Raw genomic sequence first — 144,179 nt, forward strand, 5'->3', positions numbered from 1 at the left:
CATTCTAGACAGAAAATTGACAAGATGGGCTCTCTATTCTTATGTAACTGGTGTGTCTACGGCTTACACCGGTTCTGTTTGCCAAACCCCTGGCCCAATAAGAGGAAAGAAGTAGGGTGAAAGAAGAGAATTGTTTATTTGGCTGCAGCACCAATTTTCATTGAGGCAGAAGCAAAATATGCAACCGAACTTCAAGCTTTATACAGTTTACACAGGCATCTTGACAACATCATCAGCGAGGTCAGAGAAGACCCTCCTCATACACATTTATATATGTGAAGCCCCCTTCATATAATCCGTGACCCCAAAGACACACCTAGGTACCTCCCCTGGGAGGAGATTTTACTTTAAAATGAGGTCCAGGTCAGGATGAAATGACAACTGAAAATGCACTGTGTTATTCTTTTAGGAATGTGAATCTCAGCTTTCCTATGAGTAAAATAGGCTCTGCAGCAAAAGAAACAATTCTCTCATTTCACCCTACCTCTCGCTTCTTAAGTCTGTTATAGGACCAGGGCTCTGGAGAACATCTGGTGTAAGCCGTAGACACATCATAACTAGCTGGATGGAGAAAGATGCTGTTTGCGCCTCTCCGCATGCAGCAGGAGATGAAGAAGGGTGCTTGTGTAACCTCAGCTTGTGGGTTCTGTGGGGCAGAACTTGGAATGAGTTTGCAACAACAAATTTTAAAAACAAAATGGTTTACTTTATCATATAACATCAAACATCAACATTTAACCTCACACTTCAAGGTCCTGTTCAGGTTTCATTTCAAGTCCTTCTAATTACAGTCTTCTGATATTGCTAAGTCCAATTCTTCTTTGCAAGTGGGTTGGCTCCTGAAGACTCCAAGGGCTTGATGAACAGGATTCAACATGATGAAGGTTTCCAGGAGAACTCTCACCCATTACAAACATAAAAACCTCTGAAACAACAAACTCCAACATTTACAACATAGCAAAAATAAACAACTACCTTCCCAGTAGTTCCCAACAATATTGCAGTTACCTTAACAAGGTGTTAAGGGCTTATACAACCAAGGTCCGAGTCTGGTAGCCTTGTCTCCTCCAACTACATGAGGTCTGCTGCAGCCTCTTGCTGCTTTGAGTCTCCACCCCTTACTGGGTCAACCCATTCTGTGCATGGGGGTTACACTTGCAAGAATGTTGGTATTTGGAGAAGAAGCAGGAAGTAAGGAAGTCTCCTCCAAGTAGCAATCTACATGTCGAAGGGATAGTTTCAGTGCAAAAGAGGAAAGGTGCCCAGTATCTTGACCTATCTGTTCCTCAGAATCACTAGTGCGGAGTCCTTCTAAAAAATACATAATAACAATGAAAGAACGGTTTTCAAAATGATTACTACAACCAAGTCCTTAAATATAACACCCGCCTGAATTCCTCATCCTTTGCATATTAGGGGCAGGTTTCCATTTTACATGGCCACGTCAGGACCTGCCCTGGGCCATTAGAGAGGGTCCAACTTTCCTCGTTATTAAAAAAAGAAGATAAAAAATGGAAAGATAAGAAAAGGAGAGAAAGATTAATGAGAAAGAACATAAAGAAACGAGGGCAGGCTGTTTCTGAGAGCTCAACAGCTCACTCACGCTGCTGATTTGAGGTTTTTTTTTCAGAATTAGTGGGCTTGAATCCAGACCTTTGCAGCTCACCTGTCAAATTTTAAGGCCACCGGTATATAGACAGGTGAGAGCTAAGAACTAGCCCCTATCAGCAATGTGTAGTCTAGGAGCACTCGTAGGCTCAACCAGAGCCATTCCATCGGAAGGCGGACAAACCTTCCTCCGATGAGAATAATCATTTGCAGACCTCATGTCCTGACGCACAACAGCAGGCTCTATCAAGGGACCCAGTGGAGGTAGAGAGTCATGAGCCCACCTTGACTAGATCTGTTTGCTGCTATAACACCCCATAATTCCCCCCTCTGCCACCCATACTCTATGAGCAAATTCCCTGGCAGGCAACTGGAACTATTCCGGCTACTGGAAGAGAGTAAAATAAATATAATAAATAAATAACTCTACAAGAAAACTCAACAGGAAACAACAGTCTGAGGAACCGAAAGCTAGGGACAAAACGATAAAACACATTGGTTAGGATAACTTTAATTAGGTATTGGCAATTAGTGAAGGCATCCCCCCCCCCCCTCGCCCGAAAGGCATTTGGTGCAGTTTGACTATCGCTATATCTAAATCTCAACATGGTCAAATCTGTCGATGCTTAAATCTAGAGACTGAGGCCAGACTTAAACCGAACTACTTCACAAGGTTGTTGTAAAGATGAAATGAATAAGAGAAGAACACACTGCTGCAACATTGTGCTTCTTGGAGGAAGGATAGAGTAAAATGTGACAGTAGACAGACAGTAAAATGAAAGCAAGAGAGCAATTAATAGCAGAAGGAAATACCTGTCATTGTTTTTATTTTTTTAATGCACAATTACTGGAAAGATGTTAAAACATGTAAAATATTTTATGGTTTTTAAGACTCTAACCCGGCTGAATTTGAAGTGGAATTATCTATGAAGTGCAATCATGTCATCACCAAAATGTGTAAGCTCTTCTTGAGATTTGAATCAGAAGAAGAGCAAAAGATTGTATGACAAAATGGGCCATTAACTTGGGCAGAACATACAAATGGAACAATGTGAGAATATGTGATTAAAGATCCTTAAATTATATTCCGGTCTCAAGGAGAATTTTTCTGAACTGACGTATCATTGATATTTGTCACCAGAGAAATTGGCAAAGATGTATAAAAATGTTTTGAATATGCACTGGAAATGTGAACATCATGAAGGGTCTATCATTTATGACAGGCTTATAGTAAAGTTAAAAAAAGATATACCGTATATATACTGGAGTGCTGTGTGGTTTCTGGGCTGTGTGGCCGTGTTCTAGCAGCATTCTCTCCTGACGTTTCGCCTGCATCTGTGGCTGGCATCTTCAGAGGATCTGATAGTAGGAAAGGAAAGCAAGTGGAGTATATATACCTGTGAGTAAAGGTCAAAAGGTGAGGGCATCTGAATAGAAGTGGCCTGGCAAATGAGTAGCAATGAAATGTTGCATGTGAGTAACAATTGAGATAGCAAGGTCAATAGGTGAGGCATCTGAGTAGAAGTAGTCTGGCCTTTGTTCTCTTTGATTGTTTATTGTCTATAGTCCTCCTGTGTTTGTGTGGAGCTGATTAGTCAAATTACTCACATACTACACTTCATTGTTACTCACTTGCCAGGCCACTCCTATTCAGATGCCCTCAATATTTGACCTTTACTCACAGGTATATATATTCCACTTGCTTTCCTTTCCTACTATCAGATCCTCTGAAGATGCCAGCCACAGATGCAGGTGAAACGTCAGGAGAGATTGCTGCAAGAACACGGCCATACAGCCTGGAAACCACACAGCACCCCAGTGATTCCAGCTGTGAAAGCCTTCGACAAGATATAAATACATTTAACAGTTCAGAAGAACTTCAAGATGAATATACAAATGAAACCAGGAGTTTTTCTTTAGGGTCTTATGGACAGAAAGTTTGAAAAAAATGTGGAATGTTGTTTTTATATATATGATATCAGCAGTGAGATTACTGTATGTGCACAAATGGGAAACTGCATCTATACCTACAGTAAACAGAAGAATGGTTTGTGAAGTTAGTGGAATTGGTGAAGATAACCAAACTTACCTCTTTGATTAGAGAAAAGAGCTTATTTAAATTCATGGACAATTGGAAATCCCTGATAGGTTTTTGCAGAAGACAGACTCCCCCACCCCCAAACGGATAATTTCTGATTTGGTTTGATTTTTGGATTTATATCTTGCCCTACTCTGACCAAAGGCTTACATATAGTCAACATATAACACATACAATCAATATATCAAACTCAAATCTGGAAATAATACATCGTACAATAAGAAACGTAAATAATTTAAATTAGAACACTAAATACTTAAAATTTACAAAATATGCCAACTTAAGCACCTATAGGGAAACAGAAGAACGAGAAGATAGATATAATAGAGAAAGGTGAGTTTTTTTAGTGACATAAATTAAGAAGTAATTCTTTAATTGGAACTAAAAAGCAAGCAGTAAGTTCTTTAAGCATGATTATATTTGGTGCAGGAAAACCAGGATTATGTCTCTTTCCCATTTCCAAGCATTTTCTTTCTGTTTTTGGTTGTTGCCTTATTGTTTCCACCAAAAAAAAGCTTAGTACAATTTTGAATAAAAACAAATCTTTAAAAAATAGAACTGAAGCAACGATACATTAAAATGATGCTTTCTGCCCATAAGACCCATTAAACTGATACATTAAAAGATACAAAGGTTGCACAGTATGATCCTAGCTTGAATAAAATAATCCTAGTAGTATTGATTACATTTCCGAATGAGCAATCCAACAGTGGAATGCTAAGAAGAGTTACTCCTGTGTAAACCCCTTGCAATGAGTGGGTTTAGGGTGGAATAACTTTCCTGAGATTGCACTGCAAGTAACTTGGGGAATAATTCAGGTACTGCCTTTCTATTGCCCCTTTACTTGGAATAAACACGTTTAAACATAATGCACAAAACGCAAGGCGTCAAATTCCGTCCCGACATTCAAGAGTTAATCCATCCAGGCGCGTAGCTTTAAGACTCTCCCCCATAAGCCCCGCCCCCTCCCGGCCAATCCTTTCCTTCCTTTCCTTTATTAAATGGCGGATTCCTATTTCTCTACTGGCAGCTGTCATCTTGGTCACGCCGTACGCTGCGCCCGCCATCTTTGTATAGGGAAAAGCGCCCACAAAAGCATTCCTCCCTTACGACAAGGTGGTGTCTCTTGCTCTCTGCCGCCCTTAAAAAAGATGGCGAAGCGAGGCGCAAGCGGGCGGCGTCTGTACAGACGCTGATTGGAGGAGAGGCGCCCAGAAAGACATCAGAGGCCGGAGAGGAGGGAGGGACTCCGGAACAGCCGCCATGGGCGAACCTGAGAAGTTCTGCTATGTTTACAGCTGCGATCTGGACATTAATGTGCAACTCAAGATGTGAGTCCTCAGTGTGTGTATGTGTATGTTTAAGTGTGTAAGTGTGTATGCATGCACGTAGGTTTATGTATATATATGTATGCATAGGTACATGTGTGTATGTGTGTGTATGTGGATCTACCTATTTATCTATATGTATGTATATTTTGTATGTTTGTAAGATATGTATGTGTGTATATATAAATCCATATAGATAAATAGAAAGATCCACAAATGAGTATATACATATGTGTATATATGCATGTGTGTATGAATATGTATCTATATGTGTGTGTATACAAAAACACGATGCAATGCACAATTGTAGACAAGAGACCCTTTAAGAAATCTCAGATATCTAACTGTCTGGTTGTTTATCTGTCTGTCTATCTATGTCTCTCTGTATATCATGTACTTTATTAACTTCTATATATGTATTTATAAACTATCATGTATCTCCATCCATCCATCCGTTGTATCTTTTGTATGTGTTAGTGGTTGGGCAAGTCCACTGATGAGTTCTCAGTCTCAATCCCTTTGCAAGGCATTTCACTTTGGGGGTGGGGGTAGAGAGAAGAGAAGGTGCCACCCACTTCCATATAGAGCTATGCTTTATTTTATTTAGTGCATTATATCAATATCTTAATGAGGATGTTCCATTGTTTAGATGCTGTGTGAGTATCAGCATTACCCTGCCTTTTTCCTAACCAACTTCAGGCTCAAGGTGGGAAGCATCCAATAAACTATGTATAATTTAAATAAGTACATTATACAATGTAAAATCGATACCTTATTAAGGTTATAAACATAGTACGGCTGTAAGGTCTAGAAGTTTTCTCCACGCTCCCTCCCCTTCGCCCCTACCAGTACACCTATTTAAAATACTTTTAGAAGTTATTTCCTTTGGAAACAAGATCTGGAGTGTGTTGAGCCAGAATTGAGGAACAACAGCTCTTGATGCTGAGTCCTTGTGTACACATGCAAGAGATTGAGTGGGTGAATATTGTCCCTTTATTTCTTTAATTGATTTGATTTTCAATGGAAACCCAAGGCGCTTGCAACATTCTCCTCTTCTCTGTTCTGACCCTGCAACAACAATCCTGTAAGTTGGCAAGGCAGAGAGTATGTGACTGGCCCAAGGTCATCCAGAAAGCTTCTATAGCAGTGATGGCGAACCTATGGCACGGGTGGCAGAGGTGGCACTCGGAGCCCTCTCTGTGGGCACGCGCACACAGAGTCCATCATGTGGGGGGCGGAAAATCACACCCCCCCACACACACATCTAGACTGACCTGAGCCACTGAGCACAATGTGCACGCACCGTGGTGAGCAGGGAGGACTCAGCTGGCGGGCCTGATGCCTGTGCTCTGGGTGGCTGCTGCCTGAGGTGCAGAGGAGGCAGAGATGCTAGAAAGGCACAGAGCGGTGCGCGTGGGACTTGCTGGAGGCTAGAGCAGGCTGGCCCCTGCTTGAGCGGGTGGGGCAGAGGAAGAGGGAGCCAACCAGTTTTTTCTAAACTAAAACCTCAGCATTCAGGTTAAATTACCATGTTGGCACTTTTCGATAAATAAGTGAGGTTTGGGTTGCAATTTGGGCACTTGGTCTCAAAAAGGTTTGCCATCACTATTCTATAGTACAAGTGGGGATTTGAACCTGGTTCTCTCAGATATCAGTCTGACACATTAGACATCAGTCTGAAACTTAGATTGTTTCTGGGTTACAAACTGCTAGTGGGGACAGTCATGGTGGGAGGCTGTTTCCATTAAAAATAAATCTCTGTATGGAAAGCTAGCATGTCAGCATTTTACTTCAGCATTCTCCCTGAAGTCTTAGCTTTCTACCTGTGGGAATTTTGTTTTAACATAAAGTACACAGAAAACTAAGATTTCAGAGGGATGCTGAAGCCGAATCCTGACATGCTAGCTTTTAATAATTAAGGGGTCCATTTTCATACATGGGGGATTGTCCGTCTGCAGTTGTGCACTCTGCATGAAAATGGACTGCTAGTCAGAATAGTAATAACAATAGTAAGAGTTTGGATTTATATATAACAATAGTAAGAGTTTGGATTATACCCGTTCTCTCCTGTGAGGAGACTCAAAGGGGCTTACAATCTCCTCCCCCACCCCCCACACACAACAAACACTCTGTGAGGTGGGTGGGACTGAGAGAGCTTTGACTACCCCAAGGTCACTCAGCTGGCATGCGTTGGAGTGCACATGCTAATCTGGTTCCCCAGATAAGCCTCCACAGCTCAAATGGTAGAGCAGGGAATCAAACCCGGTTCTCCAGATTAAAGTGCATCTTCTCTTAACCACTACTCTACACTGGCTGTATGTTAAGATTTACAGCACACTCAGCTGTTGATAGGTGGAGTTGCTTTGGCTTTGTGTTTGTCTCATCCTGCTTTACGATCTTACTTTGCGCTTTTTTAGAGGAAGTTTGGAGGGCAAAAGAGAGCAGAAGAGCTACAAGGCAGTTTTGGAAAATCCGATGCTGCGGTTCTCGGGACTGTACCAGGAGACTTGTTCTGACCTGTATGTGACCTGCCAAGTGTTTGCAGAAGGGAAGCCCGTTGCTCTTCCTGTTCGGACATCCTACAAAGCTTTTAGCACCCGGTGGAAGTAAGTCCCTTTCCTCTCTGTTTTGGACACTTGGGGGCCATGCCGTTTTTGTTCTGCTTCGTCGAGAATTTTTTTTCTGTGCTGTTCTTTAGAGTAGCTCGAAGCAGCATGTGTATTCTGCTTCGCCTTCCATTTGGGCCCCGACCAGCCCGAAATCACTCAGTAAGCTTCATAGGAAATAGCAGATTCGAACCCAGGTCTCCCCAGTTTTGTGCTCTAGCCTAGGGGACCCCACCCCTTTTTGATCATGCGGGCATGTTTGGAATTCTGATTCTGACGGGACGTACCATCCTCCCTGGCAATGGTGGGCTAAAATCGAAGCCAAACTCAATGAGCTGGGTATTTCCTTAGAGGACCTGCTGATGCTAACAGAGCAGGAGGTCTATGGGGCTATCAAGAAGAGACTTTTTTGATAGAGTTCAAGCAGATGCTAGAGGAAGCCAATAAAACCTGTTCCCGATCTCTCTGGGAATACGGTGGATAAGGTTAATTGCAGCCATTTCTACCTCCTGGATTTGAGGCCAAATTGGTATGAAACAATCACCTTAGCTAGGTGCAGAAATGTGCGCCTGCTTCCTTTAGCCAGGGGCGTCATCTTGGTATTCCACACAAAGAAAATGCCCTGTGGCATGGAGTTCTGTGAAACAGTATCTCATATGCTGTTGAATTATTCCCTTTATGAAGAAAGATGGGAAGGCTTATAATCCCTCCTGTCTCGGAAGTGAAGGTATAACAGATGATCAGAAGGTTTTGTTTCTTTTAAATAGCCACAACCTTGATCTGTTGGAAGCGGTGGCTAAATTTTTAAACGGTGTTATTTCAATGCGCTTGAAATTGTAAAACTTGTTTTAAATTTGTGATGTATATGCGGTTTATATGCCATTAAAGGTATTCGAAATCGATTCTGACGGTGGGTGCATCTGCAAAATGGCTACCGTGGGAGGCGGAGCCCAGCCCAAAATGACTGCCACTGGAGGCGGAGCCACCCACTCACAGAAGAAGCCCATGGCTAAGGTGTAAAAGGAGTAATTTTAGAGGGTCACTGTAGAGAAGGAGTGAGAGAATAAAACCGAAGTTGTAATGGCAGCATCCTCTGAAACAATATTAGTTTAATCTGCACAGTCAATCAAATCTTTAGTGACCAATTGGAAGCCCGGCTGGGCAAGAGCCTCACCTGGCCTCAACCCCTTTCTAAAATCACTTGGTGGGTGCCGGGAAAAGTATTAGTGTGTGCTATGGGGCACTCACAAGGACCCCGCTGGGGCCTCCTGCTCTAATCACTTCACAACAAAATCTCCCCCCCCCCCCCATCTATCCTTGCACCATGTGCCTACCCTGTCTCTGGTCTTGAGTTCAGGAATTGAACTTTGCCTCTAAAATGGACACGGGCTTTACTGCTTATTCACAAAGATGTTCTCTCTCCTCAGCTGGAACGAATGGTTGAAACTGCCCGTCAAGTATCCAGATTTGCCCCGTAACGCCCAGGTAGCCTTGACAATATGGGATGTCTACGGTCCTGGCAAAGCGGTCCCTGTTGGGGGAACGACAGTCTCGCTCTTTGGGAAATATGGGTATGTATGAATTGGGCCGTTTGCCAATGGGGCATTTTTGGTGGTGGCCCCTTGCCTTTGGAACGCCCTCCTCTTTGAGTCTTTCCTGGCATCTACTTGGCTTGCTTGCTTATTTATTTATTTTACACACCAGGCTAGAATACATCTTTCGGCCCTGGCTTTTAATAAGGGGTTTCATCTGGCTGAAAACACATCCACCCACAAACATGGAACAGATAGCTCCCTTAGGAAAAGGTGCTGTGCTCTCACCCATGGCTTTTAGGTGAGATTTTGATGCAGATTATAGGACCAGTATTAGAACTCACACGTCATTCACCTTTTCTTCCCTTCTCCCCAGCATGCACTTTGTGAGGCTGGTGGGGCTGAGAGAGTTCAGAGAGAACTGTGACTGGCCCAAGGTCACCCAGCAGGCTTCATGTGGAGGAGAGAGGAAACGAATCCAGTTCTCTGGATCAGAAACCACTTCTCTTAAGCACTGCTCCATACTGACTGTGTACTATGATAAAATCGAGCGCGTAACCCGCTGAGTAATGCACCGAATGAAAGGAAGAGGTAGATTGGAATATGGATGAACTCTCAGTCCACCAATATCTCTGAAATGCTGTAGCTGCACTGCATTCGGAAACTGCAGACAGTGGTCAGATGTCTAGTTGTAGACAGTTATTGGAAGCTTGTGACTTCAATGCCTGAGCAGTTACACTGGCTCCCGGTCTGCTCCTGTGCCCAATTCAAGATGTTGGTTTTGTCCTTTAAAGCCTTGTATGGCTTGGTACGGGGACTTTGGGTTTCTTCCTGACAATTGAGATCACAGAGGTCACTGCTTGACTCCCCCACTGACCAAAGAAGCTTGTCTGGTGGTTATACAAGAAAGAGCCTTTTTGGTGGTGGCTCCACAATTATGGAGCAACTTCCCCAAGGAGGTGCACTTACTTACTTACTTACTTACTTACTTACTTACTTACTTACTTACTTACTTACTTACTTACTTACTTACTTACTTACTTACTTACTTACTTACTTACTTATACATTACATTTTTAAACCTCCCGCCCCCGAAGGGCACTGGGCGGTGTACACCAGGCCAAACAATATTACACACAGTGGCCGAAAACAACACTACACATCATAAAATAACTTAAATTAAGCTAAAAACAGTTTACAGAACTCATAAAACCTAGCAGCATCAGAACAGTAAAACGGTACAACAAATTATAAGAGTATGACGTCCGGTCCCAAGGCCAAGCGGGGGCAGCAGTGTAGGTTAGGTGTTATATTGGGCGTGCCAATGATGGAGTGGCACGCAACACAGGGGCATCCCGGGGGGGGCGGGGTCCGTGGCTGGCCTCACCAAAAGCCCCGTGGAACAAAACCGTTTTACAGGCCCTGCGGAATTTGCTAAGATCCCGCAGGGCCTGCACATCTGATGGAAGGGTGTTCCACCAGGCAGAGGCCAGTGCTTTTACGGCTAGCTGGGTAGAGGCTAGCCGCATCATGGAGGGGCCAGGGACCACCAGTAGCCCCTTTGTTTTCTACCTTTAGGAGGCAGCTGGTCAATTTTGGAAACATAGAGCTGGAAAGGTCTACTCCAACCCCTTGAACAATGTAGGACACTTACAACTACCTCCTCCCCCACAACCCTAACCCAACACTCCCCCAGCGATCTCTGCTTTATGCCCAGAGGTTTTATTCAATTAGATTTTTTGCCTGTCGTCAATTTTAAACTGTAAACTTCATTCACATCCTTTTAAAAATGTGTTTTATGTCCTTGTGTTTTCCTATTTATATTGTAGGCCCCTTGAGTTCTGAAAAGCAGAACGGTGGCTAATAAATGTTTTAAATAACTAAAATGGAAATTATGGTCCGGCTGAAAGCAGGAAGAAGAAGAAGAAGAGTTTGAATTTATATCCCCCCCTTTCTCTCCTGCAGGAGACTCAAAGGGGCTTACAATCTCCTTGCCCTTCCCCCCTCACAACAAACACCCTGTGAGGTAGGTGGGGCTGAGAGAGCTCTGAGAAGCTGTGACTAGCCCAAGGTCACCCAGCTGGCATATGTGGGAGTGTACAGGCTAATCTGAATTCCCCAGATAAGCTCCACAGCTCAGGCGGCAGAGCTGGGAATCAAACCCGGTTCCTCCAGATTAGATACACGAGCTCTTAACCTCCTACGCCACTGCTTCTCCCTTGAGTCCTGTGATAAGACCTTTATGAGCAAGCACTATGTCCCTGTAAGGTGAACTATTCCCCAGTGTTTGTTAACACACAGCGTGCTTTCTTGTAGGATGTTCCGGCAAGGGATGCACGATTTGAAAGTCTGGCCCAACGTGGAAGCGGACGGCTCGGAGCCCACCAAGACCCCCGGGAGGACCAGCAGTACCCTTTCAGAAGACCAGATGAGCCGCTTAGCCAAGGTGAGGGCACATTTCCATTTGGGCTGGCCATGGTCTTCATCCGCAGTGTTCCATGCGCTGGTGCAACTAGGACAAGGTGTAAATTTAACCCTGCACATCTGTTTTGCAGCATCTTCCAGACTTTGGGGAGAGGTTGGAGGCACAGGGCATTGAGCATTGCCATCTTTGAAAAGATGCATGGAAAACATTTGCAAATTTTAGCTCACAGGCGTTTCCGCTGGCCAAATACTAGCGCCTTAGGGGCGGCAAAATGCCGTCCTTGAAGCCAAGCCATTAAGCACAGGCAAGCGCTGCTGAAGCATGCTAGCAAAGGCGCCGACCTGGCTCCCCTCCACCTCCCCCAGAGCGGCGTCAGGCCGCCCCAAAACCTCCCTCCTGTTTTTAAAAACAGCGTGTTCCCCGTCCACCCCCCCCTCACCTCGTCATCCTGCGTCGCTCTACCGGACTGCTGAGACCCTCCCTCGCTGTCCTCCGACCCGTGAAGGTCGGAGGGTAGTGTGGGCGGGTCTCCCACGCCAGCCTCTTCGGGGGCCACTCGTACGCAGTGCCGGTGCAGGGGCGGAAAGGGCCTCTGAGTTAGTGGTAGTTTTCCTCTCTTAGTCCTGACCTCAATGGCCTAGGTTAGGAGATCTCAACAGGTCTCAAAAGCTGAGCAGGGTCGACGCTGTTTAGTAGATGGTTAGTACGGCCTACCTTTGTCTGTAGCTGTCCTGGATCAGGCTGTGGGTGAAGTTCCTGCTCAAAATCCTGGTTTCCTGTCTCCAGTTGAGAACTTCAGAGAACATCCTTGGTGACACTGGTTCCAGGTATAGCTCTAGGACTAGTTGCCTCTGTCAACCTAACCAGTCTTGCTGGGGTGTCACAGAGGAAGGGCAGACTAGAGATGTGATGGAGCCCCCAGATCAGGGGTCTGCAACCTGCGGCTCTCCAGATGTTCGTGGACTACAAATCCCATCAGCCCCTGCTGTCGGCCATACTGGCAGGAGAGCCACAGGTTGCAGACCCCTGCCCCAGATAAACCCTTCTGAACTCGTCTTGGCCGGTTCACTGTAAGGCTTTTGCATTGAAGTTGGCAGTCTCTTGAATAAATGTTTGGGGACAGACTCATCGCTGGTCACAGGACGCACGTTTGATGGGCAGGAGAATTGGGGTTTTGGCCTCGGGCATCTCCCGAAAAGAATTTCAGGTGAGGTGAATATTGCAGTGATTCAGCCAATCCAGTTTTGCGGAGAAAACACCAATTCAGGAGTGGCCACCTGCTGGAAAATTCATACCTTCGTACCTTCGGGAACGTCTTACCCCATATGTCCCCGTGCGGCCTCTGCGTTCGGCAGAGGCCAACTTGCTGGTTGTCCCTAGCCCCTCAATGATGCGGCTGGCCTCTACCCGGGCCAGGGCCTTTACAGCCCTGGCCCCTGCCTGGTGGACCACTTTACCACCAGCTATCCGGGCCCTGCGGGATCTTGGAGAGTTCCGCAGGGCCTGTAAGACCGAATTGTTCCACCGGGCGTTTGGAGAAGCCGGCTGCTGATGTACACCCTCCTCTTCCCCCCTTTACACTCTGGATCCTTAACTTTTACAGGGCCCAACTCTCTGGGTTTGTTCTTTCCAGGGTGGGCCTATGAAGTTTTATGAAGTTTTATGCTGGATGCCGATAAATTTGCTTAATCCGCTGTTTTCATTGGGGTTTTAGTGTGAATTGTTGAATTGCTGTTATTGTGTTGTTCACCGCCTAGAGCCCTTTGGGAGAGGGGCGGTATATAAAAATGATTATAAATCAATAAATAAAATAAATAAAATTGACCACCCGTATGCAAGTGCCTCTATATCAAGGTTGTAAGGAATATTTGGGGTTAAGGACACCACAAAGAAGGAGATATCCAATTCTCAATATGCAGAATCTTGTGGCTTGTGTAAACTGTGATAGGGTAGCAAAGCTTCTGTGGTGGCTTAGACGGGGCCCCCCCGGCATCGCGCCGAGGGTCACCATGGTTCTCGCCCACACCTTTTCTGACTCCCACCCAGTGTTTTTTAGGAAGTGGGTGGGGCCACATGGACCTGTACCCCAGCGAGGCTTCTGATTGGCTGTTGGAGATGTGGCTGGCTGTGCAGATTTACTTTAAAAATGTTGATTTGCAACAGCTGCCGCCACCACGCAAGAATCTTTGCTGTGTGCAGTCGTTTTATTGCTGTCTCTGCCTACTTGGATGGCTGTTTTGTGGCTCTCTGCACCATGCTGTAAAACCTGAAACATGGGCTCAAAAGGGTTGGGGATCCCTTAGCTTTAGGCACTTTTGGTTCATTTTGCAACTAGACTGTACTGTCTGAAATGGCAAAATCCACTTGCAAATGATCTTTAAAAATCATTTCCTGGGATTGAAAGTATATCATTTAGCATTATTCAGCATGTGTGACAGTTCCTTTTCTCTCTTTTGTTTTCCACTTTGGTAAACACATTGCTAGCGTGGTGTAGTGGTTCAGAGCAGATGGATTCTAATCTGGAGAACTGAGTTTGATTCCTCACTCCTCCACCTGAGTGGTGGAGGCTCATCAGGTGAGCCAGATGTGCTTCTGTACTCCTACATTCCTGTTGGATGACTTTGGGTATAGTCACAGTTCTTTGGAACTCCCTCAGCCCCACCTGCCTCACAAGGTGTCTGTTGTAGGGAGAGGAAGGGAGAGGAGCTTGTAAGCCAACTTGAATCTCCTTACAGAAGAGAAAGGTGGGGTATAAATCACAATACAGTTCTTTCATTGGGAGATGTAGGGATCGAATCTCAGCCTTTCTTCATGCAAAGAGGTTGATCACAGAGGTCCAGTGTGGAGTAGTGGTTAAGAGCAGGTGGATTCTAACCTGGAGAACTAGGTTTGATTCGCCACTCCTCCACATGAGAGGCAGAGGCTTACCTGGTGAACCAGATGTGTTTCTGCACTCCTACATTCCTGCTAGGTGACCTTGGGCTAGTCAAAGTTCTCTCAGGACTCTCTCAGCCCCACCTACCTCACAAGGTGTCTGTTGTGGGGAGAGGAAGGGAAAGGAACTTGTAATCCACCTTGAGTCTCCTTACAAAAGAGAAAAGTTGGGTATAAATCCAAACTTCTCCTCCTTTCTCCTCCTTTCTTTTTTTCTTTCTTTTTTTCTTTTTTTCTTTCTTTCTTTCTTTCTTTCTTTCTTTCTTTCTTTCTTTCTTTCTTTCTTTCTTTCTTTCTTTCTTTCTTTCTTTCTTTCTTTCTTTCTTTCTTTCTTTCTTTCTTTCCTTCCTTCCTTCCTTCCTTCCTTCCTTCCTTCCTTCCTTCCTTCCTTCCTTCCTTCCTTCCTTCCTTCCTTCCTTCCTTCCTTCCTTCCTTCCTTCCTTCCTTATGACTAATTAGGACTAATAAAAGGAAACCCTTCTTCACGCAACGTGTGATTGGTGTTTGGAATATGCTGCCACAGGAGGTGGTGAGGGCCACTAACCTGCATAGCTTTAAAAAGGGCTTGGACAGATTTATGGAGGGGAAGTCGATCTATGGCTACCGATCTTGATCCTCCATGATCTCAGATTGCAAATGCCTTAGCAGACCAGGTGCTCAGGAGCAGCAGCAGCAGCAGAAGGCCATTGCTTTCACCTCCTGCATGTGAGCTCCCAAAGGCACCTGGTGGGCTACTGCGAGTAGCAGAGAGCTGGACTAGATGGACTCTGGTCTGATCCAGCAGGATAGTTCTTATGTTCCTTCCTTCCTTCCTTCCTTCCTTCCTTCCTTCCTTCCTTCCTTCCTTCCTTCCTTCCTTCCTTCCTTCCTTCCTTCCTTCCTTCCTTCCTTCCTTCCTTCCTTCCTTCCTTCCTTCCTTCCTTCCTTCCTTCCTTCCTTCCTTCCTTCCTCCTTCCTTCCTTCCTTCCTTCCTTCCTTCCTTCCTTCCTTCCTTCCTTCCTTCCTTCCTTCCTTCCTTCCTTCCTTCCTTCCTTCCTTCCTTCCTTCCTTTCATGAGTAGATCACCCAGCAGGCTTGATGTGGAGGTTGGGGACACAAACCCTACTCTTTACCACTACACCACACTGATGAAGTGGTGAAACCAGAGGCCTAACTCCAAGAGGCATAGCTCCACGGGGGTGGGGGGTGCACAACACACTGGGTACGTACTCCTGTGGGGTGTGGCGAGGGCATGGCGGAGGCGTTCCAGGGGCGGTCCTTTCTTTCTTTCTCCTCCTTTCTCCTCCTTCCTTCTTCTTCAACATTGAGTAGAAGTGTCCAGTACTAATGCATTAGTGGTGGCAATGTTTTTGTGGTCCTTTGTTACCATTCAGTTTTGGCAAGAGGCAGCCAGCCAGAGGTGGGGGGGGGGGACATAGAGCAGTGGCCAGGACGATGCTGTGGCATTGCGCCAAAGAGGTAATCGGTGGCATGGACACCAGTGGAGAAGGAGAAGAAGAAACTTCTTTCTCTCCCAGGAAAGCCCGTAGAAGCATATGACTTACGCCACACTTTTTGTGGAGTTATTCTGTGCCACTAAAAGGTGCGTTCCTGGGCCAAAACTCCTCTGAGAGCTGACTAAAGTTGGCACCACTCCCAAGAACAACCCTCTTCACACTGGTCTGGTCTCTTGCAGTGTAGAAGCAATGGCATTGGGGTGAGCTTCTGAATTCCGGATTCTGGAGCCACAGAACCACACTCCGGACTGAACGTCCCTACACAGGTGTCTCTTGTTAGCACAGATCGCGGCTTAGGGCCCGCTCTCATCTAATGCAACTGGCCCCGGTTGGATTGCAGCCTTAATGTCTGCTCTTTCAAAAAAAATGGGATGTTAAATGTCGCAACGTTCAAGGCGGTCGTCCTTGATTTTGTGCAAATTGGACTGAACAGCTGGAACAGGGTTATAAATGTGTCTGTTTCGTCCTTTTGAGATTTATCGTGGCCATAAACTAAGGAAAGTTGAAGCTGCAGCTGCATCTCTACTAAGGCTAGTTTACCTTGGGATTCTAATAAAAAAAATGCATGATAATCCCCACATTTATGGTCAGCCGGCTGCGGTGACATTCCCAAGGTTGAACGTTAAGCAATCGCTACTTTGCCCGAGTGTTGGGTCGGCTGTCCAATGCCGTACGTACTTCAAAGGTGTTGAATATCGCGAGCTGAATTTACTTATTTACGTCATTTATGTCCCATCGGTCTCTCTGCTGGGGTCCTAAATTGACTTACTTTGTTCACCTCTTCACCATTTAGCTCTGCAAGTGAGATTCTGTAGTGTAAACACTGGGTTGCTATTGTCTGCAGAAATCTAATTCGAATCATTTCAGGCTCAAAACCCCCTATCCAAAGAAAAGGTTTCTAGCCCTTATTGTTCTAGAGCAGTGATGGCGAACCTTTTTGAGACCAGTGCTTAAGTGCAACCCAACCCAAATTGCGGCCATTTGCAACCCCCCCAGAAGCCCGGTTGGCTCCCTCTTAAGTCCCAGCCCCCCACCGGCTCGAGCAGGGGCCAGCCTGCTCTAATCCTCAGCAAGTCCTCGTGCGCTCTGTGCCTCTCTAGCATCTTTGCCTCTCTGCTTCCAGCCCCTCGGGCAGCAGTCTGCAAGGCACAGGCACCAGTGGCATGGCCAGGTCCTCCCTGCTTGCAGCGGTTATCTTGAAGTGGTGCTCAGTGGCCCAGGCCAGTCTGGAAGTGTGTGTGTGTGTGTGGGGAAATTGATTTTCGCCCCATGATGAACTCTGTGTGTGTATTATTATTGCTTGTAGAGGCTCCGAGTGCCACCTCTGGCACCCGTGCCATAGGTTCGCCATCACTGTTCTAGAGAACAACTTCATCCTTTTACCTGTGCTTTGATTTAGTTCCTTTAGAAAAGGGTTTCCCACACTGGGACAAATATTTCATGAAAAAGGTGCACGGTTCAACCTAGAATAATGCCACAATATTAACTCTATAATTATATACCCATGTAAGTGTGGTAGTTTCAGGTGAAGTCAGAGTCTATTGTCAGCTGATAGGTACTCCAAAAGCCCAATGAAGGTATTTTTTGTGGCCCTTTAGGGTCTGCCTGGATAACTGAACACAGTTTTCCCCTGTTTCGAGTGAAATTCTAATGGGGTTTTGATTTATAGCTGTATCTGATGCAGCTTTCCTCTTGAAGCAGTTATAAAAATTAAAAAGGGATTGGGTTAAAAAACGCCCCTTTAATCTTTTGAAGGTTGACACAAATGGCATTATTAAATGGAGATGTCTCTGGCCTTCGTCTCTGCTTGCTTTTGGTGTATGCAATAAAATACAATCAGAAATGTGGTGTTTTCAAAACACACACAGATGCCCCTTGTAGATAAACTTTCTTTTGAGTTCACCCCAAATAATCTTGGGATTCTCACAAAGGGATCAGCACAGTCTTCCAAAGGAGAAGTTTGTAAAAAATGCTGACGTGTGTTTCAGCAATGAAGACAAATCTCTGAAGCTGAATTGATCACGTTAAAAAAAATAACAATTTGAGGATTGTTAATTTGATAATGATTAAGATATAAGAGACTGACTAGTTAGTAGGAGGTTAGGCTGGGTGTATCTGTCTGGGTTTGATTCCTGCTCTCTGCCGCCTGAGCTGTGGAGAGCTTATCTGGAGGAATTCAGATTAGCCTGTGCACTCCACACGCGCCAGCTGGGTGACGGGCTAAGTGCAGCACCGAGACTCTCATCCCACCTACCTCACAGGGTGTCTGTTGTGAGGGGGAAAGGGCAAGGAGATTGTAAGCCCCTTTGAGTCTCCTACAGGAGAGAAAGGGGGGATATAAATCCAAACTCTTCTTCTTCTTCTAGTAAAGGTGGTTTAGAGGTGGTGGACAGAAGACGGTGGCTTTTTAAATTTCATGATGATTTCTCTGATAATATTAGAGAATGTCACATTGGGATCCATCATGTTATGATTTTCTCAATGCAGTCTCTCTTTTTTTGCTTGAATTGCATAAATGTATTCCAAATGCAGAACCCAGATGTGCATTAACAGCACAGAATTGTGAAAACAGATGGGGGTGGGGCGGGGAAGGTGGAGAAAACCAAGCAGTTTCAATAAGTAAACTTCTAAATCCTTGAAGATGCCTCAGAAGAGCTGGAAGAATGGAGGGGCCACCTTCTTTACAGAAGAAAGTTCCCAGAGAATATGACCAGGACTTCACGCCTGTTTGTTTCTCCCAGGCTTTCTGGCCTGGAAACATACCATGCCCCCAAACAGTCCCATGTGTTTCTCTCTTGTAAACAGGGCAGGATCCACCCTCAATGCAGTCTTCGGTAGATGTACTGTTTATTTTTTTGCTGTTTCTATAAGTTTTGAATTCTTTTTGGTTGTTTTTTTCCCTTATGTTTGTCAAAAAATATTGTTAAATATAGCAGTGAAGACAAATCTGAAGCTGTCTTCTGGTGATGAGTTTAATGGGGTTTGCTTCCAGGGCTGACAAACCTCCGATGGTTGTTGGGGATCCCTGCACCCGGGTGCTATGACCTGCCAGTACTCTTGGTGGCTGCAGAAGAAAATTTGTATACTTGTGTACTTACTGGAGGTTCTAACAGGAAGTGGCAAATGGTAGCTCTAGGAATGGCTGAATACTTTGCAGTTCAACAACAACCACAACCTTTATTTGGCATTTAAAAATAGGTTCTAGAGCATTGCCAGACATTTTTGAAATACAAATCAAGAGTACATTCAAAGCAGACGGAAGACTATCTAGTAGTACCATTACTTAGAAAGTTCTGTCACTTGTAAAGGAAATTTTTGCTACTTTGCAAGAGCATGACATCTGTGTTGTTTAACAGAAGCTCCACAACAGAACAGTCAGAGTCACTTTCAGATTTGTCCAGGGCCAGCCACGGAGAGAGAAATTCTAATGCCCACATATCTCAGACAGTCAAGAATAATGTGAGCAAAGTCTCCCTTACGATTTTTTTACAGTGTGGACAAACCGATCCTGGAGAGGTATGGATAAATGTGACCCTTTGAAATGGCCGATGGGAAGGTGTGGATCTGGCTCTTGTGTAATCCATCTCTGTTGCGGTTCAGTTAATAATTCAAGATATTTGGCTATGTACCCCTGTTCTGGTATTATTCCGACAGAGAGGGGTGAGCATGATTTATCTGCTTGCCCCAACGAGATATGATATTCCTGTTCTAGAAGTCTACTTTTCAAGGTTTGGAAAATCTCTCTGGGTGTCAGCATACAGATATCTTCCAGTAATAAACCTATTGAGGAAATTTTTGATTTGAGAAGTTGATACTTTGCAGTTCTAACATAGAGTTTCCAGGAATTCCAAGAGTTAACTTCCGGGGTAGTGCTAGGGACTTCAGGAAACGATAGCTTCTATCAATTTGTCATTCCCTGTGACTGACCAGGTCGACGTAAAATTTCTCAGCATTGAGAGAATAAAATTTGGGTTGGTGGTCTGGTAGCCGTTGCTCTTGAAGGCGTGTGACTAATGAACGGGTCTCTTCAATGTAGGCCTCCGACAAGGAGCACTTGGAGGAAGTAAGTAGCGAGGAGGTGTGACCTGCCAGCATCTGCCTTTATCAGAGTGCATGTTTGTGCCCTCTGTGAGACTAATCTCTAATAATCTGAAAGCTTTTCCTGTATTGAATCTGTGGGCAACTATATACAGTTCTCAAGCATCCAGCTTCTTTTTGTGCCCCTTAACTGTCTTGCGCTTGCCGAACAATTAACTAACCAGGTTCTGAGGTAACGTGAGACCCCAGTTCAGTCACTCATTTCAATGGGGGGGTTCGAATGTAGCCAGTTTTAAAAAAAATGGGGTTGAAACCCCACAAAATGGCCAGTTAGACTCTTGCACAAAGTTATACACACACACACACACAGGAAACTGGCTTGCCCTCAATCCAATCCTTGGTCCCTCAAGGTCAGTATTGTCAACTCAGGCTGGCAGCCGCACTCCCGGGTCTCAGTTGGAGGTCTTTTGCATCACCTACTGTCTGGTGCTTTTAATGAGGGATGCCGGGATTAGAACCTGGGACTTCCTAGTATGATGCTCTGCAGTGGGCCAATGACCAGTCCCCAAACATAAAGCTGCCTTCTGCTGAATCAGACCTTTGGTCCATCAAGGTCACTATTGTCTACTCAGACTGGCAGTAGCTCTCCTTGGTCCTGAATCAGACGGCTGGTCCATCAAGGTCAGTATTGTCTACTCCAGGGGTCTGCAACCTGCAGCTCTCCAGATGTTCACGGACTACCATCAGGGGCTGGTGGTTGAGATCTATAAAATCTGGAAGGCATGATTACAGACCCAATCAAACTTGTAAGTAGCTGTCCTTGGTGCTGAAGCAGACCCTTGGTCCATGAAGGTCACTACTGTCTACTCAGACTGGCAATAGCTGTCCTTGGTGCTGAATCAGACCCTTGGTCCATCAAGGTCATTATTGTCTAATCAGACTGGCAATAGCTGTCCTTGGTGCTTAATCAGACCCCTGGCCCATGAAGGTCACTATTGTCTACTCAGACTGGCAATAGCTGTCCTTGGTGCTGAATCAGACCCCTGGTCCATGAAGGTCACTATTGTCTACTCAGACTGGCAATAGCTGTCCTTGGTGCTGAATCAGACCCCAAACATTCCATAACAAAAGTAAATCACAATATAGGCAAGAACTTCCACACTGAAGGCTACCACAAAGCAATATAAGGTGGAAACATGCAGTTTTAATTAAATAACAGTGCAGTGCTGTTCAACTAACTATAACTGCATATGGGAAACCCATAAGCAGTAAACCTATATTTAGTCTGCAGTTAAGATAACCATCCCACGGATTGCTGGGCAAGATTCCAGGTATACACCTCAAGTGTATATACCTGGGTGTAAAAGAGACAAAACAAAGAGTGGGTGTAAATGGGAAGTTCTCACAGTGGAGAGATGTCGGGAGTGGTGTCCCCCAGGATCAGTTTGGGACCAGTGCTCTTTAACCTATTCATAAATGACCTGCCTGGAAGTAGGGTGGGTGGCCAAGTTTGCAGATGATACCAAATTATGTAAAGAGAGATTGGTGAGAACCACAAAGGACTATGAGAAAATTCCAGCGGACCTTGATAAATTAGATGAGTGGGCTCAGAAATGGCAAATGCAGTTCAATGTAGCAAAATGTAAGTGATGCACATAGGGGCAAAAATCCAAACCACATACACACACTACAGGGGTCAGTGCTATCAGTCACAGACCAGGAAAGGGATTTAGGTATCTTAGTTATTAGTTCCATGGGAATGTCAACTCAATGCATAACGGCTGTGAAAAAGACAAACTCTATGCTGGGGATGTTAGAAAAGGAATTGATAATAAAACTGCAAAGATTGTCATGCCCTTATATAAAGCAGTGAGATGCGACCCGCGCCGGAGTACTGTGTCCAGTTCATGGTAGCCGCATCTCAAAAAAAAAAAGGATATTGAGGAGATAGAAAAAAGTGCAGAGAAGGGCAGCAAAAGGATGATTGAAGGATTGGAGCACCTTCCTTATGAGGAGAGGCTGCAGCGTTTGGGACTCTTTAGTTTGGAGAGGAGGCGGCTGAGGGGGGATATGATTGAAGTCTATCAAATTATGCATGGGGTAGAAAATGTTGACAGAGAGAAATTTTTCTCTCTTTCTCACAATACTGGAACCAGGGTGGGGCATTCATTGAAAATGCTGGGGGGAAGAATTAGGACTAATAAAAGGAAACACTTCTTCACGCAACGTGTGATTGGTGTTTGGAATATGCTGCCACAGGAGGTGGTGATGGCCAATAACCTGGATAGCTTTAAAAGGGGCTTGGACAGATTTATGGAGGAGAAGTCGATTTATGGCTACCAATCTTGATCCTCTTTGATCTGAGATTGCAAATGCCTTAACAGACCAGGTGATCGGGAGCAACAGCCGCAGAAGGCCATTGCGTTCACATCCTACATGTGAGCTCCCAAAGGCACCTGGTGGGCCACTGCGAGTAGCAGAGAGCTGGACTAGATGGACCTTGGTCTGATCCAGCTGGCCTGTTCTTATGTTCTTATGTTCTTAAGTCCAAATAGTGGATTTTTGGATTTGTGATTTATTGTACTGTTTGGCCTTGAGACACGTACACTTTACAGCTCTGGCCCCTGCCTGGTGGAACACTCTTCCTCCAGCTGTCCGGGCCCTGCAGGATCTTAATGAGTTCCGCAGGGTCTATAAGACTGAGCTGTTCCGCCGGACCTTTGGGGAGACTAGCTGCTGATGGGCCCTCCCTCCTTATAATATCAAGTGGATCCTGCCGCCCCTTCCCTCTGGTTTTTAAGGGAATTGATAGTAGCTGCCATCTTTTATGTTGATCTTAATAATGCTGCATTTTAATGGGGTGGGGTTTATTTTGTTAGAGCCTATATTAATTGATATTTAACGGATTTTAGTTTGACATATGTGCTCTATTCTATATGTTGTTCACTGCCCTGAGCCCTCCAGGGGAGGGCGGTATATAAACCTAACCAATAAATAAATAGATAAATAAATAAATAAATAAATCTTGCCCAACTATCTGTGAGGTTGTCACCTTAATTGTGAGCTGAATATAGGTTTTCTGCTTATAATTGAACTATATCGCTTTAGCTGGATGGCACTGCACTGCTATTTAATTGAAATTGCACACGTTTGCACCTTATATTGGTTTGTGGTCGCCTTCAGTGTGGACATGCGTGCAGCTACCCTGATTTACCTTGGCCTTTCCCACCGGGATGGTTGTGTTATTAATCTTTTGTACGCAATGACCGTTCAGCATGTCTGAATTCTGTGAAATGTACTTCGTGTCGAATTGTGCATATTCTTCTCCTTGCACCCCCATGATCGACGTGATGAGTCGTAAGGATAATTTCTCCCCTCCCTACCTGCAACGATTTAAATAATGCATCTCTATATTTCTTCTGTTGGCAGCTCACCAAGTCTCACCGGCAAGGTCACATGGTGAAAGTAGACTGGCTGGACAGGCTAACCTTTCGAGAAATCGAAATGATCAATGAGGTAGGTCGTGGCGTGCGTCAGGTTCTTAATGAGCTTCAAGATCTGACTAGAGTTTTTTTTAATTTAATTTTATTGTATTTTCTCTCTGTGCCTTGAGCAAAGCTCAGTTCTCTGGCTGGTGGCCTTTCAAATGGTGCTCTGGGACTTTGCAGCTGTTTGGGAACGTGGTGGATCAATAAGAACATCTGCTGATCTTCTCTGGAGTACATCTCGCCCACCTAATTACTGATCTTCTTCTGCAGGGTTCATGGGGGAGCTTGGCTGAGTTTTGCAGCGTGCTGCAGGAAATCATCAATATGCAAAAGGGCTTTTTGGCCCTGGCGCCAACCTGGTGGAATGCTTGGAGAAGTGAGACCCGGGCCCTGTGATATTTGATGCTGTTTCGCAGGGCCTGTAAGACAGAGGCCCCTTCCGCACATGCAGAATAATGCCCTTTCAATCCACTTTCACAATTGTTTGCAAGGGGATTTTGCTATTTCACACAGTAAAATCCAGCTGCAAAGTGCATTGAAAGTGGATTGAAAGGGCATTATTCTGCATGTGCGGAAGGGGCCAAAACGGTTCCACCCCGCATATGGTTATTGCCATCCGGTCTCCCAACTTTTTTCCGCCTATGTTTATCTCCTCCAAAATGTGGACTGTGTGAAATTGTTATATTGTTGTTACTTCTATTTGGCTTCGGTTAAGAGCAGGTGGATTCTATTCTGGCGAACCGGATTTGATTCCCCATTCCTGCATGTGAGTGGCGGACTCTTATCTGGTGAACTGGATTTGTTTCCCCGCTCCTACATATAAAGCCTGATGAGTGACCTTGGGCTAATCACAGTTCTCTCAGATCTTTTCCAGCCCCATTTTAAGGTGTCTGCTGTGCGGAAAAAAGGGAAAAGGAATTTGTAAGCCGCCTTGAGACACCGTATGTATGTATGTATGTATGTATGTATGTATGTATGTATGTATGTATGTATGTATGTATGTATGTATGTATATATAAATTATTTATATTGTATTATTATTATAATACTGGACAGGTTACAACATAAAAAGTGCAATAATCAATTAAACGTTAAAATACAACATTCCTATCAAAACAGTTAAAATCAATTAAACACTTAAAGGCAGGGTATAAATCCAACTCCTCTTCTTCTCTTCTCAATTATGGGAATAGTTTTAATCGATTATTTACTGTAATTAATTTATATCTGTTGTAAATTGCCATGAGCCTGTGAAGGGAAGGACGGGATGCAAAATCTATAAATAAATAAATCCCCTATGTGTGAGGTTCCTTGTAGGTAGAAAACTAGTTGCAAGGGGTAATTATCCCAGCCTGTCTTGAGAACATGAGGTGAATCCCTTTAGGAGTAGACGGTAGCCTTGTGTGTGGGTTGGTGGGAGAGAGAAAGCATTCGTGCACTGCCCTCCCAGCTATTGTTGCCAACCTCCAGCCTGGGCCTGCCATTACCCAGAATTGGAGCTGAGCTCCAGACTAAAGAGATTAGTTTCCCCAGAACAAATTTTGAAGAGAGGATTCTGTGACTGATCTTTTGGGGGCATGAGGTTAATTTTGGCGTCAATACCTATGGGAGAACTTGGCCCCTGATGTCACTTCACCAGCAGTTAACTGGATCCACAAGTGATACATCTTTCCTTTGGTCCACGAAGGAAGATCCTGAACACTATTTTTTGCCCTTTCTTCTTACACTGTAAATGTTTTAATGCCTGATGTTTGCTGCCATGGCGACCCAATTTGGGTGGGAAGGCAACATAGAAATGTTTTACATTTTAAAAAAAGTAATGCAGCAGTGGCGTAGGAGGTTAAGAGCTCGTAAGCCCATCTGGAGGAAACGTGCTTTACTGCTCCCCTGCAGCTCTGCCGCTTGAGCTGTGGAGGCCTGTCTCAGGAATCTAGATTAGCCTGTGGCACTCTCCACCCATGCTGCCGGGTGACCTTAAAGCTGCTCAAACACAGCTTCTCGGAGCTCTCTCAGCCCCACCTACCTCACAGGGTGTTTGATGTGAGAGGGGAAGGGCAAGGAGATTGTAAGCCCCTTTGAGTTTCCTGCAGGAGAGAAAGGGGGGATATAAATCCAAACTCCTCCTCCTCCTCCTCCTCCTCCTCCTCCTCCTCCCTCCCTCCTCCTCCTCCTCCTCTTCTCTTCTTCTTCTTCTTCTTCTTCTTCTTCTTCTTCTTCTTCTTCTTCTTCTTCTTCTTCTTCTAATAAAATTACCGTCAGTTCTTACCTGTGATTTTTTTCCCTTCCCCTTTTCTTTTAATGCAGAGTGAGAAGCGAAGCTCTAATTTTATGTATCTGATGATTGAGTTCCGCTGCGCAAAATACGACGACAAGGAATATGCGATAGTGTATTACGAGAAGGTAGGCGACTTTGGTTGTGTGTCTGCTTTCTCGGAAGCGTGCGCTCCTCAAATCGGTTGTGTGTACATCTTTTTAAACGTGTCTTCCTACTGGGGTGGGTTTTCTTCCAAGGTAACGGGAGACAGCTGCCAGCTGGCAGATGCTTTTGACTGCATGCAAATTGCATGCTCGAGTTTCGGAGTGATTACAGGTTCCAATCATTCTGTAACACTCTTCAAGATGGCAGAGTTTTAATAAATGTGATTTAAGAAGTCGGGAGATTTATCGTCTTGGCTGCTCCCCGTTGTCTTCCTTCCCTGCCCTCCACGAAAGGAAAAACAGAGCACCTTAAAGCTATTATCTTGCTGGAATCCTATGATGTAGAACACAAAATGGCTGTGGCCAGAGGTGGAGCGTACCACACGATGGCTGCCTCAGTTTACCTTCTGTCCCACTGTAAAAATCCTTGTAGTGTGTTGGCAGATGCTGCTAAAGTAGAAGCCTGCAACCTGCGGCTCTCCAGATGTTCATGGACTACAATTCTCATCAGCCCCTGCCACCATGGTCAATTGGAGGGGAGGGGTGGCATGCAAAGGAGGGAAGGGAGGGGAGGGGTGGCATGCAAAGGAGGGGAGGGAGGGGGCTTGGCATCTGGACCTGGCCCACCCATCCTAGTGGAAGGGGAGGGAGGGGTGGCATGCAAGGGAGGGGAGGGAGGGGTTTTTAAAGCAATGGTTTTAACATGCTGCACAGCCAATCAGAAGCCTTGCTGAGCAAGAGCCCCACCCACTTGTTGGGTCCAAGGAAAGAGGTTGGTTGGCACCATGATGCCCTGAAGCGCTGCACTGGGGACTCTGATAGACAGTTCTCCCTTATGCTTAGTAGATAAAGAGATAAGTCTGTTCTACAGTGCAGCTTTTTAGACCATTCTTGGTGCTCCTACAGACCAACCTGGTGGACTTTTGTCCCACGAAAACCTCCTCCTAGGAGCTGCAGGTGACATTTATGGATCCTCCATTCCCAATTCTATCATGACAACAACCCTGTGAGGTAGTTTACACTGAGAGAAAGTAGCAGGCCTGATGTTGTCCAGCCAGCTTCAAGGTAACGTTCCTAACGTTTCGCCTGCATCTGTGACGGGCATCTTCAGAGGTGTATCACAGTGTGTAACAGACCTCTCTCTGTGATACACCTCTGAAGATACCGGCCACAGATGCAGGCGAAACGTTAGGAACAAGATCCACCAGACCACGGCCACACAGCCCGGAAAACCCACCAGAGCCAGTTGAATCCGGCCATGAAAGCCTTCGACAATACACTTTCACAATAAACTTTCACAGCCCAGAAAACCCACAACAACCAGTTACCTAAAACAGTTTAACATCACAGGTAGGTGCCGAACATGTAAGTTACAATGAGTACATTTATTGTAAGGACTCCCAAATTAGTCTGCGTCGAGTATTAATTCTGAGAAGTAGACCTCTAGGTACAGTTGTGTCTTTATAGGTATCACACTTTTATCTACTAAATCTTGTTATTAAAAGAGTCCGTTAACCTCCAAAGCCACTAGTTGTCAGCTCCTTTTTACTTTGTCGTCTAGGATGGTGATGAGTCCTCTCCAATTTTAACAAGCTCAGAGATTGTGAAGGTTCCCGATCCGCAGATGTCTATGGTAAGTCATTGTCTGCAAAACATTGCTGGTAGGGGGTAGGATGCTAGAGTGGTAAGAAGAAGAAGAGTTTGGATTTATATCCCCCCTTTCTCTCCTGTAGGAGACTCAAAGGGGCTTACAATCTCCTTGCCCTTCCCCGCTCACAACAAACACCCTGTGAGGTGGGTGGGGCTGAGAGAGCTCCGAGAAGCTGTGACTAGCCCAAGGTCACGCAGCTGGCATGTGTGGGAGTGTACAGGCTAATCTGAATTCCCCAGATAAGCTTCCACAGCTCAGGTGGCAGAGCTGGGAATCAAACCCGGTTCCTCCAGATTAGATACATGAGCTCTTAACCTCCTACGCCACTGCTGCGTAGGAGAGACAGGTGTTTGATTTTTGTACAAATAAGAACCCAGCGTGGTGTAGTGGTTAAGAGCAGAGCAGGTGGAGTCTAATCTGGAGAACCGGGTTTGATTCCCCACTCCCCCACCTGAGTGGCTGAGGCTTATCTGGTGAACCAGATATGTTTCCACACTCCTACATTCCTGCTGAGTGACCTTGGGCTAGTCATGGTTCTTCAGAACTCTCTCAGCCCCACCTACCTCACAAGGTGTCTGTTGTAGGGAGAGGAAGGGAAAGGAGCTTGTAAGCCACTTTGTCTCCTTACAGGAGAGAAAGGTGGGATATAAATTTAAACTCTTCTTCTTCTTCTTCTTCTTCTTCTCCATCATCATATAGAAAAATTTCCGTGCAGGAACACATGTTTGGAAATGATGGTTATCTTGAGCTTTGTTTTTGCACTTTGGTTTTGCATGTTTTCTTGTTCTTTTTAAATAAAATTTCAGGATTAACTGCTGACGCCTGTTTCTCCTCCCCCGTGCAAAACAGGAGAACCTAGTAGAAAGCAAACACCACAAACTGGCTCGAAGCTTACGAAGCGGACCTTCTGATCACGACCTCAAGCCAAACGCTGCCACGCGAGATCAGCTAAATGTGAGCCATCTAGTAACGTTTCCACTGAATTCTTTCATATCCTCTATTGCAGTGATGGCGAACCTATGGCACTGGTGCCAGAGGTGGCACTCGGAGCCCTCTCTGTGGGCACGCGCACAGAGTTTGTCATGTGGGATGCGGAAAATCACACACACACCCCCCCCCACACACACATCTAGGCTGGCCTGGGCCACTGAGCACAATGTGCACGAACCACAGTGAGCAGGGAGGACTCAGCTGGTGGGCCTGGTGCCTGTGCTCCAGCTGACTGCTGCTCGAGGGGGAGGGCGCAGAGGAGGCAGAGATGCTAGAGAGGAACAGAGCGGTGCGCGTGGGACTTGCTGGAGGCTACAGCAGGCTGGCCCCTGCTCGACCGGGTGGGGCGAAGGAAGAGGGAGCCAACCGTTTTTTTCTAAACTAAAACCTCAGCATTCAGGCTAAATTGCCGGGTTGGCACTTTGCGATAAATAAGTGGAGTTTGGGTTGAAATTTGGGCACTATGGCCCCTTCCGCACGGAGGCGGGTCGGAGGACAGCGAGGGAGGTGGGTCGGAGGACAGCGAGGCGGGGCCTTCGGAGGCCAGCAGGGCGACGATGGCGACGAGGTGAGTGGGAGAGGGACGGGGACAACAGCGCATTCCCGGCGGTGCCGTTCGCACCGCGCCGCCGGGAATACGCTGTTGTGCAAAAACCTCCCTCCAGGAGGGAGGTTTTTGGAGGCGGCCTGAGGCCGCCCTGGGGAAGGGAGAAGGGAGCCAGGTCGGTGCTGCTGCGTTTTGGCAGCGCCGCCTGTGCGAACGGCTCCCTGGGGACGGTGTTTTTGCCGTCCCCAGGGCGTCGTTGTTGGCCCGTGCGGAAAGGGCCTCAGTCTCAAAAAGGTTCGCCATCACTGCTCTATTGCCTTGTCCTTCTAACTGGAGAGGTTGGGGTTTGAACCTGGGACCCTCTGCATACTATGGAGATTCTCTACCGATGAGCCACAGACCCTCCTGCAATCTGTGGTGCTTTCTCATTTTCAACAAATCCCTTTCTACTCCCCAGACATTCTTCAGCAGGGATGTGGAGCCTTTTTTTTCTTTTTTGGAGGGAGAAGAGACAGATTGGCTCCTTCCAGCAAAAGCAAACCTTTGAAAAGTGCGGGTCTTTGGACTGCGTTATATTTTGTTCATTTTTCGTTTGTGATCAGTTGGTAGCCAAAATAATGAATGAAAATACGTGCGCCCTTTAAAGATAAGATAAGGCTCCTTTAATTGCTGCACGGGAATGTCTCCGGAGGGAGAATACAGATTTGCTTGAGATGTGGATATGATGAGCATATACATGTCCCGAGAGCAGCAAATTGACCATGGACTCAAAGAATAAGAATTGCACATGGGATATAAGATATACAGCGAATGAAAATAACAATAAGACTGTATCCTTTAATACTATGAACGGGACAGCCTTGCACTGATCATTACAATTGTTTGACTTCTCCCAAAGAGACTTACCTGTCATTTAAGTGTATTAGCACTCAGTATTGCATATTGTATGTGTATGCTTATATGTGTCAAAATTGTATAGAATATAGCCACAGAGCAGCACACGTGTTTCTATCAGTTGGTAGCCCCCTTATGGCTAGAGGGGATGCTAAAAATGGAAACAGGGCAATGCGTGTCCTTTTTCTTTAGATCATAGTGAGCTATCCTCCAACGAAACAGCTGACATATGAAGAACAGGATCTTGTCTGGAAATTCCGATATTATCTCACTAATCAAGAAAAGGTACAGATCATACATCTTTTTTCTCAAAAAGCGTATTCCCCCCTCTTTCGTGCTATGTCACCGTGTTACTGTAGATTTCAACATCTTTGAAAACCTACCAACACTTTCCTCATCTGACCATGAAGACGTTAATGGAGGGAGGGGAAATTTTATTTACTGCTTCCAATTTTATTTACGGCTTCCAAGAAATCCAGAAATCCAGTGTGGTGTAGTGGTTAAGAGCAGGTGCACTCTAATCTGAGGAACTGGGTTTGATTCCCCCTCTGCCACTTGAGCTGTGGAGATAAGCCTCCACAGATTAGCTTGGAGTAGCAGTGGCAAAGTGGCTAAGAGCAGGTGCACTCTGGTCTGGAGGAACCGGGTTTGATTCCCAGCTCTGCCGCCTGAGCTGTGGAGGCTTATCTGGGGAACCAGATTAGTTTGTGCACTCCAACACATGCCAGCTGGGTGACCTTGGGCTAGTCACAGCTTTTCGGAGCTCTCTCAGCCCCACCCACCTCACAGGGTGTTTGTTGTGAGGGGGAAGGGAAAGGAGATTGTAGGCCCCTTTGAGTCTTCTTACAGGAGAGAAAGGGGGGATATAAATCCAAACTCTTCTTCTTCTTCTTCTTCTTCTCCTTGTGCACTCCAACGCAGCTGGGTGTCCTTGGGCGAGTCACAGTTCTTCGGAGCTCTCAGCCCCACCTATTCACAGGGTGCTTGTTGTGAGGGGGGAAGAGAAAGGAGATTGTAAGCCCCTTTGAGTCTCCTTACAGGAGAGAAAAAGAGGATATAAATCCAAACTCTTCTCTAAATGCGTAAAACAACAACCACACAAAATTACTACACATGATTAATTAAGTAATTAATACACATAATTAGTTAATACACATAATTAATACCACACATAATTAATTAAAAACCCTATTAAAAACCTGATGGCAGCAATGTAACTGCAATAAATAACCCAAAAGCTGGAGGGGGAAAGGGGTGAAGAGAGAGAGAGGTCAGGCATATGGAAAAACCACAGCTGGGAAAACCTGGTGGAATAGCTGTCTTACAGGCCCTGTTGGAACTGCATCAGGTCCTGGGTCTTGCTAGACATGCTGGAATAGTTCTGAGGCTGAAGGATTCAGAGGAAGCTATGATGTGGAAAAACAGGGGGCTGTAGGGGCTGAGAAATAAAGACAATTGTGTGGAATGGTAGAGTAGCAAATTTAACAGAGGGCCAGTCTGCTGTAGTGGTGAGGATTGCTGGTGAAGACCCAAGCTCCGATCCCCACTTGGCCATAACATTATCTGGGCGCCTTTGGACTGGTTGTAATCTCTGCCCAATCTACCTCAGAGCAGCAGTGGCGTAGGAGGTTAAGAGCTCATGTATCTAATCTGGAGGAACCGGGTTTGATTCCCCGCTCTGCCGCCTGAGCTGTGGAGGCTTATCTGGGGAATTCAGATTAGCCTGTGCATTCCCACACACGCCAGCTGGATGACCTTGGGCTAGTCACAGCTTCTTGGAGCTCTCTCAGCCCCACGTACCTTACAGGGTGTTTGTTGTGAGGGGGGAAGGGCAAGGAGATTGTAAGCCCCTTTAAGTCTCCTGCAGGAGAGAAAGGGGGGATATAAATCCAAACTCTTCTTCTTCTTCTCACTGCAAGACAGGATGAAAGCAGGAAGGGAAACCCGTGTGATGCCACTGTGAAATTCTCTGGGAAAGGGTGGAATAAAGTTAGGCAGAGTTTTTGTGCACTCCTGAGTCCGAGGAAATAAAGCAGGATAGAAGCATTCATGAAATAAATGAAGGGGGCTGCGCGAGATCGGATTTGGAACCTTCTGGAAAGCTTTAGAAAGGGTTTAGCCTTTGACCAATCATTGTGATGCCTCTAAGCCAATATCTTCAGCCCTGTGGAGAAAAGAGTTCAGTGTTTGTGAGGAATCTCCTTCCAAGGAGGGAGTCTCTTAAGGGACTCTTCAATGACTTCTGAAAAGTCGTCAACCCCTTCAGGTTTGCTGAAGCCACTAAAAACCAGAATTAACCTGTCTCTAAGAATTGCTGAAAACTCTGTGGTTTTACTTGGGGCGTTTTCCCACTTACCTTCTGCCCCTTGCTACTGTAGGCAAGTAGCGCGGGGTCCCCCGGCACTCCCCACTTCATCAGGCAGGCGTGCACAACCTTAACCACCGGATTATTGACGCTGTCGCACCCCCTCAGCGTGTGTCATTCCTGGCACTCTTCCAAATGGCGCCTTTTGATGACCCCGCGCAGAGCGCGAGGTCGTGGGGAAGCTCCGGGCTACTAGAAGTGATATCGCAGCATGAGAGCAGCAGCTTGCTGGCATAGAGGAGGCGTGGCAAGTGGGGAAACGCCCTCGGTAAATTTGGAGCACAAGTAAAGAAGTATCTAATATAGTTTCTCCAATCTTCTGTTTTATGTGAAACTCCCCCCCCCCCCAAAAAAAAAACCCCAAAAGACAGTGGCTATGAATTTGAATTTATTGTGACAATAAATCTGTTTCTTTTCATTCTTGCTGTGGAATTTCCTATGGTCCTTTGGTTGGAAGGTACCGTTTTGGGACACTGAATTATGAAAAGCAAAATGGTGGGTGATTATATTTTTGTTCTAGGCCTTGACAAAATTCTTGAAATGCGTCAACTGGCACCTCCCGCAAGAAGCCAAGCAAGCGTTGGAACTTCTGGGCAAGTGGAAACCGATGGATGTAGAAGATGCTCTGGAGCTTCTCTCCTCTCAGTTCACCAACCCGACGGTGCGTCGTTACGCAGTCGCCAGGTTGCAGCAGGCCGACGACGAGGTATGGAAATGGTTTGGTTTTCTTTCAGAGCTTACCTGGAGTCTAAAATCTTGCACCCCGCACTGGGTTTCGAGTTGGCTTATCAATAAATTGTTGGGAGAAGGGGTGGCAGAAAAATCCAGGTAGAGATCTACTAGCCAAGATGACTGAAGCATGGTGTAGTGGGTAGGAGTGATGGACTCTGATCTGGAGAACTGGGTTTGATCCCCCACTCCTCCACATGAGCGGCAGACTCTTATCTGGTGAACTGGATTTGTTTCCTATTCCTCCACATGAAGCTGGCCGGGTGACCTGGGGCTAGTCACAGTTCTTAGGAACTCTCTCAGCCTCACCTACCTCACAAGGGGTCTGTTGTGGGACAGGAAGGGAAGAGGTGTTCGTAAACCACCTTAAGTCTTCTTATGAGAGAGAAAGATGGGGTGTAAATCCAAACTCTTCTTCTGAAGGGGGCTTTCAAGTTCAGAGGCAGTAAAACTCACAATACCAGTGTCAGAATCAATAAAACATCAGGAGAAGACCCAGACCTCTAGGCCCTGTTGTTGGCCCTTAAGAGGAACTGGTTGGACTCTGTGGAAGACTAGATGGACCACTGGTCTGATCCAGCAGGGATCTTCTTATGTTCTTATGAAGACCTTGACTTCTGCCTGTTATTGGATCTCAAGGGGAACTGGTTGACCACTGTGTGGTAGAAGAAGAAGAGGATAAGCTTGTTTAATCGGCTACTTGATAAGCTAGTTCAATCGGCTACTTTTCCTAGCACTGCGGAAAAGTTTTCTCACTAATCTTCTTGCTTTGGCTTCTTCCAAGGATCTGCTGATGTACCTTCTACAGCTCGTCCAGGCACTGAAATACGAGAACTTCGATGACATCAAGAATGGGCTGGAGCCCACCAAGAAGGACAGCCAGGGTACCCTATCAGATAGCGTGGTGACGTCAGGAACGACGGCGGTGGAAATAGACAGGTAGATGAGTTCTCAGAGCCTTGAGCTGTTGTCCTCTTATGCTCCTGTTATGGAGAGCTCAGCAAGGGGTTTTCCAGGTAAGTGAGAGGCTGAGGTACTTTGCCATTGCCTGCCTCTGCGTAGTAACCCTGAATTTCTGTGGTCATCTCTCATCCACTTACTGATTCTTCTTATCTTTGGAGATTTGGAAGGATTGGGTTACGTCTGAACCATATGCCCAGTGGAACAGCTCTGCCTTGCAGGCCCTGAAGAACTGTGTTAAATCCTTCAGGGTTCTGGTTTCATAGAATAGAATCATAGAGTTGGAAGATACCCCAAGGGCCATCAGGTCCAACCCCCTGCAATGCAGGAACACACAATTAAAGCACTCCTGTCAGATGGTCATCCAGCCTCTCTTTAAAAACCCCCAAGGGAGAAGACTCCACCACACTCCAAGGTAGCACATGCCACTGTTGAACAGCCCTGACTGTCAGGAAGTTTTTTCTAATGTTTAGGTGGAATCTCTTTTCCTGCACCATGAATCCGTTACTCCATGTCCTAGAAAACAAGCTTGCTGCATCACCAATGTGACATCCCTTCAAGTATTTAAACATGACTATCATTCCCCCCTTAAACTTCGCTTCTCTAGACTAAACATTGCCAGGTCCTTAAGTCTCTCTTCATAGAGCATGGATTCCAGACCTTTTACCATTTTGGTTGTCCTCTTCTGGACCTGTTCCAGCTTGTCAATATCCTTCTTAAATTGCGGTGCCCAGAACTGAACACAGTACTCTAGGTAAGGTCTGACCATTGCAGAGTAGAGTGGCACAATTACTTCCCTCGATCTAGATACTATACTTTTATTGATGCATCCCAGAATTGCATTGGCTTGCTTGGCTGCCATGTTTCTCATCTGTTTTGGGACCTGTGTGTTCATTTTCTGTTTCAGGAAATTTCAGGGACAGATGCAGTTAACAAGCCAGCTGATTTTCTTCACCCAGCGGCCATTATAAGCATTTAGTGAAGCAGCATGTATTTGTGACTAGTGTTAGACCACCAATATGTATTCCGTGCTTCTCATGTCATTTGCTTATGGTGTAAGGTGGGGGTCTGCTTAACACAAGCCAAGATTCTCTTTTTTGGAAGATCAGACACACAGACAGATATTGAAGCAGGCACTCTAGATCAGGGGTCTGCAATCTGCGACTCTCCAGATGTTCATGGACTACAGCTCCCATCAGCCTCTGCCACCATGGCCAATTGCAGAGTGGAGTGGTACAATTACTTCCCTCGATCTAGATACAATTGGCCATGGTAGCAGGGGCTGATGGGAACTGTAGTCCATGAACATCTGGAGAGCTGCAGGTTGCAGACCCCTGATCTAGATGTTTTAATTAGAGCCATTTGGAGGAATTCACCCAAAGAATAGTGAAATGGAGAAGTGATCATCCTGCACTGATACCATATTATTTTTCCCAGTTCCCAGATTATCACCAGCCCTCTTCCCCTCGTATCTTCCCCACCTTCAACGACAAAAGCCAAGGAGCCTGCAGAAGGGGAAAATCTGGAGGTAAGTAAGGCTGGGTAGTGGTCACAGTTGGGTGAACCAGATGGCAAATCTCTGGTTTGAATTTTGCCCCAAGCGTATACCGTGTTTCCCCGAAAATAAGACCTACCCCCCAAATAAACCCTAGCATGATTTTTCGGGATTTTTGGAGGATGCTTGAAATATAAGCCCTGCTCCAAAAATAAGTCCTAGTTACAGATTCCCCGGAGCCGCTGATCTGGTCATGTGGGAGGGGTAAAAAAATAAGAGATCCCCTGAAAATAAGTCCTAATGCATCTTTTGGAGCAAAAATTAATATAAGACCCTGTCTTTTTTTCGGGGAAACATGGTAGTGACCGTTGGTAAGCCCCAATCTTGGCCTTATGCTATCTTTTTGATTGTAAGCTCATCTGGGCAGGGAGCCTTTGATCTCTAAAAACATCACATAGAGTAGTCCTTAAACAAGGAGCAGCTTGGGAGAGCCTTGGGGGCAGGGGCATACCTGCCAGAGGAACATAAGGTAAACCAAGTGCCACCTATCTGGTCATGTGGGGGGCGCAAAATGCCCCTCCCCCGCAGACCAAAGCCTTTCGCGGGCCCACCTGGTGCCCCTTGGCCTGGCCCCGCAAGAGGTTGAAGATGAGGCAGCAGAGCTGACGCTGATAGATGTTGAACTGGGGGTGGGGGTGGCAACAGCTGGAAGGTCACGGCAAGCTGCAGGCCTACCGGCTGCTGTCATCCCGCACCCCCCCTGGCTCAAGTGGGCTGTGGGGGGGGGGGCACCTGGAGCAGGTGTTGCCCCGGGTGCTATTTCCCTCTGATATGCCTCTGCTTGGGGATGCATTATAAGGCCAAGCAGAACTGGGTGTGAAGGGCTGCCCTGGTGGGCTGGAAAACTTTGGAAGAGACGCTTCCAAGAAGAAGTTTGTCTTTCAGCAGGAGGGAAGAATACTGTCCGTTTCCTAATATGTTCTGTTTCATGATCATTTTGCTGTCAAGTTGCAGCTGACTTTTGATGTCTTTGTACAGTCCTTTGTATCCCCCCACACCATAACCCTCTGTCCGCAATCCCACACATTTGGATGGGGTTTGCTATCAAGTGACATCTGACTTATGGCAACCCTGTAGGGTTTTTAAGGCAAGTGACGTTTAGCGGTGGTTTGCCATTGCTGGCCTCCAAGTTACACCCTTGGTATATCTCGGAGGTCTCTTATCCAAATGCAACACATGTAACCTTCAGAGCCAGCGTGCTGTAGTGGTTAAGAGCAGGTAAATTCTAATCTGGAGAGCCGGGTTTGATTCCCCTCTCCTCCACTTGAGTGGCGGAGGCTTATCTGGTGAGCCAGATGTGTTTCTGCACTTCTATATTCCCACTGGGTGACCTTGGGCTAGTGGCGTAGGCGGTTAAGAGCTCATGTATCTAATCTGGAGGCACCAGGTTTGATTCCCAGCTCTGCCGCCTGAGCTGCGGAGACTTATCTGGGGAATTCAGATTAGCCTGTACACTCCCACACATGCCAGCTAGGTGACCTTGGGCTAGTCACAGCTTCTCGGAGCTCTCTCAGCCCCACCTACCTCACAGGGTGTTTGTTGTGAGGGGGGAAGGGCAAGGAGATTGAAAGCCCCTTTGAGTCTCCTGCAGGAGAGAAAGGGGGATATAAATCCAAACTCCTCCTCCTCCTCCTCCTCCTCCTCTTCCTCTTCTTCTTCTTTTTCTTCTTCTTCTTTTTCTTCTTCTTCTTTTTCTTCTTCTTTTTCTTTTTCTTTTTCTTTTTCTTCTTTTTTCTTTTTTCTTTTTTCTTTTTCTTCTTCTTTTTCTTCACAGTTCCCTCAGAACTCTCTCAACACCACCAACCTCTGTTGTGGGGAGAGGAAGGGAAAGGAACTTGTCAGCCACCTTGAGTCTCCTTACAGGAGAGAAAGGTGGGGTATAAATCCAAACTCCTCTTCTTCATTCTTCTTCCTTCTTCTTCCCAAGATCTAGGCAGAGTGTGTGTGACTGGCCAGAGATCACCCATGGGTTTCCCAGATCTTAGTCCAACGCTTCGACCACTCCACCACGCTGTTTCTCTTTTCTCGAAATAAAAAAACCCCAACATTCTTTTAACTTTTTTGCATACAAGAAAATGATTCGAGTCTTTTAGTATATTTTATTTATTTATTTATTTATTATCCTATTTATATACCGCCCCATCCCCTGAGGGCTCTGGGCAGTGAACAACAAAATAGTATTACATAAACAGTAATGACAATAACAATAAAATTAATATAGTTAACATCATTAAAACATAAAATTACAGCGTTCCACAAAAATCACTTGGCGTCCAGCATTAAAACTATCAATAAAAACTATCAATAAAAACCCTCCCAGAGAGGGGGACGGTAAATCCAAATGTCACAAGCTCCCCGAATGTTAAAAGGGAGGGACAGAAAGGGCGCACACCATCAGCGGCTGGCTTCCCCAAAGGCCCGGTGGAACAACTCGGTCTTACAGGCCCTGCGGAACTCTCCAAGATCCCGCAGGGCCTGGACAGTTGGAGGAAGAGTGTTCCACCAGGCGGGGGCCAGGGCCATAAAAGCCCTGGCCCGGGTGGAGGCCAGCCGTATCATTGAGGGACCGGGAACCACCAGTAAATTGGCCTCTGCTGAACGCAGAGGCCGAGTGGGGACATATGGGGTAAGGCGGTCCCGAATATTGATTGTAGTATGTTATATTTGGCTTTTCTGGGCACGGACACAAATACCTGGAGTGGCCCAGTGTCTAACTTAGGGTCATATCCTCCAGGGTGGTGGGGATGGAAACTGAAAACCTTGTGAGATCATCACAAGAAGACAAGGAGAGCTGCGGTTTGGATTGCTCCGAATGGCCCTGATTTACTGTGGGAGAAGGATCTTGCCTCAACGTACTTGGTTCATTTGCCGTGATAGATAAACATGGCTCTCCTACTGTAATAAATAACTCTTTGTTTGTTTATTTGTTCATTCAAATTCACTGGTAGCAAGACCTTTGCACGTTTTTGATCTCCCGAGCGTGCAAGAATTCCATGCTGGCGAACTACTTATATTGGTAAGTCTGATGAAGGGGTTCATCGTTCTTCTTTTGCACGGACAGCTGAAATCAGACTGTGCAGTGTAGCAGGGATGGGTCATGGGGAGGGGAAATGCACAGTTGGTTTTGCCTTCTGCCACATTGAGAGATGTGAAGACTCAAGTCCTCAGTACAGGGTGGAAGACGGTAACTATAAGAAGGAGGGAGTAGGCGGAGCCAGAAGTAAAGTACACAAAACAACAATAAATATTTTAAAACCACAACTTTAAAATATCCTTTCAATCTAACATATATCAGAAAGAACTAGTTCTCATGCTAATTAATACCTGGGTCCCATATTATTTAATTTTAATACGAGCTGGACCTCAGCAAAGGGAAGGGAGACGACAGAGGTGGTTAGCAGTGTCAAATTATCAGTAGTGTAAAATTCTCAGCTTTTTGTGAAAGGGGAACAAACACCGATATTGGTTTTTTGTTCTGTTTTGTTGTTCCCTAAAGTTAAGTTAGGTTCTTTACACCAGATGCCAATTCTTTTGCCCTCCTTAAAAAGGTTGCTAAACAAGACCCGACGTTCCTTTCCTGTTGTCTTCAAACAATTTACTTCGTCATTACTGGACACAAAATTGCCCAATGTATGATTACTAAATCGAAGGTTACAATCCTCCTCGTGGACAGAGTTTTTAAATGAACTTTAGATGCTGCAAAGCTTTTATCTGAACCCACAAGAATCAGATCGGCTAAGATAATGAAGTTATAATTCTGTATCATATGTTAGTAGTACTGTTTTATCGTTGTTTTAATTCCATGTAGTTGTAATATTGCTGTTTATCTATTATTCATCTATGCCAATTGTATGGAGTCTGTGGACTATGAATACATTATGATGATGTTTATTAAATGTGCACACGCATACACACATCTCTCTCTCATCACCTACCTACCTACCTACCTACCTACCTACCTTCCTTCCTTCCTTCCTTCCTTCCTTCCTTCCTTCCTTCCTTCCTTCCTTCCTTCCTTCCTTCCTTCCTTCCTTCCTTCCTTCCTTCCTTCCTTCCTTCCTTCCTTCCTTCCTTCCTTCCTTCCTTCCTTCCTCATGCCTTCTTCCTTCCTTCCTTCTTCCTTCGTCCTTCCGATCTCATGCCTTCTTCCTTCCTTCCTTCTTCCTTCGTCCTTCCGATCTCATGCCTTCTTCCTTCCTTCCTTCTTCCTTCGTCCTTCCGATCTCATGCCTTCTTCCTTCCTTCCTTCCTTCCTTCCTTCCTTCCTTCCTTCCTTCCTTCCTTCCTTCCTTCCTTCCTACCAACCACCCTTTCCCATTCCTTACAGCCAAAAATCTAAATGTCATGACTGCAGTTTAAACAGATGTAGCTATAAATCCTCATGTCTGACAATTTGCGGCAGGTTTTGTTTGACCTGCTTCAGCCAGGCCCTGCCTTCAAAATCTGCTCCAATTTCCCAGATTTGAAAATCCTATTTTATGGTATGGTTTTATTACGTATGTTTTTAATTTGTTAACAACTTTGGTAGCCCTTGTTAAGGTAGAAAGGTGGGATCTGCATTTTCTAAATAAATCAATAAATGAGAAATAATATTTTGAGGCTTCTTGGCGGTCTGTAGCTGCCGTCCAATCCAGATGTACCAACTGTTTTTCCTTGCAGGTACGTCATTGTAGAATGCGAGGATCAAGATACTCAGCAGAGAGACCCCAGGACGCACGAAATGTACCTGAATGTCACACGGAGGTTCAGCCAAGCTCTACTAAAGGTGACACTTCTTCATTGTCTTTATTTATATTCCGCTTTTCTCTCTGATCCTTTTCCCCATTCCCTCGTGAAATCCTTCTGAGAACAACAAATCCAATCAATAATAATAATAGTAATAATAATCTTCAGAGGGTGGGCAGCCACAGACCCCCCCCCCCCCCGAATCTCCTACTTCAACCAAGAATCTCCCCCCATCGGAACATGGCAGGTGCCATTCATTCATTCATTCATTCATTCATTCATTCATTCATTCATTCATTCATTCATTCATTCATTCATTCATTCATTCATTCATTCATTCATTCAACTTATTATACCACCTATCCCCGAAGGGCTCTGGGCAATGTTCGAGTAAGATACCTTAAATTTTTTTTTGATAATTACAAGAGAACCATTTAAAAGCATAAACAGTCTCTAGAGAATCCACTCAAACGGTGGACGGATGGGGCGGAAATTGGACGCTTCCTGCTGCCGTAGTTCGCCAGATAAGCCTCCACAACTCAAGTGGCAGAGCGGGGAATCAGTTTGCTGGGTTGCTGGGTTGGTGATTTTTGTAAAAACCCGGGTTGAAATAAATATAACAGTCTGAGCCTGTTTGGGGGAAGAGACCTGAACAAAGTTCTTCCCCGAAACTGGATATTTTCTTTCCTCAGGCCGTTATACCCTGTTTCCCCGAATATAAGACATCCCCAGAAAATAAGACGTAGTAGAGGTTTTGCTGAAGTACGAAATATAAGGCATCCACCGAAAGTAAGACGTAGCAAAGTTTTTGTTTGGAAGCATGCCCGACGAACAGAGCACAGAAAAATAAGACATCCCTTGAAAATAAGACATAGCGCATCTTTGGGAGCAAAAATTAATATAAGACACTGTCTTATTTTCGGGGAAACACGGTACTTGTGCTGTTCGAAATCCCTAATTGCTGGTCTTGATGTTCAGACCGTCTGATTCTGTATAAGTCCTCTTCATGTGTTTCCGATCTGTCTCTTTGCTTACTTGTGGGAGCGAGACCCAATTAGAGATCTGGGGGATTTTTCCCCCCTCATGCCCTCAAGTTATAAATTGACTAGTTTCACACCGATGTCGTATCTGGAATGATTGTTGTTGACACCGTCATAAGAAGAGCCGAAAGGTCAGATTGCCAGCCGCCAGCCTACGGGGATCCCTTGATTGCATTTTATTGAGGGAAAGGGAAAGGGCCGGGGGACCACCGACTTCCCCTCAAGTGGGCGCTTGGGTTTATTATCTTCCTGTTTCGAGAGCGATGATCACTTTGAGCCCGTTGCTGGCAGAATAATTACAGCAGAATAATTCTGTCCCCCTCCGTGTTTGCTCAGGGAGATAAGTCTGTCAGGGTGATGCGCTCCTCCTTGGCAGCTCAGCAGACGTTTGTGGATCGGCTGGTTCATCTCATGAAGGCCGTGCAGCGGGAAAGTGGGAATCGGAAAAAAAAGGTTGGCTGAATCCCCTCCTTCCCCCCTCCCCATCCATTCTTGTCCGTTGTGAAATGCTTTGATGCGAGAATACCCCTGCTTGGCCAAGAATACCTTCTGACACCCTTGTTGGACTTGCAAAACTTTAATTCAGTTCTTCGGACAACTGTAGTTGAGCATTTATTTGTTTGTTTGTTTGTTTGTTTATGGGTTTTGTATACCGCCCTATCCCCGAAGGGCTCTAGGCGGTGCACAACATAATTTCCTCACACAGCATATACAAACAAAACCCAATTAAATTAAATTAAAACACAGCGGTAATTAACAAAGATGGTGTCAGCGATAAAACCCCAATTAAAACCCTCCCAGAGAGGGGGAAAACAGAGCTGAAAAGTGGATCCTTTAGATGGCAAAGGCACTCCAAGTTGGAGGAATAAAAGGGGCACTTCAATCAGCGGCTGGACACTCCAAAGGCCCGGTGGAACAACTCAGTCTTACAGGCCCTGCAGAATTCACCAAGATCCCGCAGGGCCCGGACAGCTGGAGGGAGAGTGTTCCACCAGGCAGGGGCCAAGGCTGAAAAGGCCCTGGCCCGAGTGGAGGCCAGCCGCATCATTGAGGGGCCAGGAACCACCAGCTTATTGGCTGAGATTTATGCCTCTTGTGATGGAATTTCTTTCCTTGTCTCATTGGTGGAGCGTCTGGCTCGAATGCAGAAGGTAAATATAAAGAATGAACCACAGACAGTATGGATATTAGAAGAAAAATTGCTCTGCCTGCCTCAAAAAAACCATAACCCTCCCCCTCCCTCCAGCGACCTTCTCATGAATATTTTTCCATTGTTGATATTTGGGCTGTTAGATATAGTGCTTTTAATTATTTCCGTTAAAGGTAATGGTTTTATTTCTGTCCTTTTTTGAGCCTGGGAGAGTAATTTTTCTTCGAATGCAGGTTCAATCCTCGGGGTCTCCGGTTAAAACGGTTAGCTTAACTTTCCCTCAAAGTTACGTGGCCACGCAGGCACTGTATTGGTGCCGCTCGGGTTGGACGGTCGCCCAGCAGGGGGAGCTCTCGCTGCGGCTCAGCCTCGCATAGTGAGAGTAAGCTGTCGCACAGCCCTACGGAAGCCTTAAAGGGACCGTCGGATCAGGTCAGGGGCAATGTGAAAGACCTCCACAGCCAGACTGAGGAAGCCACACTACCTTGAGTGGCCCATGTTCTGATTCAGTAGAAGTCCTCCATTTACCCATGATCTGCCTTTCCGTTGCTTGTTACAGAACAGCTGTCCAAAATTGGTGGGGCAGTTCCCCTACCCTTGAGACCTTCTCTGAACTCGTCACTGTCTTTGGCTCGGCTTGTTGAGTGCTTTGGTTAGTCGCTTAAACTGTCCCTTTTAGCTATTCTGTGCATTACGGAGTTTAAACTGTATTGGATTGTCGCCCTCCTTGGGTGCTCACTGCGCCGAGTGGGAGGAGGAGTAAACAAATAACCAAAGCGAAATAAATGATTGCTGTTTTGGAAGGGCAGCATAGATAGGACACTAATTAGAAGAAGAGGAAGAGGAAGAGGAAGAGGAAGAGGAAGAGGAAGGAAAAGAAAAGAAGGAAAAGAAAAGAAGAAAAGAAGAAGAAATTGGATTCATATCCCACTTTTCTCTCCTGTAAGGACACTCAAAGTGGCTTACAAGCTCCTGTCCCTTCCTCTCCCCACAACAGACACCTTGTGAGGGAGGTGGGTCTGAGAGAGTTCAGAGAGAACTGTGACTCTAGCCCAAGGTCATCCAGCACGAATGTCAGAGTGTGGAAACATATCTGGTTCACCAGATAAGCCTCTGTCACTCAGGTGGAGGAGTGGGGAATCAAACCCAGTTCTCCAGATTAGAATCCACCTGCTTTTAACCACTACACCACGCTGGCTCTCGCAGTTCATGCTATCAGCTCTTTTGTAGCTAACCAGTAAAGTCCAGTCAAAAGCAACCGTGTTAAGTTCTTTATTGAGCTGGCATTCTTAGTCAGGCACAGACAATGCGAGAACTGGCGCCCAGATCTCAAGTAGCCGTTTATACAGGGCATCAGACAGGCTCCCGCCAAAAGAATATAAACAAGAAAGGTTTCATACAATATTTCACACAGGCAAACAAGCGAGAAAAAAGGTAACCAAAACAGCAAATTCCCCTTTTCCAGGCGTTCAGCCAAAACCTCCGGCGGAAACCTCTCCAAGGTCGAACTGCAACTTTACATCTTGCATGTGTGGAGGCTCAGAGGCCCAGTGGGGGAGCATCTTCTTGGCGTGCAGAAAGCCCCAGGTTCAATTCTTGATGTCTCCAGTTTAAAAGACCAGATAGCCGGCGATGTGAAAGACTTCTACCTTAAATACTGGACTGTTGCTTCCAGTCAAAATAGGCATTACTGACCTCAACGGATCAAGCGTCTGATTCAATATAAGCCACTTTTGTGTGTTTGTGTAGGGGCCAAGTATCCAGCACACATTACATGTAGAATCAGAATCATAGAGTTGGAAGAGACTCCAAGGGCCATCAAGTCGATCCCCCTGCCATGCAGGAACACACAATCAGAACACTCCTGACGGATGGCCACCCAGCCTCTCTTTAAAAACCTCCGAAGAAGGAGACTCCACCGCACTCCGAGGTCGTGCATCCCACTGTCGAACAGCCTTGACTGTCAGGAAGTTTTTTCGTGATGTTTAGGTGGAATCTCTTTTCCTTCACCTTGAGCCAATTACTCCTGGTCATATGTGGGCCAAGGGATCTGGGAATCTTAGTAGATCACATGAGTCAGCAGCGTGATGCAGCAGCCCAGAAAGCCAATGCGATTCTGGGCTGTATCAATAGGAGTAAAGTGCCTAGTTCAAGGGATGTAATTGTACCTTTCTGGTCTGCATTGGTTAGACCTCACCTGGAATATTGTGTACAGTTCTGGGCAGCAGAAAACAATCCCTGGAGCAGCAGAAAACAAGCTTGCTCCCTCACCAACATGACAATCCTTCAAATATCTAAGCATGGCTATCATGTCACCTCTTGACCTTCTCCTCACCAAACTAAACATACCCAGCTCCCTAGGTCTCTCCTTGTAGGGCATGGATTTCAGACCTTTTCCCATTTTGGTTGCCCTCCTTCGGACCCATTACAGCTTATCAATGTCCTTCTTGAATTGCAGTGCCCAGAATTGTACACAATATTCCAGGTGAGGTCTAACCAATGCAGAACAGAAAGGTACAATTACATCCCTTGAACTAGACACTTTACTCCTATTGATACAGCCCAGAATCGCATTGGCTTTCCGGGCTGCTGCATCACGCTGCTGACTCGTGTGATCTACTAAGATTCCCAGATCCCTTGGCCCATATATGACCCATTCTACTGCCTCTTTAAAGGTATACAAAAGTCAGAGCCTTCTTGGTTGTGGCCCCAGCCTGGTGGAAGAGCAGGACCCTGCCGGATTTGCCACAGTTCCACCGGCCTGCAAGACGGAATTGTTCTGCCAGGCATGTGGTTGAGGGCAGCAAACGTATTCCGTCTTAGCCGGCCTCTTCGCCTCTCTTGCGCTTCATTTTTCTTTTATGAGTTGATTGATTTTATGCTGGTTATTGATACGTATGGGAAGGGTGTCATTTTTGTGAGAATCTGGTTTTCATCTAACATTATTGACTATTTGTATTGTTCATTTCGATTGTATAATTTATCTTGCTGTGTGCCACTCTGAGCCCATCTGATGGGGAGTGTTTTGGGGAATGAAGAAATGAAATCAGGAGAAACATCCACTCCTGGTCAGAGGAAGAAGAAGAGAGTTTGGATTTATATCCCCCCTTTCTCTCCTGCAGGAGACTCAAAGGGGCTTACAATCTCCTTGCCCTTCCCCCCTCACAACAAACACCCTGTCAGGTAGGTGGGGCTGAGAGAGCTCTAAGAAGCTGTGACTAGCCCAAGGTCACCCAGCTGGCATGTGTGGGAGTGCACAGGCTAATCTGAATTCCCCAGATAAGCCTCCACAGCTCAGGCGGCAGAGCAGTGAATCAAACCTGGTTCCTCCAGATTAGATACCATTTGTGCTCTTAACCTCCCTACATACTCTAAGCTGCTCCTGTTTTTTTTTATACCCTGTTTCCTAGATATAAGACACATACCCTGAAAATAAGACGTAGTAGAGGTTTTGCTGAAGTGCAAAATATAAGGCATCCCCCGAAAGTAAGACGTAGCAAAGTTTTTGTTTGGAAGCATGCCCGACGAACAGAACACAGAAAAAATAAGACATCCCCTGAAAATAAGACATAGCGCATTTTTGGGAGCAAAAATTAATATAAGACACTGTCTTATTTTGGGGGAAACACGGTAGGCATGTGTGAATTGTGTTTCCTCCATTATTGAGACAAACAAGTTGTCCTTGTGTCATGATGTAGTGATTAAGAGCAGGTACACTCCTTTCTGGAGAACTGATTCCCCGCTCTGCCACTTGAATTGTGGAGGCTTATCTGGTGAACCAGATTAACTTGTGCACTCCAACACATGCCAGATGAGTGACCCTGGGCTTGTCACAGTTCTTTGGAGCTGTCTCAGCCCCACCTGCTTCACAGGGTGTTTGTTGTGGGGGGGGGGAGGGAAAGGAGATTGTAAGCCCCTTTGAGCTTCAGGAGAGAAAGGGGGGATATAAATCCAACTCTTCTCCTCCTCTTCCTTCTTCTCCATCTTCTACATTCGAGGCCTTCTGCCTCCCAAAAATGATATATTTTTTAAAATGGTTTGCATGTAAACACTATGAATGAACTGTCTTTCTTCCTTTATAGAATGAACGGCTTCAGGCATTGCTGGCCGACAATGAAAAGGTGAATTTAGCAGACATGGAGCTTATTCCGCTACCGCTGGAGCCTCAGGTGAAGATTAAAGGAATAATCCCAGAGAAAGCCACGCTGTTCAAGGTAAACGGCAAGTCGCTGTATCCTGTACCGTGTTGTATGTGGGTTCGATGCTTTTGAAGACTTTGGTGTGACTTGTTCTAACTTGCTGGTATTTGAGTTGATCGATTTTTGTGGACCTGTATAATGTTTTTCTTTAGTGAAAGGGGATTTTTTTTTTTTGGGTCAGAAAACCTGACAAAAAACCTGCCCGGTTTTGAAGATCACAGAGAGAGGTCCTCTTGGCTATCCCATCAGCCAAATAATAATAATAATAATAATAATAATAATAATAATAATAATAATAATAATAATAATAATAATAATAATAATAATAATAATAATAATAATAATTTTAAAATAATCGGCGCTGACAAAATCACCATATGTCAGCTGCAAAAGGCCACCCTACTCGGCTCTACACGCATTATTCGTCGATACATCACACAGTCCTAGTTGCTTGGGAAGTGTCCGACGTGTGATGTGTATAACTGTTTTTGTGTCAATATAATAATAATAACAATAACAATAATAAAGAGTTTGGATTTATATCCCCCCTTTCTCTCCTGTAGGGAGATTCATGGGGGGTTACAATCTCATAAGAACATAAGAACAAGCCATACTTGCATTCACGCATCACTAATATCATGTCACTGTTGGGCGACAGAGTTAACTCTGTTTTCCTCTACAGACAAGCCAATCCGCTCGACAACGATTGCTATAGCACCGTTATGCGCAGTGACACGTGAACTCAGCCTGTAGAATATTAAAAACGAACGGAAAGAGGGACAAAACTCTGCGGCCGCCCAGAAACGTTTAAAAACCATTAAAGGAAAGATAATGCTAAAGCAATTAGCTGTCCACCCTAATGAGCTCAGCAAAGAAGGCGACCCAATATAAAATGCCCTTTCTGAACAGTCCTAATTTGCTTAGCCAGCAATTTGTCCCTCATAAAACGGACAGGAAGAAAATCAATGGCTGCCTGCAAATGTATTTATCGGCCTCATTGATGTTGTCCAGTCCACCCCTACCCCTCCTCTGTTGCAACAGACAAAAGGAAACAGTAACAAGACACTGGCCTAGACAGGCCATCAGTCTTCTGGGTGTGTTCTCTCCTTCATGGTGTGGTGGTTAAGAGCAGATGGATTCTAATCTGGAGAACCGGGTTTGATTTCCCCACTCCTCCACCTGAGTGGCAGAGGCTTATCTGGTGAACCATGTTTGTTTCCACACGAAACCTGCTGGGTGGCCTTGAGCTAATCACAGTTCTCTCCGAACTCTCTCAGCCCCACCTACCTCACAGGGTGCTTATTGTGAGGGGGAAGAGAAAGGAGATTTATGGACAGATTTATGGAGGAGAAGTCGATCTATGGCTACCAATCTTGATCCTCTTTGATCTCAGATTGCAAATGCCTTAACAGACCAGGTGTTCGGGAGCAACAGCAGCAGTAGAAGGTCCTTGCTTTCACCTCCTGCATGTGAGCTCCCAAAGGCACCTGGTGGGCCACTGCGAGTAGCAGAGTGCTGGACTAGATGGACTCTGGTCTGATCCAGCTGGCTTAAGAACATAAGAACATAAGAACAAGCCACAGCTGGACTCAGACCAAAGTCCATCTTAGTCTCAGCTCTCTGCTACTACCTGATGGCCCACCAGGGTGCCTTTTTTTTTGGGAGACCTCACATGTAGTGTGATGTGAAACGCTAATGGCCTTCTGTGGCTGTTGCTCCGGATCACTCTGGTTCCTGTTAAACACGGTAATCTCAGATCAAAGAGGATCAAGATTGGTAGCCATAAATCGACTTCTCCTCCATAAATCTGTCCAAGCCCTTTTTAAAGCTATCCAGGTGAGTGGCCATCACCACCTCCTGTGGCAGCATATTCCAAACACCAATCACACGTTGCGTGAAGAAGTGTTTCCTTTTATTAGTCCCAATTTCTTCCCCCAAAGCATTTCTTACAATGAATGCCCCCCTGGTTCTTAGTGATTGTGAGAAAGAGAGAAAAATTTCTCTCTGTCAACATTTCTACCCTATGCATAATTTTGTGTAGACTTCCAATCATATCCCCTCAGCCAGCCTCCTCTCCAAACTAAAGAGTCCCAAACGCTGCAGCCTCCTCTCCTCATAGGAAGAAGGTTGCTCCAGTCCCTCAATCATCCTTGTTTGCCCCTTTCTCTGCACCTTCTTTTTTCTATCATCCTCAATATCGAAAACTTTTTGAGATGCGGCGACCAGAACTGGACACAGTTACTCCAAGTCGCGGTCGCTATCTCACTGCTTTATATATATGGGCATGACAATTCTTTGTAGTTTTATTATCAATTCCTTTTTCTAATGATCCCCCAGCATAGAGTTTGCTCTTTTTTTTACAGCTGCCAATGCCCATTGAGTTGACATTCCCAGCTGGAACTACTCAAGCTAAGACGCCTAAATCCCTTTCCTGGTCTGTGACTGATAGCACCTGGACCCACTGTAGCGATGTATGTGAAGTTTGGATTTTTTGCCCCTATGTGCATCACTTCTACGGCTTTTGCTACATTGAACTGCATTTGCCATTTCTGGAGCCCACTCACCTAATCCTAGTAGTCACAAGGTCGGCTTTGGAGCTCTTCGCGAATCCTTTATTGGTTCCTGCACCACCCTACATGAATTTGGTATCATCTGCAAATCTTGGCCACCACCACGCTTACCCACCCCCCTACTTCCAGGTCATTTTATGAATAGGTTAAAGAGCACTGGTCCCACACGGGATCCTCTGGGGGACACCACTCCCGACATCTCTCCATTGTGAGAACTTCCCCATTTTACACCCACTCTTTGTTTCCCTCGTTTCTCAACCAGTTTTTTAATCCCATAGGAGGACTTCCCCTCTTTATTCTCCCTTCATTTGCTGAGTTTTCTCAACAGTCTCTGGTGAGTGGAAACTTTGTCAAAAGCCTTTTTTGGAAATCCAGAGTAGACTAATGTCCACCCGGTTCACCCCTGTCCACATGCCTGTTTACACCCTCAAAGAACTCTAGTAAGTTTGTAAGACAGGATTTGCCTCTGCCAAAAGCCATATATGCTGACTCTTTTCTCAGCAGGTCTTGCTTTTTTCTACATGTTTTATAATTTTATCTTTAATGATAGATTCTACTACACTTACTCAGGAACAGATGTCAAACTGACTGGCCTTGTAATTTCCTGGGTCCCCCCCCCTAAGATCCCTTTCTTAAAGAGATTGGTGTGACATTGGCCATCTTCCAGTCTTTCAGGGATGGAGCCTGATTTCAGGGATAAGTTGCATTTTAAAGTGAGAAGATCAGCAATTTCATGCTTGAGCTCTTTAAGAACTCTTGGGTGAATGCAATCTGGGCCAGGGGATTTGGTAACATTTAGTTTATCAATGGCTGCCAGAACTTCTTCCTTGTCTATCACTATCTTCGCTAGTTCCTCGGATTCGCCTCCTAAGAAGCTTGGTTCAGGTGCAGGAATGTTCCTCACCTCCTCTTGGGTGAAGACAGATGCAAAGAATTCATTCCAGCTTCTCTGCCAATCTCCCTGCTATCTTTTAGCACACCCTTTGTTCCTTTGTCATCTAATGGGCCCTACCGGCTTCCTTGCTGGCTTCCCTTGCTTTTTGATGTACTTGAAGAACTGTTTGTTTGCTGGTCTTGATGTTTACAGCAGCCATGCGATTTCCTCTATAATCCTTTTTTTGCCTCCCCTTACAGCTAACTTAGCTTCTCTTTTGCCACCATTTGTGTTTCCCCTCTCATTAATTCTTTCATCCAGCCAAACTGGACTTCCATTTTCTAAAAGACATTTTTCTTTTTTCTGAGTAATTTCCTCAACCTCTCTTTGTTAACCATGGTGGCTTTCTTTTTGGACTGGGTGCTGCCCTTTTCTAACCTGTGTGAACTTGCATTCCAGCTGAGCTTTTATTACTGTGTTTCTTTTTAAAATAACCTCCAAAGCATCCCTGGACAGTTTTGACTCTCTCTTTGATTTTCCCTTTCCCAGCTTCCCTAAGCACTCATCCCCCTCATCTTTTGGAGAAATTTCCCTTTCTTGAAGGCTTAATGTAATCTACATTAGTAGATTTGCCACTTGTTCGCTAAGATGCTGGAGATACCTGGAATCTGAGCAACGCATTGTGGTCGCTGTTCCCTATTGGCTCAAACAACTTACTGACTTCCTGCAATTCAGGTCCTGGGTCCCACATATAGAATTAAATCTAGGATCACTCCTCTCCCCTGGTTGGTTCCCACAACCATCTGCTCTTAAGCCACAGTCATTTTTTAGCATATCCAGGAATGCTCTTTCCCTTACCTATGACCTGAACATGCATTTTTTCCAGTTTATATGGGGATAGTTAAAATCACCCATTACCACTCTGCATTTTTTGTTTTTGTTGGCCCTCTCTAATTCCCTCTTTTTTCCCCATCTCAGAATCCTCTTGTGCACTTTTGGTCAGGGGATCTATAATATATTCCTAATATTAAACTGTCCTTCACACCTGGTATTGATAATCCACAGAGTGATTCTGTAGGGGAACCAGCTCCCCCTTTTTGCATTGTCTTTATTTTATGTGATACATATGCTCTCTTTTGATGTAAAGGGCAACTCCCACCCCCCCAATGCGCCCTGTCCCTATCCTTCCCTATAGAGCCTGTAGCCTGGTGCATATAACAGCATCCCACTGGTTCTCCCTCATTCCACCATGTCTCTTGTGAAAATGCCCACTATATCAAAAGTCCTCCTCCTTCAAAACTCTGTACTCCTAGCTCCCCCCATTTTAGGCCAGAATGCTTCTACTATTAGCACTTAGAGACACCTGTATACCCTGTTCTCTGTCCTTAACCCTGGGATTTTATGTGCTTTACCCTCAAGTCTTTTTTTGTAGACATACTATCCCTTGTCACATGCACATTGCTATGTTCCTACCAGCTTGTATGGCAGGTTAGATTTAGAAAACCACCTCCCTCTCTGTCTGCATCCCCTATAGATACTGTATTCCGAACCCGAAATTCACCTCAGCTCCTTAGTCGGCTTTCCCCAGTGATCCAGTTTAGAAAGCTGTTTCTGCCACCTTTTTTTAATGTTGAGCGCCAGCAGCCCTGGTTCCTCTTTGGTTGAGCATGAAGCCCCGGGTCCCGCTTGTACAGGCCTACCTTGTCCCCAAAGGTTCCCCAGTTCCTGAACAAATCCTGAAACCCTCTGCCTTACACCACCTTTCTCATCCACGCATTGAGACCCTGTATCTCCTCCGGGGCTTGCCTAGCTCCTCGCCTTCTGCTTGGCAAGTGCTGGAACGGAGTAGCATTTCTGGAGGAGAAATGCCACCTTGGAGGGTCCTGGACTTCCAACCTGTTTCTAGCAGCCCTAAAATTTAGCTTCCGGAACCTCCTGGCTACATTTCCCAATGTCGCTTGGTGCCAATGTGGGACCACAACTGCTGACTCCCACCCCCAGCACTGTCTAAAAGCCTATCTAGCACGAAGCTGACATCCGCAACCTTTCAAGCATCTTCAGGCAGAGCCCAGAGTCACCATGCGGTCATCACGCCTCTCAGCAAACCCAACTTCTACATTTAGCTAATGATCGAATCACCCACTACAGGGAGCCCCCCACTCTCCCTCGAGGGGTATCCTCAGTGCGAGGAGGGATAGCTGGATCGCCTTCAGTTAAGGAAGGGATTCCCATCTAAGCGGGAGCATCTTCCCCACACCTCAGTGACTGGCACCTCCATCCCTGCGCTTTCATTCTCCATGACATCTGAAGAGATGTCACGTTGGGAGGTGGGACCTCGAGCTGTTAGGTCCCCTGAAAGCCTCGCCTCGTCACCTCCCCTCTCTGCCTCTTTCAGCTTCTCCCAGGTTCAAGTTGCCACCTTACAGCTTCTTTAAGAGAGAACGCATACCACGTTCCTCTTGAGTGCCAGGGAGCTCATTGCAGCGTAGGGCACACCCACGACTCTCTGTCCTAGTGGCAGATAGTCATACATGTGACACTCAGTGCAAAACACTGGAAAGCCCCCATCCCCCTGCTGGCTTTCTGCCTTCATATCTGATTTGTTTAGATATTTAAATATTAAGCTTTTAGTCACTGCCCCCCTGGAGCTATCTGCACGTACTATCTGTCAAATATGTCCTTATTTTTTTTTAAAAAAACAAAAAAATTAAATTAAAATTGCCGCTGGTTCCAGAGACTGAACTAAAGCCCCACCTCTAGGACAAAAGCCCCACCTCTCAGGACAAAGAGGAACAAGAGATGAACTCTGTTAACCCCTGTTAAGCCCCACCTTCCAGATTCTCCATGACATATAAGGAGAAAAAGAGATAACCCCTGTTAAAATAACACTGTTTTAAAAGCTGTGGCTTTGAGAAAAGCCCTCCAAAATGAACACCAGCAGGTCACTCTGCTCTTCCTGGCCAAGTTCTTATGTTCTGGCTTGTTCTTATGTTCTTAATTCACCCACCAGCCATTATGTGCAAGTCACCCAACACGTTGTGCGCAGATTCTGTGAGCACCCTACAATGTACAGAGACCCCCCAAGCATGTTTTTTTCCGTGTGAGTACGACTACCATATAGATCTGCAGCAACATGTTCATTATTGCCAAGCTATTGCAGAGAAATCCCTTTTTCTTTTCTTTTCTTTTGTGTGTTGCACATGCGCAGCTACGTAGTTGTGAGGGGCGCGTGTGCTCAAAGGAGTTGAAGCTTGTTGGCTGATGGGAAAGAGCTTGCCTTCTGGGCGTTACTGGTTAACTGGGCATTCTGGAGAACCAAGTGCCGGATAATGAAACCTTTGCTATAATAAGATCGTTACGCTGTCAGTATTGACTCAGTAGAGATACGTGGATATAATGAATTTCAGAATTTTTTTTTATGGATGCGGGCAAAAAAGATTGTATATTTTTTTATTTCTTTAAGAAGAATTGCTTAATCTTAGTGCTGCTTTTAATATGGAACTCTCAGGCCCGTTCCGCACATGCAGAATAATGCACTTTCAATCCACTTTCACAGTTGTTTGCAAGTGGATTTTGCTCAGAGGTGGGATCCAGCAGGTTCTCACCAGTTCCCGAGAGTGGGTTACTAATTATTTGTGTGTGCCGAGAGGGGGTCACTAATTGGGTCTGCTTTTCCATTAGAAATTCCATTCGGTCCAAAAATCATAAAGTCCTGTTGTTTCCTATGTGGCTGGTTAGTGAAGGTAGAAAATGGGATAAATTCTCCCTGTTGGGCTGTTTTAAAAGCATGTTTTAGTAATATGGTAGAGTTCCTTGTTTAAGGAAAGTATCCTTCTTTTGATTTTTAGAAACAAAATTAAGTATTTGAAAGTATGAAGTATTTGACAGGCCGTCAATTAGAGGAGAAGTAGTTGTTTCTGTTGGCAGTAGACGATAGGACTTGCTATCATGAGTTTAAATTATGGACAGAAAGATACCAGCTGGAAATTAGGAACTTTTTTTTTACAGTAAGAGTATTTTACAGTAACAGAGACATTATTAATGCCCCACCCCCGGAATGCCCGGCCACGCCCCCGTCGTGCCCCGCCCATCCCCATTAGCGCTACGCCACTGTTTGAATCCCACCACCACGGGAACCTGTTACTAACATTTTTGGATCCCACCACTGATTTTGCTATTCCGCTCAACTGCAAAGTGCATTGAAAGTGGATTGAAAGTGCATTACTCTGCATGTGCGGAAGGGGGCTAAGCCTGAGATGATGTTGCAAAGATTCCACAACGCTTCAGACAAAATCCATGACCCTCTGGCAAGTGCAGTTTCCACAGCCAAATCTATGTCAGGTGCTTTTAACTCAAGAGGTGACGTTGTCCTTTTCTCTTTCTTTCCAACACCCCCAGAGCGCCCTCATGCCAGCCCAATTATTCTTCAAGACAGAAGATGGGGGCAAATATCCGGTCATATTTAAACATGGGGACGATTTGCGGCAAGATCAGCTCATTCTCCAGATCATTTCACTCATGGACAAGGTGACAGATTTCTATTTTGCCCGTTTGGTAACTTACCTTAAAACAGCTTTACGATGCAATCCTAAAGAGAGTGACTCCAGTCTGAGCTCATTCAATTAAATGGGCTTAGACTGGAGTAACGTTGCATAGAATTGAAGAAGAAGAGTTTGGATTTATATCCCCCCTTTATCTCCTGCAGGAGACTCAAAGGGGCTTACAATCTCCTTGCCCTTCCCCCCTCACAACAAACACCCTGTGAGGTGGGTGGGGCTGAGAGAGCTCCAAGAAGCTGTGACTAGCCCAAGGTCACCCAGCTGGCATGTGTGGGAGTGTACAGGCTAATCTGAATTCCCCAGATAAGCCTCCACAGCTCAGGCGGCAGAGCTGGGACTCAAACCCGGTTCCTCCAGATTAGATACACGAGCACTTAACCTCCTACGCCACTGCTGCTCCCTGCACTATAAATCAGCCAGGAGGGGCAGTTCACCTCCAGTGACGGAAACCTGAGCATCTTCTAGGGCAGTGGTTTGCAAACTTTTGTGAGTCACGCCCCCCTAGTTCCATAACATCATCCCCAGGACCCCCTCCCCTAACCCTGTAGAAAACATCATTCAAAATAGCAGTTTGCATGACACACTAAGGAAGATACTAACAATGCAATTCAAAACAGTAAGAATTGTGTGTGTGTTCCTAAAGCAATTCAAACCTTTTGGTCAAACTTATGCAGCACAGTTGAAGAACTTGATCTAGCGACATCAGTTTTTCAAAGCCTGGCATGAAAAACTGGATCGTTTGCACTGGGGTTTTGCGCTATTTAGAGGCAGAATCTTGGAATTGCATTTGTCAGTATGGTATCGTAACCTCATCATTCATAAATGTAGGCACCCACCTACAGAGCTCACCTGGTCACCCCCTTGCCTTTAAGCACCCTCCAGGTAATACCTCGCCCCCCCCCCCCCCCAGGAAGCAGGACTGTACACTTTGAGAACCACAAATTTCATAGAATCATAGAGTTGGAAGAGACTGCAAGGACCATCAAGTCCAAGCCCCCTGCCATGCAGGAACACACAATCAAAGCACTTCCGACATAGGTTCATCCAGCCTCTATTTAAAAATCTCCAAAGAAGGTGACTCCATCACCCTCAGAGGCAGTGAATTCCACTGTTCAACAGCCCTGACAGTCAGAAAGTTCTTCCTAATGTTTAGGTGGAATCTCTTTTTCTGCACCCTGAATCCATTACTCCGTGTCCTAGTCTCTGAGGCAGCAGAAAACAAGCTTGCTGCCTCTTTGACATGACATCCCTTCAAATATCTAAACATAGCTGTCATGTCCCCCCTTAACCTTCAATTCTTCAGACTGAACATCGCCAGCTCCCTAAGTCTGTCCTCATAGGGCATGGATTGCAGACCTTTTACCATTTTGGTTGCCCTCCTCTGGACATGTTTCAGCTTGTCAATATCCTTCTTAAATTGCGGTGCCCAGAATTCAACACAGTACTCTAGGTTCTGTGTGGTCTTGTCAAACCTGAAAAGCAGGAAGATAATAAACTATCCATGTGACACTGTCGCCGCTTCCCTTTTTGGTGTCGCTGTCATGTTCTCTTAAGAAAATCCGGACGACTTTGTGAAACTGTCTTACCTGTTCTGTTTTTGTCACCCTTCTGTTTCGCCTGCAGCTCTTACGCAAGGAAAATCTGGATTTGAAACTAACTCCGTACAAGGTCTTGGCGACCAGCACGAAGCATGGTAAGGTGACTCCGTTTCTGTGTGCTTATTAAGACATTTATCCCTTGCCCCTTCTGACAGCTTGGAGCGGATCACAGCCGAGGAAAACGACACAAAATAGCGTGTTTTCTCTGCTTTTCTCTAGTTAAGAGCAGGTGGATTTCTAATCTTGAGAACTGGGTTTGAGTCCCCACTCCTCCACCTGAGGGGAGAGGCTTATCTGGTGAACCAGATGTGTTTCTGCACTCCTATGTTCCTGCTGGGTGAGCTTGGGCCAGTCACAGTTCTCTCAGAACTCTCTCAGCCCCACCTCGCTCACAAGGTGTCTGTTGTGGGCAGAGGAAGAGAAAGGAGCTTGTAAGCCACCTCGAGTCTTCTTACAGGAGAGAAAGGTGGGGTATAAATCCAAACTCCTCCTCCTCCTCCTCCTCCTCCTCTTCTTCTTCTTCTTCTTCTTCTTCTTCTTCTTCTTCTTCTTCTTCTTCTTCTTCTTCTTCTTCTTCTTCTTCTTCTTCTTCTTCTTCTTTAATTTTGAGGCTCTTTCTCCATCTCTGCAGGTTTCATGCAGTTTATTCAGTCCGTCCCTGTTGCAGAAGTCCTTGCTACTGAGGAAAGCATACAGGTATGTGTCTTGGCAGGGGTACCTTATGAGGCAGGTGTGGGAGGAGATTTGGCACAAGAGCACGTGTTTATATGTTGTCACAAGTCCAAGTGTCTGTGGCTGATTCCGCACGGGCTAAAAACAGCGGTGTGAAAACGGTGTGAAAACAGTATAAACTCTTTTACAGCGTTTTAAACCCTTTTACACCATTTTCACAACGTTTCCACACTGCTGTTTTTGGCCTATGTGGAATCAACCTGACAGTTTTGTTGGGGAGCAGCTTAGCTCTCCTGAGGCCCAGGTGGTCCACTGACCTTCAGAATAGATGATGCTGAGATGGTAGGTACTTTGTTTATTTAAATCTCACCTTTCTGCCCGATAGGGACCCAAAGAGTGTAGAATGCAAACTTTTGGGATGCACGCTGATGTCCGCTTCTGGAAGTGGGATGCTATCGAAAATAACCATATTTACAATAATGTGGAAATAATGTGGAACGTTCCTCCGGCGTCCTTTCACTAATATTTCCAGGCCGATTCCTTGTTGGAATTCATTATAACCCCGCGCCTCCCTCCCTCCTTCCCCCCACCCACAAATAAAGTACACGACTGCACATTTGCCATTTGTTTCTCTTACCTTCGTCCACAATCGCTTTGCATTGCTAATGCGATTTAAATGTGGCTGCCCCGACGCAGAAAGAAATACATCTACTTCGGAAGCATTTAACACTCTCTGTAATTATGCAATAACTCTGCGTTTGAAGTTCAACCAGACGGGGGGTGGGGGTTGGTGGGATTCTTTCAAGGAGAAAGAGGGGCCCTTGAGTGTGCCGCAATGCAAAAGTGATTTTAAATCTTTCCTTCTGCGGAGGTTAAGACAATGCCATCAGATGTAAACTAAGCGGCGCAGTCAACGCTGAAATAAATAAATAAATCTAAATTGCTTTGATTGTGTTTTTTTTTAAAAATGGGATGTTTCTGCATTTGGCCTTGTCTTCCTTCTAAGTAGCAAGATTGATACTTGGAGAGAAAATTTTTTGCTCATTGCGTATGGTAATAGATTGTGTACAGTAATAGATTTTCACCAAGGCTGAAAGCGGAGTTTTTCAACCAGCCCTGTCGATTGTCATCAAGGACGTAGGTAAGGGGGGGGTTCTCGGGTTCAGACCCCCCCATTGCATGTCCGAAGCTCCGCCCCCCCCCCCCCCGTTTGTGGGTTTTTGTATTTTTAAAGTGTTTTTTTGTTTCTGGCCTGCAGGGGGCTTAGTTTTTAGGCTAGCGGCACCAAAATTTCAGGCTATCGTCTGGTGACACTCCTGATGATACCAGCCAAGTTTGGTGAAGTTTGGTTCAGGGGGTCCAAAGTTATGGACCCCCAAAAGGGGTGCCCCATCCCTCATTGTTTCCAATGGGAGCTAATTGTAGATGGGTCTACCCATTTGAGGGTCCATATCTTTGGACCCCCTGAATCAAACTTCACTAAACCTAGGATAGTCTGCTGCTGATACCACCCCGGTTTGGTGAAGGTTGGTCCAGGGGGTCCAAAGTTATGGACCTCCAAAAGGGGTGCCCCATCCCTCATTGTTTCCAATGGAAGCTAATAGGAGATGTGGGCTACACTTTTGAGAGTCCATAATTTTGGACCCCCCGAACCAAACTTCACCAAACCTGGGTGGTATCATCAGGAGAGTCTCCCAAAGATACCCTGAAAATTTGCTGCTGCTAGCTTAACAGCCCCCACCCCCCACCCCCATAAAAATCTATACCTACGTCACTGATTGTCATGGTGTTTTGTGGAGGAAAGAAATAAACACCCCAATGTTCTCTGTTCTTTTCCCCTCCAGAACTTCTTCCGAAAGCATGCTCCGAGTGAAACTGGGCCCCACGGGATAAGCGCAGAGGTGATGGACACGTATGTCAAGAGCTGTGGTAAGTTCTTGCTCAGGGTTATGTATTTCAGGCCCATTGGTCCTCTCCGGGCTAATGCCCTCTGCATGATATGGATCAGTCCTTAGAAGTGCATGCATGCTCACTGTGCACCAGCCAAGTGAGCTCCCAAAGGCACCTGGTGGGCCACTGCGAGTAGCAGAGAGCTGGACTAGATGGACTCTGGTCTGATCCAGCAGGCTCGTTCTTATGTTCCTTCCTTCCTTCCTTCCTTCCTTCCTTCCTTCCTTCCTTCCTTCCTTCCTTCCTTCCTTCCTTCCTTCCTTCCTTCCTTCCTCCTTCCTTCCCTTCCTTCCTGCCTTTCTTCCTTTCTCTTTCCCTCCCTTCCTTCCTGCCTTCCTTCCTTCCTTCCTTCCTTCCTTCCTTCCTTCCTTCCTTCCTTCGCTTTAAAAAGGGCTTGGAGGAGAAGTCGATCTATGGCTACCAATCTTGATCCTCCTTGATTTGAGATTGCAACTGCCTTAGCAGACCAGGTGCTCAGGAGCAGCAGCAGCGGAAGGCCATTGCTTTCACCTCCTGCATGTGAGCCCCCAAAGGCACCTGGTGGGCCACTGCGAGTAGCAGAGTGCTGGACTAGATGGACTCTGGTCTGATCCTACAGGCTGTTGTTCCTTTGAACTGGAGATGCTGGAAATTAAACCCATAATCTTCTGTATCCTAGGAAAAAGCTCTACAATTTTGCCACAAGCCCTTTCCCCTAGTTAGCAAATAAAATCTAGGTGTCTTGTGGCATTTCGTGGGATTTCCTGGGGAAGCCATCTTGGTTGCTGACGATGATTTGCATTTCTTTCCAGCTGGATATTGTGTGATAACGTACATTCTCGGCGTGGGAGACCGACATTTGGATAACCTTTTGCTCACCAAAACAGGTAACGTGTCTGTCATCTTATTTGCATGTATTTTGTCATGAGATAAAGGTCCTTCTTTGCACCTTGCCCTTTCCGTACTAGAGATTTCATCAAACCGTTTGCTGCTACGGCCTGTTGTGTTGTGAAAGAATTCTCATAATTTATAAAGCCCTACGGGGTTGCTGTTTTTAGTCCTGGGTACCTGAAGGGAAACATCCACCCCTATACTCCTGCCCCGGTGCTGAGATTGGAGGGGAAGGACCACTTGACTGTCCCACCCTCTTCAGAGGTAAGGAGGGTGGGGCAGTTCAGAGGGCCTTCTCTACAGTGGCCCCTACACTGTGGAATGCCATCCCTCCAGAGGTTTCCCAGATGTCTACTCTCTTGGGGTTTGGGCACCTGGCAAAGACCGTCCTTTTCATCCAGGTGTATGGCTGACTCCCCCTGCTGGGAAAGCGTCCCCCCCACTCCAAGGTACCCGTACCCCCTTCCTTTTTTGTTTGTGGGTGCAGGAGATTCCAGATTGTTTTGGGGTTTTTTAGGATGGGGTTTAATTGTGATTTTACTATTGTGGGATTTTCACTGTTGGGATTTTACTGTTGTGTGGTTTTTATTGTAACCCACCCTAAGACTGTAGTAAAAAGTGAGGAGCAGCAGTGGTATAGGAGGTTAAGAGTGTATCTAATCTGGAGGAGCCGGGTTTGATTCCCAGCTCTGCCACCTGAGCTGTGGAGGCTTATCTGGGGAATTCAGATTAGCCTGGGCACTCCCACACACGCCAGCTGGGTGACCTTGGGCTAGTCACAGCTCTTCTGAGCTCTCTCAGCCCCACCTACCTCACAGGGTGTTTGTTGTGAGGGGGGAAGGGCAAGGAGATTGTCAGCCCCTTTTGAGTCTCCTGCAGGAGAGAGAGGGGGGATATAAATCCAAACTCCTCCAACTCCTCCAACTCCTCCTCCTCCTCCTCCTCCTCCTCTTCTTCTTCTTCTTCTTCTTCTTCTTCTTCTTCTTCTTCTTCTTCTTCTTCTTCTTCTTCTTCTTCTTCTTCTTCTTCTTCTTCTTCTTCTTCTTCTTCTTCTTCTTCTTCTTCTAAATAAATAGAAACTGAAACAACAGGAAACTGGACAGTACTTACCCCGACCAAGATCTCAGGGAACCAGATGCCAGCTGACCATTTCTACAGGGGGTGTAGGACTGGACTATCGAAAGATGGGTCTGTGGATCGGATCCCATGAAGCTGTTCTACGGGTGCTCTTCTTGCACTAGAGTAAAAGCATTGCCATTCTCAGGATAGATCTGCAGGATCCGAGCCTCTATTTATAGGGCAGCAGCGAACTCAATTAAGGTCTGATTAACACCCTCGCGGAGGATTCCAAAAGAAAGGAAAACATCTCTTTGTTCAGTATCGAAGAGATTATGGCCAATATCAATCTAATTAACTAGTACTAATAAATGTTTTTTGTTTCTTTAAAAAAAACCGCTCTCTATTTGGAACGCAGTCAAGGGTATAATAGCTACTAAATCTGTCGAAAGACTTTTTAAAAAGAGAGACACACGGCATATAATTAACAGATCTTCAGATTGCTTTGTGATAGTCTGCCAAACGCCAGCGAGCTGTATTATTTTATAAGCAACACAATTAGGACTTTTGGAAACAACGTGAGCGTTAATCCATTTGTTTTAGGAGGTCTATTTGCCATTCCAGCTCCCTCCTCTTTTCGCAGCCGCCAACTCCTCAGTACTTTGCGCTTTTGAAAACTTGGTTGGAATTCCTGGTGCATACTTTGTTCCACACAAAGATGATAGCAGATTGTATATTCCTCCACCACAGTACAAAGCTTTGTTGTAGAATGCTCTGCCTGCATGGTGTAGTGGTTAAGAGCAGGTGCACTCTACTCTGGAGAACCGGGTTTGATTCCCCGCTCTGCCACTTGAGCTACGGAGGCTTATCTGGTGAACCAGATTAGCTTGCACACTCCAACCAGTGGTGGGATCCAAAAATTTTAGTAACAGGTTCCCATGGTGGTGGGATTCAAACAATGGGGCTGGGCGGGGCATTCCAGGGGTGGGGCATTAATAATTTCTCTGTTACTGTAAAAAAAATTCTCTGTTACTGTAAAAAAAAGTTCCTAATTTCCAGCTGGTATCTTTCTGTCCATAATTTAAACTCATTATAGCAAGTCCTATCATCTACTGCAGAAACAGAAACAACTACCGTATATACTCATGTATAAGTCGAATTATTCAGCACATTTTTAATGCTGAAAAAGCTCCTCTCGACTTATATGCGGGTCATTAAAAAAATTGTGTTTTTACTTTGCCGGTCAGCAGGGGGTGCAGTTTTTCAGGGTACCCTCAGGAGACACTCCTGATGATACCAGCCAAGTTTGGTAAAGTTTGGTTCAGGGGGTCCAAAGTTATGGACCCCCAAAGGAGGTGCCCCCATTCCCCATTGTTTTCAATGGGACCTATTAGTAAAATGAATGGAGCTACTTCCTTTTGAGGGTTCATAACTTTGGGATCTCCTCTGAATCCAAACTCTTTACCAAACCTTGGCTGAGCTCTCATCAGGAGAATGTCTCTTTATAATACCAGCCAGGTTTGGTGAAGTTTTGGAGTCAGGGGATCCAAAGTTATAGGACCCCCAAAGGGGGTCCCCATCCCCCGTTGTTTACAATGGAAGCTAATAGTAGATTTTCCATTTCTGATAATATCACTCTTAAAATCTAAGTTGGGTTACATTTGGACATACAGATGAGGAGGAGGAAACCAGTTTTGAAGGATTTTAACTCTTGTGTTTTAGCTTGGTTGCTGGTTGAGCTAAGGTTTTTGTACTTTTACAGTTATTGTTGATACCATATTGTTCTTGTTGACCCTCTTTTCCACTTACAGAGCCAGTTTACTGTTTTTCTTTGAAATAAATTTTCAAAAACATTTGAACCTACTGATGCCTCTATTGATGTAATTTTGTTGGTATCTATTTTTATTTTTTTAAAATTTACCTCAGCAGCTGCTGCATTTCCCACTCCTCAATCTTATAATGAGGTCAATAAGTTTTCCCAGTTTTTGTGGTAAAATTAGGTGCTCTTTCGGACTTATATGCTGAATTCGGACTTATACACGCAAGTATGTACGGTTACTTCTCCTCTAATTGACTGCCCTGTCAAATACTTAATACTTTCCGATACTTAATTTTTGTTTCTAGAAATCAAAAAAAGCGATATTTTCCTTTTTAAAACAAGGAACTTTACTCATATTTCTAAAAAACAGCCTAACAGGGAGAATTACATCTCCATTTTCTACCTTCGCTAACTAGCCACAGCATAGGAAACAAATGGAATTTCTAATTCCTGAAAAGCAGACCCACTTAGTAACTAACTCCTCTCGGGCAAACACAGCCAATAATTAGTAACCCACTCTTGGGAACTGGTGAGAACCTGCTGGATCCCCAATTCCTGACTCCAACATACGCCAGGATTCACAGTGCCCATGAGTCACACAGCTCTTCGCTCTCTCAGTCTCCTTTCACCCCACCTCACAGGGTGTTTGTTGTTGGGGAGGGGGGAAGGGAAAGGAGATTGTCAGCCCCTTTGAGTCTCCTTACAGAAGAGAAAGGGGGGATATAAATCCAAACCCTTCTTCCTCTTCTCTTCTGGGTCCCAATGCCTATCTAGCCCTGCTCCCCTCATCCATTAGAAAGCTGGAAAGTAGAAATACATTTTGGCATAAATGCTCTTGTATCAATGCACCAGGTTCAATGATGCACAAAATAATGGGTTTGACAAAGGCAGCATGTAAAAAATGAATGATAATTCTCATATTCGTTCGGGACTATATTCTAATGTGGAGGCATACAGCTCTCAACCACTGCACCTCAATTGATGGAAATATCATCTGTGTATGAAGCAGAGCTTAGCAACTACCAGGTTGTCGCTACAAATGCTTGCAAGATTTGGGAACCAGCTGTGACCAGCTCTTCAACTATGTCGTAGCTGCCTAGAGCTTTTGCATATAGGCAGGTTATAAATTTAATAAACAAGCAAACTTTATGCTTACTCATTTCTATCATATGCATGCTATTTTGGATTTATATCCCCCCTTTCTCTCCTGTAAAGAGACACAAGGTGGCTTACAAGCTCCTTTCCCTTCCTCTCCCCACAACAGACACCTTGTGAAGTAGGGGGGGCTGAGAGAGTTCCGAAGAACTGTGACTAGCCCAAGGTCACCCAGCAAGCATGTAGGAGTGCGGAAACACATCTGGTTCACCAGACAAGCCTCCGCCACTCCAGTGGAGGAGAGTTCCGAAGAACGGTGACTTGTCCAAGGTCACCCAGCAGGAATGTAGGAGTGTGGAAACACATCTGGTTCACCAGATAAGCCTCCACCACTCCAGTGGAGGAAAGTTCCGAAGAACGGTGTCTCGTCCAAGGTCACTCAGCAGGAATGTAGGAGTACGGAAACACATCTGGTTCGCCAGACAAGCCTCCGCCACTCTAGTGGAGGAGAGTTCCGAGGAACGGTGACTTGTCCAAGGTCACCCAGCAGGAATGTAGGAGTGTGGAAACACATCTGGTTCACCAGATAAGCCTCCACCACTCCAGTGTAGGAGAGTCCAGAAGAACGGTGACTCGTCCAAGGTCACCCAGCAGGAAGGTAAGAGTGTGGAAACACATCTGGTTCACCAGATAAGCCTTTGCCACTCAGTTGGAGGAGTAGGGAATCAAACCCGGTTCTCCAGATTAGAATCCACCACTACACCATACTGGAGGAGCATACGTTTTGCACGCAGAAGGTCCCAGATTTGCTCTCTGTCATCTCCAGTTAAAAAGGACCAGGCGGTCGGCGATGTGGAAGAACTTCACCTGGACCCTGGAGAGCAGCTCCCAGTCCGAGCAGACAACCCGGAACCTGATGGCCTGATGGTTTCATAAGGCTGCTGTGTGTGTGTGAGCGATTCTGTTTCCTTCCCCATTCCAGCTTTTCACTGGAAAATCCCAAAGAGTCCTGCAGGGGGCAGAGTCTGCCCACAATAATTCCGGCTGAGCTCTCTCTTCGCCGATTGCAGAAGAGCAACGCGGTCTTGTCTGCAGTCTCAAAAAACAAACCGGAGAGACCTCTGACATTTAAGTCTCCTTTCTCTTGTTGGCCCGAGAACATTTGGAGCCGAAACCCCACTGGCAAGAGTTGACTCTGGCTGAGGCACATGCCAAGAAAAGCTACCTTATTTGGGGTTAGGATCCACAGATCCTAGTAAAAACCAATTGTGACCCTGTCCTTTGGCACAAAGGAATCTTCTGCTGGCGTGGGACAAGGATAATGGGTGCAGGCTATCCCTGTAGCTTCTGCCATGCTTCCAAACCTGCCATGCTTCTAAGCCTCCGTCACTCCAGTGTAGGAGAGTTCCAAAGAACGGTTGGAAATCACAGACACAGCCAGTCCAAAGGTTCACCATTGTTCCTTGGTCTTAGGCAGCCAGTTCGAAAATGTTCGCGTCCTCCATTTTTGGCAGTCCTAGTCGCAATCTAAATTTAAATTTCCGCTGGCGCCAGGATTTAAAGAGACTTGACCTAGCGTATAGAGACTGTCACAAGGTGGTTAAGGTAAAGGCTCCAGCAAAGCACGTGGTAAATTATCTGAGACTTTTCAGGAAACAACAACTGAACGGAAAACTCCTGGTGTCCTTTTACCGCTGTGCTATAGAGAGTGTCTTAACCTACTAGCATCTGTGTATGGTTCTCCAGTTGCACAGTGGCGGATACGAAGGCGCTCCAAAGGGGGATCACTCCTGCACAGAGGATTATCGGCTGCCCTCTCCCCTCCTTGGAAGAACTCTATAATTCCCGCTTCCTAAAGAAAGCTTCCGCAAGTAAAACATTCTGCAGAGACCCGTCATCCTGCCGTCCGTTACACACTTCGGAACCGTCACCATCCGGCAGCATTTTGCAAAACAGGTCTATCAAAACTAGGACCAAGAGGCTTAGAGACAGCTTCTACTCTGGAGCTGTGGCTATGCTGAACTCCGCGGCTTCGTGTCGATGTGTTTGGGGCTGTGTAGGGATGGGTGGAGGAAGGGGACAGTGAGGATGGGGTATGAGTCTGAAATTGTGTGCATCGAGGAATGCTGCTGTACATTTCGTTGTGCGTGCACAACGACAATAAAATGCTTATGCTTAATCTGCCATTGCGAGGAAACCTCTGCCACTGGTTCCTCACTGCGTGGCTCTTTACTACCCAGTTTCGCAGGGTGTTCTTACCACCAGCTTGCTGTACGTGAACTTGTCACTGTGGTACATCTTGCACTTGCTGCTGCAGGGAAGTCTCTGCCACCGACTCTCCCTTATGCGACTCACCAAAGGGGCCACCATTGCCGTCACCGGCTCCTTGCAGAAGCCGCACCGGTCGCCACAGAAGGACCCTTGTCACTGGTCCCCCGCTGTTTAGTCTACTAGGGGGGCTCCTGCCACCAGCCCCCCGCCGACCAGGCTGCTGAAACCAATCTCTGCGCAAGCCAGAATTGATGCCCGCTATTAGCTTGAAACGCCGGCATCCTCCGGGAGCCGCCCAGCAACTGTTTCCTCCAGCAAAGGGGAGCTGAGACATGTTGGTCTTATGCATGCTGTAAAACATCATTCTGCACAAATATCACCACCACAAGAGTTAGGAATCAGAGTATGGATCCAGCAGGTTCTCACCAGTTCCCGAGAGGGGGTTATTAATTATGTGTGTGTGCCGAGAGGGGGTTACTAATTGGTGATTTTGCCATGTGATTTTTTGCCTTAGTTACGCCCCTCCTCTCAGCAGCAGCGTGGAGAACTTGAAGCAGTCTAGCAGGAGGCGCACCGGCGTGCGTGGCAGCCTGCGCCTGCGTGCATTTGTTTCCCGCCCAAGGACCGGCGCAGCGGCTGCGTCCTTGCCACAGCCCTGCCCAGGAATGCCCCTCTCCGGAATGCCTGGCCACGCCCCATCATGCCCCGCCCAGCCCCATTGGCGCTACGCCACAGTTTGAATCCCACCACCATGAGAACCTGTTACTGAAATTTTTGGATCCCACCACTGGGCGGCTTCCCACATTTAAAATACGATCCGTGTTAAAAAAAAATAAAATCTTGCTAGATAGACTGTTCCACCAGGTAGGGGCCGGGGCAGAAAATGAAAAGAAAAGGGGTCAGGCCAGTCAGACATTTTTCAGGCCAGGGTCACCTTCTTTGGAGGTTTTAAAACAGAGGCTGGATGACCATCTATTAGAAGCAGAGGTGGGATCCAGCAGGTTCTCACCAGTTCCCGAGAGTGGGTCACTAATTATTTGTGTATTCCGAGAGGGGGTTACTGATTGGGTCCGCTTTTCCGTCTCCACACCCTCGCCTCCCCCTCTCTTCTTCTTTCTCGTAGCCCGGAGCTTGCCGGCTAGTAAGAGGAGGGACCCGTTAACTACTGTTGGGTCCAGGGGACTCTTTAGTTGTTTCTGTCGGCAGTAAACGATAGGACTTGCTATAATGAGTTTAAAGTATGGATAGAAAGAGACCAGCTGGAAATTAGGAACCATTTTTTACAGTAAGAGTTTTTTACAGTAACAGAGACATTATTAATGCCCCGCCCCCGGAATGCCTGCCCCCACCCCCGTCGCTCCCCACCCAGCCCCATTGGCGCTACCCCTGTTTGAACCCCACCACCATGGGAACCTGTTACTAAAATTTTTGGATCCCACCACTGGTTAGATGAACTAAAGTAGTTCTTCCAGTTTAACCATGTTTACTAAGTGTAAAAGTTTTTAAGAGGTTTGAAAAAGGGGAAAAAAAACAGAACTCCGTGTAAACGAACTCCTCCGGGCGCCATCTTTAAATGTTTAATAATTTTGGCTCTCAAAAGCTTATACTCAAGTTTTGGCTTTTGAAAACATCTTGACTCTTGAAAGCTTAACCCACCCCACCCACCCCTACAAAATTGTGACTCTTGGAAGTTTATGCCCTGAATATCTTCACTCTCAAAAGCTCATATCCCAAAATTCTTGACTCTCAAAAGTGTAGACTCAAAAATCTTACTTCTCTCTAAGGTGCTACTGGCACTCGGCAACCTATTGGGCAGGGAGGTTGCTTTAGTAACCCCTTCTCGGCACTCAGAAAAAAATTAGTAACCACTTCTAGAGAAGTGATGAGAACTGTTTGGATCCCACCTCTGATTCTGTTGCAAACCAACATGGCTGCCCTCTGGCTCTATCTTGTATTATTTATTAAAAAAAAAACCCCGCCTTTTTTGCCATTTTTCAGTCCTTTATTTATCTATTTTAGCTGTATTTTTCCCCCCTCCCAAGCATTGTCAGGTCTGTTGATTCTGACAAATCCGAAACAAGAAATGCTCGGAAGAGCAGCCTTCCTGGGAAGGAAGCAGTTGATTAAACTGACAGGGACAAATAGCTTGGAGGCATTCCGGGTGGCCTTTTCCAAACCCTTTCCCTGTAAATTGGAACCTGGAGAAGATGGTTAAGAGCAGAAGTTCTCTGGCAAGACTCTTCAGTAGGGGAAGGTTGTAGCCCGCGGGGCTGCGGGAGCGCTGAAATGCGGACCACACACTGAACGGAAATCTTTGATGCATGTCCAGTAGGGATATTCTCCTTGTGTAATTTCTGGATTGATATTTTGAAAGGATCTGGGGAGCGATGGAGCTAGCCAGCGGGCAGCCGGCAAAAGGTGTCGTTTACTCATTCAAAAACCTCTGCCGTTCTTATAACTTGGCAGACACGGGATTTCACCTTGCTGTTGTACTGAATCTTGGAGATCCAATCAGCACAGTGTGTGTGCGACATTGTGGGTTTATGCAGGTGAGAATAGTGGTACAGAACTGACTAGCCTACTTATTTTTTTGTATTTATTTGGCTCAATTTATATGCCGCCCTCCCCAAAAAGCCTCAGGGCAGCTTACAATAATAAAACATAACATAGTAAAACTGAATTTGGTGGACAATTAAAACTGCTATTAATAATTACAGTGAAGTCCAAACTCATTAAAATACAACTGCAGTTAAAATCAACTGAAAACTGAAAAGCTTAAAACCAGAATTAGGATTAGGGCCGGCAACAGATGTAATTGCACAGGCCTCTACCAAAAGCCCGGCGGAACAAGGGGACGCACGTAGATATTAAACAACAGTGGCGACAAAAGCTCTCCCTGTGGGACGCTGCAACTGGTCGGGTGACGCTGGGAGAGCCCGTTGCCATGCGACACGCTGCCCCCCGACCCTGGAGAAAAGAAGAGACCCAGCCCAAGGCTGAGCCTTGAACTCCATCATCCGCGAGGCGGTGGATCAAAAGATTGTAATCGACCACATCAAATGCTGCTGTAAGGTCTAGTAATACCAGCAGTGCTGTCCTTGCCTCGATCTAGTTGTAAGCGGAGTTTGTTTGTTTGTTTAATTTAATTTCATATACCACCCCATCCCCGAAGGGCTCTGGGCGGTGTACAACATAAAACCATATATATAAAATCATCATAATATAGCTTCCAGAAGTGGCGTAGGAGGTTAAGAGCTCGTGTATCTAATCTGGAGGAACCGGGTTTGATTCCCAGCTCTGCCGCCTGAGCTGTGGAGGCTTATCTGGGGAATTCAGATTAGCCTGTATACTCCCACACACGCCAGCTGGGGGGCCTTGGGCTAGTCATAGCTTCTCATAGCTCTCTCAGCCCCACCTACCTCACAGGGTGTTTGTTGTGAGGGGGGAAGGGCAAGGAGATTGTCAGCCCCTTTGAGTCTCCTACAGGAGAGAAAGGGGGGGATATAAATCCAAACTCTTCTCTTCTTCTCCATAAATATAATAAAATATAATAAAAACAGCAGTTGTTTCCTAAGATAGGCATCTCACTTAAACTTAGTCCTCCGAGAAGGAGTGTGGGAGAGGCAGTGGGTCCTAAGAACATAAGAACATAAGAACAAGCCAGCTGGATCAGACCAGAGTCCATCTAGTCCAGCTCTCTGCTACTCGCAGTGGCCCACCAGGTGCCATTGGGAGCTCACATGCAGGATGTGAAAGCAATGGCCTTCTGCGGCTGTTGCTCCCGAGCACCTGGACTGTTAAGGCATTTGCAATCTCAGATCAAAGAGGATCAAGATTGGTAGCCATAAATCGACTTCTCCTCCATAAATCTGTCCAAGCCCCTTTTAAAGCTATCCAGGTTAGTGGCCATCACCCCCTCCTGTGGCAGCATATTCCAAACACCAATCACATGTTGCGTGAAGAAATGTTTCCTTTTATTAGTCCTAATTCTTCCCCCCAGCATTTTCAATGGATGCCCCCTGGTTCTAGTATTGTGAGAAAGAGTGAAAAATTTCTCTCTGACAACATTTTCTACCCTATTTGGCAACTAACACAGTACAAAAATTTCGTATAGGGAAATGGGAAATAGGGAAAAATAGAACATTGGTATGGAAAAAATAGAAAAAGAAATAAAATAGAAAATGTTGGTGCCATATCATTCCGTTCCTGCATTTCCAACTGGTCTCATCTACTGTAAAAACTTGTATTTAATTACATGATACAAAACATAAGTTGCCCTAAACGTGTGGGATTTACACACACACGCACACATGCACGCACACATGCATCCTGGAAAATATAAACTGTTCTTTTTTCATGTTTTATAAGCTAAGGTGCATATTTAAAATAACAATTTAAAAAAAAATTGAGGAGCTTTGTTAATGTGTGCTCTGACCACTTGTGAACCACGGGCAAAAGAGTGCTACCCTACCAGCTCCGTATGCAAATAAGGCTAAGATTAATTAACACCTCTTATTCCCTGTGTACTGCACTGGAAGGAAATGTAATTAGAGTCACAAGAGTTATTTTGTTGTCTTAAAAAGAAAAGTACATGTGTCTCTAGACATTGCCCCGTGACGAGCTTGAAATGGGAAGAGATCTTTGTAGTTTAGACTGGTTTGGCTTTGCAAAAGAGCGTTCATCACACGGAGCTGCCAAATACTGAGCCGGAATATACAAATATATGGAGTTCCTCAAATAACTTTGAGTTCCTCTAGTATTCTCACAATACTAGAACCCTCCCCCCTCCCCCTCCCCCTCCCTCTCCTCCTTCTCCTTCTCCTTCTCCTTCTCCTTCTCCTTCTCCTTCTCCTTCTTCTTCTTCTTCTTCTTCTTTTCCGGTAACGATTGAGCAGACAGGGCACCTCACTAGGTGAATGATTATTTGATTTGCCTGATTTCTAACGTCAGTCCTCTCCAGGCCATGAGTGTTCCCTATTGACCTCACTTCCACGTTGTCTAGATCCATCCCATCATTTTATTTACTTAAAACTTTTATAAATCTCAGGCAACTGAACTAAACATCCCTCATTTCCACGAGAGGGTGGGAAAAAAGACGAGATTCGCCCTGTGGGGGCATTTCTGCTGCTGTGCGCAGAACAGCTATCGAGGCGCCACTCCGCAGATAGATCTAATGCCACCCTTTTGAATTTCCCCCACAGGTAAGCTTTTCCACATCGACTTTGGCTACATTTTGGGACGGGATCCGAAGCCTCTTCCTCCACCGATGAAGCTGAATAAGGAGATGGTGGAAGGCATGGGCGGGACGCAGAGCGAGCAATACCAAGAGTTCCAAGTATAGCAGTAAGCTATAATGGGCATGCCCTTCACCTCCTGCGAGGGTACGAAATGGCTGGCTGGCGGCTTGGAGTTGTCGGCTGACTTGTTGACTTTGGGGAGGGGGGGATCTGGGCCTGGAGTCCTGACTGGCTGTTGCAATTGTGTGCGGAATCCTCTCGGTCCTTCCCAAATTCTTCTTCGGAAACCCAAGACCAAGTATAGAACCTCCTGGCTTATTCTGCCTGCTTCCCCCAAATCTTTCAGCCATTTTGTCTCCATTCCCTTTAGTTACATGAGCCAACTTGTGAAGAAGAAGAAGAAGAAGAAGAGTTGGTTTGTACATTATGTTTTTCTCAGCTTTTAAGGAGTCTCGTTCACCTTCCCTTCCTCGCCCCACAACAAAGATGTTGTGAGACTGGTGGGATGGAAAGCCCTAAGCAACCCAACAGGTTCCATATCCCTCAACCCCTCCCTCCTCTTTCGCCAGGGCCTTGACCAGATTATGGGCCACACACAGAGGTGGGATCCAGCAGGTTCTCACCAGTTCCCGAGAGTGGGTTACTAATTCTTTGTGTGTGCCGAGAGGGGGTTACTAATTGCGTCTGCTTTTCCGTCTCCACGCCCTCGCCTCCCCGAGAGGCCTCCTGCCTTTGAACGTGGAGGTTCCATATAGCAATTGCGACTGATAATGTAACTCCCTGAACTGGGTTAATCCCTTTCAGGTACTGCAATTCACTGATTCTCAGCCTTTCGTACCTGTTATCTCTCCAGTCTCTATCAAAGAATCTGTGTGTTTCACAATTGCTGTGTTCAGATTTGTGAGTTGGGGCATTTTCTATAATGTGATAATGATTTAGAAATGACCTGGTGCAAAAAAAATTGGGGGGGTCATGGTGGGGTGGCTGCCCATGGGGGGGGCATCCAACTCAGGTTTTGCCCAGGTACGCCTCTGCCCCCTTTGCTGAGGGGGGGGGGGCTGGTGAGGGAACCTGTTACTAAAATTTTTGGATCCCACCACTGGCCACACACCCCTCTCCTTCCCCTCAGGGTGGATGGGCCTTGATCAGATGACGGGCTCCTTCCTCCCCCCTTCCCTACCTTCCAGAGTAGATGTGCCTGAACCATATTGCAGGCCCCCTCCCTCCCCTTCCCCCAAGGTGGGTGGGGCTTGACCAGATGAGGGGCCCCCTCCGACGAACAGACAGACAGATGGACGGATGTGGCAGGGGTTGATAATGGAATCAGCATAGGCTGAATACTCTGTATCTAACTTTTCTCCAAGAGTAACGTTTCCACGTTGATACATTTCATATTGGTGGCCAGAGGTCCCTTCCAGACACCTTATATCTCTTCTTCCTGGAACAGACGCCCTTTCCACGCTTGCAGAACAATGCACTTTTAATCCACTTTCACAATTGTTTGCTGGTGGATTTTGCTATTCCGCAGAGTCAAATCCAGCTGCAAAGTGCGTTGAAAGCGGATTGAAAGTGCATTATATGCATGTGCGGAAGGGGCCGGAGTCCAGCGAAGGAACGGAAACGTCTGTCGAACAGAGGGTAACCTGCGTAGGCACGGGAGGTAGGCGGAGACAGTCACACCAAGCAATATCTGAGGCCGTGGACAGGCCTCTCCGTCTTGCTGAAAGCCGAGAAGGGGAGAACTGTCTCTTTGCAAACTGTCATTGGTAAGGCATTAGCGGCGATTCGGCAGCACGAGAAAACAAAGACGAGTTATTAATCAGCGGTTGCCGTTAACTCCCATCCCCCCGGAGAATCATCAGGCAGGGATTAACCTGCGCAGGTGACATTCAGGGGATCCATCATCCGCATTCGGTCGTCTGGGACTCGGAAGACATAATGATTCTTTTTGTGTGACTGTGCTTCATGGAGCAGCTTCAGAATTTTCCTCCTTGCTTGCCTCAGAAGGCTGGGATTGTTCTCCTTTTGTAATAAATGCATCCATTTTAAGGAACCGTGTTGGGAAACCGGCATCCAAGAGGTAGACCTGTGGGTGTGATGGTGTCCGCTGAAATATTTCCTGGTGCCCAGTAAGTGCTTGTGGAAACTGAGTGGGGCCTGGTGGGGCCCTGGAAGGCTTCTGATTGGCCGCTGGAGATCCAATGGTTGGGCAGATTAGGAAAAAAAGTGATTTCAGTGGCTGTGATAGTTTTTTATTCTAGGGCCGTGGTGGCGAACCTTTGGCACTCCAGATGTTGTGGCCTACAATTCCCATCAGCCCCTGCCAGCATGGCCAATCGGCATGACATCTGGAGTGCCAAAGGTTCGCCACCACTGTTCTAGGGGCAGTACTGTGTAGTGGTTAAAAGCGGTGGACTCTTATCTGGTAAACTGGATTTGTTTCCTTGCTCCTCCATGTGAAGCCTGCTGGGTGACCTTGGGCCAGTCTCAGTTCTCTCAGAACTCTCTCAGCCCAGACAGAAGAAGAGTTTGGATTGTATACCCCACCTTTCTCTGCTGTAAGGAGACTCAACATGGCTTACAAACTCCTTTCTCTTTCCCCTCCCCCCCAACAAACACTCTGTGAGGTAGGTGGAGCTGAGGGCGTTCTGATAAAACTGTGACCAGCCCAAGGTCACCCAGCAGGAATGTAAGAGTGCGGAAACACATCTGGTTCACCAGATAAGCCTCCACAGCTCAAGTGGCAGAGCAGGGAATCAAACCTGGTTCTCCAGATTAGAATCCATCTTCTCTCAACCACTATGCCACCGGAGGTTCTCAAGAAGTTCCCAAGAAGAGAAACTTCCACAGGTGAAGGTACACCTAGAAGTTTGAGGGGAAAAAAATCAGTTGAGGCTATGGAGAATAGAGTTTGCAGAAGATAAAGGGTATAATAACAGGCAGAGGGGGTATAGAAAGAGAGATGGCTGGCAGGAAGAGTTTGGAAAGTGAGGACTTTAAGCTGGAAGTTGATGCGGACAGTGACGGAGCACCATAGTAAAGGCTTAAGGACGGGGTGATTGGCGATAGTGTCATAAGAGAACGATGAGTTTCGCAGAAGCCTTGTGAACGGGCTAAACGGTAGTGATGCGTCAGGAGGTTATGCTGCCAAGGAGGACATTAGAATAGGCTAGATATTAAGATGATTGTCAGAGGTGAACGTGGAGTTTCCCGCAATCCGGCCTTGGGCTTTGGAGGACGGAGGTCCGCTTTAATATATCGACTGCCGAGTCTCCCAAGCTTTTGCAAAGGAACCATTAACAGATAATATTAAAAGGTGAAGAGCATTTCGGATCAGACGTCTTCGGCGTGATTGCCTTTGAAACGTTCCTCGCCGTGAAAAATTCGAGCGAGATACCCTTTGCCTTCCAGAAAGCTCGAACTGGGAGGGGGATGTAAATGGCTCGTCATCTTGATTGGATCTTTATGATGTATGTGGAATAAAACTCGGGGAAGTGGGGAATATTAAAGGCAATATTTGGAAGGCATTTGAAATTCATGACCGCTGAATTCATTCAAGGGGGTGGCGGTGGGGGGGGAGGGCTATCTTAGGAGCAGAAGATGAAGCTACGGGAAGAGACTACCCATCTGAATGATAAAACGTCTAAAAAGATACAGGGAGGAAAAACAAATATCTGGTTTGAATCCCAACGCCGGTGTCGCAAGGAACTTTGAACTGTTATTTAAACGTGTCTGCGGAAACACTGAAAGCAAGAAGACATTATTGTGGCGACGGAACCTGGAATGGTGGCAAAAAGACCATGCAGGCTATGTCACTGTTGTAGAGCATTTGTTTGATATGTGGAAGTTCCCCAATTCAGTCCCTAGCGCTGAAGTCTCCTTGATCCACTAGGTTTGATTCCCCACTCCTCCACATGAAGCCTGCTGGGTGACCTTGGGCCAGTCACAGCTCTCTCAGGACTCTTTCAGCCTCACCTACCTCACAAGGTGTCTGTTGTGGGGAGATGGAGGGAAAGGAGTTGGTGAGCCACCTTGAGACTCCTTATGGGAGAGAAAGGCAAGGTATAAATTCAAACTCTTCTTCCGTGAGTAAGACTTGCCCAAAGGTAAAATTCAGGGTGGGCTAGGTCCCCTCTGGCTATCGAGGAGGGATAGGGGCAGAGGTGGGATCCAGCAGGTTCTCACCAGTTCCCGAGAGTGGGTTACTAATTATTTGTGTGTGCTGAGAGGGGGTTACTAATTGGGTCTGCTTTTCCATTAGAAATTCCATTAGGTCCAAAAATCATAAAGTCCTGTTGTTTCCTATGTGGCTGGTTAGCGAAGGTAGAAAATGGGATAATTCTCCCTGTTGGGCTGTTTTAAAAACATGTTTTAGAAATATGGTAAAGTTCCTTGTTTAAGGAAAGTATCCTTCTTTTGATTTCTAGAAACAAAATGAAGTATTTGAAAGTAGAGTATTTGACAGGCAGTCAATTAGAGGAGAAGTAGTTGTTTCTGTTGGCAGTAGACGATAGGACTTGCTATAATGAGTTTAAATTATGGACAGAAAGATACCAGCTGGAAATTAGGAACTTTTTTTTACAGTAAGAGTTTTTTACAGTAACAGAGAAATTATTAATGCCTTGCCCCCGGAATGCCCGGCCACGCCCCATCATGCCCCGCCCAGCCCCATTGGCGCTACGCCACTGTTTGAATCCCACCACCCTGGGAACCTGTTACTAAAATTTTTGGATCCCACCACTGGATAGGGGGGGTTGTATGGAGTTGCCAGATTTAGATTTGGATACTCCTGGATGGTTTGGAGACGGAGCCCGGGGAGGACAGAGACATCAGTGGGATACAGGGGGGGTACAGTGCCCTCCAAAGCATCCATTTTCTCACGAGGAACTGATTTACGTGGTCTGGAGGTGAGCTGTAACTCGTGGGGATCCCCAGGTCTTCTTCATCTTTAAATACCCAGCAATTCTGGCCATTTCAAGTTTGAGGCAGTGGAAGATAACAGTCTTTGTAGGAAATAAAAGAACAAAGGTTATTTTCTTGTGAATTGTTTTCTGGGCCACTGGAATAAAGCATTCAGACCACTTACGAAACATCATTTCTAGCCATGTTAAGCAAATTGCAATATCTGTTACTCGGCAAAGGCTTTTCCAGCAGAGGTTATTCCGTATATACACATTTTCTTCCCTCTCCTCCCGCCCCCCCACCCCGTCTCTGGTATAAATCCGTACTGACATTTCTTTTGTGCCCCAAAAATGATAGTTTAAATAATTGCCTGAACTGTACGTCATCTCAGATGCCGCCGAACAGCTTTGGAGTTTTGTCTGTGAGAATAAAACGGAGCCGATTTCTTATGGGTAAGGGGCGGGGGGGGGGGGGGAACCCTTAGAAGATGGACCCGTGTTTCTAGCACAATGTATTAAATTGGAAACGCAGACAGCTGTCAAACTGCTCCTCTCTAATGGTTATAAATGACTGTGAGGTTTGGAGAAGTTTTGTTTTTTCCTTCATGCCCGGTGCGGTTGGATCTCGTCCTCGGTGTCTACAATTAATTTTGGATGCGGGACGTATATCGAAGTGGACGGGAATTCGTGCTAGTTTCGCCCAGCGTTTCTTTCTCGTGAAGGCTCCCAACATAAAAGAATTCCCTCATCCTTTCCTTTTCTGTTTGAAGAGGAATACGGGCTCTTGTACGAGAGAGAGAGTCTTACAATTAACGTAACGAATATATTGTGGCTGTAAGGTTGTGACTTTGTTATAGTTGGTAGTTTGGCCTTGAAGGAGATTCCTTCGCTACGTTGGGCTGACTGCCCAATACGTCTGTTATCACTTGCTTAACCTTGCTTTCCATCTGTGTGATATAGCTCTGTGTGAAACCTGTGCTTTCGGTTTGTTAGGTGGGAACTGCTAATTGTTTATGTTCAGCTCTTGGCGGGAACCGAGACCCTTAAAAGCGGCTGCCCGACAGGAGGGGGGTTAGAATCTGCATTGCCTGTAGACGATCATGAAAGCCAGCTCAATAAAGAACTATTAAGGTTGCTTTTGGACTGGACCTTGCTGATTCCAGTGGCACTGCGGACAGTAGCTGCCAAAGAAAACTCTTTAAAAGAAGTTACTTTGGCAATAACTTTTTCAGCTCTGGTCCCAGCCTAGTGGAACGCTCTGTCTGAGGAGACTAGGGTCTTAAGACAGCAGGGATATAGGTAAGGCAAGGGATATAGGTAAGGGGGCAGCAGTGGCGTAGGAGGTTAAGAGCTCGTGTATCTAATCTGGAGGAACCGGGTTTGATTCCCAGCTCTGCCGCCTGAGCTGTGGAGGCTTATCTGGGGAATTCAGATTAGCCTGTGCAATCCCACACACGCCAGCTGGGTGGCCTTGGGCTAGTCACAGCTTCTCAGAGCTCTCTCAGCCCCACCTTCTTCTCCTCCTCCTCCTCCTCCTCCTCCTCCTCCTCCTCCTTCTTCTTCTTCTTCTGGGGACCCACCATGGTTGATGTTTGAACATTTTAATGTTATTTTTAGATGATTGTTGTATGCCACCCTGGGCCAAAAGGAGATATTAAATTTAATAAAGAAAATAAAACAACTACCAAAGCACAATGATCTTTACAGTGTGGTTGAAGGTAAGGTGCTGGAGCCATTTTGTGGTTGTGCCCACAGGGTCAAAAGACTTCAGGCCCCATATTTAGAGATTTATATCCAATGCTACAAACCCCATTAAGGTAGGGATAATCTTTCAAAGTGGTCAGGAGATCTAGCAATCAAAGGCACAGGGTTTGATTGTGTTTCCATCAGCATAAGCATAAGCATTTTATTGTCATTGTGCACGCACAACGAAATTTACAGCAGTATTCCTCGATGCACACAATTCCAGACTCATACCCCACCCTCACTTCCCCCTTCCTCCACCCATCCCTACACAGCCCCAAACACATCAACACCAAGCCGCGGAGTTTAGCATCGCCACAGCTCTGGAGTAGAAGCTGTCTCTAAGCCTCTTTGTCCTAGTTTTGATAGACCTGTATCATCTGCCGGATGGTAACATTTCAAAAAGAGAGTGTGCTGGATGAGACGGGTCTCTCAGAATATTTTGGGCTTTCTTTAGGCTTTGGGAATTATAGAGTTCTTCCAAGGAGGGGAGAGGGCAGCCGATAATCCTCTGTGCAGTAGTGATCACCCTTTGGAGCGCCTTCCTATCTGCCACTGTGCAACTGGAGAACCATACACAGATGCAGTAGGTTAAGACACAGGCAGTCTTCAAAATCTACCTGAGATGTAACCATTGGTGGGTCAATGTTTCAGACCCTGGTATCTCCAGTAAAAAGGACCACGTAGGTTTTGATGTGAAGGGCCTCTACTTGACACCTTGGTGAGCTGCTGCCAATCAGAGAAAACAATACTGGCATAGATAGACCAATAGCCTAACTCGGTATTCAGCAGCTTTGTGTGTTCAAGAATGTCCGGAAAAGGGTGGGAGGACCAAACCTGTAACCATCCCACCTTTCCCAAAATATTGGGGGCGGGAGGCACAGTGGAAAGAGAAGGTGATATACGGGGCTATGGGAAGAATGTCTGATGGAAGTGATAACCTGGTGTAGGTTGATTTCAGGTGGATGGATTGTGTTGGATGCTTTTCTGTATCCAAAGTCATCTTCCTTTTAACCGGTGTGCTCTCCTGTTTCTGTCTTCTTCCGTTCCCTAGGTATTCCAACCTGATTTTGAATTTGTTCTCTCTGATGGTCGATGCCAACATTCCAGACATTGCTCTTGAACCGGACAAGACCGTCAAAAAGGTAGTGAGTTCCTTGTGTGTAAGGGCTGTCCGACTGTGGAATAAGCTGTCTTGGAGGGTGGTGGAGTCTCCTTCTGTGGAGGTTTTTCAACCGAGGCTGGGTGACCATCTGTTGGGAATGCTGGGATTGTGTTTTCCTGCCTGTCAGGGGGTTGGACTGGATGGTTCTTGTGGTCTCCTCCAACTCTATGATTCTGCGAAATGAAATAGGAGAAAGCAACCCTTGGGAATTTTGAAGGAAAAATCAGTCCAAGAAGAATGGGATAACCCATCCAGACAAAAGCAATCATTGGGGTGTTGTGGGGTTTCTGGGCTATATGGCCGTGTTCCAATAGCATTTTCTCCTCTGAAGATGCCAGCCACAGATGCAGGCGAAACATCAGGAGAAAATGCTACTGGAATACGGCTGTACAGCCTGGAAACCACACAACCCCCCAGTGATTCCATCTGTGAAAGCCTTCGACAATACAAAAGCAATCATATTGCTGTCTTTTGATAATTCCTTGACTTGTCATATTCAGTCAGTCAGGGTAGTTTTCATTTAAATGCTGGAGGGGTGGGGGGGAGGGGAGAAATGGCTGCTTCCGAGGACTATCCAATTTCCTTCACAAAGCGTCAATGTTTCTTCCTCCTGCTGTTGACTGAAACACAGTCGTCGGAGATTTATAATTGCTAGAAACCCGAAGACCCGAATTGGCAATTGTTCCGGATTTCGGGAATCTCACGTCTGCTTGATTTCCCCGCCTCTCCTGCAGCCTTCAAGTTCTGACTTCCCACTTAGTTTAATCCCATTCATCTCTGTCAGGAGTTCAATGTTGCTTGACGAGACAGCGTTTGCGTTTGCCGCGGAAGCTTGTCTTGCCAGCGAGCTGACATCCCCCCTTTCCCTTCTACGCAGCCACCTTGTTTGTGTTCTCCGTGCCAATTAAGGTGCACGGTACGGTTATCAGCTTCCAGGTTTCCATGCCTCTTTCTCCCAAAGTCCAAAGTGAGCTGTCGGTCCCAATTTCTTATTCCCGTATTCTTTCCGCATCGAAATAAATATTATGCAGGGCCCCTTGCCTTGGGCAGCTTTAGTGAGCGTTGCCAATCGTTTCGACACAACGTTTGTGTCTCGGGGTGATGATGGGGCTTTCCGCACTACAGAAGGAAGCTAAGGTCGACTCGGTTCCCTTCAGTGGGGGGCGATTCCAGGCTGTCCGCACAGCAACTTACTTGGCCCCCTGGAACCGAGCTAAGTGGGCGGGATCATCTTGGTGCCTGTTTCGCTCCTCGATCGTGATTGGAGCTTGTGTTACCATGGGAAACGGGAGCATTCTTTTTTTTTACAGTTTTTACATTTACAGTTTACAGTTACATGCCCGCCACGACTCTCCCGTTCTGCACATGCCACAAAAGCGGCTCCTGATTGGTTGAACGGATGAGGTGTCGTTTCAATGCGTCCCCACTATGAAGCTTTGAAGCGGTATCGACCTTATTCCAGCAGAAAGGTGCAGTTCATAACTGCGACAGGGATGTCGCAGTTCTGAGGGGGGGGGGAACTGAGACAAAACAACGTTGAGCTCAGTTGCAGTGCGGATACACTGAGGTGAACCTAGATAGAAACCAGTACAACTCTGTCAGTGCGGAAAGCCCCGATGTTTCCCCAGAGGTGTATTTAGGAAAAATGGACCCTGGAGACAAAATCTGGATTTTCTGCCCCCACCCCCACCCCTCCACAGGAGCCCAGGTCTACCACCCAGAGCCCAGCCCACCCAGAGCCCAGGTCTACCACCTGAAGCCCGCGCCAGCATCCAGGTCTATTGCCTGGACCCTGCACCAGCATCCAGGCCTGGAGCTCCTGCCCCCGTCCAGGTCTACTGCTTGGAGCCACCACCGGCATCTTGGTCTGGAGCTGGTGCCGGCGCCTAGGTCTACCGTATATACTTGTGTATAAGTTGACCCGCATATAAGTCGAAGCACCTAATTTTACCACAAAAAAACTGGGTAAACGTATTGACTTGTGTATAAGTCGGGGGTGGGAAATGCAGCAGCTACTGGTACATTTCAAAAATAAAAATAGATACCAATAAAATTACATTAATTGAGGCATCAGTAGGTTAACTGTTTTTGAATATTTATTTCAAAGAAAAACAGTAAACTAGCTCTGTAAGTGGAAAAGAGGGTCAACAAGAACAATATGGTCTCAACGATAACTTTAAAAGTACAAAAACCTTAGCTCAATCAGCAGCCAAGCTAAAACACAAGAGTTAAAATCCTTCAAAGCTGGATTCCTTATCATCATCTGCATGTCCAAATGTAACCCAACTTAGATTTTAAGAGGGATATTATCAGAAATGGAAAATTTACTATTAGCTTCCATTGAAAACAATGGGGAATGGGGGCACCTCCTTTGGGGGTCCATAACTTTGGACCCCCTAAACCAAACTTTACCAAACTTGGCTGGTATCATCAGGAGTGTCTTCTGAGGGTACCCTGAAATTTTGGTGCCGCTAGCATAAAAACTGCAGCCCCTGCTGACTGGCAAAGTAAAAACACACCAAAACATTTAATGACTTGCATATAAGTCGAGGGGAGCTTTTTCAGCATTAAAAATGTGCTGAAAAATTCGACTTATACATGAGTATATATGGTATGTGCGCCTGGGGATATGGGTTACCCCATGTCCCCATAGGCAGTACTCCCCTGTGCTTACCACCAACCTCTGTTCTTACTAGATAGCCACAAAGTCTCTCCCTGGCAAGGAATTTAGCAGTGCAAACTGTGCTGATAGAACAAAAGACAAGCTTTGGAGCTGGGAGAGAACGGGTCACGGTTTTGTCATCTCATGATGCTTGCGAAAGGGAACCTATTCTTTTTGCTTCGGTGAATTGCTGTTTAACTTGCATGACAATACTGTGAGAATGAAGCAATGAAAGGAATACTAAATGCATCTTGTCACTATTAATTCGTAACGCGCCTATAACAAGGTGCCTTCCAAACGGAACTCACACACATGTATGAAGCTAACAATACCGGCAGTGGGAAAGGGTGGGGGTGATTTTTGCCAATACCACCCCCCCGCCCCCTGTGGACATTTGCTTCTTTCGCTATTTATTTGTTTATTCATTCACCTTGGTTCCCGTTCTCCCCCTGCGGCTGTGTCACAGTGTGAAATAGACTTCTCTCTGTGAGGAGCAGCAGTGGCGTAGGAGGTTAAGAGCTCGTGTATCTAATCTGGAGGAACCGGGTTTGATTCCCAGCTCTGCCGCCCGAGCTGTGGAGGCTTATCTGGGGAATTCAGATTAGCCTGTACACTCCCACACACGCCAGCTAGGTGACCTTGGGCTAGTCACAGCTTCTCGGAGCTCTCTCAGCCCCACCTACCTCACAGGGTGTTTGTTGTGAGGAGGGAAGGGCGAGGAGATTATAAGCCCCTTTGAGTCTCCTGCAGGAGAGAAAGGGGGGATATAAATCCAAACTCTTCTTTTTCTTCTGATACACCTCTGAAGATGCCTGCCACAGAGGCAGGCGAAACGTTAGGAACAAGATCTACCAGAACACGGCCACACGGCCTGGAAAACCCACCACAACCAGTTGAAAGCCTTCAACAATATATTGGACATCTCTAAGATTTCACTGGAACTCTGGTAAAACCATAGTGTTTGGGGAAATCCTACAGTGTTGCCTTGATGCGATGGTTTCATGTCTGTGGGTCACAATGTGGGAGCCAGTTAGCATGTCCCCATCCCCCAAAATCTCTCACGAAGTAGCCAGTGCAATTCTGAACACCCTGCCTATTGACATAACCTTTAAGGGATTGGCAAAACATTCCGTTTGCGGATACCTTGAGATTCCTACAAGGAGCCTCATTCCCATAGCCCAGTGATGGCGAACCTTTTCGAGACCGAGTGCCCAAACTGCAACCCAAAACCCGCTTATTTATCGCAAAGTGCCTGTAAGGAATTCCATAGAAGCAGAAATAAAAGGCTTTTTGGGTGTAAAAGACCGTTTATTAAGACATCTTAGAAAGTTTCAATGCATTAACGCAGTGGCAGGTGGAAATGAGACTCTCCCGGGCCAAAAACACAGGCTGGCAACTCACTGCATCCCATTCCCCCTCCCGGATTCCCATGGGAACGGAGGCCTCATCTCCCTCGGAGAGATAAGGTCTCCGTCGAAGAAGCTGGCCCGTCGCCCGCGCTGTGGAATGTAGTCAAGGTCGGGCGGCTGGCCCGTACATCAACACCATTGAATCCTTTACAGTGCCCACACGGCAATTTAACCTGAATACTGAGGTTTTAGTTTAGAAAAAAAACAGTTGGCTCCGAGGTGTGCGTTACTTGGGTGTAAGCTTCGTGGTAGTCGGTGGCTCTGCTTTGAAGCTACCATGCAACTCTTCCAACGGGTGAATCACGACCCTAGGAGGGTTTACTCAGAAGCAAGCCCCATTGCCAGCAACTGAGCTTGCTCCCCGGTAAAGGAGCGTGCTTTAGTTCTTTGCATGAAAATCAGTGGGGTTTAACAGCGCTTATCAGGATCACCTACACTGCTTCCCCAAAACTAGGTCTTAGGTTTAATGCTAATAATCAACCCCAGTGGCCCAGGTTAGCCTAGATGGGGGGGGGGGGGCTCTCTTTGCACGTGCCCACAGAGAGGGCTTTGAGTGCCACCTCTGGCACCTGTGCCATAGGTTCGCCACCACTGCCATAGCCTCATTCCTCCGCCTTCCTTCTTTCATTCCCTCCCTCTTTCCTTGGTTTGCTGTTATTTCTGAACGCGGCAAGCAGTGGTTTGCACCAAGGGCTGTTTGTCTGGAAACCAAAATGGGAATCCTTGGATCACACATGCTCTAAGTTGTCCCTTGATGTTGCAGGTGCGCGTCATGTGTTAGCTCACCAAAGGTTTAAGCTTTTATTCATATCCTGGTCTGCAGCAGTGGCGTGGGAGGTTAAGAGCTCGTGTATCTAATCTGGAGGAACCGGGTTTGATTCCCAGCTCTGCCGCCTGAGCTGTGGAGGCTTATCTGGGGAATTCAGATTAGCCTGTGCGCTCCCACACACGCCAGCTGGGTGACCTTGGGCTAGTCACAGCTTCTCGGAGCTCTCTCAGCCCCACCTACCTCACAGGGTGTTTGTTGTGAGGGGGGAAGGGCAAGGAGATTGTCAGCCCCTTTGAGTCTCCTGCAGGAGAGAAAGGGGGGATATAACCAACTCCTCCCACTCCTTCCTCCCTCCTCCTCCTCCTCCTCCTCCTCCCCCTCCTCCTCCTCCTCCTCCTCCTCCTCTTCTTCTTCTTCTTCTTCTTCGTCTGCTTCTTCTTCTTCTTCTTCTTCTTCTTCTGTTTTGAATGCCGCAGCTCACGCTGCCGTGTTGAAAAAGCGTTGCGAAGTCAACAACACAAATATTTTGAGTACCCGTAAGTGGTGGTGGAGGAGGATGTCTTAAAGCTTCCATTGGCTGGACGAGGCAGCTTGCTCGAAGTCGTTTAACAAGATAATACTGGACGTTGGCAGCACGGAGAATTAAATAGAGGGGGTTTTTTTTGGTGTTGATTGATTTTTCCCCTTCTGCCCCCCCCCCTCCCCTTCAGAGCTTTGAACAAGAAATCCATACATGTTTCAAGAAAACTCAAATAAGATAAAGATCCATTTTGGCTTGACCTGTAAAATTAAATTACCTTTGGGTGCCTGGACGAAGTCAATAGCCCATTTTCAGCCATAATATCGCTTTCATAGAAGGCTTGAGGGGAAAGCCTCGTAAAGGGACATGCTGTTTGCATAGCGACAAGGCAAACTCGACTATTTGCTTAATGCAGACGGCAGTTCTAAGTCAATTTTCTTGGCTCTTGTTGCAAGTTGTCCCCAGAGAGACCAGAAAGGGGGGGGGGTACATAATGGCCCAAATCTATTATCACTATTTGTTTTAGTTTTTCGTGATTCTTATGGCTGCAGATAAAGCACTCGAGGTGGTAAACCCACTACTACGGTGATGTGTGCGTCTGTTGAAGCCTTGATGAACCGTTTAGTGGCTGCGCTCATCATCCCGTGTCACAATTACAAAGGTGCCTGGAGGCCCAAAAAAGGCTCAGGAGCCCCTGGTGAAACACTTACACCAGTTGTCCAAGGCCATTTCTGCACAGACACTGTAAAATATTTTGAGGCAGGAAATAAAATGTTTTCTCCAAAGAGTTCTGCATTGGGGTGCTGTGTGGTTTCCAGGCTGTATGGCCGTGTTCTAGCAGCATTCTCTCCTGCCGTTTCACCTGCATCTGTGGCTGGCATCTTCAGAGGATCTGATGGTAGGAATGGAAAGCAAGTGGAGTATATATACGGTGAGGTCAAAAGGTGAGGCCATCTGAATAGAGTAGCCTGGCAAGTGAGTCACAGAGAAGTCTGTAGCCTGGGAGTAACAAATGAAGATAGCAAGGTCAATAGGTGGAATGGATCTCGAATAGAAGTATCATCCTGGTCTTTGTTCCCTTTGATTACATAGCTATAAGTCTATAGTTGTCCTGTGTGTTTGTGTGGGAGCCTGATCAGTCTTGATTCTAGAGTTTTTCAACTTTAACTGGCAGCCAAATTCTGTTCATTTTCATGGTTTCTTCCTTCCTGTTGAAATTGTCCATGTGCTTGGTGGAATTTCACAGAGAGGCTTCTCTGTGTAGTCTGGACATAGTGGCTACTGGGTCAGAGTGGGTCCAGAATTTCTGTGTTTTCAAATAATATTCTGTGTCCAGGTTGGTTTATCAAGTGTTCTGCTATTGCTGATTTTTCTGGCTGAAATAGTCTGCAGTGCCTTTCGTGTTCTTTAATTCGTGTCTGAGCGCTGCGTTTGGTGGTTCCTATGTAAACTTGTCCACAGCTACATGGTATGCAGTAGACTCCTGCAGTCCTGCATTGTTTTTTCCCCATGTCTTGTCTTGATCCAGCCTCAGTTTGTTGGTCTTCATCCAGCCCATAATTGGTTCCAGACAAGGCAAGAAGAGGAAGAGGAGGAATTTGGATTTATACCCCACCTTTCTCTCCTGCAAGGAGACTCAAGGTGGTCTACAAGCTCCTTTCCCTTCCTCTCCCTACAACAGACACCTTGTGAGGTAGGGGGAGCTGAGAGAGTTTTGAGAGAACTGTGACTAGCCCAAGGTCACGCAGCAGGAATGTAGGAGTGCGGAAACACATCTGGTTCACCAGATAAGCCTCTGCCACTCAAGTGGAGAGGTGGGGGATCAAACTTGGTTCTCCAGATTAGAATCCACCTGCTCTTAACCACTACACCATGCTGGCTCTCAGATCAAACTAATAATTAATCTCATCCAGCATTATGTCTCACACAATGACCAACCAGTTCCTCTGGAAGTCTGACAGACAGATGGCCTTCCACTGACATTGCCTCTTGGCACTGGGATTCAGAGGTTTACTGCCTCTGAGCTTGGAGTTCCCTTTAGACTCCATGGCCCCTTCCGCACACCCAAAATAATGTGTTTTCAAACCACTTTCACAACTGGGGTGCTGTGTGGTTTCAGGGCTGTATGGCCATGTTCTAGCAGCATTCTCTCCTAACGTTTCGCCTGCATCTGTGGCTGGCATCTTCAGAGGATCTGAATGCTGCTAGAACACGGCCATACAGCCTGGAAACCACACAGCACCCCAGTGATTCCAGCCATGAAAGCCTTCGACAATACTTTCACAACTGTTTGCAGGTGGATTTTACCATTCTGCACAGCTTCAAAGAGCACTGAAAGCAGTTTGAAAGTGCATTATTCTGCATGTGCGGAATGAGCCCATGGCTGGTAGCTTCTGTTAAGACCTATCCTCCATAGATCTGTCTATTTTTCTTTTCAAGCTGTCTATGCCTATAGCCATCACTACATCCTCAAGCAGAAAATTCCACATTTTAATTACTCATGTCCACAGGATTCAGTTTTCCCAGAGTTTGGATGGATGGAACATGGGCAGAGCAGTGATTGGTGTTTGGAATATGCTGCCACAGGAGGTGGTGATGGCAACTAACCTGGATAGCTTTAAAAGGGGCTTGGACAGATTTATGGAGGAGAAGTTGATCTATGGCTACCAATCTTGATCCTCCTTGATCTGAGGTTGCAAATGCCTTAGCAGACCAGGTGATCGGGAGGAGCAGCAGCAGCAGGCCATTGCTTTCACATCCTGCAGGTGAGCTCCCAAAGGCACCTGGTGGGCCACTGCGAGTAGCAGAGTGCTGGACTGGATGGACTTGGTCTGATCCAGCAGGCTCTTTCTTATGTTCTTATGTTCTTAAGAAGAAGAACATAAGAACTAGCTTGCTGGATCAGACCAGAGTCCATCTAGTCCAGCACTCTGCTACTCGCATGGCCCACCAGGTGCCTTTGGGAGCTCACTTGGCTGGTGCACAGTGAGCATGCATGCACTTCTAAGGACTGATCCATATCAGTAGTGGGCCACTGCGAGTAGCAGAGAGCTGGACTAGATGGACTCTGGTCTGATCCAGCAGGCTAGTTCTTATGTTCTTATGACGGTCATTAATTTCTCCTGATGGGTTGCTGGGTCCAATCCCTTGTCTGTTGCTTTCACCATTCATACAGGGACAAGACAATTTAGGCAGTAGTAAGCATTTTGTTGTTGTATCAAAGAATCCAAGGGCAAGATTTCTTTTGTGTATTGATACAATTGCCTCTAATTATCCTTGCAATAAAAGGATATAAAGACAAGGAGGTAGGGAAAGGTGGTAACGGGATGAAAACAGTTATTTTCTTCTTATTTTTTGCAGAAAGCCAGGCATGTTGTGCAGAACTTTAGTGTATGTGCTTTGATTATTTTTAATGAAGGCGACAGTTGCTATAGTGATCCAACACTGAGAAATATTTTGGTAGATGGAGCCCCGCATCAGTATTGATACCAGTGGGTGTAAATTGGTCTGTTTAAATAGACAAAGACTGGAAGATGACAGGGGGGGGAGATACTTTTCTTCTCCAAGCATTTGAAATTAGCCGACGCGTAGCTTTAAACACCAACGGAGTAAAAAGGGTGAATAAATTAGAGTGTTATGTTTCCCGTGATTTTTTTAGGTACAAAAGGGGTAATGGAGAGTATGCTTTCCCTGTCAGAGGGATGTGGGAAATGCTTAGCCCAAAATTTTTGCTGTTACAGCCAACCTCATCTAACTGATGGTATTGTGTTTAATTCACAAAGGGCTAGTCACATTTCCCCAGAACTACCACAGCCTACCTCACAAGGTGTCTGTTGTGGGGAGTGGAAGGAAAAGGGCATTAGTAAGCCTTTTTGAGACTCCTTATATTTATTTATTTGTTTATCTATCATATTTATATACTGCCCTCCCCCAAAGGCTCAGGGCGGTGTCCATCAGTCATAAAAACAATGTAAAACATATAATAATACATAAAATACTAAAACTTGCAGATGGCTTCAACCCCTCCCTCCCCCCTTTGTGTACCCATGGAGGCCAGACGTTCTTTATGGCGAAGTTGACATCATCCTGGCTGGCCAAACGCCTGGCAGAACAGGTCCGTTTTACAGGCCCTGCGGAAACTCTGTAAGTCCCACAGGGCCCTGATCTCACCCGGAAGCCTGTTCCACCAGGTAGGGACCAGAGCCGTAAAGGCCCTGGCCCTTGTAGAGGCCAGCCGGATCGCCTTGGGGCCAGGGATCATCAGTAGGTCCGCCTCCGATGAGCGGAGGGGCCTAGAAGGGTGATATAGGGAGAGACGGTCCCTCAGATAAGCAGGGCCAAGGCTGCGAATGGCTTTGAAGGTCAGTACCAAAAGGAGAGAAAGGTGGGGTTTAAAGCCAAACTATTATTATTTCTGCTGAGGCAGGCACCACTGCCAAGCTAGCAGCCCAGCACTATGCCTTTTAGCCTGTAGCTCTGCCTGCAGTGATGTCTGAATTGGTCAGCTGGCTCAGGTGAATTAATTGCCTGAGAAACCTTTGCTGATGCAGGGTCAGTAAAACAAGTTTCTTCTGCAGGCCTAGTCTACCCTGCTGGGGCTCTGACTGGACTGAGCTCTCCAGGCCTAGCCCTTCCTCACTCCCCATGATTTTGCCCACAACCCAGGTTTACTTGGAGTGGTTTGGGGATAACCAGGAGTGGTGGTGGTGGTGGCAAAAGCTGTTCCCGTGCTGTTCTAGAAGAAGTGAAAGAGAAGAGTTTGGATTTAGACCTTTGGGTTTAGACTTTTTTTCAATCTTAAGGAGTCTCAAAGCAGCTTAAAAACGCCATCCCCCCTTCACAACACACACCTTGTGAGGTTAGGGTTGAGAGAGTTCTGAGAGAAATGTGACTAGCCCAAGGTCACCCACCAGGCACTATGTATAGGAATGGGAAATCAAACCCGATTCTCCAGATTGGAGTCCACCTGAGTAGTCTAGGGATGTACAACCCATCAACATCAAATCTGACAGGTTTTGAGTGGGGCTTATTGGAAGGGGGCAAGACTACTCATCTGCTCTTAACCACAATACCACATTGGCTCTCTAGACAATATTTGGGAGAAGAAGAAGAGTTTGGATTTATATCCCCCTTTCTCTCCTGCAGGAGACTCAAAGGGGCTGACAATCTCCTTGCCCTTCCCCCCTCACAACAAACACTCTATGAGGTAGGTGGGGCTGAGAGAGCTCCGAGAAGCTGTGACTAGCCCAAGGTAACCCAGCTGGCGTGTGTGGGAGTGCACAGGCTAATCTGAATTCCTCAGATAAGCCTCCACAGCTCAGGGGGCAGAGCTGGGAATCAAACCCAGTTCCTCCAGATTAGATACATGAGCTCTTAACCTCCTACGCCACTGTTGCTGGTGAAATTAACTTGGAAAGTAAAATTAGCAATCAAGGAAATGAATGTGACTAGCCCAAGGTCACCCAGCAGGCATTATGTATAGGAATGGGGAATCAAACCCGATTCTCCAGATTGGAGTCCACCTGAGTAGTCTAGGGATGTACAACCCATCAACATCAAATCTGACAGGTTTTGAGTGGGGCTTATTGGAAAGGGGCAAGACTACTCACCTGCTCTTAACCACAATACAACACTGGCTCTCTAGACAATATTTGGGAGAAACCGGTTATTGGAATTTTACCAAGGAGCCCCACCTTGAAACTGTTGGCACTATTGACAGTGTTATCTCCTTGCTATCTGAAGATATTCATGATAATTTTGATGGGTCCATTCCAGAATGTGTACTACGGGCCCGGTGGGTGTGGTATTCTCTCCTGTACCCAGAAATTGCATGTTTGTGTGTGACAACGGCAGCATTTTTTAACTGAGAGTGGTGTGTTGGTCGCTGTGGTAAAAAAGGCGTAAGAGAGGAAGGGCCGTCTGGCAGATACATGTTATCCCTCAGGGACCTTTTGGGCAGCCAAACAGATCACCTACCCCCAACTGTTCGTTCAGAATTTTTTTCTGTAGAAATACTGTAATATTTGTGACATGGAAGGCTCCAACATTGCGATTGGCTGAACTACACCATTTGCAATCCATCTCCTGTGAGGGTAGGGGAAGCTGGAAATGATCAGTTGAGGACTTGGTAGGAATCCCAGAGTGTAGAAGAAGTCCAGGAGGTGGTGGTAGTGGGGCTAGAGCTGGATGACATGATAGAAAAAGAGAAGGGATTGAGACAGAAAAGATTCGTATCTGGGGGGAACGGGGATCTAAATGTATCTCAGATACTTTAAAAGACACCTTCATAGTTCTTGAAACCAGGTGAATCTATGTTCTACTGGAGAGGGTGTCAAGATCTGGTGAAAATCTATTGGGATGTTAGCTTTTCCCATTTCCCTTGCCGTGGATCTCTGGGAAGGGCCGGGAGAATGTGGCATGGAAAACTCCACTGCTCTTAACCTCTATGACACCTGGCTTCATCCTCTTTCTAAGAAGACTTGGCTGGTGACAGAAAAAGGGTTGGTTGGTAGCATGGTGCCCATCAGCACTATGTTGGGAACAGTGGTGGGATCCAAAAATTTTAGTAACAGGTTCCCGTGGTGGTGGGATTCAAACTGTGGCGTAGCACCAATGGGGCTGGGCGGGGCACGACGGGGGCATGGCTGGGCATTCCGGGGGCGGGACATTCCTGGGCGGGGCTGTGGTGGGAAATGAATGCATGCAGATGCAGGCTGCCACGCACACCGATGCACCTCCTGCTAGACTGCTTCAAGTTCTGCGCGCTACTGCTGAGAGGAGGGACGTAACTAAGGCAAAAATCACATGGCAAAATCACCAATTAGTAACCCCCTCTCGGCACACACAATTAATTAGTAACCTACTCTCGGGAACCTGTGAGAACCTGCTGGATCCCACCTCTGAATGTATCCATTTAGGACTGCAGCATTTTGAAATAGGAGGCGCCAACGCGTCTCACGTTCTTCACTCGTGAGCTTCTCACACCCTGTTAGGTTCAAGAGATCAACCTGCAGACACAGCTGAGCATACCAACCATTCACAGGCACCGTTCTGAATTTCTACTCTTAACAACCTTCTTACTCTTGTGGGCCAGACCAAATAGTCTCTGTTTGCTTCTGCCCCGAGATAAATGAAAGATGTGAAGCACACAGACCCCAGCCTCGCTTTGCTCACGCAGTCCCATGCCATACAGCAACGCCAAACTGGTATAAATCTCGATGGATTTTACGGAAGAAAGACATGCGCGACACGGTCCTGCCATTTCCATTTTTCTCTCCCCTTAATTCCCTTATTCTCATATTTCACCGAGCCTCTTTCAGAGCTGAGAAGCAGAAGAGAGAGCAGGGCAATTTGCCTCCAGTTAGATTTCTGAAGGTTGATTATAAAATTACATTCTTGCCAACCGGCCCCGGAGGAATTTTAACGGATGTTGCCGGGTGGCCAGACGGTTCCTGGGAGACAATTGTCTCAATTTATAAAGGCCTCGCCTGTCTGCCTGTCCAAATAGCAGGTTGCCTGTATGGGTCTGTGTGTTTTTCCCCTCCAGAGAGCCTGATGTTTCTGCTGGAAGAACAGTGCTCAATTGGGGGGAAATGGATCAGAAGATACAGTAGGGGTCTCTTCCAACTATGTGACTCTATTTATTTATTTTATTTATCTATATACTAGCGTGGCCCGGCCACGCGTTGCTGTGGCTTATTGTGGTGAAATGGGAAAGGAACAGTAGCAGCAAATCAATTGCAGAGGCCAGCAGTACATGCTCATGCAAACATGCAGCCTGATACTGTGCGATGTCAGTGATGTGTGTGCCCGCATTCCTTGTGGGGGGGGGATGGAAAGGCACCCCTCCCACACATCTAGGCTGGCTGGTCATGATCCTTTACCTGGGAGTAAGTTTGGTTGGTGGCAATGGGTGTCGCTTCTGAGGAAACCCTCTGACGGGTGCGACGCAACCATTCAAAGTATGTCATGGTTGCTGTACTGAGCTTACTCCTGAGTAATGCGTGCCTGGTTTTCTTAACTGTAACTGCAGTATTCCGGGAATCTAGGGTGCCTGGCCCCTCCCTCCCGTCCCTTGCAAGTCGCCCCTCACTCTCTTCCCTCCCTCCCTTCTCTTCCTTTGCATGCCACCCCTCCCCCTCCCTCCGTTCCCTTTCCCTCTGCTAGGGTGGGTGGGTCATATCAAGATGCTGGGCCCCCTGCCTCCCCTCCCTTGCATGCAACCCCTCACTGTCTCCCCTCCCTCACTTCTCTTCCCTTGCATGTCACCCCTCCCCCTCCCTACCTTCCCTTTCCCTCCGCTAGGGTGGGTGGGTCATATCAAGATGTAGGGCCCCCTGCCTCCCCTCCCTTGCATGCCACCCCTCACTCTCTTCCCTCCCTCACTTCTCTTCCCTTGCATGCCACCCCTCCCCCTCCTTCCCTTCCCTTTCCCTCCGCTAGGGTGGGTGGGTCATATCAAGATGTAGGGCCCCCTGCCTCCCCTCCCTTGCATGCCACAGCTCACTGTCTCCCCTCTCTCACTTCTCTTCCCTTGCATGCCTCCCCCACCATCCCTTTCCTCTCCCTCCCTCTCTTCCCTTGCATGCCACCCCTCCCCCTCCCTCCGTTCCCTTTCCCTCTGCTAGGGTGGGTGGGTCATATCAAGATGCTGGGCCCCTGCCTCCCCTCCCTTGCATGCCACCCCTCACTCTCTTCCCTCCCTCACTTCTCTTCCCTTGCATGCCACCCCTCCCCCTCCTTCCCTTCCCTTTCCCTCCGCTAGGGTGGGTGGGTCATATCAAGATGTAGGGCCCCCTGCCTCCCCTCCCTTGCATTCCACAGCTCACTGTCTCCCCTCTCTCACTTCTCTTCCCTTGCATGCCTCCCCCACCATCCCTTTCCTCTCCCTCCCTCTCTTCCCTTGCATGCCACCCAGTGGTGGGATCCAAAAATTTTAGTAACAGGTTCCCATGGTGGCGGGATTCAAACTGTGGCGTAGCGCCAATGGGGCTGGGCGGGGCACGACGGGGGTGTGGCCGGCCATTCCACACCCCTCCCTCTCAGTGGCAGTGGAGGTTAAGAGCTCGTGTATCTAATCTGAAGGAACTGGGTTTGTTCTCCGTTCTGCCGCCTGAGCTGTGGAGGCTTATCTGGGGAATTCAGAGAAGCCTGTACACTCCCACACACGCCAGCTGGGTGACCTTGGGCTAGTCACAGCTACTCGGAGCTCTCTCAGTCCCACCTACCTCACAGGGTGTTTGTTGTGAGGGGGGAAGGGCAAGGAGATTGTCAGCCCCTTTGAGTCTCCTACAGGAGAGAAAGGGGGGATATAAATCCAAACTCCTCCTCCTCCTCTTCTTCTTCTCCTCCTCCTCCTCCTCCCCTCTCCCTCGTGTGTATGTGTGTGTGTATGTGTTTCACTTCCACTCGAGCTACTGCCTATGTGCTGTTTCCACTGCTCATCTTTGGCCATCTGAGTGAACATTCTAAGGGCACGAACATTCTAAGGGTGACAGTTACACACAGGCCCCTCCCTGTCCTTCACCAGGGAGCGCCAGGAAAAAGGCGTTTTTACCTGGGCCAGGTATGAAATTTCAGGTATGTGAACATCTGAAAACACTCTCGCCTGACTGACTATAGTGGCTGGGAATTTTCAGAGGAATTGGCCCAGCAGTTACTGAGGTACCCTGTCATCAACACATACACGGTTAGCTTTTTATATATATAGATATAAAAAGCAAACAGTGACTTTGTTAGTCACTCCCTAACGCCAAAACGGCTGAACGGATCACCCCCAAATTTTCACATGATGTTCCTCCCTGTTGCGGGCAGGTAATGGGACCTTCAAATCGCCGAAAGTCCATACCTGAGCCAGATAAAACGTCTTTTTCCTGGCGCACCAGGCCATGAAGCTGGCTGTGTTTAACTGTCACCCTTAGAGTGTTCGTGCAGCCTGTCTGTCTGTGGCCTGAGGTCTTAGAATGTTCGCGCAGATGGGCAGAGATGAGCAGTGCAAACAGTACGTAGGTAATACTGTTAGGTAATATGAGTGGAAGTGAAACACATACACACTTTGCCGTGTGAGACGTCAGGTGAGGTCCCCCCCGTCACACGCAGGTAACTTGCACTCTCTGTGCCTCACCCACTGCTACCACACAATACACAGCCACCTCATCCTCACTCACTCTGCCCTCCCTCACATCCAACCACCACTTACCCACTTCCTCACCCATATTCACCACAGCTCTCTTTTACTAAAAGCAAGCTGGAATTTGCCTTTTTCTTCTAAGAAATTCCGCGGGGTGGAGGCAAACCAACACTACTGGCTCCTCTTCTTTTGCACATTGCCCTTTACGAACCCAGGGAGCTGGCCTCGATCTGAGCGCCTCACCCCCCTGCCTCTGCTGCCTGACTGGGATAGCCTGCTTGCCCCAGTTCTGCCTTCCCCAAGCCAGGACTGTGCGTGTCAACCAGCTTCATGGACAGCGGGATTCACACACTGGACAGTTCCGTTGTGGAATGGAAAGGGTTACCTTATACTAAAAACACAAGGCACCACCATATAACGATGTGCATTGAAAAGGGGAAGAGGGATTCTATTTGACCACCCCAAAAGGCTACGCTGTGGGTCATTGGACCTGCATGGACATCTGTGTGGGTTGTGGACTGTGATGAGAAGGACAATTGCCACAGCAACGCGTGGCTGGGCCCCGCTAGTTTATTATATTTATATACCGCCCTCCCCAAAGGCTCAGCATGAATTAACTTGATTTTTGATTGCCAGTGACACATTCTTAGACTTAAGAATCTTTTCTAGCTCCTTCATGGCTGTCCTTCCCAGCCTTAATCTCCTAATTTCTTGGTCGCAGTCTCCTTTTGCTTGATGGGGGGAGCCAAGGGCTAGAAAACCTTGAACAGTTTCAATTTCTTCACCGTCAGCCTTGAAATTGTGTAATTCTTCATTAGTCATTGCTTCTGTCTCCGTGAGGTTCAGCTGTAATCGTGCTTTGCCACTTCCTGCTTTAGCTATAATCAGTAGTGAGTGTACGGAGGTCGAAAAAGGATTCCCCCCCCCCAACCCCATGAGTCTCGCATGTCCCCCCACACGTAATTCTGATGTTTGCAGCGAAAGGTGAGCACGGGAAACCAGAATTAAAGCCAGCCTGGCTTTACTGCATGCTGTTACTTCTGGCATTTCTTCCCAGTCTCTCTAGGAGCAGCAGTGGCGTAGGAGGTTAAGAGCTCATGTATCTAATCTGGAGGAACCGAATTTGATTCCCAGCTCTGCCGCCTGAGATGTGGAGGCTTATCTGGGGAATTCAGACTAGCCTGTACACTCCCACACACGCCAGCTGGGTGACCTTGGGCTAGTCACAGCTTCTCGGAGCTCTCTCAGCCCCACCTACCTCACAGGGTGTTTGTTGTGAGGGGGGAAGGGCAAGGAGATTGTCACCCCTTTGAGTCTCCGGCAGGAGAGAAAGAGGGGATATAAATCCAAACTCTTCTTCTTCTTCTAGTTTGGTTCCCAGCTACAAAAGGAGAATGCCCTAAAGGTATCTGCCTAGCACACATTTATCCTGTGGTCTGCAGAAGAAGACGAAGAAGAAGAGGAGGAGGAGGAGTAGTTTGGATTTATATCCCCCCTTTCTCTCCTGTAAGGAGACTCAACGGGTCTTACAATCTCCTTTCCCTTCCCCCTCAAAAACGAACACCCTGTGATGTGGGTGCGGCTGAGAGAGTTCCAAAGAACTGTGCCTACCCCAAAGTCACTCAGCTGGCATGTGTTGGAGTGCACAAGCTAATCTGGTTTACCAGATGAGCCTCCACAGCTCAAGTGGCAGAGCGGGGAATCAAACCCGGTTCTCCAGATTAGAGTGCACCTGCTCTTAACCACTACACCACTACACCATTCTGGCTCTAGGGCAGAGTGCTTTTTCTTTTATCCTTTGGAGTTATGACTGTGTCCTAATCCTTGTTTAAGAAAACTTGTTGCCGATGTTACCCTACATTTTCGGGTAGCTGTTTTGACTCCAAAATACCTGTCCCTTCCCATGAAACCATGGGTAGGCCCTGAAGCCTGCTTAAAGAATACAACCAGATAGGCAAGACAGACAACAATAGTTTTGCATTCTTGTGTGTGTTTGTTTTTCTACTTTGCCTCTGCCATATATCTTTCAAAAGTTTAATCTGTCTTCAGCAGTGGCGTAGGAGGTTAAGAGCTCGTGTATCTAATCTGGAGGAACCGGGTTTGATTCTCCGCTCTGCCGCCTGAGCTGTGGAGGCTTACCTGGGGAATTCAGATTAGCCTGTACACTCCCACACACGCCAGCTGGGTGACCTTGGGCTAGTCACAGCTTCTCAGAGCTCTCTCAGCCCCACCCACCCCACAGGGTGTTTGTTGTGAGGGGGGAAGGGCAAGGAGATTGTAAGCCCCTCTGAGTCTCCTGCAGGAGAGAAAGGGGGGATATAAATCCAAACTCCTCTTCTTCTTCTTCTTCTTCTTCTTCTTCTTCTTCTTCCTTTCAAGTCTGCCCATGTTACTTGGTTTCTTAGAAGAGGGAAGAGACCTTCCCACTGTCCAGATAGAGCCCGCGTGGTGTGGTGGCTAAGAGCAGTGGACTCTAATCTGGAGAACGGGTTGATTCCCCACTGTTCCATATGAGAACTGAGCTCTTATCTGGTGAACTGGGTTTGTTTTCCTGCACCTCCACCTGAAGCCTGCTGGGTGACCTTGACTAGTCGCAGTTCTCTCTGAGCTCTCTCAGCCCCACCTGTCTCACGAGGTGTCTGTTGTGGGGAAGAGAAGAGAAGGCAGTGGTAAACCGCATTGAGACTAGTGCAGCCAAGCGTGGTATAAACACCAGTTCTTCTCCATCTTGATTTCTCATCGCTAGATCAGTGGGTTGCCTCGATGCCCCAGGCAAGTTGTTATATGTTTGTGCGAATTGGTCCTCTTTTTATGCTTCCACGCCCAGCACGGACCTGCCTTTACGGTGCCCCCAAATATCCTGATTATGCAGAGCGGTCAAATGCCTGAGAAATTGGCACTGCCTGTATGCCACAGCTGTCAGTGTCTGATGAAAACCTCATTAGTTAATACCCTTTTTAAAGCCAGCACTGCTATGAAGGAAGACGCGGGTATCGCTGCCGGCACAACCCCCCCCCCCCTTGTGTCTGCTTGCCTTTTTCCCCTCCCTCCAATTTGATTGCATAAACTTTAGCACTAAGGACAATGGAGTCTATTCGAAGCTGGCTGTCGGAAGAAACGCGTCGAACGCTGCTCTCCGTGTAATCCCGGAATGTGAACAACTTTGCCCGTTGTGGATTGCATGTGGGGGGGGGGGGGAAGCTCTTTGCCTTTCGTAGCTAGCGTGACCTTTCTATGAGAAACGCTTCTGGGACCAATAATTCACTGCCAGACAAAACAAACTTGGCAAGTATTCTGACGGGCAACGCTCAACTTGTCAAACGTTCCCCGTTCCAACCGTTGGCGATTTCACAGTAGGGGGCACTGCGGCATTGCAATTTCTAAAACGGGAGCACAGGCGCATGGATAAAGCAATAGTTTTATTTCTTTATTTGTTCTATTTGGTGTGTGTGTGTGTGTGTGTGTGTGTGTGTGTGTGTGTGTGTGTTTAAAAGTCAATAGCATCCTTCTCGTACACCAAAGGTGATAGCGGGTTCGCGTAGCCCTAGAGGACATGGACAGTTTTCTCCCTGTAGGATATAATGATGCTTAGAACGTATAAAATCTTTGCTTGGTCAGAATCCCTGGACGAAACTTTAACTTGTCTTTGAATCCCCGGACAAAAGTTGAACTTTTTGGCATATGAAAACTTGGGCAGGGATTTGAAGAAACAAGAAAAGGAAAGAAGGAATTGAGATCTACTCGCAATTATGGTCCTAACGTCTTTGAGTTGATCTCTTCCAGAGAGCCAGCATGGTGGTGTGGTTAAGAGCAGGTGCACTCTAATCTGGGGAACCGGGTCTAAACCTGCTCTGCCACTTGAGCTCTGGAGGCTTATCTGGTGAACCAGACTAGCTTGTGCACTCCAGCGCATGCCATCTGGGTGATCTTGGGCGAGTTATAGTTCTTCAGAGCTCTCTCAGTCCCACCCACCTCACAGGGTGTTTGTTGTTGGGGGGTGGGAAAGGAGATTGTAAACCCTTTTGAGTTTCCTTACAGGAGAGAAAGGGGGGATATAAATCCATATTCTCCGCTTCACTTCCAGCCGTTGGAGTAATAGGGGTTGTGAAAATGAAAAGAGGCCAAGTCAGAAAGATGTGACTTTTGGCAGCCAGTCTCCTCCCGGCTACAATCCAAGTTGATTGGAGAGGAGACGTCTGAGGGGGGATATGATTGAAGTCTATAAAATTATGCATGGGATAGAAAATGTTGACAGAGAGACATTTTTCTCTCTTTCTCACAATACTAGAACCAGGGGGCATCCATTGAAAATGCTGGGGGGAAGAATTAGGACTAATAAAAGGAAACACTTCTTCATGCAACGTGTGATTGGTGTATGGAATATGCTGCCACAGGAGGTGGTGATGGCCACTCACCTGGATAGCTTTAAAAGGGGCTTGGACAGATTTATGGAGGAAAAGTCAATTTATGGCTACCAATCTTGATCCTCTTTGATCTGAGATTGCAAACGCCTTAACAGACCAGGTGCTCGGGAGCAACAGCCGCAGAAGGCCATTGCTTTCACATCCTGCATGTCAGCTCCCAATGGCACCTGGTGGGCCACTGCGAGTAGGTGGTGGGCCACTGCAAGTAGGTGGTGGGCCACTGCGAGTAATAAAAGGAAACACTTCTTCACGCAACGTGTGATTGGTGTTTGGAATATGCTGCCACAGGAGGTGGTGATGGCCACTAACCTGGATAGCTTTAAAAGGGGCTTGGACAGATTTATGGAGGAGAAGTCGATCTGTGGCTACCAATCTTGATCCTCCTTGATCTGAGATTGCAAATGCCTTAACAGACCAGGTGCTCGGGAGCAGCAGCTTTCACCTCCTGCATGTGAGCTCCCAAAGGCACCTGGTGGGCCACTGCGAGTAGCAGAATGCTGGACTAGATGGACTCTGGTCTGATCCAGCTGGCATGTTCTTATGTTCTTACCTCTCTCCAGGATACCAGGACTCCTGCTGGACTATTCTAAGTCAGTCACATCTTTCTAAGCCAAGCTTTTGACTTCCAGGCTGCAGCTTACCACTACTGTGTGGAATTACAGTAACAATGTGAAACTACAAGAAATACATTAGAATCAGTCAATAAAGCCCAGGGCTGGGCCGTGGCTTGTTTGTTTGTTTATAATTTAAATTTAATAGACCGCCCACCTCTGAAGGACTCTGGGTGGTGTACAACATATTTAAAAACAACAAATAGACAGTTACATAACATAAAACCTTTAAACCATCATTTTAACGTATAATAATTTTAACGTATAATACTCAGTTGCCGCTGATCTCACAGTTCATGTCACGGGGGCTGGCCAAGGTGACATTCCAGAGTGTCAGTTGGACAACAGGAGTGGCAATTTTTCTATGCCTGCCGTCCCCCCCCCCTCCCCCTCCCCAAAGGCCTGGTGGAACAAAGCCATTTTGCAGGCCTTGCGGAACACCTCAAGGTCCTGCAGGGCCTTAACGGAAGACGGCAGTGAATTCCACCAGTCAGGGGCCAGGCACTGAAGGCCCTGGCCCGGGTGGAGGCCAGCCGTATTGTAGAGAGGCCAGGGACCACCAGTAAATTGGCCTCTGCAGAGCGCAGAGTCTGAGTAGGGACATGGGGGGGTGGGTTCAGTGGTAAAGTGTTTGCTTAGCATGCAAACAGTCCCCAGGTCCAGTCCCCAGCCTTTCCAGGTGAAGGGATCAGGTAGTAGGTAATATAAAAGACCTTTGCTTGAGAACTTGGGGACCCCCTGCCTGGCTGCGTAGATGATGTTTTTTTTTTATTGTATCATTTGAATTTTACAGTTTATGATAATTCCTTCTTCATACATTTTCAAACAATACATTTCCCCCCTTTTTTCCCTCCCCCATTGCTTCTTCCTCATAGTTTTGCCACACAAACAGCAGTAGGCTCATTCTCTGTAGCCTCTTCTCCCCTATTTCTTCAGTGACTCGAGCTTCTTTCACCCAGTCCACGTATATTATCCATATCTTCAACATTTCATTCTGTTTATCTTGCCACGTCTTATTTTTGGTCAGTATATCGAAAATATCAAGTGTCGCTTGTTCCCGGATATATTCTAGCCATCTCTGAAGGGTCCATTTTTTCTTTTCTTTCCAGCCCAAGGCTATTGTTGCATGGGCTGCTTTGACCATTATTTTATACCTTTGATCATTATTTTATACCTGGATATTGTTTGTCCACCCTTCTGTCTTCCATTACACCCATGAACATTAAGTCATTATTTAAGTCAATATTTATCTTCACCAGTTTCTCAATATATAACAATACAATTGTCCAAAACAATTTCACTTCTGCACATTCTATCCACATGTGGCTATAATATGCCTCTTGGTCTCCACAGTGCCAACATTTGGAACTAAGTCCTTTTATCATATATGCTAGTTGTTTTGGTGTTCTGTACCATTTTAATATCATTTTTCTTTCTAACTCCATATTACGTAGATGATGTTGACCTTGAGGAACCAAGGATCCAGCGCAATGTAAAAGAAAAAGAATTTGAATTTTTCCCAACCATCAGGAGTCTCAAAGTAGCTTAGGAACACCTTGACTTTCCCCACAACAGACACTTTGTGAGGTAGGTGGGCTGAGGGAGTTCTGAGAGAACTGTGACTAGCCTAAAGTCACCTAGCAGGCTTTGCGTGGAGGAGTGAGGAAAACAAATCCAATTCACCAGATAAGAGTTCATCGATCATAGGGAGGAGCAGGGCATCAAACCTGGTTCTCCGGATTAGGGTCCACCTCTCTTAACCACGGTATACCACGCAGTCACCGAGCATCACCCCCCTGCCCCCGGCTTTCGGTTCTCCAGAATAAACATGCCCAGTTCCTTCGTGCTTTCCTTGTAGGATTTGTGTTCCAGCAGCAGTGGCGTAGGAGTTTAAGAGCTCGTGTATCTAATCTGGAGGAACCGGGTTTGATTCCCAGTTCTGCCACCTGAGCTGTGGAGGCTTGTCTGGGGAATTCAGATTAGCCTGCGCACTCCCGCACACGCCAGCAGTGTGACCTTGGGCTAGTCACAGCTTCTCGGAGCTCTGTCAGCCCCACCTACCTCACAGGGTGTTTGTTGTGAGGGGGGAAGGGCAAGGAGCTTGTAAGCCCCTTTGAGTCTCCTGCAGGAGAGAAAGGGGGGATATAAATCCAAACTCTTCTTCTTCTTCTTCCTTGCCTTCTACTGGTCCTGTGCCAGTTTGTCTACATCGCTTTTGGAGTGTAGCACCCAGAACGGAACCTTAGATTCGCTTCTTGCCAAACTTTATGAGTCCTGTTCTGTCCTGCTCCTGGCAATATGGTGGCTTTGAGCAGACAGTTGGGGGTCTGTTCCCTACACATGCCTAGACAACACTGGGTGACCCACAGTAGTTAGAAATCTAAAAGTTGGAGATGCTGCCAAGAATCCCTCAGGCCCACAAGCTACGGAGGAATAATACAGCGTTTGGGACTCTTTAGTTTGGAGAGGAGACGTCTGAGGGGGGATATGATTGAAGTCTATAAAATTATGCATGGGGTAGAAAATGTTGACAGAGATAATTTTTTCTCTCTTTCTCACAATACTAGAACCAGGGGGCATCCATTGAAAATGCTGGGGGGAAGAATTAGGACTAATCAAAGGAAACACTTCTTCACACAACGTGTGATTGGTGTTTGGAATGTGCTGCCACAGGAGGTGGTGATGGCCACTAACCTCTGCTTTAAATGGGGCTTGGACAGATTTATGGAGGAGAAGTCGATCTATGGCTACCAATCTTGATCCTCCTTGATCTCAGATTGCAAATGCCTTAGCAGACCAGGTGCTCAGGAGCAGCAGCAGAAGGCCATTGCTTTCACATCCTGCAGGTGAGCTCCCAAAGGCACCTGGTGGGCCACTGCAAGTAGCAAAGTTCTGGACTCTGGTCTGATCCAGCAGGCTAGTTCTTATGTTCTTATGTTAATACACACCCGTGCATAGCAACCGCTCTTTCCAACTGGCAGATCAAAATTTGCCTCCATTTTCAATTCAGCAGACACAGTTTGGGGAGGAAATTTTGGATTTTTCCCCCCCAAAAAAACTGAGTGCCGCTTTTCCAGATTTGGAGAAGTTGTTTTGTTTTGTTCTCCGGCAGGGTTATGAATTGTGGGAGCCTCCGCCTTCTCCCATTTTGCTCTGTCGGCTTTGCAACCGGCAAAGCGATGAGTTTTCTGTTAAGCTGCTCATTCATCAGCCCAAGGATCAGCAACCGCGCTGGAGGCTGATTGCCGTAGCAACAGGTGACTTTCAGAGTGATTGACTTACAATTAGACGCGTGAATGAAATATCGAAGGGCGGAGGTGCACACGGGCTGCGAAGTTGCCGCCAACACTCTCCTCCCGTGTACTGAACTCTGAATCCATGGTCATTAAATATGGATATTGCCTGGCCCCAAAAAGCTGACTCCAGCACACTTACCCTTCTCCTTGGAATGGCTCATCCCAGACATTCACCCTAGTTTTGTAATCCATTATGCCTCTGGGAGAGGTTACTGCCTCGTGGAAGAAGAAGAAGAGTTTGGATTTATATCCCCCCTTTATCTCCTGCAGGAGACTCAAAGGGGCTTACAATCTCCTTGCCCTTCCCCCCTCACAACAAACACCCTGTGAGGTAGGTGGGGCTGAGAGAGCTCCGAGAAGCTGTGACTAGCCCCAGGTCACCCAGCTGGCGTGTGTGGGAATGTACAGGCTAATCTGAATTCCCCAGATAAGCCTCCACAGCTCAGGCGGCAGAGCTGGGAATCAAACCCGGTTCCTCCAGATTAGATACATGAGCTCTTAACCTCCTATGCCACTGCTGCTCCTAGACAAGTTTAGCTTCCAAACAGGAAGGCATAGATCTTTGCCCTGGATTGTACTGGATGACCCTAGGAAATACAGTTTTAGCTTTTTGCTATGCTGGTAACTTTATGGGCATAAAGATCACCAGAGACAGACAGCCTGACTGACTGACTGACTGACTGACTGACTGACTGACTGACTGACTGACTGACTGACTGACTGACTGACTGACTGACTGACTGACTGACTGACTGACTGACTGACTGACTGACTGACTGACTGACTCTTTGCAGTGGAAGTGGGGTGTAGATACAGGGGCTGTACTAAATGCATAATAGGGCTGCTCAGAAATAACAAACCAACAATGTTTGTGTAGTTGAGTTTTACCTTTGAGAATAATGGGAGCAGCAGTGGCGTAGTGGTTAAGAGCCGGTGCATTCTAATCTGGAGGAACCGGGTTTGATTCCCTGCTCTGCCGCTTGAGCTGTGGAGCCTTATCTGGGGAATTCAGATTAGACTGTGCACTCCCACACATGCCAGCTGGCTGACCTTGGGCTAGTCACAGTTCTTCGGCGTTCTCTCAGCCCCACCCACCTCACAGGGTGTTTGTTGTGAGGGGGGAAGGGCAAGGAGATTGTCAGCCCCTTTGAGTCTCCTACAGGAGAGAAAGGGGGAATATAAATCCAAACTCTTCTTCTTTATTATTATTTTATTTGCTAATAAAAATTGTTAAACTTTTTTCCCTGACTCCTGTGGATTTCTTACAGAGATCCTCCTTAGTAAACTCTGGTGGCCAAGATCTGTGGTTACCCTCTCTAGTTTTATTCTGTAATCCACCTTGAGTTTATAAACAAAGTAGGACAAAAACCACTACATCAAATTCTGCATTCCGGTTTGAAGAATACAGACTATGGGTTCCTCCATCATGCTTTAAAATATCTGTCCCACTGCCAGTGTCTTTATACTGAACATCTAGATTGATTAACATTTCTGGGTAACTCCAAATCTTGCAACAACTGGAAGGCCCTGTCTTTAGTGTCCAACTTTGTCAGGGATTACACGTTGACTGAGATGCATTCCTACCTCAGTGCAATCCCTACAAGATATATGCAGAGGTGGGATCCAACCAGTTCTCACTAATTTTTTCTGAGTGCCGAGAAGGGTTACTAAAGCAACCTCCCTGCCCAATAGGGACTGGAGGTGCATTTGTGCGGCGGCGCCACTGTTTGAATCCCACCACCATCGGAACCTGTTATTAAAATGTTTGGATCCCACCACTGGATATATGTAACCAGCCTGCTATATGCTACCACTACAGTAATGGGGCATTCTTTCCTTGATCTTTATTTTATGACTTCACACGTTGAGTAGATAACTAGGCTTATCCCTAACACTTTTGATGTCCGGGATGTTTCCGTTGGTCTGCGGGGACAGGAGGCCAGGTGACTTTATCTCTATCTTTCACCAACCTTGGGATGCCTAAGCTCCAAAATAACTCTTTTTCAGATTCTTTGGAAAAAACGGGAGGGGGATCAACTTCTGGATAAAGGGGATAGCAAAAGTCAGGCTCGACAGAACTGGCTGTAACAAGCTGGGTGCTTCGTTACCTACCAATAAATGCTGCTGGTCAGCCATACAGAGTTTGTTTATTGATTCAAGGTCTGAGATCTAGCGAACTTCTCGTCAAGGGGCCCAAGCTGTGAGGGCTGTGACGTTCGTAACTCCTGTGCAGCTTTCTGGGGGACCAAGAAGAAGAGTCAATGTACCTCCACTACAGGAGGGCAGTGCATAGATTTCAAAAGTATAGAGAATGCTTCTCTAAGTGCATGAATACTTCCTGAGTTTTCTCAAACTTTATATCCTTGAAAGAAAAGAAGCTTCCACTTAATTAAAAAGTGTGTGTGTGTGTGTGTTTTCAACAATAGAATTTGATTAAAAAAGACGTTGCATAGCCATTCGCTTGTTTCCCTCTCAGTTCTGGGAACAATATTGGAAGAAGAGTCTGCACCAAACACTCATTATTATGCCAGAACCCCCCCCCACCCGCCCGCCTTTATGAATGGTCTCAAATCTGTATTTAATTAAATGCAGCAGAAAAGCTCATTGTGAGGTTCTCTGTCGAAACAATGCAGAAATTACATCTCCGTTTCTTACTTATCTTTTTCCAATCCGAGATCCAGTTTGGAGGGTGGGTATTAATAATCTGTACGAACCAAGACAGGTTTTAATAGAAATTTTAAAATTGAGAATACAGAGCTGAGGGTTAAGAAGGAGAGTGAGGGTCCACTTGTTTTAATTTGCTTTTGTTTGTTACTTCAGAAACAATAGTGCTACATAAAACTTAGAGAATTGAAACAAAATTAAGGACCCCCACCGTTACCACGGATCTGTTCCTAGAGCCCATCTGTCCATAAGTATTTGAAAAACAAACTTGGGCATTGAATTGACACAGGGTATAGCTTGGAAACGGCGCTCTCTCCACCTTAAAAAAAGTTCTTTTCTGGAATTAAATAAACTTTAAGATATTTCTGAGGGCTGATTTCTCTCCTTCCCCTTTAATTAGTTCTGTGATCTTCTCAACATTCCATCCCTGGGGAATATTGAGTCCTTATTAGGCCCTTTTGGGGTTTCCCCCCCTTGTTTATTTTCTTCCTGCTAAGAAGGAGGAGGAGGAGGAGGAGGAGGAGGAGGAGGAGGAGTTGTTGTTTGGATTTATATCCCCCTTTCTCTCCTGCAGGAGACTCAAAGGGGCTTACAATCTTCTTGCCCTTCCCCCCTCACAACAAACACCCTGTGAGGTAGGTGAGGCTGAGAGAGCTCCGAGAAGCTGTGACTCGCCCAAGGTCACCCAGCTGGCGTGTGTGGGAGTGCACAGGCTAATCTGAATTCCCCAGATAAGCCTCCAGAACTCAAGTGGCAGAGCTGGGAATCAAACCCGGTTCCTCCAGATCAGAGTGCACCTGCTCTTAGCCACTACGTCACTGCTGCTCACACGCCACTGCTCACACGCCACGCCACAGCGAGTTTCACTAGTGGTTTTTTTCTATTTTTTTAAAATTTGGCCTATGGTGCAGCCCAAAAATTGGGGCCAAGGCCAGCTGACATCTGCAGTTCATTTTATTTCAAATTATTCTTCTTTCATTTTCTTACCTACAAATTTGTAGATCTTTGTATCCCGCCCGGAAAAGTTGCCACTTGTCAGTTTCCTGGTAAGGTCACCTTTTCACATTAAATTGCCCTGGAGCACAAAAGATCTGACCACGTGAAAGATGCTACTGTGTTTTCATATGCTTGTTTAAGAAGAGTGGGGTTTTCTACCTTTAAGGAACCTCAAAGGAGCTAATAAACTCCTTCCCTTCCTCTCCCCGCAACAGACACCTTGTGAGGTAGGTGGGGCTGAAATACTTTAAAGAGAACTGCCTCAATCACCCTGCAGGCTTCATGTGGAGGAATAGGGGGGAAAAACTGGTTCACCAGATTAGCATCTACCATTCACATGAAAGAGTAGGGCAACAAACCCAGTTCTCCTGATTAGAGTTCGCTGTTCATGTGGAGGAGGAGGGGAATCAAGATTAGAGTCCACAATGAACAATCGCAGGAGAGGACAGCAAAGGTAGACAAGACAAGAACCGGATTTACCACCTTGGCAGGTTTCTTTATGACAACAGGTTTTAAATTTTGTCATGCAAATCTTCTGGCTTCGCTAGCCATTTTTGGGCCACCAGATTTTTCACACTGTAGATCACAGGTGTCAAACTCGCGGCCCTCTAGATGTTATGGACTACAGTTCCCAGTACCATCATGCTGGCAGGGGATAATGGGAACTGTAGTCCATAACATCTGGAGGGCTGCGAGTTTGACACCTAGGCAGATGCAAGGGAACACATGGAAAGGGCAGCCGCCAGCAGGGGGAGCTCCCGCAGGTGGATCACTTCCACACAGAGGTAGGTAACTTCCACAGTCTCCCGTTCCAATATTAGCCAGGGCTGACCATGCTTGCCCTGTTTCCCTGAAAATAAGACAGGGTCTTTTATTATTTTTTTGCTCCAAAAGATGCATTAGGACTTATTTTCAGGGGATGTCTTATTTTTTGCACCCCCCACATGACCAGATCAGCTGTGCCGGGGAATCTGTAACTAGGGCTTATTTTTGGAGTGAGGCTTATATTTCAAGCAACCTCCAAAAATCCCAAAAAAATCATGCTAGGTCTTATTTTCGGGAAAACAGGATAGCTTCTGTGATCTGACGAGATCCGGCAAACCTGGAGCTATCCAGGTCAGGCGGTCGCCTCTCTACCCCGTGCGTGATTTTATAAATGCTATTGCAACACCCCCAACCCCCAATTCATCTGTGTTTTTTAAAAAAACTGAAAAGTCCCAAATTCTTCAGCCTTTCCTTATAAGAAAGGTTCTCCAACCTCTTAATTATTTTGGTTGCCCTTTTCTGCCCTTTAAAAGAAACCACGTTTTGTTGTGATAAATGATAGCATCGCACATCAGAAAGAAACGAACAAAAAACGATGAGTTCGTCCATCCCTGTTCTCAGTAATCGGATTTCGGCAAAACAACGCAGCCTGGACAGTGTAAACTGTTTGTATGTTTCCACTCCCTGCAGTTTTTGTGACACTGGAATTCCTTTCATCTTGTGGACGGACCAGCACAGTTGCCAACTGCCCTTTCTCTTGTTAATGTCTTTCTCTTTGGTTCATCTGCTTCCTGCTTTTGACTCACTGTGCCTTACATGGTGTAGGTTAACCTGTAGGGGGTTGGCAAATGAATGGTCTTAACCACACAGCAGGAAGTTGGATTACGAGGCCTTTGTGCTCTCTCGTCTGCCCTTGTAATTCCATGGAAGCAAACCCTTCTCCATTCTTGGAAGGAAACCCTTCTCCGTCCTTGATCGGGCTTTGCAGATCAGTAGCAGCTGAGCAGTGTCTTTGGAACCTTTAAGTAAGACTTGAGTGATATTTCTGCTCCTCTTACAAAATAGGCACAGGCCCCTTCCGCACAGGTAGAATAATGCACTTTCAATCCACTTTCAATGCACTTTGCAGTTGGATTTTACTGTGCCGAATAGCAAAATCCACCTGAAAACAATTGTGCAAGTGGATTGAAAGTGCATTATTCTGCCTGTGCGGAAGGAGCCACAGTGTTCCCTGACTGAAGGCCTTGTCATCTGTATGCTTTGAATGCCGGGATTTGGGGCATCTAACTTCCGTGCTGTCAAAGCACAGTGTGGCCGATTACGCGCAAGGTGTTTGCTGTACAGTGGAGACAAATGCGGCAAGATTTCTTGTATGGATGTATTTCCTCCAGCCCTGCTTTCACTTCCCACTCTCTCTGAGGCAAGCAAATCTACTTACATCACTCTTTTAATTTTGCTTCACTTTCAGAGCGGGACAGATTTGCCCCAGATCTATCCCCTCCACCCGCAGCCGACCCACCTAGTCTTACGCCTCATTACCTCGCACTGCTTTGCGCACTCCTCTCTCACCCCCCCTGTTGATTACTACTTCCTGCTTCTTGTCCTGTCATATCATTTCTATTGCCCATGTCCTCCCCACTCATGCATATATTTAGTTCCTTAGATTAAAAAACCACAAATTTAAATAACCAGATTGATAGATCGATAAATCAACACTAACACGGGAGCACGGGAGGCTGTGGTTTCCTGAATGTCATTGCTGTCGTTTGAGTTAGAGCTTGACTATGTAGGAACGTGCAGGCTTAATTGGAACACCTTTTCTGGAACAGGGGCGCACCTCATCTTTATTGGCTCACAGCGTTTTTTTGCTTCTCATTTTATCCTCCCAACAACAACAACCCTGTGAAGTAGACCAGGATGAGACTGTCAGGGCTGTTCAACAGTGGAATTCACTGCTTAGGAGAGTGGTGGAGTCTCCCTCTTTGGAGGTTTTTAAACAGAGTCTGGATGAACATATGTCGGGAGTGCTTTGATTGTCTGTTCCTGCATGGCAGGTGGATTGGACTTGATGGCCCTTGGGGTCTCTTCCAACACTATGATTCTATGATTCTAGCCAAGGTTACCCAGAGATTTGAACCTGGGTTTCCCAGATCACCGTCTGACACCTTAACCACAATGCCACACTGACTCTCTGACCAAAACCTTCAAATGTGGAAAGATCAACTGTCAAACATATTTATGGTGAAACTCTGAGCATCTTTGTTTTGCGTGTATGTATATTTGAAAGAGATGAAGAAGAGGAAGAAGAAGAGGGAGAGGAAGAGGAGGAGGAGGAGGAGGAGTTTGGATTTATATCCCCCCTTTCCTGCAGGAGACTCAAACGGGCTTACAATCTCCTTGCCCTTCCCCCCTCACAACAAACACCCTGTGAGGCAGGTGGGGCTGAGAGAGCTCCGAGAAGCTGTGACTAGCCCAAGGTCACCCAGCTGGCCTGTGTGGGAGTGCCCAGGCTAATCTGAATTCCCCAGATAAGCCTCCACAGCTCAGGCGGCAGAGCTGGGAATCAAACCCGGTTCCTCCAGATTAGATACACGAGCTTTTAACCTCCTACACCACTGAAGGGGAACTGATGCGCACTCACATAAATCTGTCCCTGTCCTCTTTTCTCTCCAGGTGCAAGACAAGTTCCGTCTGGACCTCTCTGACGAAGAGGCTGTGCATTACATGCAGAGTTTAATAGATGAAAGCGTCCATGCCCTCTTCGCAGCCGTGGTGGAGCAGATCCACAAGTTTGCTCAGGTAAGAACTTCGGCGCTTGACCTGCAAAGCAAAACTTCATTTGATCCGGCATCCTATTTCCAGTCAGATCCTTGCCGAGTACTTGCAGTAAATGCACAAAGTGTGTTCTACACAGTGATGCCAGCCACAGATGCAGGCAAAACGTTAGGAACAAGATCCACCAGACCGCGGCCACACAGCCCGAAAAACCCACCAGAACCAAAGTGAGTTCTGTTCCTCTGCTGTTTGACCCCAGAAACTTGTATTCAGAGGTACACTGTCTCTGAGCATGGAGGTTCCATTTAGCCATCCTATGTCTCCCCTGTTAGATGCTCTTAATTGCCTTTTAAAGCCTTCCTCGCCATTTTGGGGGCATAAATTCTCTTCAATATCAATTTTGTCTGTCGTTAATGAGATGGTCTCAAAACATTGTCACCAAAGGTGTGCGTATCAACTTGGCACACTATATTCTGCAAGTTAAGAAGAAGAAGAAGAGTTTGGATTTATATCCCCCTTTTCTCTCCTGTAAGGAGACTCAAAGGGGCTTACAATCTCCTTGCCCTTCCACCCTCACAACAAACACCTTGTGAGGTGGGTGGGGCTGAGAGAGCTCCAAGAAGCTGTGACTAGCCCAAGGTCACCCAGCTGGCGTGTGTGGGAGTGTACAGGCTAATCTGAATTTCCCAGATAAGCCTCCACAGCTCAGGCGGCAGAGCCAGGAATCAAACCCGGTTCCTCCAGATTAGAGTACACCTGCTCTTAACCACTACGCCACTGCTGCTCTTAACCACTATGCCACTGCTGCTCCCTCCCACTGCTTTCTCTTATATATAACTCTGTATTCAAATTTCCAGTAACCTTTGCAGTGTTCAAAGCAGGTTATCCGAGAGAAATTAATTTCATACCTTTAGAAGTGACCTTTTGCTGACTTCTGGAGCTACTGATTTGTTGGTAGTGAAGAGTCCTGATCATTTGAATAGAGCTCTATGCTCCTTTTCCAAATCAACCAAATGCTTGAATGGAATGGAGGAATTGCAGGGGTCTTCCTGTTTACTGGATTAACTCAGGTTCTCTTTTTTTCTGCTTCGGCACCCGAAATGAGGAAAGTTTCCCATCCAGTACATGTTCACTTGACTTTTCCCCCAGTTGACAATAGAAAGAAGAAGAAGAGTTTGGATTTATATCCCCCCTTTCTCTCTTGTAAGAAGACTCAAGGTGGCTTAGAATCTCCTTTCCCTTCCCCCCTCCCCCACAACAAACACAAGGCGGAGCTGAGAGAGCTCCGAAGAACTGTGACTAGCCCAAGGCCACCCAGCTGGCATGCATTGGAGTGCACAGGCTAATCTGGTTTACCAGGTAAGCCTCCACAGCTCAAGTGACAGAGCAGGGAATCAAACCCAGTTCTCCAGATTAGAGTGCACCTGCTCTTAACCACTACACCACGCTGGCTCTCTATATCAGCTCTCTATCATACCACAGGTCCACTGCCAAATTGGTCTAATTTGGTTTGTTTGCATGCCTTTCGGCTGTGAACTCCTGGAGACGCCCTTCGGTGTTTCCTCGAACACACAATTAACATCCTTTCTTACGCAGTGCTCTTAAAACTGTCAGCTGGCAAACTTAAACCAGGCCCCCACTGATAAATTAAGTACAATATTCAGCCAAGAGTAGTGAGCAGTGAATAGTGAGAAAATGGGAAAATGTAGGAGCTTATCTCAGGAGGATTATCTGCAGCCGTCTTCCCGATCTGGCATGTCGTCTCCCCTGATCAAAATACTGCTTGACTGAAATCTGAGAAAGGCAGCTGGAGAGCTATTTCTTGGACTGGGGCGTGATGGCGCTCCAAGTTTGCAGACAATTGTTTTCCGTCCCTTGGCTGATATGGCAGCCAAGAAAGCCAATGCAATTCTGGGAGGCATCAATAAGAATATAGTGCAGTGGTGGCGAACCTTTGGCACTCCAGATGTTATGGACTACAATTCCCATCAGCCCCTGCCAATTGGCCATGCTGGCAGGGGCTGATGGGAATTGTAGTCCATAACATCTGGAGTGCCAAAGGTTCGCCACCACGGATATAGTGTCTAGATCGAGGGAAGTAATTGCACTACTCTACTCTGCATTGGTCAGACCTCACCTGGAATACTGTGTTTCGTTCTGGGCACCACAGTTGAAGAAGGATATTGACAAGCTAGAATGGGTCCAGAGGAGGGCAACCAAAATGGTGAAAGGTCCGGAATCCATTCCCTACGAAGAGAGGCTTAGGGAGGAATGTTTAGTCTGAAGAACTGTAGTTAAGGGGTGACCTGATAGCCATGTTTAGATATCTGAAGGGATGTCATGTTGGTGAGGGAGCAAGCTTGTTTTCTTCGGCTCCGGAGACTAGGACCAGGAGTCATGGGGTTCAAGGTGAAGGAAAAGAGATTCCATTACGAAGAACTTTCTGACAGTCAGGGCTGTTTGACTGTGGAATTCACTGCCACGGATAGTGGTAGAGTCTCTTTCTTCGGAGGTTTATAAACAGGCTGGGTGGCTATCTGTCAGGAGTGCTTTGATTGTGTGTTCCTGCCTTGTCCTTTTCACTTGGGTTGCTGAGGGTCAGTGTCGTATCTGCAAGAGGGACATGGGGGGGTCAGTTGGCCTTGGGCACCCCCATTGGATCATGTGGGGGGCACCTGGTGTTTCGCGGCAGGCTCCGCTTGGCCCCGCTCCACCAGGCTGCTCCTAAGGTAAGTGGGGCGTGGGGGTGGGAAGAGCAGGGGCAGGGGAGGTAGGAGTGCATGGGCACCCAGGGCAGGTGTTGCCCCGGGCACCATCCCCCCCCCCCCCCATACGCAGAGGTGGGATCCAGCAGGTTCTCACAGGTTCCCGAGAGTAGGGTTGGGGCGGTCTATAAGACCAAAAAAATAAATAAATAAAAATAAAATTTGTGTGTGCCGAGAGGGGGTTACTAATTGGTGATTTTGCCACATGATTTTTGCCTTAGTTACGCCCCTCCTCTCAGCAGTAGCGCACATAACTTGAAGCAGTCTAGCAGGAGGTGCACCGGCGTGCGTGGCAGCCTGCGCCTGTGTGCATTCGTTTCCTGCCCAAGGATCACATGCAGCGGCCAAGGCCCCTTGCCACAGCCCCGCCCCTGGAATGCCCAGCCACGCCCCCGTCGTGCCCCGCCCAGCCCCATTGGCGCTACACCACAGTTTGAATCCCACCACCATGGGAACTAAAATTTTTGGATCCCACCACTGCCCGTACACCCCTGCTGAGGGTTGAAACTGAGACCTTCTGCATGCAAGGGCTCTGAGCAGTGTACAGTAAGGCCAAGAAGGCAAACAACAACATACAACAATACATAAATACAACTAGCACATTCAAATTATTTTAAAACATATTTATTGGCGGGGCCCGATCCCATGCTTGGGAGGGATACAGGGGTCTCTGATGATCTGGCCTCCCCCAACGCTGTTGGCAGCAATACGCTCTCACGAAGAGATACGCCAGCATACCTTGAGATAATGACTTGAATTCCAAATGAGCAAAGGGCAAATGGCCGGCTGGAAAGACCTTTTTTCCTCTTTGTCTTCCCGGTGGGGCCAGAGCACTGGTTTCTTTTGGATACCTCTGTGATGAGACCTCATTTCTCAGCGCCGTTTTCCCCGCGGCCTGTTAATGTGTTTTCCAGGTTAGGCTAATAAATCAGAGTTTACAGATTTGATCTCGGCCATCCATTTTTGTCCCATCCCCCCCCCCAATGGTGTTCGTTCGTTCATAACCTCTCCCTTCCTCCATTTGCCAACAGTTTTAAAACTGCAAGCGTGTTTTGTTCTGCTAGCGTGCATTTGAAATTTAGCCTTCCGACACTGTCTCCAATTGGGCCTTGTCAGTGCGTAGGGAGATCCGGGCTTGTTCTTTTCTCAAAATGAAAGAAAGGAAGACAGCAAGAACCCCAGAATAGTCTGTTTTATTCTGAAGAATGTTCTACTCACTGATAATATATGCTACGGACAGAGGTGGGATCCAGCAGGTCCTCACAGGTTCCCGAGAGTAGGTTACTAATTATTTGTGTGTGCCGAGAGGGGGTTACTAATGGGTGATTTTGCCACGTGATTTTTGCCTTAGTTAACGCCCCTCCTCTCAGCAGTAGCGCGCAGAACTTGAAGCAGTCTAGCAGGAGGTGCACCGGGCGTGGCAGCCTGCTTCGCGTGCATTGGTTTCCTGCCCAAGGATCCGGGCGAGCGGCCAAGGCCCTGCCACAGCCCCCCCGCCCAGCAATGCCCTCGCCTCGAATGCCCGCCATGCCCCGCCGTCAGGCGCCCCACCCAGCCCCATTGGCGCTATGCCACAGTTTGAATCCCACCACCATGGGAACCTGTTACTAACATTTTTGGATCCCGCCACTGGCTACGGAGCGTATCAACTAATGCATGCGGCAGCCCTTCCAACTTAGATATTGTGCGTTTCAGTCTGTTTGCTGGAGTTTTGCCCATATTTCCTCCAAGGAACTCAAGGGCAGTAAGTGATTTCTCCCATCTGGATAGAACAGTCTAGACCAGGGGGCTGCCAACTGTGGCTCTCCAGATATTCATGGACTTCAATTCCCATCAGCCCCTGCCAGCATGGCCAAGTGGCAGGGCTGATGGGAATTGTAGTCCATGAGCATCTGGAGCGCCATAGTTTGCATACCCCTGGTCTAGGCCGATCTTGCCAGATCGTGGAAGCTAAGCAGGGTCGGCCCTGGTTAGTTTTTGGATGGGAGACCGCCAAGGAAGTTGAGGGTTGGGACGCAGAGACAACCAATGGCCCTTCAACGTTTCTTGCCTTGAAAACCTCCCAGAGTCACCGTAAGTTAGATGTGACTTGACCTCACTTTCCACTCACTAATCTGTCCATATTGGGAGGAATCCTAAGTTCTTGCACATAATTCCCACGTGTTCTTCCCTCTCAGCAGTGGCGTAGGAGGTTAAGAGCTCGTGTATCTAATCTGGAGGAAGCGGGTTTGATTCCCAGCTCTGCCGCCTAAGCTGTGGAGGCTTATCTGGGGAATTCAGATTAGCCTGTATACTCCCACACACGCCAGCTGGGTGACCTTGGGCTAGTCACAGTTCTTCAGAGCTCTCTCAGCCCCATCTACCTCAGAGGGTGTTTGTTGTGAGGGGGGAAGGGCCAGGAGATTGTAAGCCATCTTGAGTCTTCTTACAGGAGAGAAAGATGGGATATAAATCCAAACTCCTACTCTTCTTCTTCTTCTTCTTCTTCTTCTTCTTCTTCTTCTTCTTCTTCTTCTTCTTCTTCTTCTTCTTCTTCTTCTTCTTCATATCGCACCTCATATGATGTACCAGCACCTTTCCCAGGGGTCCACCAACCACCAGAATCTGGGTTAGAACAATAGAATCTGGTTTCCCAGATCCTAGTCCGACCTCCTTAACCAATACGCCATATTGGCTTTCAGATGGACGTTTAGCCATGGTTTATTTTCAGGCTGAAATTAAGGTCCCTCCCTAATGACCAAGTCACAATCCAACTTCAGTAGTTTTCTTTCTTTCAAATTCTAATCTGGAGAACCGGGTTTGATTCCCCACTCCTCCACCTGAGTAGCGGAGGCTTATCTGGTGAACCAGATGTGTTTCCACACTCCTACATTACTGCTGGGTGACCTTGGGCTAGTCCAGGGGTAGGGAACCTGCTGCTCTCCAGATGTTCAGGAACTACAATTCCCATCATCCCCTGCCAGCATGGCCAATTGGCCATGCTGACAGAGGCTGATGGGAATTGTAGTTCCTGAACATCTGGAGAGCCGTAGGTTCCCTACCCCTGGGCTAGTCACAGTTCTTTGGAAACTCTCTTAGCCCCACCTACCTGACAAGGTGTCTGTTGTGGGGAGTGGAAGGGAAAGGAGCTTGTAAGCCACTATAAGTACTCCTTATAGGAGAGAAAGGTGGGGTATAAATCCAAACTCTTCTTTCTTTCTTTCTTTCTTTCTTTCTTTCTTTCTTTCTTTCTTTCTTTCTTTCTTTCTTTCTTTCTTTCTTTCTTTCTTTCTTTCTTTCTTTCTTTCTTTCTTTCTTTCTTTCTTTCTTCCCCCAAGCATGCATCTCAAACTGTGTATATTCCACAACGCCAGGGGATATTTCTTTTTAACGCTTTTTTTTTAATCAGGGTCGAAAATAATTGCATCTTTAATTCCTAACACATCAAGCCAACAAAATGCAGTCTTTATAACAGCTGACATTATTAAAACTCCTTATCTCAGCTGCTGCAACCTACAACCCCGCCTTCAATTTTATTTGATTTCCCCCTCCCTCGCCCTTATAGTTTACAAGGCTTTTTTTTAGCTAAAGTAAATACACATTATTACTGATGGATATCAAATGTAATTAACCGGAAGGATCAAGACAGTCTCCAGTTAGTTTTCAGAGGCTTTAGTATCAGACCTGGACAATACGTCATTGGAAACCAATTGGTGGGGTCACACAAAAGTGGACTCCAACCTTTAAAAAACAACAGCAGGCAACCACAGTGAAAGTTAAGACTGCCTTCTTTTCCATTTGGACCAATCCCTGCCTCTATATGGCAACCCAAGCTAGCCTGGGCCATCCACAGATGTGGTTGAAACATCTGGAGAAAATACTACTGGAACACGGCCATACAACCCGGAAAACCCACAACATCCTAGTGATTCTGGCCATGAAAGCCTTCGACAAGACATTGGAGGAGGAGGAGGAGGAGTTTGGATTGATATCCCCCCTTTCTCTCCTGCAGGAGACTCAAAGGGGCTTACAATCTCCTTGCCCTTCCCCCCTCACAACACACACCCTTTGAGGTGGGTGGGGCTGAGAGAGCTCCGAGAAGCTGTGACTAGCCCAGCTCAGGTGGCAGAGCTGGGAATCAAACCCGGTTCCTCCGGTTTAGATACACGAGCTCTTAACCTCCTACGCCACTGCTGCTCCTTTGAGTGTTTGTTGGTGCTCCTTTGGTGTGTTTGTTGGTGCTCCTTTGAGTACTGGCATCAAACCTGGGATTTACTATAGTTGCATGAACTGAACGAGCTCTTAATGAGACTTCAGATTCTCTTATCTGGGCGTTTAAGCTTTCAAAGGCAGTGATGATACTTCTCAGAGTTCCCCTCACCTGCCAGCTGAATTATGCCAGGATTAGTGATTCATCTATGTTCATTTATTTATTTATTGGATTTTTTTTCCCACTGCCCTTCCTCGGGAGGCTCAGGGCAATTTCCAACCTCTGATAAAAACAATCCAGAATTCATAATTAATACTTTAAAACTCATCCTATAAAACACACTTAAATTTAAAATACTAATGATGTACAGCTACCGCGAGCCATTGATCAGTTACGGTTTGAGTCCCTCAGCACAAAGAATAATTCAGTTTGGGTGGAACCCACAGGAGGGATCGGGTGGAACAGGAGCTGGGGGGGTAAGGAAAGAGAAAATTGATTTTTTTTAGAAGAAGATGATCCTCTGAAGATGCCAGCCACAGATGCAGGCAAAACATCAGGAGAAAATGCTGCTAGAACACGGCCCGGAAACCACACAACACTGCAGTGATTCTGGCCGTGAAAGCCTTTGACAATACAGAAGAAGAAGAGTTTGGATTTGTATCCTACCTCTCTCCTATAAGGAGACTCAAGGTGGCTTATAAGCTCCTTTCCCTTCTTCTCCCCACAGCAGATACTTTGTGAGGTAGGTGGGGCTGAGAAAGTTCCGAAGAACTGTGACTAGCCCAAGGACACCCAGCAGGAGTGCAGAAACGCACCTGGTACACCAGATAAGGCTCTGCCACTCAGGTGGAGGAATCAAACCCAGTTCTCCACATTAGAATCCACCACCACTACACCATACAGGATGGGAGAAAAGGGAAGGAGGCCATTGATATATCACCATAGTTGCTTCAAACATATGCCTGGTGGAATGGCTCTGTTTTACAGGCCCTGTGGAATTGCATTAAATCCCACAGGGCTCTGATCTCTCCAGACGGAGGCCCCTTCCCCACGTGCAGAATAATGCACTTTCAATCCACTTTCACGATTGTTTGAAAGTGGATTTTGCTATCCCACACAGTAAAATCCAGCTGCAAAGTGGATTGAAAGTGGATTGAAAGTGCATTATTTTGCATGTCCGGAAGGGGCCAGAGTGTTCCTCCAGACAGGGGCCAGGGCTGAAAAGTCCCTGACCCTAGTCGTGGCAATCTGGACTTCTGGGGTGCTGTGTGGTTTCCGGGCTGTATGGCCGTGTTCTAGCATCATTCTCTCCTGACGTTTCGCCTGCATCTGTGGCTGGCATCTTCAGAGGATCTGATAGTTGGAAAGGAAAGCAAGTGGATTATATATACCCGTGAGTAAAGGTCAATAGGTGAGGGTATTTACTCACAGGTATATTTATTTATTTAATTTTATTTATTAAATGTATAGGCCGCCTCATCCCCGAAGAGCTCGAGGCGGCTCACAACATGACTGTTTCCAGAACAGTAAATCAATATAACATAAAATCTAACTCATTAAAATTCAGCAGCAATTAAAACAATAAATACAGATTAAACAACAAAGGTTGTGTAAAAACACACACACACACAGGTTGTGTAAACACACACACACACACATATACTCCACTTGCTTTCCTTTCCAACTATCAGATCCTCTGAAGATGCCAGCCACGGATGCAGGAGAAACGTCAGGAGAGAATGCTACTAGAACACGGCCATACAGCCCGGAAACCACACAGCACCCCAGTGATTCCGGCCGTGAAAGCCTTCGACAATAATCTGGACTTCCCTTGGGTGAAGGGCCCCCAAACAGATTTTCATTTGCCCTCTTTGCGGGAGATTGGTTCAGGCCCTGTGTAGCAAGGATTCATAGAGTCAATGATTAATAAATTTCTTTTGTTTCCCTTGATCCTACTTGTCCAACACGATGGGTTACTTTTTCCCCACTGCTTTCATAGCATCTGAGCATTTTCTGCATGGTGTTTAGGGTTCTTAATAGAATTGCTAGCTGACTGGAGGAAATTCTCTCCCTCCCTTTCACTCACAATGACGAATAGAAAATCCGATGTTAGCAGCGCTGAGCTTCAGTCTCTGGATACCACTGCCTTCATTTCGTTATTGCTGTTGGTACTTTTGGAGAAAGGAAATTGCTAAATCAGATTATTTTATTTTTTTTACCATTCCCAAATGAACGAAGCCAGAACTGCCTTGCCTCCTTCATATATTCTTTGTACGTCAGTATATAAATTACAAGCCTGGAATCTGTCACGTCTCTCGATTATTAGGTTAAGAGGGGCTGTAACCTGGTTAGGTTTTCCCCTCAGTCCAGTGTTAAAATTTAGGTGTCTGCCCAGATCCAAATTAAAAGCCCTGTGTCAGATTGCTGTGTTCTCTTTTGTGGTTTGGGAAGAAACTGGAGTCACACTGGATTATGTTTTACTAGGACATTTCTCAAAGCCTTTGGTGGTTTGTGATTTTGTGTCTTTCTCTCCCATAGCGGTAGATTTCCTTACATGCCACTGCAAAACCAGCTAGTGTAAAGCTAGTGTTCAATTCTGGGCACTGCACCATTAAGTCACAGCCCTGCCCATAATGCATGCATGCCTTTTGTATGCAAGGCCACTGGTCTGATCCGGCAGAGCTCTTCAGATGTCCTTATGAAGGCCTTGGTCTCTATGCCCTGCTTTGGACCTCCAGCAGAGCTGGTTGACCACTATGTAAGACAGGATACTGGACTAGATGGATCACTGCTCTGATCCAACAGGACACTTCTTATGATCTTATGACCACATGATTCAAATACCAGTACTGAGTTATTTGGGAAGGTAAGCCTTGTGCTTATAAGATGCCCTTGTGTAGATATTTAGGGGCATCTTAAATTCTTTCATTGCTGCATGTGCTCTGTACGTTCAGTTGTAACCAGCTCCAAGGTACTGCTTCTTGTTGGTTAGAAACATGTAGAGCAAGTTATCTAAACTAACTACATGTTTTTACTTTATGTTTAATTTATTTTCTTTCTCTTTTCTCCCCATCCAGTATTGGAGAAAGTGAAACCCATCAGCTTCTGGTCGTGGCAGTTCTTACACAAGGTGGTTATCAGTTGATCCAAAATACTATGCTAAGAATGAACTGACTTGGTTGTTAAGATAGCAAAGTCATGTGGTGTTTCTTTGAAAGTTCAGTCAAATATTGCTTCCCCATCTAGATATTTGGCCTAACATCTAGAAAATAAGAAACCACCTCAGAAGACATCTTCAGAAGATGACTAATTTCAGATGTTCTGTCGTGGAACTGAGATGAAACTTAACTCTGCACTTAACCTGGATATGAACATTGGCCGTAGATGTACTCGTTACCATGTTTTCCTCTCTTGGATGAAAAGCTGTTAATGAAAGGAATAACACTTTGGGAAACGTTTCTTGGACTTGTCCAAATTATCTTTTTTTGTGGGGAGGGGGCGTGGAGAAATGTGCGATCCTTTATTTATTAAGTGCCACTATAAATACATCTGCAAGAGTTTAGTGTCTGTGGCCTTGAAAAGGCTTCGGAGACCGAGAGCGCCCTTGATCCCAAATTACGTGCAGCGACCAAATATCCAAAAGCTAATAAAACTCTTTTGATGCAGCCTCGATTCCTCTTGATTCATTTGTCAGTTCTCGTGTCTCAGTTCTTTGTGCTGTGGCGATTCTAAAGTGCCACTAATGGCCTTCGTTCCCGTGGGAATAATATTTATATCGCAGTCCCATGCAAGGAAATATTGCAACGCCGCTAGAAGCCCAGTAACTTTTCCAGTGGTTTAATTGTTGGTAGAAATGTACCCCTGCATGGCTCAATAGATCATCAGAGGAAGTTTAACTGGAATTTTCTTCTAATTAATGCTCTACAGGGAAAGGCTCCATTATGCTAACAACGTTCCATGCCATTATTTTGCTTGGGGCGGCAAAATTATATACTGCAATAACACCAGCACGCGTGACAAATGTAACTAGATATTGAGGGGGAGGGGCTCGTCACACAATTGCCGTTGTGTGGATTCTTGTCCCGTGAAAAGTCTAAATATTTCATTTCATTAAAAAAATATTTAACACTTTGACAGCCAAACCATTTCCCTTTTCTCATGCCTGAACGCAGCGTTCAACTTTGAGCGATCCTTCTTATCTCCCGCACTAAAAACCTGTCTTCTTTGGGGGAGAGTGAAAACTGTAAAAATTAGATTGTTCTCCTGGGCTACATATAGCAATATTGCTGTTTTCCAGTGGCAGACAGCACAAAGGTTTCTGCCTCCGAAGAGCTTGTAATTGCGAGAAGGACTCTTCTGCCCTGCCCCTGACTATTGCAGCAATAAAAACGGGAAGTTCTAGGCGATCATTGCAAACAGAATCTCCTTGTTAGCCAAATGGACCAGTTTATCATTGTTATATCATGCAGTCCTTGTCCACTTGCTGTCTACCGAAAGCAATTATGTTGGTGTCACATGTTTGGGGGACAGCAAGCAAGAATTTGGTTGGCTTTTGTATTCAGGACCTTGGATAGTAACCCCCCACCCCACAATCTCAGCCGCGGTGGGGGGAGGGCACTAACCTCAAGAGGTTGTGTAGTCTGATGGATCTGGGGAGAGGGGTATATTTTGGAATATTGTGTGTATGACCCTTGAGGTTTGGTGGTTATCTGAGGTATGTTTTGTGACATTTTACGTGTGTCTTTTAAATATTGATGTATGTCTTCCATTGATATTTTTATGCATAGTTTTTATTATTAGTACCTTCGGGACCGCATTACCCCATACGTCCCAACTCGACCTCTGCGTTCGGCAGAGGCCAACTTATGGGAGATCGCTGCCCCCTCAATGATGCGACTGGCCTCCACCTGGGCCAGGGCCTTTACGGCTCTGGCCCCTGCCTGGTGGAACACTCTCCCTCCAGCTGTCCAAGCCCTGCGGGACCTTGGTGATTTCCACAGGGCCTGTAAGACTGAGTTGTTCCACCGGGCCTTTGGAGATTCCAGCCCCTGAGTTGTGCCCCCCCCCCCAGTTCATGGGTCCCTAATATTATCGGGACCCATTATTGAGACCCATAGGTCCTAATACCATCAGGACCCACTGCCTCTCTCTCCTCTCTTTAGGAGGATTAGGTTTAGATGGAATGCCATCTTAGGATAACTGCTGTTTTTATTATATTTATGAAAGCTCTGTATGATGATTTTATGTATGGTTTTATGTTGTACACTGCCCAGAGCCCTTCGGGGATGAGGCGGTATATTAAGTGAAAGAAAGAAAGAAAGAAAAAGAAAGAAAGAAAGAAAGAAAGAAAGAAAGAAAGAAAGAAAGAAAGAAAGAAAGAAAGAAAGAAAGAAAGAAAGAAAGAAAGAAAGAAAGAAAAGAGTCAAGGACAGTGCAATACAATTTTGTATTTAATATATGTTAACAGACATCTATCAGACTACTCAACCTCTTTGGGGTTTTAGCTTGTTTTTCACATTCAATTTGGATTATCTTTCCCTGTTTTCTTAAGCTGCTTGGGACCACCACTGATCCCCCCAGGTGAAAATTTCATGACTTCCCTACAAGTTGCCCAAATCCATTCTTAAAAATCACACTACTTGCCCAGCTTTCTGTGGGCCACCAGGATATGGTGAGTCCAGAGTCGTCCACCCCTCATCCTTAACAGATACCCCCACGATACTCTCTGTGTGTATACGTTACATGTCATCAAGTGACAGCCCTATGAATTACTATCCTCTTATCTTTAATAGCCTTGCAAACTGAGGGTTGTGGCTTCCTTGGTTGAGTCAACCCATCTCATGTTGGGTCATCTTTTTCTACTCCCTTCAACTTTTCCTAGCATTATTGTCTTTTCTAGTGACAATAGTATGATAGCCTCAATTTAGCCATTTTAGCTTGTAAGAACAGTTTAGGCTCGATTTGATTTAGGAACCACTTCTCTCCTCTAGCACCACATTTCAAAGGAATCAACTTTCGAAACCGATGCACATATCCAAAATTCTGCTTTTGGAGGGTTCTATTGAGATCATTTATACCTTCCTGTTTTTCCAAGAACCTGGGGGCTTCTGTCCACCACTCATAATCGTGACAATCTTGTGAAGTAAAGAGGGGTAAATGGTCAGAGGCTATACAAAGAACTTGATGACAGGGCACTGTCATTAAAATCACAAGAAGCAGAAGAAGAAGCAGAAGAAGAAGAAGAAGAGGAGGAGGAGGAGGAAGAAGAAGAGGAGGAAGGGGAGGAGGAGTAGTAGTTTGGATTTATATCCCCCTTTCTCTCCTGTAGGAGACTCAAAGGGGCTTACAATCTCCTTGCCCTTCCCCCCTCACAACAAACACCCTGTGAGGTGGGTGGGGCTGAGAGTGCTCCGAGAAGCTGTGACTAGCCCAAGGTCACCCAGCTGGCATGTGTGGGAGTGTACAGGCTAATCTGAATTCCTCAGATAAGCCTCCACAACTCAAGCGGCAGAGCTGGGAATCAAACCCGGTTCCTCCAGATCAGAGTGCACCTGCTTAGCCACTACGCCACTGCAGCTCTGTTGATTTAATAAGACTCAGAATCACAAGGTGTCTGTTGTTGGGACAGGAGAGAAAAGGAGTTTGTAAGCAGCCTTGAGTCTCCTTACAGGTGTCAAGTGCTATGTGTGTCTGACCTTGGTTCCCACCCAACTGCAGGCCAACTCTTGGTGGTTTGCCCGGAGTTCGAGCCGGGCCGAGATAATACCTGTCTGTGTGCTATCTTCAAGTGTGATTCTTTCTGTGTGAACTCTCTTTGTTCATGGTATCTCTGCACGGGTGGGGTAATGGTCTGGTTTTATACTACTGATTGAACTCTGGGAGCCCAGAGTTCTCTGGTCTTGCCTACAGATCTGTCTAAGCCAGTGAATAAAGAACTGTTTGTAATTGGCCACTACCCTGTAGATGGCCACTAACCTTTGTAGATGGCCACTAACCTTTGTAGATGGCCACTCACCTGGATAGCTTTAAAAGGGGCTTGGACAGATTTATGGAGGAGAAGTCGATCTATGGCTATCAATCTTGATCCTCCTTGATCTGAGACTGCAAAAACCTTAGCAGACCAGGTGCTCCGGAGCAGCAGCAGCAGCAGAAGGCCATTGCTTTCACATCCTGCATGTGAGCTCCCAAAGGCACCTGGTGGGCCACTGCGCGTAGCAGAGTGCTGGACTAGATGGACTCTGGTCTGATCCAGCAGGCTAGTTCTTATGTTATGTTCTTAGTTACTTTGCCCTGGAGTCTGTCTTGGAGGCCACTGAAAACTTTCTTTCCATAAGTGGCTCAAGGAGGGGTGAACTGGCCCAGGTCGGAGACGGAGCAGGTCAAAACAGCAGAGAAAGATGGGGTACAAATCCAAACTCCTACTCCTCCTCCTATTCCTCCTCCTCCCCCTCTTCTTCTTAGTTCTCATTGTGTTGAGGTCAGTCTAAATCGTGGCTTTCTGAAAGATTTTACAATATTGGAGAGGTACGGGACCTCAGCTTCAGTCTTTCGACGCTGCTCTTCTATCCAGCCCGCTGTTTAAAAATATACTCCGCTGATTTAATAAGACTCAGAATCAAAAGATCTTGTATATTAAAAACAGTGTGCTATCTGCCACCAATATGAAGCTATATATTCATGCGCCTTATTACTCTGCATTAGCAAAATCCCAGAGGCATCCCTGCTCTTGACAGCAGCAGCAGAGGATGAAGAATGGGACGGCGCTTCCGATTTCCATGCAAAAGACGTAAATATATTTCGCCTCTTCTCAAAAGGTGGTTCTTTGGCTTTGGCCAATATATTGGGTCATTTTTAGCACAAATGTAGAAGAAGAAGAAGGGGAGTTTGGATTGATATCCCCCCTTTCTCTCCTGCAGGAGACTCAAAGGGGCTTACAATCTCCTTGCCCTTCCCCCCTCACAACAAACACCCTGTGAGGTAGGTGGGGCTGAGAGAGCTCCAGGAAGCTGTGACTAGCCCAAGGTCACCCAGCTGGCATGTGTGGGAGTGCACAGGCTAAGCTGAATTCCCCAGATAAGCCTCCACCGCTCAGGCGGCAGAGCCGGGAATCAAACCCGGTTCCTCCAGATTACATACACGAGCTCTTAAGCCTCCTACGCCACTGCAATAATTTTTGAAAAAGTTCTGATGGTGAACCTTTTTGAGACCAAGTGCCCAAATTGCAACCCAAAACCCACTTATTTATCCCAAAGTGCCAACACGGCAATTTAACCCGAATGCTGAGGTTTTAGTTTAGAAAAAATGGTTGGCTCCGAGGCGCACGTTACTCGGGAGTAAGCTTGGTGAAGCAACCGTGCAACACTTCGAATGGGCGAATCACGACCCTAGGAGGGTTTACTCAGAAGCAAGCCCCATTGCCAGCAACCGAGCTTACTCCCAGGTAAAGGATCGTGCCCAGACTAGCCTAGATGTGTGTGTGGTGGGGTGATTTTCCGCCCCCCTCCCCCATGATGAACTCTGTGCACGTGTGCCCACAGAAAGGGCTCTGAGTGCCACCTCTGGCACCCGTGCCATAGGTTCGCCATCACTGCTCTATACGGAAGTAGATGTTGAGCTGCCTTCTCAATTTTGACAAGTCTGCAGGGGCAGAAGGGCTATTAAGGAAAATGTTGGTGGGCTGATGGCCTGCTGGACAACCAAGGTGTCTCCATGTATAAGCTGCTGGGGTCTTCACCCCACGCCAGGAGGGGCAGACAAGGGGGACGTGGTGGTTTTGGCTGGAATTGTAGGGGAACAGGCGTTTGTCTCAGCCAAAAAGATCACAGATGTTTCTACTCATCGGAAACAGAGCCAGCGTGGTGGAGTGATTAACAGCAGGTGCACTCTAATCTGGAGAACTGAGTTTGATTCCCTGCTCTGCCACTTGAGCTGTGGAGGCTTATCTGGCAAACTAGATTAGCTTGTGCACTCCCAACACATGCCTGCTGGGTGACCTTGGGCTAGTCACAGTTCTTTGGAGCTCTCTCAGCCGCACCCATCTCAAAGGGTGTTTGTTGTGGGCGGGAAAGGGAAAGAGAGATTGTAAGCCCCTTTGAGTCTCCTTACAGGAGAGACAGGAAGGATATAAATCCAACTCTTCTTCTTCTTAGCTAAACACGCCAATGAGGAGGAGGAGGAGGAGGAGGAGGAGGAGGAGGAGGAGGAGGAGGAGGAGGAGGAGGAGGAGGAGGAGGAGGAAAAGGAGGAATCGAGAGCTCCAAAACAAAAGACTAACATAAAATGAAGAAGAGAACAGTTTGGATTTATATCCCACTTAAACCATATGGAAAAGATTATTTCCCACAACTTGCTTTCTCTTCAGACTTCTCAAACCCTAGAATCACCTCACAGCGTTTGCTGTAAATCCATCCAAAAAAATTAGGTATATGGGAATTCTTCTCCCATATGGAGGTTAAATCCCCCCACTGACCAGAACATAAGAACATAAGAACAAGCCAGCTGGATCAGACCAGAGTCCATCTAGCCCAGCTCTCTGCTACTTGCAGTGGCCCACCAGGTGCCTTTGGGAGCTCACATGCAGGAGGTGAAAGCAATGGCCTTCTGTGGCTGCTGCTGCTCCCGAGCACCTGGTCTGCTAAGGCATTTGCAATCTGAGATCAAAGAGGATCAAGATTGGTAGCCATAAATTGACTTCTCCTCCATAAATCTGTCCAAGCCCCTTTTAAAGCTATCCAGGTTAGTGGCCATCACCACCTCCTGTGGCAGCATATTCCAAACACCAATCACACGTTGCGTGAAGAAGTGTTTCCTTTTATTAGTTCTAATTCTTCCCCCCAGCATTTTCAAAGAATGCCCCCTGGTTCTAGTATTGTGAGAAAGAGAGAACAATTTCTCTCTGTCAACATTTTCTACCCCATGCATAATTTTATAGACTTCAATCATATCCCCCCTCAGACGTCTCCTCTCCAAACTAAAGAGTCCCAAACGCTGCAGCCTCTCCTCATAAGGAAGGTGCTCCAATCCCTCAATCATCCTCACTGTTCCTCTCTGCACTTTTTCTATCTCTTCAATATCCTTTTTTGAGATGTGGTGACCAGAATTGAACACAGTCCTCCAAGTGCGGTCGCACCACGGCTTTATATAAGGGCATGACGATCTTTGCAGTTTTATTATCAATTCCTTTCCTAATCATCCCCAGCATAGAGTTTGCCTTTTTCACAGCTGCCATGCATTGAGTTGACATTCCCATGGAACTATCAACTAAGACGCCCAAATCCCTTTCCTGGTATGTGACTGATAGCACTGACCCCTGTAGCGTGTATGTGAAGTTTGGATTTTTTTGCCCCGATATGCATCACTTTGCATTTTGCTATATTGAACTGCATTTGCCATTTCTTAGCCCACTCACCTAATTTATCAAGGTCCGCTTGGTCCTTCTCTGTTACAAACTCAGTTCTATGCACTCTGTCCAGAAGATGAAATAAATCTGGAACCTGGGCTGGGAAGTTTTCGCTCCCTAGAAGTAAATTTCATTCCTGGTTTGAGTATTGTCGCTCTTATCCAAATTTTCTCTTTCCTGCCAATACCACAGGGCTTTTCACAGACACTGAGACCATCTGCTTTCTCTGCATCTCAGATTTGAACTCTCCACTGCTTAACATAGTAAAAGAAGAAGAGTTTGAATTTATACCCCACCTTTCTCTCCTGTAAGGAGACTCAAGGTGGCCGACAAGCTCCTTTCCCTTCCTCTCACCACAACAGACACCTTGTGATGTAGGTGGGGCTGAAAGAGTTCTGAAAGAACTGTGACTGACCCAAGGTCACCCAGCAGGAATGTAGGAGTGGGAAAACACATCTGATGAACAAGATGAGCCTGCATCGCTCAGGTGGAGGAGTGGGGAAGCAAACCTGGTTCTCCAGATTATAATTCACCTGCTCTTAACCACTACACCACACTGGCTGTCACAGTACCAAGAGATTGAACATCAGGAAGGCAGCACGCCTGATGAGCATGAATGGCAACGTGGCTTAAATGCAGCTCATGAAAAAACCAGTAGCCCAGTTTAAGAGGTTGGTGATCTGACTGGTGCGATTTCCCAGACATCGAAAAAAGAAGAAGAGGGAGAAGAAGAAGGAGAGGAGGAGGAGGAGTCTGGATTTATATCCCCCCTTTCTTTCCTGCAGGAGACTCAAAGGGGCTTACAATCTTCTTGCCCTTCCCCCCTCACAACAAACACCCTGTGAGGTGGGTGGAGCTGAGAGAGCTCCAAAAAGCTGTGACTAGCCCAAGGTCACCCAGCTGGCATGTGTGGGAGTGTACAGGCTAATCTGAATTCCCCAGAGCAGGGAATCGACCCAGTTCCCTGAGAAGGGTACTAACCTAGGTCGAAGCCATTGTTGTTCCCCACTGCAACCAGCTTGATCCCAGCTCAGAGGGCGGGATCATCCTGTGCCTCTTCACCGCTCATTCCAATTGGCTACTGTTCTACGGCCATGCTCCGTCTATCCCCACACACATTATTTAAAAAACTGCCACAGGAATGGAGGGACAAAGGTGGTGTTTTTTGATTGGCCAGCTGTACGCATGCCCGAAACACTCAGCTGTGATTGGCTGAATGGGGGACTCCTGGCACCAGAGATTCCACACTTTACTGGGATCGAGCTGAGTTCTAGCGTGGTTCCCTGAAAAAGTAATAGTTCCCAACTGGAGTCGGAAATTTGACCATTACACGGGGCGAAGCAGGTACAAAACCACGTCGATCCCAGTGGTTGTGCGGAGCACTTAGGTCGAACGCAGCTCGAACTTAGGTCAATAACGCAAGTGCAGAATCGACCTAATTGTGCTTTCCCCAAAATCTTGCATCTCCAACCTCACCAATGAGCTTATGGTGTGTGCAGATCTTCCAGTTCCTTCTAGTTTTTCAAGCAATAGTGTGAAGATTACTCCTGATGGGATGAGAATCCCGTCCCGTCCGTTTGTTTCCTCTTACTAATTTTGATGTGAATGCCAATTTGAGGCAACACAAAGAGGGCTTTATATTATTATGGATATCTATTTGAGGGCTTATTTACACACAATAAACAAGTTGTTGAAAAGGACTGGGCAGTAATTAAGTCCCATTTCTCCTGTCCATTCTCGGAACATGAAGATAATTGCCTTTGGCCCTTATAAATTGCCCGCTGAATTCCACCAAGCAATAAACACAGTACTGTATCTTGGTAATTGTCTATTGACTGCACTTTCCAGTATGAATTAATTTTCAATTAAATAACTTATTTCCCTCCACGGATCAGGCCGGGAACTTTCTAATTGAACTGACAAACATTCGGCAGAACGGCGTGGTCTTTCCCATCACAGGGCTGTCCAGATCAGATGGTCCTTTTTTATTAATTTATTTATTAATTTATTTCTTCAATTTATATACCGCCCGATCCCCAAAGGGCTCCGGGCGGTGAACAACATTATCTAAACATCAGACAGGAGCGGTCATACAAAAAATAAATATAAGCTGCATCCCATAAAATAACTTAAAACTCATAAAACAGTGAATAACAGTAATACATAATAAACAAGAGGCATCCAGCCCCAATTTAAAACCTACCCCCGGGGGGGGGGACGGTGGGGCCCCTCAATATGGAGGGACCCTGATATAACTGCACTAAGGCATGAAGCAGTGAGGGGGCACTGTATCAGCGGCTGGACACTCCGAAGGCCCGGTGGAACAACACGGTCTTACAGGCCCTGCGGGTTTTTGCCAGTGATGGTCAGGTGAGGAAAGGATGGTTTATGGTAAAAAAAAATGTGGGTGGGATTGAAAGAAGTTTAACCCTTTCTTCACTCCCTCCCTTACAAATGGGGGGAAATACCTGGAGGTTTTGGAGGTAAAGCCTGGGAAGGCCCAGGTTTGGGGAGGGGGGGAATTCAGCAGGGGCTATACCATGCTATAGAGTCCAACCTCAAAAGCTGCCATTTTCTCCAGGGGACCTGCTATCTATTCGATCATTGAGTCCTTCCACGCATCGTTGAGTTCGTCTCCGGGGATGAAATAAAATTATGAACAAGGGTCATGTTACCGGAATTGGATACCGACATTGGATTACACTCGCCTGTTGAACTTCTGACTACATCTCATTAGTAATTGGTTTTGATTTTTCTTGTATTTTTTCTTCAAGGTTAGACGTGCAGGGGCCACCATTGGACAATTTGAACTCCCCTTTGCTACAGAGACGAGGCACGGGAGTCTCAGGACATAACTGAAGGAAACAGCCATCTGATAAAGGAGATAGCTGGGTGTGGTAATGAGCCCACCTAGATTTTCTGAATGGACTTTATCTGCTATCCCTTCACCACCATTGCGAGATCTCGCGGGAAGACGTTTGGCAGCGGGATTTCGTAATCCCATTCAAAAGTTGTAATTGCATCTTCTTTTTTAAATTGTTGTTTTCTTATTGGTGTTTGGTAAGGGACTTGCCCCCTGACCTCCCCTTTCTTCCTGCCCCCTTGCCCCCTTTGATGTTTGTGAATAAAAGTTCTTGCGCTTGTTTGCAAGGCGCGATTCTCCTGCCCGAGCTGTGACCAGCACCTCCAAATAAAATCCTTTGCTTTGAAGAACGCCGGCTTCCTGCGCCTCTTTCACGTTGCTGAGCTGAAATAACTTATTGTTACCCGAGCCACAGCAGTAACAATAGCAGACATTACCACTCCCTTTCCATAAGTGGATAACACAGTCTGGCTCCAACCCCTTGACACGAATCAGGCCTCAAAGAAAATCTGGGTGAAAAATACCAACAAAGTTTCAATAACATCCAACGCAAATCAAAAGACTGATCGCCGGCTTGAGATTGTCTAAAGCCAACACATTTTTCATATACGTCTGAATTATTACCTTTTCCACCTAATTTTGTTTAAATGAAACATTAGATCAGCTAAGTGCATCAGTTTGATAAAAGCCATGCAAAACTTTAGATGCAGACCTCATCTATAATGCTGACAGTTCAGATAAAGTATTTGATTCCAACTTCAAAAAGAAGTTCCAGCTGCTTTATGTAAACGAGAGCCATTTTTTTAAAAAAAATGTAAAACATTCTGCTCCCCACCCCGCTATTTCTGACAGTTACAAATTACATATATTATTTACTTTGCTTCCCTCCTACCCCCTGAAATAATTAATGCCGTAATAACACTATGCTAAGAAATAAATACTTTCTTCCCCCCAACGTGCGCTGGAAGAACATGAGAAAAAAATGCAATTATATCCCGAATTTGGCTTTCAAGGTATTGTCACCAGTGTTAAAAGTGCTCTCAAGATATAGCAGATCTAGAAGAGAAAATAAAGAACTTATTTCAGCAATACTGTTGTTTTGTTTACTTCTGATATGTTCTTCTCCTCTCTTCTGTCTATAATAAAATGTGGAAAGAAAATAAAAGGGTCCAATCTGAAAATTACTGGAAATGTCAGCATGCCCCCACCCCCCCTCCCAAAAAAAACCAGTCTTTCTACTCTCTGCCCATTTGCAACAAAGAAAAAAAAATAGTTGTAATTTTGTGTACGTGGGTATGCATGTGTGTGCTGCGTTATTACTATACTTTGTTCGTGATCAAGATGACAAGAGATTTGTGACTTCATCCACCATTTCCTGGACCCTCTTGGTTCACAAATGCTATGTTTGGGTCTTCATACCAACCTAGTTCTGTCCTGAAGGCACTAAGGCCCAAGTGAAGCATTCTAGGAAAAGGACGGTCCAGGAAATGGCAGATAAAAATTCACAAATCTCCTGTTAAGAACATAAGAACAAGCCAGCTGGATCAGACCAGAGTCCATCTAGTCCAGCTCTCCGCTACTCGCAGTCGCCCACCAGGTGCCTTTGGGAGCTCACATGCAGAATGTGAAAGCAATGGCCTTCTGCGGCTGTTGCTCCCGAGCACCTGGACTGCTAAGGCATTTGCAATCTCAGATCAAAGAGGATCAAGATTGGTAGCCATAAATCGACTTCTCCATAAATCTGTCCAAGCCCCTTTTAAAGTCCTAGGATATAGACAGTTGTAACAGGATAGATCTGGAATAGATAAGGAATACATGGGAAGGGACAATAGAAGTTATAGTCCGAGGTGGGATCCAGCAGGTTCTCACCAGTTCCCGAGAGTGGGTTACTAATTATTTGTGTGTGCTGAGAGGGGGTTACTAATTGGGTCTGCTTTTCCATTAGAAATTCCATTAGGTCCAAAAATCATCAAGTCCTGTTGTTTCCTATGTGGCTGGTTAGCGAAGGTAGAAAACGGGATCATTCTCCCTGTTGGGCTGTTTTAAAAACATGTTTTAGAAATATGGTAAAGTTCCTTGTTTAAGGAAAGTATCCTTCTTTTGATTTCTAGAAACAAAATGAAGTATTTGAAAGTATTAAGTATTTGACAGGCAGTCAATTAGAGGAGAAGTCGTTGTTTCTGTTGGCAGTAGACGATAGGACTTGCTATAATGAGTTTAAATTATGGACAGAAAGATACCAGCTGGAAATTAGGAACTTTTTTTTACAGTAAGAGTTTTTTACAGTAACAGAGAAATTATTAATGCCCCACCCCTGGAATGCCCAGCCACACCCCCGTCATGCCCCACCCAGCCCCATTGGCGCTACGCCAATGTTTGAATCCCACCACCATGGGAACCTGTTCCTAAAATTTTTGGATCCCACCACTGGTTATAGTCACCTGATCTTGGAGTGGAATGGTTCCGTGAACAGAACTGAGCAACTTGCTCTGGAAGAAACAGCGCTGTGGAACAGAATCACAGACAAAGAGATGTCCAGAGAGACTGAATACTGTCTATTGGGAGAGTAGGCTTCTTACAGGGAAAAATGGACCCTCCTGGTTATGCAGAGTGATCTTTAATCTCTCTAGACCAGGGGTCTTCAAACTATGGCCCTCCAGATGTTCATGGACTACAATTCCCATCAACCCCTGCCAGCATGGCCAAGTGGTAGGGCTCATGGGAATTGTAGTCTATGAACATCTGGAGGGCCATAGTTTGAAGACCCCCTGCTCTAGACAAAGGGAGTTCCTGGCCTTCGTGGGTAGGACAAGGGGCAGACATCAACCTTAATGATTGGTCGCTGGTCTAAGGGTTGGAGTGTTGCCAAGGGAGAGGTTAGCAGAAGAACTTACATCTGGGGGGGAGGAGGAGGAGGAGGAGGAGTTTGGATTTATACACCCCCTTTTCTCCTGTAGGCGCTTACAATCTCTTTTCCCTCCCCGCCCCCTGCCCACAACCAACACCCTGTGAGGTGGGTGGGGCTGAGAGAGCTCCGGAAAGCTGTGACTAGCCCAAGGTCACCCAGCTGGCATGTGTTGGAGTGCACAGGCTAATCTAGTTCCCCAGATAAGCCTCCACAGCTCAAATGACAGAGCGGGAAATCAAGTAGTAGGTACACTGAGCCAATGCCCAAAATAGGCTTCCCCACTTTGGCACTGTGCTGCCAAGCACCCAAGGGTTGGCTGAGGTGGTAGAGGTGCCACTGTATTAAAAAGAGGGTCCCTAGGTCCACCACAGGTCAATTTGGACACAGATTCATGGAAGATCGGTCTATCTGTGGCTGGTACCTACCATGACTGTAGGAAGCGACCCTTCATATTCAGAGGCAGTCAACCTCTACAGGAGCTGGACTAGATGGACCACTGGTCTGATCCAGCAGGTCTCTTCTGATGTTCTTTGATGACTCAGGCCTCTAGGCCCTTTTGTTGGACTTCTAGAGGAACTGGTTGGCTGATGTGAGAGAGGATGCTGGACTAGATGGACCACTCATCTGATCCAGCAGGGCTTTCGTCAGGTTCTTATCAGGGGAAGGTCTATATGTGCTCTGTTCTTGGACCACCAGAGGAACTGGGTAAGATAGGATGGATGGACTAGATGGACCAATAGTAAAGTTCAACAGGGCTCTTTTCGTGTTCTTATGCTACACAGAGGAAAGTAATGGTGAACCACCTCCGTTCTTCTCTTGCCCGGAACACCCCATGAGATGTCACCATCAATTGGCTGCCACTTGATGGCTCTTTCCACCATGGGATTGTAAGGAATCCTTTGCATCCTCAGCCTTTCTTCCTTCTCCTTTCAAGTTGCCTCCGTAGTTCAGATGAGTGGTCCTAGAATCAAGGAATGAGTTGGAGGCACATTGCCTTTTCTTGCCCTCTTCCTGTGGCTTATTCTCCGGAGTATACCACCAAGGGAGATACTTACAAAAGCCTTCACCGCAGTGATCTTTTTAGCCTCTAACACTCTGTTCCCTCTTTTGTCTTCTAACTTTCCTCGTCAGATCTCAGAAACGACGGCTACGCACCCTCCTTTTTTATGAAAATGGAAAACATCAGTTCAATTTCCCCAAGTAGCAAAAAGGGCATCTATAAAAGCAATAGAGGAAAGGGGAAAGATTGGCAAACTGCCTGTTGGGGGCCTACGTTTCCCCTCTTCCCCTTCTTTTATGTCCATCCTTTTCATAAATAACTCATTCTACTCAATATAAAGATCCCTCCGCCTTGCAGAAAGTAACAGCGAACGAGTTCTTCTTCTTTTTATTGTTAGCCCCTCCTTACAATGAAACGGTTTTATGGGCTTGACTTTCTCCCGTTCAATTAAGTTGTGGGTTCCTTAATCTCCCATTTGTACCAACAAATATATATATAATGAAAGGAGGAGGGGTTTTTTTTCAGAGAGGAGGGGAAATTGGCCTTGGAGTTTATTTACTACATTTAATCAACCGGAGTTCCCATTAGCCCCAACAAATGTCCAATCTTGCTCTCCCCGGGCGTAGCAAGAACTCATTCCAGTCTGTGAAAAGCCACGGAGGAAGAATTGTAGCAGAAGTTTCCCCTTTTCACGTCTGAGAAACTGATTACATGGATGCCCTTTCAGGTGGTTGAAGACACCGCCGGTTTTATAGTTGTCTAGGTCAGAAAGTGTATGTCCGGTTTTAAGACGGCTCGTCCTCTGAAAGTTACATACACACATAAGCCTTTATTGGCATAGTCAGAAAAAAGTTACATGAATTGGGAACAATTGCGTGGATACATGATAGATAAAAGGCCCCACGGGGAGCACAACAAATACGTTCTACTGGGAACTCTCAACTATCTCCGCAATGAAATTGGCGATCTCTTCACAAAGACCGGGGTCCGAGTTGTTTAACTAGAGATAGCCTAGTCAGATCAGGCAGGCCAGATTGGAAGAAAAAAATGTAGGTTGGTATATTTAGATCTGATGTTATCAAATCTGGTGCAGTGCAAGAGTTGGCGAGTCAGGGTTTCAACCACATTAAGTTTGCAACTGCATAACCTTGCGGATTTATCTAGATTGCTGAACCTACCCTTTAACGGGGCAGAGGGCATAACGTTAAAGCGCGCAATGGTAAGGGCTCTCCTTGCGTGTGGGTTTGTTAAGGTATGGAGGTAATAGGCCGTACGTCTCTGCTCAAATGGAATTAGGAGCTGTGTTGGAGAGCAGGTTCGTTTGGCTGCTAGATGCAAATTTGCACATTCTAGATCTAAAAGCCGATCTCTGAGCCTGTTGTACGCTTCTGAACAGGACATTAGGTAGAGTGATTCAATAGGCAGGCCGATGGAAATAATCTTTCTCTCGATTAGAGGAAACCAGAGGTTAGCCTGCGTGTCCTGTAGTGTCAATGAGACAAGAGAGAGTTCGGATGGCAGGTAGTGAAGGCGGAGCCAAAATCTCTGAAAGTTACAAAAGGCGGAACAGTAACATTGGGCCGGGTTGTTTTCTGAAAGCCATTCTCTGGGTTGGGCCATCTGCAAAACCGTTTCGAGTCGTGCTACCTGAGATGTTGCGCCGGCTCCTGGGAAACACCTTTGACTGCCATTTGTCGGAGCTGAAATGAATGTGTCCCTCCCAATTTGCCTTGAGATAGTCAGGCCTGCATTTGACATTCAGTGATGTTTGATTGCAATACGTTTGTTATTTGCCTTTCGTATTTGGACTCAATATGCGATATTTGACAGCTGACATGGAACAGGTTTGTGGCGTTTTTTTTAATGTATATATCTCACTCAGTTTGATGGCTGGCATTCAGTGGCATTGAACGTATTGGATAGGGTGCCGTGGCATTTTGTTGGCAGAGAGCTTGGGGGGGGGGGGTCATACAGGCTGCCGGCTGAAAAACAACACAACAAAAAGATGCTGACAAGCTTCACATACTCGGATTTCAGATTGACACCCACAGAGAACTGCTTGTGAATGCAAAATACTTTTTGACAAACTTCTCTTATTACTGAAAAACAAAAAAAGAGAAGAGAGAGCATTTTCCCACTTACCTTCTGCCCCGCGCTACTGTAGCCAAGTAGCACGGGGTCCCCCGGCACTCCCCACTACAGGGGCAGCGACAATGCAGCCGCCCCGACACTGCCACTGTCACGCCCCCTCAGCGAGCGTCATTCCTGGCGCTCTTCAAAATGGCACCTCTGCGTGGGGTCGTGGGGAAGCCCGGGCGCACATCAGAAATGACGGACGTTGAGAGTAGCGTGCGGCATAGGGGGCTCATGGTAAGTGGGGAAACGCCCAGAGAGAAGAAAGAGGAAAAAGGACTAACAAGGAGGAGAAACAAAAGGGAACGGGAGGCTGTTTCCAAGAGCACAACAGTTCACTCACAGGGCTGATTCTGGATTTTCTGGATTGATTCCCAGCTCTGCCGCCTGAGCTGTGGAGGCTTATCTGGGGAATTCAGATTAGCCTGTACACTCCCACACATGCCAGCTGGGTGACCTTGGGCTAGTTACAGCTTCTCGGAGCTCTCTCAGCCCCACCCACCTCACAGGGTGTTTGTTGTGAGGGGGGAAGGGCAAGGAGATTGTAAGCCCCTTTGAGTCTCCTGCAGGAGAGAAAGGGGGGATATAAATCCAAACTCTTCTTCTCTTCTACTTTCACAATTGTTTACAAGTGGATTTTGCTATTTCGCACAGTAAAATCCAGCTGCAAAGTGCATTGAAAGTGGATTATTTTGCATGTGCCGAAGGGGACCAAGCGTCAGTGGAAGAGAGCTCAAACATGGAGTCCTCTAACCCACCTCTTCCTAGTCAGTTATTAGCAAAATAAACCCAGTTTGTCTTCCCACTGGAGAGATGCCTACTAACAAAATACTAAGCTGAACAAAGGCTCCGTGTTCCAGACGGTTTGCTCCCCTGGTGACTCAGTCAGACACGGGTGTGTGTGGCGGCTCTAGGAAATGCCTCCTGGCATTTATAGTGGCTGTGAAAATGAATGGCAGCCTGAACTCCATGAGGGACAAGTAATTGGCACTAATAAACCCAAGGGCACTCAGCTATTGTTGCTGCCTAGGTGATCTGGGCTTGGGAAAGGTCATCTCACTTGAGCCAAAATGCAAGCTCGTCCTTCTCTGAACCCCATGAGTCATGTCTGTGCTGGGATCCAATAAAGTATTTTTGGGCGGGATAAGTGGTTTAAAGAGAGATGGTTACTAAAGGCATGCTATCAGCTCTGGAAAAATAGCCTCAAACAACCTGTTTGTTCCTGATCAGACACAGGTTACATGCACAGTGAGAAGAAGAGGAGGAGGAAGAAGAAGAAGATGAGGATGAAGAACAGGAAGAAGAAGATGATGAGCTGGTTTTTATAATGCACCTTTCTTCTTCTTCTTCTTCTTCTTCTTCTTCTTCTTCTTCTTCTTCTTCTTCTTCTTCTTCTTCTTCTTCTTCTTCTTCTTCTTCTTCCTGTTATTATTAAATTAAAGATTAAATTTCATCTTGTTAGCCCTCACCTGTTCCCAAACTACCTGAGTTTCCACAGCCTCCCTGAGATCTGCTGGTAGCATGAGATCAAGCTGGGTATCACCTGTATATAGAAGAAGAGGAAGAGGAAGAGGAAGAGGAAGAGTTTGGATTTATATACCATCTTTCTCTCCTGTAAGAAGACTCAAGATGGCTTACAAGCTTCTTTCCCTTCTCTCCCCACAACTGACACCTTGTGAGGTAGGTGGGGCTGAGAGTGTTTGGAAGAACTGTGACTAGCCCAAGGTCCCCCAGCAGGAATGTAGGAGTGCGGAAACACATCTGGTTCCCCAGATAAGCCTTCGCCACTCAGGTGGAGGAGTGGGGAATCAAACCCAGTTCTCCAGATTAGAATCCACCTGCCCTTAACCACTACACCACACTGGCTCTCTCTATTGATGGCAACTCAGCTCAAATCTATGGATGACATCACCCAGTGGTTTGCATGAAGCCAAAAAAATTTCAGGTATCCCAATAAGCCGAATATTTTTTCTCCCGATATGGCTATTTGGCTTGTGTCAGCTTTTCCAAAAATTGTCAGAATAAAGTTGGATCTGAAAAATGCTGAAAAAATTGTCTTGGTTCCTAATAGTTATCCTTGTTTTACTATTTCAGAAAGGCACTGTGCTAATTTAAAGCCCAAGGACTTCTCTTTTTGCTAAGGAGTGACTGATAGCAGTGATGGGTTAACCCAACGGATAACAACCTGTCTAGACACAGGAACAGAAGTTATTACTTGCTTCTCTTCAAATACAGTGAAACATCAAGCAAGCCTCCCTTATCTCTTGAAAAGAAACACCAACCTCCAATCTTTTCTCGCAGGTGGATGCCATATTTTTCATCTTGGCTGACTGACGTGTATATAGCAGGCTTATTTATGGGATCCTTAGCAGCATCTGGGGCCGCCTTGATACTGTAACCGTCGCAAGCTTTTCAAAGCCGGCAAGGTCTACAGAATAAAACTATAATGTACAATAGATATAAGTGAACCTCCTGTCTACCAATGACAGGACGGCTGCAATGTTTAGTGGGACGCCTCTCGGTGTCCTGCAGACTATAAGATTAAGATGGAAGTGTGCTGATTTAACATTTCAGATACTCAGAATGAGTGATTGTTGGTAATCCGAGATCAGTTAGTACGATGGTGCTAGGAAAGCCCACGGCCTCTGTTTGCGTAAGGTTTATTCACCTGTGCATATTCTGCTGTAATTTACTGTCACATCAAAAATTTGTCTTTCATTTTTTATTTTGGACTCAGACGTTTCATGCGAGTAAAATTGTTTGGGGTTTAAGGAAGCTGTGGGAAGAAAAGGAGGAGGAGTTTGGATTTATACCCCTCTTTTATCTACCATAAGGACCCTCAAAAAAGCTTACAGACTCAGATGGACGGATTGGTTGACCCAACTGATGGAATATATGCATCTTATGACAAACTATCATATTTATAAAAAAAATAACTCGCTTAAGAATTTTTTAGATGTATGGCAACCGCTTGTGAACTATTTACAAATAGAAGAAGAATATAAGAAGTTGATTACATATTTGCAATGTGGATTGTTTAGAAAGTAACAAATTGTAGTTGAAGATAGAATTACATTGATATTACTATTAAGAGAGCGAAGAGGAAGTATTCTATGTATTATCTTGCTTTTGATCTGTTCTTTTCTTCTTTGAGCTTTCCATCTCTTTTTGCCTCTTTCTTATTCCTTTAGCACCCTAACAACTCCCTTTTTCTAATGTTCTTCACTTCTTTATTCATTCTTTTCTGTAATAATTTCTTAAATGTACATGCACATTTTTGTTTTCTTCTTTTTCTACGATACAAGAATTATTGTAAATATGACCTGACTGTAACTTTATTGTTACTCAATAAAACAAAAATAAAAAACAGCTTACAAACTCCTTCCTTTCCTCTCCCCACAACAGACCCCTTGTGAGGTAGGTGGGGCTGAGAGAATTCTGTGAGAACTGTGACTAACCCAGGGTCACCCTGCCAGCTTTATGTGGAGGAGTGGGGAAACAAACCCAGTTCACCATATAAGAGTCTACCTCACATGTAGAAGGGTCGGGAATTGAACTTGGTTCTCCAGAATACAGTCCACCCCTCTTAACCACTACACTAGAAGGCTCCTCAAAGTCTTACCTATTCCTACATTTGCATAATTAGGCTCCTGTCTCTCCTCCCTTTTTTTAAAAAAAAATTGTTCCATTGTGAGCTGCATCTGCTTTCATGCTGTTTTTTTCAACAAAGGTTCTTCTATGGCCTGCCTGCGTGAGCGAACCAATTAGGGATCACATACAGGCACGATGACAGCACAGCGGTATATAACCGGTCTGATTTGTCCACGTGACGCCTTCAAAAAGCCAAATCAGAAGGCAATTCCTCCTGCCTGAGATGAGAAATAATTTGCATCTTGTTTTATGCACCTCTGATATTTACTAACACAAGGGAAGAGATTGAATTTTCTTGTTCTATATTTGCAAAATATGCCTCCCTTCTGTTTTGTCTCAGTCTGACTCTGAAAGTGTGTGCAAATGAACCGTTGAAGTGAAAGAACACACCAAAGGCACAACTTTTCTGCCTCTCTATATTATTTATCACACACACACACTCACACACACACACACACACACACACACACACACACACACATATAATCAATTAATGGGTTTTTCCGTGGCCTTTTCCGCACGGAGGCGGAAGGGGTCGGGTCGGCACAATTCATGCCGACCCGACCCCTCTGGGACCGTTTGCATGGACAGTCCCAGAATCGGCAGGGACGACGGCGCAGAGCTGCACCATCGTCAGAGCGACTCACCTGTCCTGCGGCCCTCCGGCACGTCGCCGAGGCCAGGGGACACGCCCCCTGCCCTGCGCAACCGCTCCAGGGTCGCAGGGCAAAGGGGGCGTGTCCCCAGGCCTTGGCGACACGCCAGAGGGCTGCAGGACAAGTGAGTCACCCGGTCAGGGGGGAGGGAAGGTGCCTGGAAGCCTCTGCCGTTCACATGGCAGCGGCTCCAAGCTGCCGTTTCCCAACAACCTCGCTTGCCAAGCAAGGTTGGGAAACGGCGGCTTCGAAGCAGCTGCGCCCCCTGTGCGAATGGCTCCCTGGGGACGGCGTTTTTGCCGTCCCCAGGCCGCCATAAACCGCCTGTGCGGAAAGGGCCAGTGGGACAAACTGAACAGTTGTTGGATTGTTGTGATCACTGAAGATTTTGTAAACAAATGATTTAAAAATATTAAATTGCCATTTGCAATGGACAGTGAATGGCAACTCAGAATATTACAAAACAGAGCACTGTGTGCATAAAACTGCATAAAGCAACCCTCCCCCCCCCCCAATGAAATGGCCACTGTCTGAATTGGGCAGCTATAAAGCACCAGTAAGGAAAAGGGGGAAAATAACTTAACCCAAACAAAGAACTAAGTACCTAAAAGTCAAGAAGGAATTAGAGTTACTAAACAGCAAAAATACAAATGCATTTAATCATTCAATTATTTGAATCTCGCCTCTGCCCTTGCCCCTCGCATTGCACAAACTATTCCGGCTCATTCCCCCAACCAAAAGGGAGCAGACCAGACTAACTTGGGTGGCAAATTCCCTCTGCAGAGATTGGCAGCTCTGCAAGGAGCCCAGCTGACGAAAAGGGGGCACACTGCCTCAGAACACCATAAGCTGGTTTTGTGACAATCCCTTTCTGTATTAAGGTATAAACGAAAGATATTACATCAACACCTTCACCCGGAGCCAATCCCCAATGAGCAATTTTGCCTTCCAGGGAAGGAGTGGGGGTTGAATACTTTCCCGAGCCCCCTCCCCTTTCCAGGGGGACCTCTTTGAGAAAATTGAAGCCAGCAAGCTTGGCAACCAGACTGTTTTTTATGAAGTCGGAACGAAACAGCAAGGTAAGATTTTTTTATGGAAGGCGCTATCAGGTAGATACACATTTTGACACCGGAGAAAGCTGACTTATCAACTCCTGCCAAGGGCAGCCATATATCTTGCGCATCCAGAGGCAAATGATATTTGACACTTCATTTCACCATGAAGACATCTTGATGCTGAAGTAGAGGATAAGGGCAAAAAAAAAACCAATCCCAAGGAACTTCCAGTTTGATAGAAAGGATATTTTCTAGTCCCATTGGTCCTGTTCAAGTAATAGACAAGTTCTAATTGCCTCTTTTTCATCTTTTAAAAAAATCACTTTGTTCCATAAAATGTATTATATGTGTTTTTTTTAAATTTAAATACAAACATCAGCACTGCCTTTGTTGGATTAGGAAGAGGTCTATCTGAACCAGCGTTTTTTAACAATAGATATTGGGGAACGAGTTAAACAGCATGCATCTGACGGCCATTCTGAACACATGAAGCTGAAAGGGTGTGAGAGCGGCAGCGTCGGGGCAGCTGCGTTGTTGCCACCCCTGTAGTGGGGAGTGCTGCGGGACTCCGCGCTACTTGGCGAGAGTAGCACGCAGCAGATGGTAAGTGGGGAAACGAGCACAGATAGAGAAAAGATGGTGTATTTAAACCTGCTGTAGAATTTGTTTGAGCACAGTATCATCCAGATGCCAGTAAAATGTCTGGAGTATGCACAGAGTAGTACATGGAATTGCAGCTGTTCCCTAAGGCCCTTTCCGCACGAACCATCTAACATGGTATAACAATGGGATCTAACCCATTGTGGGAAGGCACTTCTCACAGTTCCCAGTCCTGCATCAGGTCTGCCCCATTTTTCCTCCCTGCCTCTCTCCTGCGTGGCCACACAGGACAACACAGATGTCCAGAGACGTATGTATAGCTGTGGGGGTCGTCCGTGGCTCACTGCTACACAACCATGGGAGGCAGGTACAGTAAATGTGCATTGGCCACCTGCGTTGGCTCCAGGGCCTCCTGCATGGAGTTATGTGAAAGGGGCATGGCTGCAGCAGGCTCATGTACCTAAGCTGCACCCCGCATTTCTTGGCCTATGCGTAAGGTGACCAGATTTTCACCTTTTTGAAACGAGACGTGCAGGCACGCGGCCCCAGGAGAGCACTGCCTTCTGGGGCGCTCCCCTGTTTCCCACCCTGTGACAGGGTGGGAAACGGGAGCACCCCAGAACAGTGCGGCAGCCTCCTGTGCTGCCTTCTGAGGTGCTCCCGTTTCTCCCGCGCTGCCTCCCGCGCTGCCTCGCTGCCTTCTGGGGCGCTCCCGTTTCCTGCCCTGTGACAGGGTGGGAAATGAGAGTGCCCCAGAAGGCAGCGAGGCAGCGCAGGAGGCTGCCGCACTGCCTTCTGAGGCGCTCCCATGTGACAGGGCGGGAAAAGGGGAGCGCCCCAGAAGGCAGTGCGGCAGCCTTCCAAAAATCGGGACATTTAAAAAACCCCACGGGACACTGGACAAATTGGTTAAAAGCGGGACTGTCCCGCCAAAAGCGGGACGTCTGGTCACACTACCTATGCGGAAAGGGCCTATGTAACAGAGACCAGAAAGTGGCTGAATGGGATGTTGGATTCTATAGTATTATACACAGTGAGATCCATTCCCTTCTCAAACCCCACCCTCCTTATCTTTGCTTTTCATACATCTTAATTATGTCATCATTTCACCCAACAAGAACATCCACCCGGTCCTTGGAAAGGAGGAGGAGGAGAGGAATATCACAAGAGATGAAAATTGAGGAAGTCAAAACTCATTAAAAAAATTGTCCCCTTGCATTGCTTTCTCAATTGATTTGCCAAAAGATTATTATTGCAGTCTTTCCAGCAGCTTCTCTCATTAGGGACCTATTGATTGCTAAATCTTCATTATTGCTCCAAACGTTGAAATGCTTGGTCGGTGTGGTGTTAGTGGTGAGGAGACCTGATAAGGGAGCAATCTTTAGCCTGAAAATTTATGACGCTGCTGTTTGCTAAATCGAGCTCTCGTTCTCGAGTTCCGCGAGTCATTTCTACGCCACAAAAAGGGGGAAATTAATTAAAACTCTACCCACAATCGCTTCCTTGCTTTTTAATAAGGTCAAGCGGGGAATATCTGTCTGATTCTTTCTCTTTCTTTTAACCCATAAACCAAGCATCCTGGGAGTTGATGGAAAGCACAAAAGACTCGTCTGACAATTTTACTACAAAATTGATATGCATTTAACAGCTCTCCCTGCGTTATCGGGGTGGCAGAAAAAGTTTGGCTCTGGTGTTAATCCCGCATTGGCTGTAAACTTCCGCGGTGTCCTCCAGATGCTGTTCTCTTGCAAAGTTAGAATCCTAGAGTTGGAAGGGGGCCATGA

At 46.5% G+C, this 144,179-nt stretch overlaps 1 protein-coding gene across 2 annotated transcripts; it reads left to right on the top strand.

Moving 5' to 3' along the window:
• Positions 1-4,935: 4,935 nt before the first annotated feature.
• PIK3C3 (phosphatidylinositol 3-kinase catalytic subunit type 3) lies at positions 4,936-120,795 on the top strand. Of its 2 annotated transcripts, XM_048504123.1 has the most exons (26): positions 4,936-5,037; positions 7,452-7,640; positions 9,068-9,211; positions 11,489-11,618; positions 23,495-23,581; positions 25,858-25,953; positions 27,533-27,604; positions 28,472-28,576; positions 30,246-30,338; positions 32,939-33,124; positions 33,932-34,086; positions 35,545-35,635; positions 38,611-38,678; positions 40,322-40,427; positions 41,764-41,880; positions 46,660-46,791; positions 54,619-54,747; positions 56,403-56,472; positions 57,009-57,073; positions 58,894-58,978; positions 59,791-59,865; positions 71,312-71,487; positions 79,044-79,136; positions 110,075-110,200; positions 120,208-120,260; positions 120,377-120,795. In XM_048504123.1, the coding sequence occupies exons 1-22, from the start codon at positions 4,970-4,972 to the stop codon at positions 71,449-71,451; spliced, it is 2,403 nt and encodes an 800-aa protein (XP_048360080.1). In that variant the 5' UTR covers positions 4,936-4,969; the 3' UTR covers positions 71,452-71,487; positions 79,044-79,136; positions 110,075-110,200; positions 120,208-120,260; positions 120,377-120,795. The 2 variants fall into 2 exon arrangements, with proteins under 2 accessions (XP_048360080.1, XP_048360079.1); XM_048504122.1 differs by having other exon boundaries at positions 120,208-120,795.
• The last annotated feature ends 23,384 nt before the right edge of the window (positions 120,796-144,179 follow it).

The sequence above is a fragment of the Sphaerodactylus townsendi genome, linkage group LG07 (assembly GCF_021028975.2).
Source record: "Sphaerodactylus townsendi isolate TG3544 linkage group LG07, MPM_Stown_v2.3, whole genome shotgun sequence".
Taxonomy (NCBI): domain Eukaryota; kingdom Metazoa; phylum Chordata; class Lepidosauria; order Squamata; family Sphaerodactylidae; genus Sphaerodactylus; species Sphaerodactylus townsendi.

What these genes read in the sequence shown, in the direction of transcription:
- PIK3C3 (XM_048504122.1), top strand. Translation starts at nt 4,970, where the DNA reads ATGGGCGAACCTGAGAAGTTCTGCTATGTTTACAGCTGCGATCTGGAC. An exon ending in CGATAGTGTATTACGAGAAG is followed by an intron (nt 25,954 to 27,532) that starts GTAGGCGACTTT and finishes TTTGTCGTCTAG; the next exon opens with GATGGTGATGAGTCCTCTCC. An exon ending in TCATTTCACTCATGGACAAG is followed by an intron (nt 54,748 to 56,402) that starts GTGACAGATTTC and finishes TTTCGCCTGCAG; the next exon opens with CTCTTACGCAAGGAAAATCT.